Here is a 142668-nt window from a genome sequence, read left to right as displayed (position 1 = left end):
TTTGGAAATCCTGAGTAATGTGTATTCGTTTTTCCACTAAAAGGATATAATTCATAAATATTGAAAATGTGTCTAATCTAGTAGCTTGCTGAATGCGTGTACATGCACTGAATATGGCAATAATTCAACTGGGCATTTATATGCACAGCAATACCATGATTATAATAAAAACAAACAAACAAACAAAATGGATCAGTGAAGTAGAGTGGCGGCTACAATTATCGACACCTTAACGATCTTTTGGCCGTTGCAAAAGTAGAAGACTTTCAGTGCATAAATTGTGCATGAATAATTACTCAAACTTACACTGGAAAAAAAAAAGAGTTGATTCCCGATTACTTAGCGTATCAGATCACGTGACACCGTTCCACAAGTACTGACACCTTTGTCCACAGTTATCGACACCGTTCCACTTATCAACACCCAGATGATTATTTATTTTAAAAAATAATCAGTATGTGGTATTAAGTTAACAAAACATAGTTTTTATTTAAAATTTGTTTTACATAGACTTATATTTCGTACCAAATATATTTTATATAAATATGTGGATGTCGGTGCTTACGCAAATGAGGAAGTAATTCTAATGTTTGTAAACAAATGAACTGATAATGTTTAACCTGTCAGAAAATCTTTTTGTTCCACTTTCTACCCACTTTCTTAGTATTTTTGTAAATCACATTTTATTCATCATTCATCATTGTTTGTATTAATTTCTAGTTTTGTAGTTTACCAATAAATGGCAACAGGCAATTGACATTATAACTGCATGAAACTCCAGGTCAAAGGTCACGTGTCATTCCTCGAACCAAAATATAAAATGTCTACTGATATTGTAATATGTGGTAGATATTTACAACAAACTGAAAAAAAATCTGAATGGAATAGAAAAATCTGAATATTTCAAGCATGTAATTTTCATATGCTAGGAATTTAATTCTCGTCTAATTCTATTTATTGCAATCAGATTCCAAATACTCTATAAACATTCCATTCTGTTATGAATCAGAAAATAATTACTATAAATCACAGCACTTTTAATTATTTTTTAAAGTACTTCATCTACTTCAACAATGTTACACAAAGATCGATCCATAACAGTTGTAAATGTCACTTAATTCCACAGGGTGTCGATAATGGTAGACACCGGTGAAAGTGATCATTATCGACACATCACGTGACTTCTCAAACATGCGTTTAGATACAAAATGGTGACTGTCAAATGAAAGAGTAAGAAATAAAGTAGGTTTAGACAGGATATCGTGAAATATCTGTGAATTTGATAAGTAAAAACATGTCCATGATCTTTCCACCATGCTTACCTGCTATGATAACATCCAGGATTTCCTCAACTTGCTGATCGTGCTGAAAAAAATTCCATCTCAGGTAACGAGCATGTCATCAGACGACAAGATCAAAGGGTGAGGCGGGTCTTCTGGTTGATTAATTAACCAATAATAACCGTTGTAACTGAAACTCACCTTTGTAAAATTGTTTTTTATTGGTAAATCTGAAGAGGTGTTGATAATTATGGACTGTTTATAATTGTAGCCATAATAATAACACAAAAAAGTTGGGATAGGAAAAACAAAAGACTGGGAAAGTTGTGTAATGTTTAAAAAATAATAACAATAATTACAAAAACTAATAAGGTTAATTGGCAACAGGTCAGTAACATGATTGGGTATAAAAAGAGAATCCCAGAGAGGCTGAGTCTCTCAGAAGTAAAGATGGGGAGGGGTTCACCGCTCTGTGGAAGACTGTGTAGGGAAATAGTGCAACAATTTAAGAATAACTTTCCTCAAAGTTAAACTGCAAAGAATTTGGGAACACGTCCTCTACGGGACATAATATCATTAAAAGATTCAGAGAACCTGAAGAAATCTTTGTCCACAAGGGACGCACGTCGTATGGTCAAAGCCATCAAAAATCAGGCCAATGCATTACCATATTCTTTTAAGTATGGGGTTATATTTTGCTGTAAATGAATGAAAGTTGATTGGAATAAATCATGGGGTAAACTGGGCAACAAAGTACTGTAAACTACAATGAATTTAAAACAGTATGCAGCAGTAACACCTGACACACTCCCTCTTTAATTTTATTTTCTGTTTTTCAGCTGCATCTGTTACCACAAATGTTCTTTGTATCTGTGGTTAACTGATAAGTTGGTAAAGGAAGTATCTTTGATCCAAACCATTTAACTTCATATGTACTGTTTGAAGGTTTTTGTACAGCCTCTCACTGACTTTGTATTACTGTGCTGCTCCTACTCTCAGTGCGCAGTGATAGAGTGCAGAATCTGAGATCTGTAGATCTTTAATAGTAAGTTCAGTCGAGTCTGAGGATGTTTCTGAATTCAATCGTGAGCCAGAAGGGTTATAGTCAACAGAACTGTCTGACTTAGCGCCTTTATACAGTAAAAACTGTGGTGCGCTGTTAGGATATTGTTTGTACCAGTAAAGTAGAATGTAATCACTGCTTGACTGATATGAGCATTTCAGAGTAACAGTGTCTGTTTCTTTCCCCACAATGTTGGTCTCTTTGTCCATCGGCCCAATGTTATCTGCAAAACTGCCTGTTTGCAAAGAAGAATATAAAGAAATAGATGTGTGAAATATTTCTGTCAACAAAATACTGACTTACAAAATTAAGAAATTAATAGATTCATACACACACGAGTATTAGTTAATACAATTAATGAACTGATGAAGGTTAATTACCTGTTGCTACAGTGAGAATCAGTGGGATGTATCTCACTGTGTACAGTAAGTTGTATAGCTGAGCCATTTCTGAACACAGCTCTGTGAGGATTCTGTATAATAGTGCTGTATGTGCTGAAGCTGAGGTTGAAACAAGGTTTACACATGAGGGAACATGTGTCTCTAGAAGGCCACACCCAGGAAGTGCAGCTGTTGTAGCAGAACGTTACACAGATCATCACTTCACAGCATCAGTGACAGTGAACTGAGTCACCAGTGCAACACAGAACAAGTCCTGCTGCTGATCAACCCAAAGCATTTTTTAATAGCAATTGTAGTTCATGATGATTTTACCTATGAAATTGATGGATGATCATGATTTGACTCTTAAACAGCGTGATTTAAACAACAAAAAAAAGCACACATCCAGAACTGAATATCTCCGCCTCCATACATCCCTTTATCTTTACTAAGTGCACAGTGGATCTGGAACCTTTTCCTGAACACACTGAGCGAGTCGCAGGAATTATCTTCATTTTATTTCAGTTTTTGGAGCTTCACAAAAGAAGACTTTTTTGTCACAACTTGAGGCACAAGCACCTCTGCCAGTTTCTCTGAAATTAATTTTTCTGAACAGGACTTAAACAAGGTGTGGAAAAAGGTTTACACACAGTGGGTTAGTAAAATATATATATTTTTTAAACAAGACAAAATATCCTTGGCAGTTCATCAGTAGATATCGCCAATGTGGAATAAACACTGATAAACAAGATTTTAGCAGATAATTATTGCACAACAATCCTAAAAAACCCTAATGATACCCTGAATATGCTGCTGGTGTGAAATTATTTTTCTTGTACATTGCACGTACATCAAGTTAATTATTAAATAAATATATGCAAAACATTCTGACTATATTTCAATGTGTTATGGAATTATGTATGGATATTGTAATGTCACATTGATATCACCACATTTTAATCAAATTTAACTCCATGAGCCAAGTGATTATCTCATTTAGTGTCAAATTTCTGCACCTGTAACATTGTGTGTGTGTTTATATATGGGAGGCCATTGCCAACTTGGCTTTGTGAATAACAGTTGAAATAATCATGACTCCGTGAATCCACTCTGAAGCTCCACTTCTCTGACCAGCAGGTCTAGTTTTGCCTGTTTAAGGCCCATCCGCTCCTGATGGCGCCACTCATACAGGCCTCGGAGTAACTGGAGCCGCTTCTTCTCAATGCTGATCAGCTCCCGGGTGCACTGACGCTCTCGGCCAGCTGTAATCTGGCTGCCTGCAATCTGGGAAGTGGCACTGCGGTCTGGGGAAGTGATGGGATCGATACTGTACCTCCTTCATATGCCAAACACCACTCAGCTGCATGCCAGTGTATAAGGGACATTAAGCTCTTGATTGGGTAACAATGAAATGAGCAGGCAAAGGAAAAACATTTTACTGAACTACAACCCTGATTCCAAAAAAGTTGGGACAAAGTACAAATTGTAAATAAAACCAATGCAATAATTTACAAATCTCAAAAACTGATATTGTATTCACAATAGAACATAGACAACATATCAAATGTCGAAAGTGAGACATTTTGAAATTTCATGCCAAATATTCGCTCATTTGAAATTTCATGACAGCAACACATCTCAAAAAAGTTGGGACAGGGGCAATAAGAGGCTGGAAAAGTTAAAGGTACAAAAAAGGAACAGCTGGAGGACCAAATTGCAACTCATTAGGTCAATTGGCAATAGGTCATTAACATGACTGGGTATAAAAAGAGCATCTTGGAGTGGCAGTGGCTCTCAGAAGTAAAGATGGGAAGAGGATCACCAATCCCCCTAATTCTGCGCCGACAAATACTGGAGCAATATCAGAAAGGAGTTCGACAGTGCAAAATTGCAAAGAGTTTGAACATATCATCATCTACAGTGCATAATATCATCAAAAGATTCAGAGAATCTGGAAGAATCTCTGTGCGTAAGGGTCAAGGCCAGAAAACCATACTGGGTGCCCGTGATCTTCGGGCCCTTAGACGGCACTGCATCACATACAGGCATGCTTCTGTATTGGAAATCACAAAATGGGCTCAGGAATATTTCCAGAGAACATTATCTGTGAACACAATTCACCGTGCCATCCGCTGTTGCCAGCTAAAACTCTATAGTTCAGAGAAGAAGCCATATCTAAACATGATCCAGAAGCGCAGACGTCTTCTCTGGACCAAGGGTCATTTAAAATGGACTGTAGCAAAGTGGAAAACTGTTCTGTGGTCAGACGAATCAAAATTTGAAGTTCTTTATGGAAATCAGGGACGCTGTGTCATTTGGACTAAAGAGGAGAAGGACGACCCAAGTTGTTATCAGTGCTCAGTTCAGAAGCCTGCATCTCTGATGGTATGGGGTTGCATTAGTGTGTGTGGCATGGGCAGCTTACACATCTGGAAAGACACCATCAATGCTGAAAGGTATATCCAGGTTCTAGAGCAACATATGCTCCCATCCAGATGACGTCTCTTTCAGAGAAGACCTTGCATTTTCCAACATGACAATGCCAAACCACATACTGCATCAATTACAGCATCATGGCTGCGTAGAAGAAGGGTCCGGGTACTGAACTGGCCAGCCTGCAGTCCAGATCTTTCACCCATAGAAAACATTTGGCGCATCATAAAACGGAAGATATGAAGAAAAAGACCTAAGACAGTTGAGCAGCTAGAATCCTATATTAGACAAGAATGGGTTAACATTCCTATCCCTAAACTTGAGCAACTTGTCTCCTCAGTCCCCAGACGTTTACAGACTGTTGTAAAGAGAAAAGGGGATGTCTCACAGTGGTAAACATGGCCTTGTCCCAACTTTTTTGAGATGTGTTGTTGTCATGAAATTTAAAATGACCTAATTTTTCTCTTTAAATGATACATTTTCTCAGTTTAAACATTTGATATGTCATGTATGTTCTATTCTGAATAAAATATGGAATTTTGAAACTTCCACATCATTGCATTCCATTTTTATTTACAATTTGTACTTTCATCTCATCTCATTATCTCTAGCCACTTTACCCTTCTACAGGGTCGCAGGCAAGCTGGAGCCTATCCCAGCTGACTACAAGCGAAAGGTGGGGTACACCCTGGACAAATCGCCAGGTCATCACAGGGCTGACACATAGACACAGACAGCCATTCACACTCACATTCACACCTACGGTCAATTTAGAGTCACCAGTTAACCTAACCTGCATGTCTTCGGACTGTGGGGGAAACCGGAGCACCCGGAGCAAACCCATGCGGACACGGGGAGAACATGCAAACTCCGCACAGAAAGGCCCTCGCCAGCCACGGGGCTCGAACCCGGACCTTCTTGCTGTGAGGCGACAGTGCTAACCACCGTGCCACCCCCAATTTGTACTTTGTCCCAACTTTTTTGGAATCGGGGTTGTATTTAACTTATTGGTTCATAATTTTGTGTGAACATTTGCTCATTTAAAGGTCCCATGGCATGAAATTTTCACTTTCTCTGGTTTTTAACGTTAAAATGAGTTCCTCTGACCTTCTTAAGTCACCCCAGTGGCTAGAAATTTCATAATGTGTAAACCAAACTATGCCCAACATTTGAGAATGGCACGTCAAAACGGCGCATTGATAAGCTCTTCCCTTTACTACGTCAGCAAGGGAGATGATCCCCACGCCCCCCCTCTGGATTCCCACCCACTGTATGGATTGCCCCGCCCAGTTGTAGTGAGGAGACCATAGAGGACACAACAACATGGCATCACCTAAGTGAGCGAAACATGGAAATTGCGCTGTACATGGATGTGACAACACAGAAAAGAGTCTGTTTTTACTGCCGATGGGAGAGCCCCTGAAGACGCAGTGTCTTAATTTTATTTACTTCAATAATACGCCGTCGAGTCTACCTAAGACGGTGTATGTTTGTCGGAAGCATTTTCCTGAGGAATGTTTCCACAACTTGGGACAGTACAGGGCAGGTTTTGCACATCAACTGTCACTGAAGCCTGGGTCCGTACCAAGCATCCCTGCTGTATCAGCAACAAACACCGAACAAGTAAGTGTATAACTGGTCGTTTTGCCGTGTTTTAAAATCGGTGCGTTAGCCTAGCAATGGCTACATTAGCTGTGCAGCTAACTGCTTCCTGCAGTTAGCCAGGTAATCTGCGCTACAAAACTAAAGAGCATGCAGCATGCTCTGTTAAACTGAGTTTAGTCTGGAAATTGACTGTAACTTATGAGCTTATGTTTGACTATTGCTCCGCAATGCATGTCTTCTGTTGGATAAGCGATATGTTGCCGTAGTTGCTGCTTCTATCCTCTTTGGTTATGGAGTGCGTGTTCAAGCCTAGGGTATTATACATTCGTAAACTACCACTCCGAACACTCTCACTCTCTGTTCTCTGTGTCACGTTGAGTTTACGAAAGGAGTCCGAGGGAGAACGGGGTTTTGTCTTAGCAGCGTGGCTACAGGTGCTGATAGCAGCGAGTATGTGTGTGCGCAACTTGGTCAAGCCCCTGCCCCTCCCCCCATGGCCCGCCCCCACCCTCTACCCTTCCCCGCCTCCTGCTTCTCATTAGCAAAATGACGCACTGGGAAAAGCGCTGAAATGGGGCTTTCTCCCAGGAGGCTATATTTACGTGCCGAGGGTTCATTTCAAGAAAGGCTGCGGATATAACATCTGGAAGCCTCCACAAGCCCGTTTAAAGCATCAACAAACCACCATGCCATGGGACCTTTAATAAAAAAAAAAACACGCTTGGAATAAAAAAAACAAGTTATTGTCCAAAATGTAAAAAAGTTTCAATGATTCATTCCCACATTAAATATGTAATGCTTAATGACAACACAATATATTAACATATTTTGACACTTTATATTTCATTGGTTTTTGATTAAAAACAAATACCATGTGACCTCATCGACTGGATTTAGCAACTACTATAATGCCTTTAGCAACTACAGTACAAATACCTTTAGCAGTTACTAATGCTTATTGCGAGGATGCGCATTGCAAAGTCACTCTGAGCAAAGTTGCACTTAAGATTCCTTCTTACGAGTGAGTTCAGGAAAACCACGTACAGAGACAATGTTCGTTGCTTAAGAACATCTTTAAATTTGCTCTTGAACTCTAAAGTGCAACGTTATGAGGAAACCCACCCCAGATGACTAGATAAGTCTATGTTATTGTTTTTAGCAACATAATTGTCATTTTTGTTCTCTTGTACCATAGCCACAAAGTGCACAGAATTAACAAATTAATGGATAATTAACATCCAAACATGAACAGGAAAGGAGAATCTTTACCAGTTTCTTCTCTCAGTTAGTGTTGCTGTTGCTCTGCCCCTCCTCTCTCTCTCTCAGCTCTCTTTTTCTTACATTCACCAACAAAAAAGAATGAAGACATTTCTGCAGAATCTGCAGCCCAACAAATGCTTGCTGATGCAAATATGTTGCCAGTAAAGCTGAGTGCTCGCTCAAAAAAGACTGAACCATCCCTAATCACAGAATTATTATTTAAATTAAATAAATGAAACAATGGCCTTACTTATACTTCATTGAATAGCATATAGTCAAATCTGATTAAAAAACAAAAGAAAGCAAATGCCACAGTTTTCTTCTTCATCCATTTTATCTGCTGTATTTACATGATTGTATGAGAAAGTCTCGATGGAGTGTTTTGAAAAGGCCTTTGCCTGAGCTTGATTTGCAGTAAAATCATACGTACAGGGACATGCCCTGCGAATTACATACATTTAAAGCAAAACATTCCTGCCAGGTTTTTAGTTTTGGCTCGATTAATTTCTTTCAGTATTTTATTCATATGAAATAAGGAAGGTTTATTTCTTCAGGATGGAAACTTGGCTGAGTAATCTTCATAAATAAAGCTTTATTTAAATAGTTTGGCAACGTAATCTGACTTACTTTGTGTGTATACAACATATACAACAACAAAAATGAGTACACACAGCTACCAACAACATGCAGGTAACATCGCATGACCACATGATTAATGGTTTCTGTATTCACATGATTCTAATAACTATAAACACTTCCATGACTTTTTATATATACACATACATGAATTCCTTCACCATAATAAGTGCTTTATTCTGATCAGGGTCACAGTGGATCTGGAGCCAGTTATGGGAACACTGGGTGAGAGTCAGGCATATACCAAATACCTACATCATACAATAGTTTCAGGAAGAAAAAGGAAAGGATTGTAAGATAACACTATTCTTTCTTCCACCAGAAATGTGGTTTGAATACATTTTATTTAAATTCAATTTTGTGGTTTTTGTTGGGAATTCAGAAAAAAAATTTCAGAAGCCAGCTTCACTGAAATACATTTCTCCATGCTCTCTCTCATCTACACCTGCTTGAACTCAAAACTCCACTTCCCAGAATTCACAGCAGCTTTCAAATATGGCCACAACAGACTCCAACACCCACCCTGCACATCACTGCTCACAGTCTCCTGAGTGCTCATCATTTGCACTTGTTCACAATCACCACAGCTCACTGTTTATGGACTTCAGCTCTCACAGTTCACTGTGAAGTGTATGCTCAGTCCTTTGTGTCTGATTTTAAGCCTTTTGTTATTGTTCTGCTGATTCTGGTTTGGACTTTGTTTGGACTTTGCCTTTTGACATTGCCTCTGATGTTCTGTTTGTGCCTCGCTTGACCTTTGCCTGTTTTTTGATACTGTCTTTTGCATCATGATTTGGATCTGATTAACAGTGTGCTCTTTATAAACACTATTCTGCTTTTACATCTGTCTGTTGCACATCAATCTCAATCTCTCTCTCTCTCTCTCTCTCTCTCTCTCTCTCTCGCTAATTTCACTGTTATACTGGAAAAAGGCATTCGACATTTTCATAGAAGAGAAAAATAAACAAGTTTTAGCTTATTTTACTTCCTTGATCTATGATATTCCAGCATGCTTAAACAAGCTTTCATTATTGTGCTACAAACTCAATAGTTGTTTAACAGGAAATGTGATGGTCTTTTTTTACCAAATCTCTTCTAGTAAATAACTGAAAAAAAACTTCAATATTATAATATCCCATTGGTAAGAATGATGTTTAGGTCTAATTTAGAAATAAACTTCAGCAGATTAATACACAAATGATGGTTTATCTACAAAAGCAAACTGACATCATAGACTGAGGGTTGAGCCTGCAGAGGTAAACATGTAAAGAGCTCCATCTTGTGAGAAAAGCACGGCTCTGCTCCAGTCATGTGTAGTGCTTTTTGTACAGTGTAGTTGGGTTTCCTGTCACTGTGGGCCCCAGAGCACAGTAGTACAGTGCAGAGTCTGTCACTGCAGCAGAGGAGATGAGCAGATCCACTTTCTTACTTGTTTTATCAAGTTTAATGGACACTCGTGGTTGAGCGTTTGTGACATGTCCACTGCTTTCAACAATCAACAGCAGAAACTCTGGTCTTGATCCAGGTTTTTGTTGGTACCAGTGGAGACTGTAAGCTGATCCAGTATATGTGCAGGACAGTGTGATGTTGCTGCCTTCAGTTCCAGATATAGTGGTTTGTTCTGGTTTAATGCTGTTGTCAGCAGCTTCTGCTATAAATACATAAACATAATATCATGACCATTTATTATTAATAAACTGTGATTAAAAACATTGTTCTTTTTGTTTGTTAAATACTTAAACATTTCATGTATAATGTATCTGACTTACCAATGTCAGCATGAGTGAGGAAAAGCAAGAAGAAGAGTAACATTGTTGTTATGAGTGTTTAGTTCAGAACTCTAGTTTTAGAAATAAATGCCAGTGTTATGTATTTGAGATTGTCTCTGATGGCGCCACATGTAGCTCCACCCAGTCATATTTATTCATATTCACCACGACTCTGCTTAAACTTATAAGACACAAGCCTTTATTTGCATGTCTGTGACTTTAATAAATTCCAACTTTGTGTTGCTATAAACTACAGCACGAATATTACAACTTTGAAAAATCCCCAACTTTGCCATGAGACATATTCTATAATCAGATACAAATTGACTGTGGAACGGGCTGTGGGATTGGTTCTGGACTGACAGCCTTTAGGAGGTGCTCTAGAACATTAACCTCAGATGGACTAGCCCCCTCCCCCCAAAAAAATTATGGGGGTTCTCTTTCTCTAGGGACTCATAAATGAACCAGAGCATGACTGGAAAATCATGTGAGCTCCGAAGGCATGGGTACTGTAATCGCATTAGGTGTGCTTGTCCAGTCAGCCAGGAAATCATGCATGTTACCCAGACAGGTTCTGGAGGCTTGGGTTCTTCAAGGTGTGCATAATAGGTGCCACACTGTATGCTGAAGCCACATGGGTGATACTCTCCATCGTAGGGTGTTGAGTGTATAAGGGTGTTTTCTGGTACACTGCCAGAAAAATGGGCGGCACGGTGGTGTAGTGGTTAGCGCTGTCGCCTCACAGCAAGAAGGTCCTGGGTTCGAGCCCCGGGGCCGGCGAGGGCCTTTCTGTGTGGAGTTTGCATGTTCTCCCCGTGTCCGCGTGGGTTTCCTCCGGGTGCTCCGGTTTCCCCCACAGTCCAAAGACATGCAGGTTAGGTTAACTGGTGACTCTAAATTGACCGTAGGTGTGAGTGTGAATGGTTGTCTGTGTCTATGTGTCAGCCCTGTGATGACCTGGCGACTTGTCCAGGGTGTACCCCGCCTTTCGCCCGTAGTCAGCTGGGATAGGCTCCAGCTTGCCTGCGACCCTGTAGAAGGATAAAGCGGCTAGAGATAATGAGATGAGATGAGACTGCCAGAAAAATGAGGCTAGAGGCTGAGATACAAAATTCTAGAAGTGTTGTGGCACGGTGTACTGGAACCCTTCTGCTGCAGCCACTATTTGACGAAGTATTCTGTCAGGGAGCGGTGGGAGACGGATGCAAGTGCAGAAGTATTTATTAAAAACACTGTGTCAATCAGGTAAACACACAGACAAACAATCCAAAGCGACAGGCAATCTCAAGAACGGGAAACAAGCAAAAGGTTGGGTGAGGTATGAACAGACTATCACAGGCAAAGAGAACAACGAAAACTAGGAACAGGCACAGCAATCAGAAAACCAGGAAATCTAGCACAGGGAAATAAGGCTTGGTGATGCGCACTGAGTGTGAGAGTCTGCTTGGTGTGCGTGCAGGCCGGAGTGCATCCCAGAGTCCTTCTGGTGCACCAAAGTGCGCAGGACGGACAGTGATGTATTACTTAAAGACCAAAAGAGGCATGAACTGACAAATGAGACAAAAATATTATACTTGGTCATTTATTTATTGAGGAAAATGATCCAATATTACATATCTGTGAGTGGCAAAAGTATCTGAACCTTTGCTTTCAGTATCTGGTGTGACCCCCTTGTGTAGCAATAACTGCAACTAAATGTTTGCGGTAACTGTTGATCAGTCCTGCACACCAGCTTGGAGGAATTTTAGCCCATTCCTCCATACAGAACAGCTTCAACTCTGGGATGTTGGTGGGTTTCCTCACATGAACTGCTCGCTTCAGGTCCTTCCACAACATTTTAATTGGCTTAAGGTCAGGACTTTGACTTGGCCATTCCAAAACATTAACTTTATTTTTCTTTAGCCATTCTTTGGTAGAACGACTTGTGTGCTTAGGGTCATTGTCTTGCTGCATGAGCCACCTTCTCTTGAGATTCAGTTCATGGACAGATGTCCTGACATTTTCCTTTAGAATCCTCTGGTATGATTCAGAATTCATTGTTCCATCAATTATGGCAAGCCGTCCTGGCCCAGATGCAGCAAAACAGGCCCAAACCATGATACTACCACCACCATGTTTCACAGATGGGATAGGGTTCTTATGCTGGAATGCAGTGTTTTCCTTTCTCCAAACATAACACTTCTCATTTAAACCAAAAATTTTCTATTTTGGTCTCATCCGTCCACAAAACATTTTTCCAATAGCCTTCTGGCTTGTCCACATGATCTTTTGCAAACTGCAGACGAGCAGCAATGTTCTTTTTTGAGAGCAGTGGCTTTTTCCTTGCAACCCTGCCATGCACACCATTGTTGTTCAGTGTTCTCCTGATGGTGGACTCATGAACATTTGTGAGAGAGGCCTTCAGTTGCTTAGAAGTTACTCCGGGGTCCTTTGTGACCTCGCTGACTATTACACGTCTTGCTCTTGGAGTGATCTTTGTTGGTCAACCACTCCTGGGGAGGGTAACAATGGTCTTGAATTTCCTCCATTTGTACACAATCTGTCTGACTGTGGATTGGTGGAATCCAGACTCTTTAGAGATGGTTTTGTAACCTTTTCCAGCCTGATGAGCATCAACAATGCTTTTTCTGAGGTCCTTAGAAATCTTCTTTGCTCATGTCATGATACACTTCCACAAACATGTGTTGTGAAGATCAGACTTTGATAGATCCCTGTTCTTTAAATAAAGCAGGGCACCCACTCACACCTGATTGTCATCCCATTGATTGAAAACACCTGACTCTAATTTCACCTTCAAATTAACTGCTAATCCTAGAGGTTCACATACTTTTCCCAATCAGAGATATGTAATATTAGATCATTTTCCTCAATAAATAAATGACCGAGTATAATATTTTTGTCTCATTTGTTTAACTGGGTTTTCTTTATCTACTTTTCGGACTTGTGTGAAAATCTGATGATGTTTTAGGTCATATGTACACAGAAATATAGGAAATTCTAAAGGATTCTCAAACTTTCAAGCACCACTGTAGTCTAGCAAGGTTACAGTCCACAGAATGAGGCAGTCATGGCAGCACTACTTGTACCGGGGATATATGAAAAGTTACCTCCCTGCATTCAGTCTCATAGAAATACATCAGCTGTTCACTATTCCCTCGCTGTTTATCAGTGACATCAGTATTATCTTTCCCCCTCCACTTTTTTGTTTGAGAAATGGAATTTTTTTTTCATATAAATTTTTAATGAAATGATCTCCAGTCAGGGGCAGCTTCAAGTCTTACTCGCTACGTGGAGCTTCTGTGTCTTGAGCCCAAATTATATCAGAGCATTGCTGGAAACAATTGGGGGGATTTTTCTGATTGGTTAAAATATTTGCAATGGCGGCCTCCATGAAATCGTCCATTCTGCATAGAAACCGACTTTTGGAGATGGATATCTTATTTGTGTGAGCTCCTTATTTTCAATTATTCACATGAATCGTTAGTTGATATCATAATCTATCTTCATAACTGTATTTTAAAAATGGATTTTCTTTTCTTTTAAGATTTCATCACCTAAAACAAGTGTCCAGTGGAAAGCAGAAAATCAGTAAATATGTATGAATTTGGAAACATAAAGCCAAAAATTCTGCATTTGGATGTTACAATAAAATTGTTTACTTACATGGTTACAGTTAAATTGTTCAGTTAAGACACTCAATAGAGAGGCCTCTGCAGTACAGTTTGTTAGAAAATAATTTCTTTGTTTAACGAAGAAAACATAATAGGCAGTCACAGCTTCTATTTTTTTTTCATTTTGATTATAAACTGTAACATAAATCCTCTGTAATATCCTTCTACATATGGAAATGTACTGAACATGTAAAATTTCATGCATGCAGGTTATCTGGAACCTGAGACTTTTTTGGTTCTGGGGGAAAAAAAATAGATTTTTTGTTTGGGGGAAAAACAGATTTTAATGGAAACAGTTTTAGAAATACAAATGTGGTTTAACATGTTTCCACTCTAGTTAATTTCTAAGGAAACTCACATGTACACTCACTGGCCACTTTATTAGGAACAACCATACACCTACGGTAGTGTTTTATGCAGTTATCTAATCAGCCAATCACTTGACAGCAGCACAATGCATAAAATCATGCAGATACAAATCAAGAGCTTCAGTTAATGTTCACGTCAAACATCAGAATGGGGAAAATTGTGATCTCTGTGACTTTCACTGTGGCATGGGTGTTGGTGCCAGATGGACTGGTTTGAATATTTCAAAAACTGCTGATCTCCTGGGGGTTTCACACACAACAGAAATTACAGAAATTACAGAGATCTAGAGATTACACAGAAAGGTACAAAAAAAAAAACAGTGAGTGAGCGACAGTTCTGTGGGTGGAAACACCTTGTTGATAAGAGAGGTCAGAGGAAAATGGCCAGATTGGTTCAAGCTGCCAGGAAGGATATAGAAACTCATAGCAACTCTTTACAATTGTGGTGAGCAGAAAAGCATCTCAGCATGCAACAGCAGAAGACCACATTTGGTTCCACTCCTGCAGCCAAGGTTTTTGTACAGTGCAGTTGGATTTCCTGTCACTGTGGGCGCCAAAGCACAGTAGTATAGTGCAGAGTCTGATACAGCAGCAGAGGAGATGAGCAGATGCACTTTTTTATTCTTTTCATCAACTTCAGCAGAGAGACGTGGTGGGATTGAGTCACTTTTATATCCACTTTGTGATATATAAAGAAGGAAGTCAGGTTTAGATTTTGCATATTGTCTGTACCAGTGCAGGTCGGGTGATGTACTCCTTGATTCATAGCTGCAGGACAGAGTAAGATCACTGCCTTCATCTATAACTGTATGAGTGAAAAGTGGCTTTATTGACTCTGCCATGGAGTCACCTGTCATAGAGAAGAGAACATAATGTTTTTATCATTTCCACCATCAAGCCAGAACGACATAAGTCAGACCCACATTCTGATTTTTCTTCCCACCACACAGACGAATAAATCACTAATTCAACACTGAATATTTCTGCAATAACAAAAGGTCAAAGTTAACTCACCGAGTGAAAGCCACAGACACATGAATATAACAGTGAACATGATGAATGGTCTCAGCTGAGTGAAAGTATTCTTTCTGTACTATGATATGTTCACATCATAAAGGTTCATGAAGCTCCAGCCCACAGCACCACATGACAGCGTCACCATTGTTACTGACAGATTGTTGATTCTTACTGAAGCATCCTGGCTTTACATTCAGCCTCACATGGGGAACCTGTCTTCAACTCCGACTGTCAGCAGAATTCATGGAATTAAGAAAAATCAATCATTCTATTCTGTAAAAATATAATCTAATCAATACATTATTAAATGTTAAATTTCCTGTAATATTTGTTTTTATAAGTGGTTTTGTTGCATTTGGGGTTTTGGCCTGATCAGAATTTGCTGTGAATAAACACAAATCATGATAAATAATTTACAATAACAAGTTATTATTACTATGATTATAATATAGTTGACTTATTGACTTTGTAATCACAAAGCCTGTTATTTCACTGAGGTGAGGAACAAACCAGCTGCTGCTCTTGGTACCAGCAAGCCATAAGAGGTGTGATGCATTTTGTGTGTGAAGTTTGCTGGATCGAGTGAAGGTTGCAGAGAGAGAGAAACTGGGTGTTTAATTTCCTTTGTGCTTCTTATTTCCTCCCTGTAGCCTCATCTGCTCCCTGGCCTACCTGTCCTCTTTTTCTTATTGATTATTTTTTATTCATTTGCCTCGTATGATTTTAATATCATTATTCTGCTTAATAAACATGAAAATAAAAAAAACATACCTCATGGTTGCTATTTGTCATTTAAACACTCAACTGTGTAAGCAAAATAAACTATTTACATTATCCAATCACAAACACCTCCATTCCAAGTGAACCTGTCCAGAGCCCATTTTATTCACTGCAGCTGTAATGAGCTTGTCCATGCTCCAGAAAAATATATTACAGGTCACACATTATTAAGAAATTGTATTTATAACCTGACTGCAATTTCAATTTTCTTCATTAACGCAGAGAAACAAGTCATTTTGTTGATTATGAGTTGACAGTTACACTATTCAGTTTGACTTGAATAATCAGATTTGTTGAAGCTCCAAAGATTGGAACACAACTGGAATAAGATCTCACATCTGTACAATACCCCCCCCCCCATGCATTATATATAAAAGTACTATGTATGTCTGATAGAAGAGAGTCTGTGTTATTGTGAAAACTAGGATTCATAATCAAAGAAGTTGAAATCTCTCAGGGATGTGAGCAGGTTCCTAGTACTTTGTCCCACAATAAGATAACTGACGATGCCATCTTGTGGAGAATGGTGAAAGCCTTCAACACACCAAGTTGTCTTTTTTTTTTTTTTTGCTTGTTTTATTTTCTTTAAATGAACTGTGTCCCAGTTTACCCTGAAAAAAAAGTGTTGCTGGGAAAAATAATTCTTTTTTTTTTAATTCCAAAATCATTATAGCAAGTTGTAATTTGCAAAACATAACTTTATGCAACCCCCTCCTAGAACTGCCACCTTATTGTGGTGGAGGGGTTTGTGTGCTTGAATGATCCTAGGAGCTATGTTGTTGGGGGCATTATGCCCCTGGTAGGGTTTCCCAAGGCAGACAGGTCCTAGGTGACAGGCCAGACCAAGAGCAGTTCACCAAAAACCCCCTATGGAGAAAAAATCCAGGACCGTGACGTCGCCCGGTAGGACGCAGCCGGGGCCCCACCCTGGAGCCAGGCCCGGGGTTGGGGCTCGTATGCGAGCGCTTGGTGGCCGGGCCTTTGCCCATGGGGCCCGGCCGGGCTCAGCCCGAAGAGCTGACGTGGGCCCGACCTCCTGTGGGTTCACCACCCACAGAGGTAGCAGTAGGGGTTTGGTGCAATGTGGATTGGGTGGCAGTCGAAGGCAGGGGCCTCGACGACCTGATCCCCGGACACAGCGGCTGGCTGTTGGGACATGGAATGTCACTTCGCTGGGGGGGAAGGAGCCTGAGCTTGTGCGGGAGGTTGAGAGGTACTGGCTAGAGATAGTCGGGCTCACCTCCACGCATAGCTTGGGCTCTGGAACCCAGCTCCTCGAGAGGGGCTGGACTTTCCACTTCTCTGGAGTCACCCGTGGTGAGCGGCGGCGGGCTGGTGTGGGCTTGCTTATAGCTCCCCAGCTCAGCCGCCATGTGTTGGAGTTTACCCCAGTGAACGAGAGGGTCGCCTCTCTGCGCCTTCGGATTGGGGAGAGGGCTCTTGCTGTTGTTTGTGCCTACGGGCCAAATAGCAGTATAGAGTATCCGGCCTTCTTGGAGTCCCTGGGAGAGGTACTGAGGGGTGCTCAGACTGGGGACTCCATTGTGCTACTGGGGGACTTCAATGCTCACGTGGGCGACGACAGTGACACCTGGAGGGGCGTGGTTGGGAGGAACGGCCTCCCCAATCTGAACCCGAGTGGTGTTTTGTTATTGGACTTCTGTGCTAGTCACGGTTTGTCCATAACGAACACCATGTTCGAGCATAGGGGTGTCCATAAGTGCACGTGGCACCAGGACACCTTAGGTCGGAGGTCGATGATCGACTTTGTAGTCGTTTCATCTGATCTCCGGCCCTATGTTTTGGACACTCGGGTGAAGAGAGGGGCTGAGCTGTCAACTGATCACCACCTGGTGGTGAGTTGGATCCGCTGGCGGAGGAGGAAGCTGGACAGACCTGGCAGGCCCAAACGTATGGTGAGGGTCTGCTGGGAACGTCTGGCCGAGCACTCTGTTGGGGAGGTCTTTAACTCCCACCTCCGGGAGAGCTTTTCCCAGCTTCCGAGGGAGGCGGGGGACATTGAGTCTGAGTGGACCATGTTCTCTACCTCCATTGTGGACGCAGCTGTTCGGAGCTGTGGCCGCAAGGTCTCCGGTGCCTGTCGTGGCGGCAATCCCCGAACCCGGTGGTGGACACCGGAAGTAAGGGATGCCGTCAAGCTGAAGAAGGAGTCCTATCAGGCCATGTTGACCTCCGGGACTCCTGAGGCAGCCGACGGGTATCGGCAGGCCAGGCGTGCTGCAGCTCGGGCAGTTGCGGAGGCAAAAACTCGGAACTGGGAGGAGTTCGGGGAGGCCATGGAGAAGGACTATCGGTCGGCCTCGAAGAAATTCTGGCAAACCGTCCGGCGCCTCAGGAGGGGGAAGCAGTACTCTGCCAACACTGTTTACAGTGCGGGTGGGGAGCTGTTGACCTCGACTGGGGACATTGTCGGGCGGTGGAAGGAATACTTTGAGGATCTCCTCAATCCCACCATCATGTCTTCCACTGAGGAGACTGAGGCTGATGACTCAGAGGTGGACTCGTCCATTACCCAAGCTGAAGTCACTGAGGTGGTTTGCAAGCTCCTCGGTGGTAAGGCACCGGGGGTGGATGAGATCCGCCCTGAGTATCTCAAGTCTCTGGATGTTGTGGGGCTGTCTTGGTTGACACGCCTCTGCAGCATCGCGTGGCGGTCGGGGACAGTGCCTCTGGAGTGGCAGACTGGGGTGGTGGTCCCTCTTTTTAAGAAAGGGGACCGGAGAGTGTGCTCCAATTATAGGGGAATCACACTTCTCAGCCTCCCAGGGAAAGTTTACTCCAGGGTACTGGAGAGGAGAATTCGACCGATAGTCGAACCTCAGATCCAGGAGGAACAATGCGGTTTTCGTCCTGGTCGCGGAACACTGGACCAGCTCTATACCCTTCATAGGGTGCTCGAGGGTTCATGGGAGTTTGCCCAACCAGTCCACATGTGCTTTGTGGATCTGGAGAAGGCATTCGACCGTGTCCCCCGTGGTATTCTGTGGGGGGTGCTTCGGGAGTATGGGGTTCGGGGCTCTTTGCTAAGGGCTGTCCGGTCCCTGTACGAACGGAGCAGGAGTCTGGTTCGCATTGCCGGCAGTAAGTCAGACCTGTTCCCAGTGCATGTTGGACTCCGGCAGGGCTGCCCTTTGTCACCGGTTCTGTTCATAATTTTTATGGACAGAATTTCTAGGCGCAGCCAGGGGCCGGAAGGAATCCTGTTTGGGAACCACAGGATTTCATCTCTGCTTTTTGCGGATGATGTTGTCCTGTTGGCTTCTTCAAACCAGGACCTTCAGCATGCACTGGGGCAGTTTGCAGTCGAGTGTGAAGCGGCTGGGATGAGAATCAGCACCTCCAAGTCCGAGGCCATGGTTCTCGACCGGAAAAGGGTGGCTTGCCCTCTCCAGGTTGGTGGAGAAGTCCTGCCTCAAGTGGAGGAGTTTAAGTATCTCGGGATTTTGTTCACGAGTGAGGGAAGGATGGAGCGTGAGATCGACAGGCGGATCGGTGCAGCCTCCGCAGTGATGCGGTCGCTTTACCGGTCCGTCGTGGTGAAGAAGGAGCTGAGCCAAAAGGCGAAGCTCTCAATTTACCGGTCGATCTACGTTCCGACTCTCACCTATGGTCATGAGCTTTGGGTAATGACAGAAAGAACAAGATCGCGGATACAAGCGGCTGAAATGAGTTTCCTTCGCAGGGTGGCTGGGCGCTCCCTTAGAGATAGGTGAGAAGCACAGTCACTCGGGAGGAGCTCGGAGTAGAGCCGCTACTCCTCCACATCGAGAGGAACCAGCTGAGGTGGCTCGGGCATCTTTTTCGGATGCCTCCTGGACGCCTCCCTGGGGAGGTGTTCCAGGCATGTCCCCCCGGGAGGAGGCCCCGGGGAAGACCCAGGACACGCTGGAGGGACTATGTCTCTCGGCTGGCCTGGGAACGCCTCAGTGTTCTTCCCGAGGAGCTGGCCGAGGTGTCTGGGGAAAGGGAAGTTTGGGCTTCCATGCTTAGACTGCTGCCTCCGCGACCCGGTCCCGGATAAGCGGAAGAAGACGAGACGAGACGAGAAACTTTATGCAACTCCTGAACATGTACAGATCCTTTGCTAAATCACTCAAGTTAAGAATTGGTCTCAACCACACACTCTGTGGACTTTCTGTAAAGCTTTCTACCTAATGTAACAGTACGCTCTACCTAATGTTCAGTGAGCTAATGTTCAGTACCTAATGTTCAGTGAGCTCTGCTCGTAAGGGGCAAGGCCAAAAACCAACACTGAACATCTGTGACCTTCAATCCCTCAGGTCAGGGGCGTATCAAGCTTTCCAAAAGTGGGGGTGTTCTGGAATGGGGAAGCCATATCATTAGAAATCGGTTTATGGCTATATACACGCCTGGTGTGTACACTGTGATGTACTGTCAATGACCGATATGGAACTTTTTCATACCCGTGGTCCATGGATGCAAATGAAAGGGAGGACAGCAGAAAGCCTATAAATCCAGTTGACTCCAGTCAAGTTCTGCATTTCATGCAGAGATCTATCATGTTGGGTTTTGGTGTTGTTACTGCCAGGGCTATGTAATTATTCAGTAAGTGAAGGCAAAAAGTATTGAGTGATAATTCTAGGTAACAGGATAGTGTTCTATAACAGAGATGTCAGTATTGCTGCCTACACTGGTATACACTGATATAAACAAAACCAAAAACTTCACATAGCCCAATAAGTCATACACAGTGTATAGATCATACACCATCATGCATAACAGTTTGGACTGGGATCGCTTTGTGTGAGCAGGAGGCATGGCTAATCAGTTCATGTTGGAGAAGCGCAGCATCCTGGAAGGACCTCTTTAGTATAGCATTCAAATAAGACGGGGCAGTTCCTGCTTTTAATGTCTTTAATTATTCAAACTCGTGTACAAAACTTGTTTGCATCATGCATTACATCAGGTTTAATGCATAAAATTTGAAAATGATGCAATAGACTACACATACAACAAACACTTAATGGCCAAATAACATTACTGTACAACAATTATTGAACATTCATTCGATTTGAAATGCCTTTAAATCTCAATTGAAAAACTCTTCTAAAAAGTGATAAACAGTAATAATGCATGAAAAGTAGACTTGGTACAAACACACACACTCGTAATAAAAAACTTGCCTCAACTGACTTTACAACTAGTAACTACTACTATTTAACATCACTGTCAACAAATCCCGACAACCTTACTTTACCCTGACACACTATTTGTGTTTGAAACAACCAAATGTGTTTTTTCTTTGCTCCTTATAAGAAACAAATTGTTGAGCAATCATTTGTCTGTCCAACAGGTCAAGGTTGTTCTTCTGAACATGACACACAGCTACACTATTAAGACGTGTTTGTGTCATGCTACTTCGCAGCCATGTTTTCAGCCTTCTTAGAACAGATCATTCATACATTACTCACTTTTTAATATTATACAGACATTTAAGTGCACATGTCAAGCAAACCTATCCAAGTTGCTTTGGATAAAAGTGTCTGCTGCTACTAAGTATCATGTAATGGAACTTAACATTTTTGGATGACATAATCAAGAGCAGTAATATAATCAATGTAGGTTCATATAATCAATCAAGGTTTTGGAGGTTGTTGATATAGACATGCATCATTAAAATGGTGTACCCCTACTTCAAAACCAAAAAGTTAGCCACTCCTGTGAGATTGAGGAGGACTCAATATGGTTCTACAAAATAGCTTAATTATCCCCAACATGATCACACAAAAGCCTAAAAACATGTTCTACTTCTCCATGTACTCAGGGACCTTGTGGCGCAACGGTAGCGCGTCTGACTCCAGATCAGAAGGCTGCGTGTTCAAATCACATCGAGGTCAAGCTTATTTGGACCTTCTGGCAAGATGGCGTGCTGAGTAGTCACGCATTTGGTATGCTCTGCAAGCCTAGTCCCAAATTGCAACAAAATTAAAACATTCTCCCAACGTTTACCTCTTTTTTAGTCAGCCGAAGCCAGAAAAATGATGTTCGAGGAAGTTAAAGCCTCGGGAAGTGAAATAAAGTTGACGCTGGAAATAGGGGCCAAGGTGAGCCTAGCATCGGCTAATGAAGCTAACGTTAACGTTCGCCAAGAAGAAACAGAGGATATGGAGGCAACTTGCTCTGTGGTAAGAAGAAGACAACACAGCCCTCCATCCAATGTCACTGTCTCTGCTAAGAAACAGAAGGGAATGCCGAAACTACAGCCGGAATTCGTGTCTAATGTGGACGTCCTAGCTGCTATGCAGAACTTAACGGCATTAGTAGAGGACTTTGGTGCACAGCTAAAACAGAACAACATCATGATAGCTAACGTCGCAAAGGCAGCGGAGTTTAACACTGCGAACATCAAAGAGGGACAAGAAAAGACTAAAGTGCTTGAAAATGCGGTGCGGGAGCTTCAGAAGGAGAATTTGGAGCTGAAAGAAAAAACTGAGGAATTGGAGCGATATCAAAGAAGATGGAACCTCCGTCTAAATGGGCTCCCCGAAACTGAGGGCGAGAATGCCCGACAGGAGGTAGCAGAGCTAATAACAAGGATGATACCAGAATGGTCACACAAAATGGACATAATTCTGGACACTGTTCACAGACTGAGGAAACCGAAACCAGGAAAGACTCGTCAGATCATCTTACAATTCACCTCAAGAACCCACCGCGATGCACTTTGGAAACAAGCGAAGGACGACAGGGTGTGCGCCGAGAGGAAGGTACGCTTCAAAGAGGACCTCACCACAGCGGAACGAGATGCTCGCAACGCGCTCTGGCCAAAGATTGAAAGAGCGAGACAGCAGGGAATGAAGGCATTCTTCAGAGGACCCTTCGGATTCATCAACGGACAACGCATTCAGGAATAGGAAAGGTGATCGGGTATACCAGCTGACTATGATAAAATGTAAAGGGAGGAAAATGTTTATTAGGGGCGTTGCTGAAGTTAAAAACTTACCGTTACTTTTGATGGCAGGTGCTTGATTTAAAGCCACTAGAGTAGCCTGTTTGGCTCTTTTCTTTTTTTTTTGTCCATCGTTCTTTTATTTATGTCGTTGTTTACCACAGAAGTTTCAGTTACATCTCTAAATGTAAGGGGTCTTAAAGACAACACGGAAAGGAAAGCTTTGTTTTTGTTTTGCAAAGGGCAGAAAAATACTTTCACGTTTATGCAGGAGACACATTCTATGAGGGAGGATGAAACGTTTTGGACACAACAATGGGGAGAAAAGATTTTTTTCAGTCATGGCACAGAACAGTCAGGAGGAGTGGCCATTTTGCTAAATAACTGTTCTGGGAAACACTTGTATGTGAAGGCAGATGAACATGGACATTGGTTGATTGCAGTGATGGACTTAGTAAGTAAGTAAGTAAGTAAGCTTAATTTGTATCGCACATTTAAACACAGCATGCACTGACCAAAGTGCTGTACAGAGTCAGTATTAAAAGACAAATGATCAAAAAGAAAAATAAAAAGAAATAAATAAAATAAGGGGCGGCACAGTGGTGTAGTGGTTAGCGCTGTCGCCTCACAGCGAGAAGGTCCTGGGTTCGAGCCCCGGGGCCGGCGAGGGCCTTTCTGTGCGGAGTTTGCATGTTCTGTCCGTGTGGGTTTCCTCCGGGTGCTCCGGTTTCCCCCACAGTCCAAAGACATGCAGGTTAGGTTAACTGGTGACTGTAAATTGACTGTAGGTGTGAGTGTGAATGGTTGTCTGTGTCTATGTGTCAGCCCTGTGATGACCTGGCGACTTGTCCAGGGTGTACCCCGCCTTTCGCCCGTAGTCAGCTGGGATAGGCTCCAGCTTGCCTGCGACCCTGTAGAAGGATAAAGCGGCTAGAGGTGATGTGATAAATAAAATAAAACTATAATGATAATAACAATAAGCTGATGGTTAGGGAAAGGCCAAGGAATAGAGATGGGTTTTTAGCCTAGATTTAAAGGCAGAGATGGAGGGAGCAGATCTAATGTCCGGTGGGAGCTGATTCCAGAGACGTGGAGCAGCAACAGAAAAAGCTCTGTCACTTCTCTGCTTCAGCCGCGAGCAAGGTACATGAAGAAGCCCTGTGTTAGAGGATCTTAGAGACCTTTGGACTGAGTGGGGCTGTAAAAGGTCATTGATGTAGGCTGGGGCCAGCCCACTGAGTGCTTTAAAAACAAATAATAAGACTTTAAATTGTATTCTGAAAAAGACTGGGAGCCAGTGCAAGGACGCCAGAATGGGAGTGATGTACTCACGTCTCCTGGTGCCAGTTAACAGACGTGCAGCTGCATTTTGGACCAGCTGTAAACGTCTAAGTGAGGTTTGAGGGAGGCCAAGATAAAGGGAATTGCAGTAATCCAGTCGTGATGTGATAAAAGCATGGATGACTATTTCAAGATCGTTATGAGATAGGAAGGATTTGAGGCGGGAAATCACTCTGAGTTGGTAAAAACTATTTTTGAGTCACTTAATAGGAGGGGATCTTAATTATGGTAAATGATGAATGGTTGGATAGGTCTCCCCCAAGAGGCCATACTTATTCACCGAATAAGACATTTCAAGAATTCTGCCATTCAAATGCGCTACAAGACGCCTGGAGGCACTACAATGGTAACAAAGTACAATTTTCTTGGTTTCAACCAAATGGGAGTCATCTGTCTAGGTTGGATTACTGGTTGCTATCAGACCCTCTTTTAGGACTGGTGTCTGATGTAAGAATGTCAGCAGCTCCGTTAACAGATCATTCAGTTATCTCTCTAGTACTAAAACCCCCGAACCACAATTTCATTCTAAGGGTTATTGGAAATTCAACTCAGAGTTACTTTCACATGATTGTTACTGTACGGGTGTCAAGCAACTTATAAAAGAGGTTATGGATATGGAGGATTTTTCCTCATACATACTGAAATGGGAATTCTGTAAGTATAAAATAAGACAATATTCAATCGCTTACAGTAAAAATCTTAAAAAGTCTCAAAGACAAGAGGAACTGCAGCTCATTAAGGAGCTGAATGCCACATGCAACAAGCCCACACTTACAGATAATGACAAACAAACTCTATTGACTCTGCAGACAAAGTTGGATGATACTGTATGTATGCAAGAAAAGCCAAGGGTGCTTGTGTTAGATTTCGGACTAGGTGGATAGAAGAGGGGGAAAAAAACTCAGCATATTTTTGTCGCCTTGAAAAAACCAGACAGCAAAGGGATGAAATACGATCTTTACTGATTGATAATAACCTATGCAAGGATCAAAGGGTTATTTCTAAAGAGATTCTAACCTTCTATTGAGGTATTTCACCTGACGTCACAGGGTCACGTGACGCCCCGGTGTCCACCATTTTGGACGGCAAGCTAGCTAATGTCAACAACATCGTAGCTGGTATGTTACTGTAGCAATATTTACGTTCAGTCATTTGGATGACTGTTAAAACCTTTCAGTCTCAAGTTATTCCTTTACTGGATTTACTAGTTTACTGAGCTAGTGTGCGATGGCTCCCGGCTTGGCCGGCGAGCGCGCTATGGCTCCCGGCTTGGCCGGCGAGCGCGTGATGGCTCCCGGCTTGGCCGGCGAGTGCGCGATGGCTCCCAGCTTGGCCGAGCGCGCTAGCTCAGTAAACTAGTAAATCCAGTAAAGGAAAAACTTGAGACTGAAAGGTTTTAACAGTCATCCAAATGACTGAACGTAAATATTGCTACAGTAACATACCAGCTACGATGTTGTTGACATTAGCTAGTGCTAACAGCTAGTTGCTAATACACTGCTACAACTACACCGACCCTAATAATACAGTTCTTAGTCATTGCCTGGTAACAGCAAATTTATAACGGGCCATGTCTCAACAGACTAAGAAGTTATTTCAATGACATTTAATAACATTTTGTTTATCCTGAGGACCGAAAGTAAATGAAAATGTGAACAAACCTTAGCTGTAATCAGATGGCGACCACCGGCTCCAGGGACGACCCACTGATGTAGGCATGTTACCCAGCCTGACACAAAATATTTGTAGGCATCCAAACTTGTATACGCTTTCAGATCAATACCTGTGTATGGCGATGGGTTTTTAATGACATAGGTATACAGATCATGTGGGCCGAAGTCAGGTAAAGACGAGGGCTTCGTGTACTTCCATACGTCAGTGAACAATCCTGGTGGAAGCAGGTAAACGTCGTTCTCTAAGCCTGCTAACCTCAATTTTTGCAAATACCTCTCCCTCTGCTCGCCCTGTAAATGCCCTACATCACTGGATAGTGAAGGTGTTTTCTGCATCTCGCTCCTTTTTCTTTTATGTTTTTCGTTTGTCGCCTTCCTCGCATTCAAACTGATTCGAGCCGTGCCGTCCAAAATGGCAGCATCACATGACTTGGTCACGTGAGTGAAATACCTCAATAGCCAACTGTATACTTCCAAGTTCTCAGAGAACGAGACACTCACTTTCTTTGAAGGTATTAAACACCACATTCCACAAATTACAGAAGTATTCAGGGACACTTGTGATGGAGAGTTACAGCTTCAAGAAATGGATGCAGTTATCAGTAAAATTAAAATTAACAAATCCCCGGGGGTTGATGGCTTAACTGCCAATTTCTACAAACATTTTTGGCCAGACGTGCACCATTTTCTTTTCCATACATTCCTTGAAATATTAAACAGCCACACACTTTCCCCATCCATGAAACAAGGTATTATAATACTAATTCCCAAACCAGGGAAAAATTCACTGGTTTTAGATAATAGAAGACCTATTACACTTCTCACAACAGACTACAAGATTTTAACTTATGTTTTTGCAAACTGTCTTAAAACAGGTATTGAACAATGTGTTAGTGAGTCTCAGTCAGGCTTTATGAAGAATAGATCTATTCATAATAACATCAGGTTAATTCTGGACATTATAGATTACAGTGATATGATAGAAAATGAAGGTTTTATACTGTTTATAGATTTTTTCAAAGGATTTGATACTTTAGAACATAACTTCCTCTTTCAGTCTCTTGAATACTTTGGTTTTGGGAATGGATTCTGTAATTTTGTCAAGACATGTTACAAGGACATAAATAGTGTGGTTGCTCTACCCAGCGGAACAACCACACGTTTTCCAATTCAAGTAGGGGTAAGACAAGGCTGTCCTATTAGCCCATACCTATTTATCTTGGCAGTAGAAATGTTGGCTATTCATATTAAAAATTACACAGAACTAACAGCACTCTGTGTGCTTGATACAGATATAGTCATAAGTCAATTAGCGGATGACACAACAATTTTTCTGAAGGATAAACATCAAATCCCAGTGGCGATTAAAGGGATTGAAATGTTCTCCAAAGCCTCAGGTTTATGCCTTAATATCACCAAATGTGAGCTCATGCCTATCAAACAATGTGAAGAGTTGGTCATTAATAGTATACCAGTTAAAAGGGAAATAAAATACTTGACAAACAGAGAAGAATCAAGCTTAATATAACAGACACCATTCAGAAAGGGAAAACAAGGCTGGATATATGGCAGCAAAGAGACTTGTCTGTTTTTGGCAGGGTGTACCTAACAAAAATGGAATTTTTATCTAGGTGCATCTATCCTTCACACTCCTTAGCCATCCCAAAAGATGAAATTAAAGCTGTTAATCAAGCTAATTTCAGCTTTATATGGAGGAATAAAACTCACTATTTACAGAAAGCATACATTGTCAAGGACTTTAAAGAGGGGGGGTTAAAAGTTATTGACTTTAACTGTTTAAATGGCATGATTAAACTTAACTGGATTAAGGAGTACTTGAAGAAGAGTGAAGCCTTTTGGTACTGTATACCCAGACTGATCTTTAGTAGAGTTGGTGGCTTGCCTTATCTCCTGTCATGTGACTTTGCATTTCAAAATTACCAATCAAATTGTCAGACTTTCACCAGCAAGTTCTAATGTACTGGAAACTTATCTACAAGCACAATTTCACACCCCATTCTTCCCCTATTTGGAACAATAGATATGTTACATTGAGTCGTAAATCCTTGTATATAAAAGAATGGAAAGAGAAGAATATTTGTTCCATATTGGATATTTTGGATGATGAAGGGAGCATTTTTTCTTATAATACATTTTGTGTTAAGTATGGTTTCACCCCCCCCAAACGACAATTTCATTAAAGCTATCCCTGAAGGTTTGATTAAAACTATCCAAAACTATTTGAAATATGACAGTTTACAACCCAAGTTGCCTGATTTAATTGTGAAAGGTGTGCATCTACTAGATATTAAAAGTACAAACAAGTTTATAAGAGAATGCTTACGAGAAGAGTTTCACCCGGTGAGACCAATAAGAAATACAACTTCTTTTACTGAAAGCCAGTTAGTCTCACTCAGAACTAAATATTTGAAGTTCCCAATTCCACCAAAAGCAAAAGAGGTGCATTTTAAAACCATTAATAACATATATCCATCAAAAGAATTGCTACACCACAGATTTAATATTGATTTAGAGCTATGTGTGTTCTGTAAGAAAGAAATAGATGCAACTGTACACATTTTCAGTGATTGTTTGGGAACACAAAGTTTTTGGGTTGCTGTGAAGAACTGGTTGGCAATATCTGGACCTAGACTTACAGCTGAAGAAATTCTTTTTGGCACCACAAGGGGAAACTCAGAAGAGAATTACATGGTGAATGTTGTTATAATTTTAGGTAAATTCTTTATTCATAAAACCAGATATCTAAAAATGTTCCCTCACTTTATAGTATTTAAAACAGAATTTAATACATACTGGAATTCACTTACTAAAATGACAAGTAAGAAAGCAATTGTCCTTAAAAATATTATCTGCAATTTTATCTAACAGCCCTTGTACATGTAGAAATGAAATTACTGTCCTATTTTTATTGTCTGTGGTAGTTGTGTTAGTACAAAGAGACTTGGCTATGTAGATGGCAGTGGTTTTTTTTTCTTTCTTTGTTATTTTCTTTCTCTCTTTCTTTCTTTGTTTTGTGTTTGTCTTGTTTGTTTTATGTTTTTTGACTACATGTGAGATGTAATGTTAAGTTCTTTAAAATACTCTTATATGAGCATGTAACATGTACTGGGTTATAATCTTAAGTGTACACATGCTTTGTATTGAGATTGAATTTCAATTAAAAAAAAAACTTCTCCACGTACTCGATTGGAATACTAAATACTGGCCTATAGTGGTGACACAAACAAGACAGTTTTGGTGACTGAGCGAGTCCGCCAAGTTCGGGTGAGAAAAACTGTTTTGAGTCCGTTGCGTGGCTGTTTTTTGTCTAACGTTATGGCAATAGTTTACTTCCTTGTTACACATTTTATAGTAGCTGTATAATTTTCATAATGATGTCATTTTAATCTGACAAAAGTGCGGGGGATGAAATTGTGTTTCAACAAAAGTGGGGGGGATGAAACGTACGCATCCCCCGCGGGTGATACGCCCCTGATCACACGTGTTCAGCTGAGGCTTGTGCACTGAAACTCCTCCATATTCCTTGAATAAGTTAATGATATAATGCAATGTAGAGGGTGAAATATCCAAATCCCTTCCTTTATTTCTTTGAGGAACATTTGTTTTTCAACATTTCAATAATTTTCTCACGCATTTGTTGACAAACTGGAAATCCTCGGCCCATCTTTGCTCCTCAAAGACTAGGCCTTTCCTGGATATCGATTTTGTACCAAATCATGAATACAATCACCCAGGGGCGCAGATAGGATTTTTGAACTGGGGGGGACTGAGCTGTCAGCAAATGATTCAATTTTGTGTATATATGTCTGTGTGTATATATATATATATATATATATATATATATATATATATATATATATATATATATATATATATATATATACACACACTACCATTCAAAAGTTTGGGGTCACTTTGAAATGTCCTTATTTTTGAAAGAAAAGCACTGTTCTTTTCAATGAAGATCACTTTAAACTAATCAGAAATACACTCTATACATTGCTAATGTGGTAAATGACTATTCTAGCTGCAAATATCTGGTTTTTGGTGCAATATCTCCATAGGTGTATAGAGGCCCATTTCCAGCAACTCTCACTCCAGTGTTCTAATGGTACAATGTGTTTGCTCATTGCCTCAGAAGGCTAATGGATGATTAGAAAACCCTTGTACAATCATGTTAGCACAGCTGAAAACAGTTGAGCTCTTTAGAGAAGCTATAAAACTGACCTTCCTTTGAGCAGATTGAGTTTCTGGAGCATCACATTTGTGGGGTCGATTAAATGCTCAAAATGGCCAGAAAAATGTCTTGACTATATTTTCTATTCATTTTACAACTTATGGTGGTAAATAAAAGTGTGACTTTTCATGGAAAACACAAAATTGTCTGGGTGATCCCAAACTTTTGAACGGTAGTGTGTATACCGGTACATGTTATTTCACCTCCCTCACTGCCATCACCAGGAACTACCTGCAGGCCAGGGCAATGATAACATTTTAACATAGCCTATGGAAATCCAAAGTTTACACATTATCATCACGCACAGAAATTGCAAAACTAGTTTTAAAACCGCTAAATTCCAACTGTTAAACATAGCGAGAGTCTGGGCTACGTGTGTGTGTGTAAAGTGTAAACCAGTGCATCCTGACTTTCTAACTATGCCTGTGTGTTGCGTGAGCGGCAGTCAGTCAACAACTCTTCACAAAGTTTCCTTAAAACGTAAAACGTTTGCCGGAAAGTCCGTGTTTTCTGCAAACTTGTAAAAGTGTGGTGAGTCAGGGTAGCCGAGCGGTCTAAAGCGCTGTGTTCAAGTTGCAGTCTCCTCTGGAGGCGTGGGTTCGAATCCCACTTCTGACATTTGCTGCAGCGGGTTGTTGATGGGCCTCGTGGCCCATGCGTGGCGTGAAAATGGAGGCTTTGGCTGGTGTGCCTTTGCAAAAGAAAAAAAAGTTGCTCAAAGCAATTTTTTGTCGCACTTGAATTTCGGCGCCTCCAGTAGTCATGGCCGAGTGGTGAAGGCGACGGACTTGAAATCCGTTGGGGTTTCCCCGCGCAGGTTCGAATCCTGCTGGCTACGTGCGGTGTGAAATTTGGGGCCTGTAGAGTGTTGCCCGGCTGGCGGCGGACGGGTTTTGCCAGGGCCCCTGTGCTCTCAGCCTGAAACGGGGCGGCGGTCTTCCTTTGATCAGTGAATATAGGCATTTGAGCAGTGACCCCAGTGCGTGGCCGGCTCAAGACCTGGGCATGGTCAACGATGCGTCTCGCTTTGGTGTCTGGGCGAGCGGACTAGGAGCAGCGTCCGGCTAGCGGTGTCCAGTGAAGAAGCGTTCTTCTATCTTGATCCTGAGGTCTGTTGAGTCCTGCTTACTAATGTTCGGGATGGTGTACTGATAGCACGCTGAAATCCAGTTTTGCATCTTAAGGTACTGAAACGGATGCCTTGAGGTTTCCCTACGCGATATAGCATGCTTACGAGTAAGTCTGAGATTCCGTTTGCCGTACAATGGGTGAAAACTGGTCATTGCAGTCCATTCAGGGGTTTCATTTTACAACCCTGCCTTTGTTTAGCAGCGCTGCCCACAGACGGTTGTACGTCCAGTGAATCAACGAGGCTAGGCCGTAGACTCGTTCACGTCCAACCTGAGGATTTTGCCTCCCTGAAGCGTATGCGTTTTGAAACGAAGTGCACCAAAGCGTCTCCTGATAATTCATCCACGCTGTCCCGAGGCCCCGTGTGCAGTCGTGGCCACCTGCTTAAAGCGATGTCCTCGACGTCCGCTCGACGTCTCCCACGCTGCTTTGAGTGTGCTGCCGACGCCATCTGAAATCGGGTTTGTTGAAAGGCAGCCGGAGCCTTGTTCTGTGGCGGCTTTTACCCGAGCTTGTCTGGCAAAAGACGGAGCGGGTCCAAGTCCAGGAATCTGCCCGAAACGGAAAGGGCTCCTCTCCCGGACAGGTCGAGTCAAAGCACGGCCGTAAAACGTTTGCCGGAAAGTCCGTGTTTTCTGCAAACTTGTAAAAGCACTGCCCAGAGTATTGCAATAGTGAGCCAAGCGCATGGCCCACGCGTGAGAGCAGCATGAGACCTCAGCATGTTCCACGCCGGATTCGCGCTCGGCGATTGGTTTCAAATGATTATAATTTCATTTTCAGTCAGACTTCAGTTGAGCATTTTAGACGGATTTATTTTTGAAGATGTAATTTTCACATTTTCATAACAGGCTTATTAAATATACAGCAACAATGTTCCAACAAATATTTTAATGAGTCTGAGTTTTGACTTTGACAGAATTACTCATCCCATCCCCTCATTATCTCTAGCTGCTTTATCCTTCTACAGGGTCGCCGGCAAGCTGGAGCCTATCCCAGCTGACTACGGGCGAAAGGCGGGGTACACCCTGGACAAGTCGCCAGGTCATCACAGGGCTGACACATAGACATAGACAACCATTCACACTCACACCTACGGTCAATTTAGAGTCACCAGTTAACCTAACCTGCATGTCTTTGGACTGTGGGGGAAACCGGAGCACCCGGAGGAAACCCACGCGGACACGGGGAGAACATGCAAACTTCACACAGAAGGGCCCTCGCCGGCCCCGGGGCTCGAACCCAGGACCTTCTTGCTGTGAGGCGACAGCGCTATCCACTACACCACCGTGCCGCCCCACAGAATTACTCGCTCTGTCAAAGTCCAAAGAGCATTGCATCATATAAAATAAATAAACACACACATAAATGTGGGTGAGGTGGCCGAGAGGTTAAGGCGATGGACTGCTAATCTATTGTGCTCTGCATGCGTGGGTTCGAGTCCCACCCTCATCGCATGTCTGTTCTTTTGGTTAGCACGGTCGCCTCACAGCAAGAAGGTTCCGGGTTGAACCCAGCTGCCGGCGAGGGCCTTTCTGTGTGGAGTTTTCATGTTCTGTCTGTGTGGGTTTCCTCCGGGTGCTCCGGTTTCCCCCACAATCCAAAGACATGCAGTTGGGTTGACGTGGGGCGGCCTTGGGCTGAGGTGCCCTTGAGCAAGGTGCTGCTCACTGGGTGTGTGCGCATGTGTTCACTGCTTCAGATGGGTTAAATGCAGAGGACTAATTTCACTGTGCTTGAAGTGTGCATATGACAAATAAAGGTTTAAAAATAAATATTAACATAGAGTATATAAAATGCAATTTTAACAAACAAAGGTTTAGGAAAAATGTAAACACCTGTAACTTAATTCATGACACCTTTTCTCGTTATCTGTGCAAAGATCTGTACTATTAATTCAGATTTATTCCCTTTGCAGACTTTTTAATTCAAATCAATGTCTTGAAGTGTCAGATAGAAACACATCCTGGCTGATCGCTTCATCAGGGGGAAATGGGGGAACTGTAGCCTGGGCCCGCCCATCCTAAGCATGACGCAACACGAGGGCCTGTTCCGAGCTTAGTCTGGCCAGGCAGGCTATCTACAGCATTTCCAAGCTCCCAAAAAATCGGGAACCAATCAACTTTGAGCATCTCCAACGGCCCTGGGTAGAGGCGTGTTCAAGGCAGTGACGTAGTAGAACTGCGACCGGAAGCCATAGATTGTTTGCAGAATCTATGCTGGAAGCGCTTCATTCACATCACGAACATGGAGCAGCGGCAAGCCTTTAACACAGCGGTAGATGCTGTATTGAAAGCATTCAACGGGAAGTTCTCATTGAAAACGGAGCAAAGAGCAGCCCTGGAGGTATTTATTGAAAGGAAGGACGTTTTTGCCTTGCTCCCGACCGGCTTCGGTAAGAGTTTAATCGACCAGTTAGCCCTGTCGCGTCGCATACGTCAGAGGAAAGAGTGATGTGATTGGTTTAAGCTTCGTCACAGCCTTTTCTGGCTTCGATCAGTAGCAAACTGAGGCATTTCAGGGAGGCGGGTCAACCACGGGCTCTGGGAAATGGTTTGGCTTAATAGCTTGGCCAGACCAAATGCTCGGAGAGCTTTGAAGTCGCGTTAGCCAGGCTAGGGGAACTGTCCTTAGACTGCTCACACACACAAAATACATTATGATTTAATGCTGTGACAAAACACAGACAGACAATAATCAGCAATTATTGGTCGGTAGTGATGGCCGTCTGAAGCCGAGGCTCCGAAGCGCGTGTCGAGTATAAGGGGGTGTGGCAGATGAAGCCCCGCCTCGAGGCATGGATCGTTCAGAAGAAAACCACGTGAGGGAACCACGTGAGGCTGGGGAGGGAATTTCGAAGAAAAGGAATCACCTCAATCCAAACACAGTGAAAAAAAATCTGTTCCTCAACAATAATCAATAAAGGTTCCCCTAAAAGTTACTCTGTGCACTGCACGGCTGCAGTAGCACTCACAGTCCCATCACACAAGCACTGGACACAAAGCTTACTCCGTTTATGTACACCTTTTTATTGTGCAGACAAAATTATACTGATCATTAATCCATAGAAAGACACAAAGTGTGTGTGTGTGTAAGAGAGAGACAGAGGGTCAACATCAAATAACATATGGGCAAATAAGTAAAACAAACAAGCAAATAAAATCTGATGACATAAGTTATTTTAAAATGGAACATTGTGCAAATTACTGTACATGCAAAGAATAATGTAAAGTGGCAGAACATTGACGTGAGGTAGAAATTAAACATGCTGTACATTTCTCTTAGCAGTAGGTCGCAAGTGAAGTCTGCTGAATGAGAGTCTGAGTAATGAACTTTTTAGTGAATCACAACCGAGGCCTTGTTTATCATGGGTCATGTGGTTTTCTGCTCAACGATACAAAGCCTCAAAGCGGGGCTTCATCTGCCCCCTTATTCTTGATATGCGCTTCGAAGTCTCATTTGGCCATCACGATCTTTAAACAGTGATATCAATGAAAACTATGGTCAGGCAAGGCAAGACTAAAATGGCCATTATGAGTCTTGAAAGTATTTGTGTGTGTGTGTGTGTTTTGAATATATTATGAAGCCATTGACAACAATAACAAAAATCTACGAAATCATTGTACTTAGCAACCAAAAAGTGTGATCCTGAGTGTGAACATAGATCTGGAGCAGGAGACAGAGCCAAGACACCTCATCTCATTATTTCTAGCCGCTTTATCCTGTTCTACAGGGTCGCAGGCAAGCTGGAGCCTATCCCAGCTGACTACGGGCGAAAGACGGGGTACACCCTGGACAAGTCGCCAGGTTATCACAGGGCTGACACATAGACACAGACAACCATTCACACTCACACCTACGGTCAATTTAGAGTTATCAGTTAACCTAACCTGCATGTCGTTGGACTGTGGGGGAAACCGGAGCACCTGGAGGAAACCCATGCGGACACAGGGAGAACATGCAAACTCCGCACAGAAAGGCCCTTGCCAGCTACGGGGCTCAAACACAGACCTTCTTGCTGTGAGGCGACAGCGTTAACCACTACACCACCGTGCCGCCCCAAGCCAAGACACACTGAATATAGATTTTATTGACTGATCTAACGCCCAATTTATTTATTTTAACTCATTATATCATTGATATTATATCATCTGGAATTATGTAACTTTGACAAGTGATCAGCCTTCAGTATAACATAACTGTGTGAAAGTTTTTGTACAGTGCAGTTGGATTTCCTGTCACTGTGGGCTGCAGAGCGGCGGCACGGTGGTGTAGTGTACATCGCCTCACAGCAAGAAGGTCCTGGGTTCGAACCCCGGGTCCGGCGAGGGCCTTTCTGTGTGGAGTTTGCATGTTCTCCCCGTGTCTGGGTGCTCCGGTTTCCCCCACAGTCCAAAGACATGCAGGTTAGGTTAACTGGTGGCTCTAAATTGACCGTAGGTGTGAATGTGAGTGTGAATGGTTGTCTGTGTCTATGTGTCAGCCCTGTGATGACCTGGCGACTTGTCCAGGGTGTACCCCGCCTTTCGCCCGTAGTCAGCTGGGATAGGCTCCAGCTTGCCTGCGACCCTGTAGAAGGATAAAGCGGCTAGAGAGATGTGATGTGGGCTGCAGAGCACAGTAGTATAGTGCAGAGTCTGATACAGCAGCAGAGGAGATGAGCAGATCCACTTGGTTATTCTTTTCATCAACTTCAGCAGAGAGACGTGGTGGGATTGAGTCACTTTTATATCCACTTTGTGATATATAAAGAAGGAAGTCAGGTTTAGATTTTGGATATTGTCTGTACCAGTGCAGGTAGTTTCCTTTACCACTTGCTTCGTAGTTGCAGGACAGAGTAACATCACTGTCTTCATCTATAATTGTATGAGTAAAAAGTGGCTTGATTGAAGCTGCCATGGAGTCACCTGTCATAAAGAAGAGAACATGCACATACATTCTGATTTTTCTTCCCACCACACAGATGAATAAATCACTAATTCAATGCTTAATATTTCTGCAATAACGAAAAGTCAAAGTTAACTCACCGAGTGAAAGCCACAGACACATGAATATAACAGTGAACATGATGAATGGTCTCAGCTGAGTGAAAGTATTCTTTCTGTACTATGACATATTCACATCATAAAGGTTCATGAAACTCCAGCCCACAGCACCACATGACAGTGTCACCATTGTTACTGACAGATTGTTGATTCTTACTGAAGCTCTTACTGGCTTTACATTCAGCCTCACATGGGGAACCTGTTGTAGGTATCATGCCGCCATCTTGTGTCAGAACTACAATTCCCAGGCAACTTCCGCGTGACCTACATCACGCGTGGGTGGGATCATCTACGTCAGTCCGCCATGCGCGCATAAGTCCAAGCGGAAGCTCCACCATTTTGTCTCTCGCGTCCGGTTTCCGAGGAGTCTGGACGCATAAAGAAATGCTCTCAAACCCGAACACTTCTTTCTTGCAAGATTCACCATCCAGCGCGTTCTGTGCCTAACCACTGGCCAAGGTAAAAGTCCAGAATAGCGCGATCTTTAAACTCAACCTGAGTTACAACCGGTTTATGCGTATTAGAAGTGACGTCACGACTGCAGCCCAGGCAGTTAAAAGTTATGAAGCGATTGAATCCTTTTTAACTCACAAGCGCTGTGCATCTTATTCTGATCAGAGACTTTTCCTCACGAACGCTGAAGTTCGGACCAAGAGTCCTCTGCTTTCCACGGGAACCACCCAAGTGCTCTGCCGGACCCAAGAAGACTCTGCACTTTCTACACGGGCGGCTCACGTGCTTCATGAACAGCGAAGCTCTGCAACGGTGAATAGTTCTTCATATCTTGCTAAAGGCAGGATTAAGTAAGATTTTGGCATTTGGGCATAATTAAGATAGTCTTAGGAATTTGCTTTTATTTGAAATAGTGTGAATTTAAACCCAGGTTGATCTGTTACACTGTTAAACACGCAGCGTGTTGATTTATTTTGGTTCTATGTTCTCTCAATTGTTTGATAGGCTGTGCATGCTCCTTCTCTCTCTCTTATTCTGACTAACACTAATTTCCTTATCATACATTTTGACCTTATCAAGGTTTCAGTGAGTTTGGTAATGTTATGTGTGGAATCTTTTTGTTACTGAGAAAACACGTGCTCAACAGGCCTGACCAGGCCTGATACACTTTAGATAGCTTCCCTTTGTCTTTAGCTACCTCGTGCTCAGTAGGCCTCACCAGGCCTAACAAACACACTTTAGCTAGGCCATAGGGCCTTTCACAAATACACTAGCAACACAAGGCTAATCTAGGCCTCCACCATGTGTAGTTAGCTACACAAGGCTAAACACATGGTCAAGTCCTTCACACACACACAAGCACACGTTAGCAACAGAGCTAATCCTTTGTTCTATTTAGATAACATTCCTTTGTTTTAGCTAGCAACAAGCTAGGCCATACACACACACACACACACACACACACACACACACACACACCTCACTACTTGTATATATTGATTTATTATTTTTATCTTTGTATAATAAATTCATTTATTAAACAAACTGTGTTTATTTGTGTGAACAATATCTGAAGTCCCCAATCTCTCAAAGAATTCAAAAAGGTGCATATAAGTTATGTAATATGGTAAGTGATCATAATAATTTGGAAATATACCATAATTTAGCTGTTTGGTAATTTATTATTAAGCACCAGGATTAATGGTATGATTCACTAAATGATTCACTAAATTATTCATTGAACGATTCACTATATGATTCACTAAATGATTCATTGAACAATTCACTATATGATTCACTAAATGATTCATTGAACGATTCACTGAATGATTCACTTCAAATGAGACTGATTCTATGGTATGATTCAATTCAAAGGAGTCAAAGTAAACGATTCAATGGGATTGATTCATTTTAATTATTAACCTTCAAATTTAATGAGACTGATTTAATGAGATTGATCACTTAATTTCAATAATTAACTGATTGCACCCACACTGTCTTCAACTCCGACTGTCAGCAGAATTCATATAATTATGAAAACTCAATCATTCTGGTCTGTAAAAATATATCGTAATTGAATAAATAAATCATTAAATTTTTAAATTTCATGTTGCATTTGTTTTAAAAGTGGTTTTGCTGCATTAGGGACTTTAGCCTTATCAGAAATTGCTGTGAATAAGTCATGATAAATAATTTAGTATAAAAGCTATTATTACTAGTAATAATGAAGCCTGAGGTGAGGAACAAACCAGCTGCTGCTCTTGGTAATATTATGAAAGATGCCACCAAGCCATTAGCTTATAATCAAAGGCTTGAATTTAGCTTTTCCCTGCTATTAAAAAACACAACCTAGTTACTGTTATTACATTACTGCACCGACGGTTAATGGAAAAATAGTGAATTAAAGATTATTAAACTCACCTGGCACTGATGCTGCATGAAAAACTCACGAGTCTCTCGACAATCCGGTTTTCCAGTTGCACTCAGTACAGACAGTGTTGTATTGCTCCGCTTATTTTAACAGGCCATTGTTAGGGAAATAGTCTTCTTCCGCCGGTGGAAGAAGTCCCTTCTTGTTTACTGCAAAATGTGTATATTTTGGATAGAATTCAAAATATGACTTATCTGCAATGTATTCCCATTCTTCAATGTTGCCTTAAAGACACTGCAAACAGTTGTTTTTTTCTGTAGCTCCCATCCCCCATTCCCGCCTTATTTTTCCTCTCCTTTTTTCCAACTGATGACTTACAAACCCAAGTTCAATCAGATCTGACAAATTCCCAAATAGTCAACAAAATGAATAAGTTTTAATTTCCCGCCTTTTTTCCTCTCCTTTTTTTCAACTGATGACATACAAACCCAAGTTCAATCAACACATACAAATCTGCAAAATTCTCAAATAGTCAACACAATGGATAGCAATAAGTTTTACTTTCTAAAACTCATAAAGTTGAGTTCAAAATCCAAAAATTATCAGGGCTCTTTGTGTTAAAGAGAGGTAGTAAGTGGACATAACTAAATGAGGCTGCAATTTTTTACAGTGTACGGTTATTCCGCAGTGCCAAATACATTACTGTTTCTGAAATGTGATCAGGAAATTTTACTGGATCACAGCAGATATATACTGGGGCATGTAACCCAGTAAAATGGGTCTGGCAACGCCGATGGACAACTCATAAATTCAAGCAACAGGTTAAATGCAAGCTTGACCCTTCCTGTGCGGTGAGCTCTTTGGGATGGTGCTTCTGACTTTTGTTTCCAGATTGTAGGAACTGCTCCGCGTACCAGACATCAATCAAATCCTTCTATGTGAATCTGCCTCACAAATTTATCTTTTGCAAAATGTATGGAGCAGACACCAAACTGTCCAGTCAGCTTGAAGTTACCTCTCTTTGTTGGTACAAATCAAACCCATTCATTCTGCAAGTGTCCTTCTGATTTTGGGCTACAATGGATCAAAGTTCTGCTTTTTTTCATCAGCTACACTTGAACGACACACCTTTTAAGTGTGTCACAGTTGAGTGTGTCACAGGGCCAAAACCCAGGATTGAACCAGGGACCTTTAGATCTTCAGTCTAACGCTCTCCCTACTGAGCTATTTCAGCAAGATCATGCCACCATCTGAGCCAATATAAACATGAGTAGTTGCTAAATCCAATCGGTAAGGTCACATGGTGTTCCTTTTGAACCAAAATCTAATGAAATATAAAGTGTTTAAAATAATAGATAGTATCATCTGGAAGCATGACATATGTAATGTGGTAATTAATTAATGAAACTCTTTTATGTTGTTGGCAATTTTATTCCAAGCATGTTTTTAATTAAATGAACAAATGTTCATATGAAAGAATGAGCAAATAATAAGCTAAATAATGAGGTAAATGTGTTCTCTGTGCTCGCTCATTTCACTGTTACCCCCCAATCATGCAGTCTTGATTATTTCAACTGTTATCCACAGTGTCAAGTGGATAACGATCTCCCTTATAAGTGCACACATGCACACACAGAGAGAGAGAGAGAGGTTTTGATCTGTGTGTAGTGTATAAAATAGATTGTGAAATAAAAAACTGAATAAAGAATAGGGAGATTTTGATTATATAATCAAAATCTTTGTCTCTCTCTCTCTCTCACACACACACACACACACACACGTTTGATGTGCAGGAGAGATGGCATGAGGTCATTGCAGTGCAGTTCGAGCACAAAGCTGCACACTGGTGTTGGCTCTACTCTCCCGTTTGCTGCCCTGTGTTTGGTCTGTCTGGGGTCCTGGGGGCGGTGATGTGACCCATCGGTGGTTGCTGTGTCTGTATCGGGCCCCTGCCTGCTTCGCCGGTGGCTGGTGGGATGGTGGGGTTTTTGCACTATCTTTTACTGTTCTTTTGTATTGTGATCATTGTGTAGGTGTTGTGTAGGTTTTGTCATTGATCTTTTCTTTCTATTGTCCCTGTTGTTCTAATTTTTGTATCCCCTTGTTTCTTATGCGGTCTGTCATTCCTGTGGGAATTTTTTTTTTAAACTTTTTTGTATGTCACATAGTTCTGTGTGTGTTCCATATGTTTTTTTTTTTAAGTTTTGGTGTCTCCAGTATTGTTCTGCGGTGTAGAAAATGGTAATAGAAAAAAATGATAGAAATCACTGATACTGTATAAATCACATAATGATTTAATTTGCACTTTTGAAAATCTACCTATTCATTTGGTTCATTGCACATCTTGTGTTCATTGTTTGTGCACTGTTGTCTTTGTTTTGTTTTGTTGTACTGTATAGCTTTTGTGTTGGTATAAAAAAACAGATTGTGTAAAAAAAAACTGAAAAAAGGATATAAACCCCAAATATCCAAACTCACTTTTAACAGAAGTCATCAAGGAATCACTGAACATTTTTGTGAAACAGTATTTTTCATTGAAAAACTGTCATTAAACATAAGAAGTACATTAAAAGGATGACTTAAAATCCAACAATCAAGACAATGATGGAATCAGTTTTCATGCTCTCATTATGTTAAAGAAGAGTATTGCTTATGGATCCTCTCAGAAATGAAAGTTCGTATGAACAGAACTGGTAACTGGTGCCAATGTTCGGCTGTTACCAATGTTGCTGAAAGATTTTCTCTCATTGTTTAGTCTTTGTTTGCAGAAATATTTTTACAAGCCTTGAGACATATTGAAGCATTTAAGAATAATTCACAAATAAACAGTTTATTATAAAAAGAGGAAACACTGAAAGTAGATTGCACACAAGCATGACAATTTTCTCATTTTTAAGTAAATATATAAAAGGTATAAGATTATGTGTAATAGTTGTACTGTGTATCCAGCAGGCTAATATATATCAGAAATTCTCAATATTGACTTCATTTCACTAAAACACACCTCACTGTGTAAAATCACTGTGGATTACAAAAAGCTAACACACAAAAATTATTGTAAAATTCAGACTCTGCAGGATCTTGACTTTAGAAAGTGGGATGTATATGAACTTATTGAAAACTTGTTTAGTGCTTTTAGCAAGGATATAGCAACTCACAGCAACTCTTTACAACCATGGTGAGCAGAAAAGGAGCTCAGCAATCAACAGCAGAAGACCACACTGGGTTCCACTCCTGCAGCCAAGAGCAGGAATCTTCAAATCAAGAACAAGTTCCGATTACACTGGCAGGTGAGTGTATATTTTTATTGACCTCTCAAACCATCCATTTATTTATTTTTAACTGATTATATCATTGATATTATATCATCTGGAATTGTGTAACCTTAGCAGTTGATCAGCCTTCAGAATAATATAACTGTGTGAAAGTTTTTGTACAGTGCAGTTGGATTTCCTGTCACTGTGGGCTGCAGAGCACAGTAGTATAGTGCAGAGTCTGATACAGCAGCAGAGGAGATGAGCAGATCCACTTTTTTATTCTTTTCATCAACTTCAGCGGAGAGATGTGGTGGGATTGAGTCACTTTTATGTCCACTTTGGGATATAAAAAGAAGGAACTCCAGTTTAGATTTTGTCTGTACCAGTGCAGGTAGTTTCCTGTATCACTTGATTTGTAGCTGCAGGACAGAATAACATCACTGCCTTCATCTATAACTGTATGTGTGAAAAGTGGCTTTATTGAAGCTGCCATGGAGTCACCTGTCATGGAGAAGAGAACATGCACATTCTCATTTTTCTTCCCACCACACAGAAGAATAAATCACTAATTCAACACTTAATATTTCTGCAGTGACAAAAAAAAGTCAAAGTTAACTCACCGAGTGAAAGCCACAGACACATGAATATAACAGTGAACATGATGAATGGTCTCAGCTGAGTGAAAGTATTCTTTCTGTACTATGATATGTTCACATCATAAAGGTTCATGAAGCTCCAGCCCACAGCACCACATGACAGTGTCACCATTGTTACTGACAGATTGTTGATTCTTACTGAAGCATCCTGGCTTTACATTCAACCTCACATGGGGAACCTGTCTTCAACTCCAACTGTCAGCAGAATTCATATAATTATGAAAAATCAGTTTTTCTAATCTGCAAAAATATAATCTAATCAATACATTATAAAATGTTTAAATTCCCTGTTATATTTGTTTTATAAGTGGTTTTGCTGCATTAGGAGATTTAGCCTGATTTGAAATTGCTGTAAATAAGTATAAATCATGACAAATAATTTAGTATGACAAGTTATTATTATTATTATTATGTGATTGATCTATTGACTTTGTAATAATGAAGCCTGTTATTTCATTGAGGTGAAACAATAAACCAGCTGCTGCTCTTTGTAATATTATGAAAGATGCCACCAAGCCATTAGGCCTTAAGAGGTGTGATGCATTTTGTGTGTGAAGTTTGCTGGATCGAGTGAAGGTTGCACAGAGAGAGAGAAAGAAACTGGGTGTTTTATTTATTTGTGTTTCTTATTTCCTCCTTCAATCCTCATTGGGGCCTTTGACAGACCTGAAGGGAGAAAGATTCCGTCTCAGGTTCTGATCTAAAAATATTGGGACCTGAGAGAAGTGGTGCTTGTGAGTTCTTGCTGCTGAGGAAGGAGAAGTTTCTTCAAAACATGTTACACTTAAGTCTCTATCATCGAGCCTTTGACACCAACAAAAATACTTCAATTAAAGCTCTAAAGGATTCTTATAATGCTGTAAATATTTGTAAGTTCCTGGTTACATAGCACTAGGAAACTCGGGACAAGAACTCCATGAGATGTACATGGAAAAAGCATGAGGTTGAGAAAATTACAAGTTAAAAAAGAAAAGAAGACAGAGTCATCTATATCCCTCACCCTATATACCAACTATATACCAAGTTTCAAGATATTATTTGTCACATTTTTCAAATTCTGCTGCAGGAAACCAACCCTACCTCTTTATACTGACCTCAGCAGCCCATGGCATAAGCTCACCAGACCTTTGGTCCAGGTGAGCTAAAAATTAAAATTTCTCACATTTCTTAGTATCAAAAGGCACATATACATTACTTAATCAACACATAAAGAAAAGAAAGCACAACTTTATTCATCACACACTTGTGAAATTTCCTCTCTGCATTTAACCCACACACGCATACCTAGAGCAGTGGGCAGCCATGCTAACAGTGCCCGGGGAGCAGTTGGGAGTTAGGTGCCTCGCTCAAGGCCATCCCATATTAACCCTTTGGTGACTGCCCCAAAATCGCCTGTTTTCAACTACATTAGATAAAAACATCATAACTCACCATTGACTTATCCAAATCATATAAGTAACCCATCATTTTAAAGCTAAATGATTGAACATAATCAAGTTATTCTCAAAGGTGTAATATTATTCAAGTAATATGGAGGAATGATTTTCAAGGGGTCAGTCACCAAAGGGTTAACCTAATCGCATGTCTTTGAACTGTGGGGGAAACCAGAGCACCCAGACACAGGGAGAGCATGCAAACTCCATACAGAAAGGCCCCCTCTGGCAGCAAACCTAGAACCTTCTTGCTGTGAGGCAACCATGCTAACCATTTACACCACCATGCCACCCAAAATTATACCTACTCAGTTAGCTTTTTTTTTTCTTGCCATGACCCGGATTTGAACCGGGGTTGCTGCGGCCACAATGCAGAGTACTAACCACTATACGATCATGGCAAACTACTCAGAGATAGGTACATGCCAACTTTCAAGACCATACCACTCATAGTTTTCATGTTCTGCTCTGGAACCAAAACCTCAGACTTAGTCTGAAATTGTTTCCATGGAAACATGAAAAATTTAAATTTCTCAAATTTCTTTGTATGAAAAGGCACATCTCTATCACCTTGTTAATATGTATACCAAGTTTCAAATCTGTATCATGAATAGTTTTGGATATATGCTCCAGAAACAAACATTGCTCTTAGAAACTAAGTCAAAATCTATTTTTTATGTAAAAATTTGAAAAATACTTGAGAAAGTAGCCAGAATGTACAGTCCATTGACACACTGCATTATTTAAAATGTGTGTCCTTTTTTTGTGAGGCAAATAGTAATTATGATTATAAAATACATTCATTGAAAGATGTGTAAAGTACTTTTATATAACAATAAATTGCTTAACAATTGTTGTAATATTAATTATAATTGTTAATTAATACTTAATTAACAATTATAATTATTATTACAACAATTGCTAAGCAATTTATTGTTATATAAAAGTACTTTACACATCTTTCAATGAATTTATTTTATAATCATGATTTATTTCTTTAATATACATGTATTTATCAAAAGTGAGGTGATGTTGGGTGCGGGAGGTTTTTGCATGACCCAATAAAAATAACTTCAAAAAAGTAATATATGAGTAAAAGTTCACCAAATGCAACATCAGGAAAGTAGAAATTTTGCAAACACTTTCACAGTCATAACCCCAGTGCAGGGGCTTCAAGGTTCTGCTGTGGCCCCAAGCTTCAGCAGCTGTGAAAGAGTTAAGGCTCCATAGCTCAGTGGTGAGAGCACTGATCTAGTAAACCAGGGGTTGTGAGTTCAATTCTCACTGGGGCCTGCAAGGAATGCTTTGAAGGTGGAAGGATTATCTAGGTAAAAGAGGGGATATTGTGAACACTGACACCAGAAAGTGCTGCTCATGATTTCCCATCACCTGAAGACTGCTTTCTGCTGGTCAGAAGGGCCTCATGTAGACAGTTTGAAGATCAGTGAGACTGCTGAGGATCTGAAGTTGTCTTTGGTGTGTAATTTCTGCAAAGCACTTTGCCCTCAAGTCTCCATCAATGCCCATTGTCAGGTGGTATTTGGCTACTTTGCAAAATTTACCAAGTCTTGTTTTTGGTAATAATATACAAGTTCAGATATGAATTCATAAATCTGGGCTTGTTGTAATATTTGTAGGCTGCTGTTTCATAGTTAATTATGCAGGGGAATTTTGCGCATAAAAAGAGCCCTGAAACCACATATAGGAAATTGGTATAAAAGTATTACATCATTAATATGCAATTATTGTATCCATAATAGGTGTTATTTGTGGCACACAACCTTTTTACTCAAGTCAAAAGCAGGGTTCATACATTAGATACCCATTTAACCCTAAAAGGACCTAAACTACTGAGTGGGATCAGTTGGAACCTCAGAGGTGGTGTGCTGCTCAGTCAATTCAACTGACATAACTTTCTGCTTTTCGGAGTTTGTTACTCTATAGATTCTTTATCTAAATGTATGTTTGTTTCAAGATTGATGAAAAAAGTGTTTAACAAGGTGACTGATTTTCTGTTGGGGTCCCATAACTGTGAGATTTGTTGCAAAAATATTTCAGCAAGTTAGTCGCTTCTTTGTGTGTCTATCTTTGCCTATCTGTACATTTGCATGCTTGTCTCAGATGTCTGCCATAATTAAGAATATAACACTTTCTTACAAATTGTAGATAACTAGTGAACCTGTTAGTTATAGAGGTACTGAAATGTCTGATGTCTGATGCTTATCTGTCCATGCACTCTCCATACAGAACAACAGACAGTCCAGCAGATACAGAGGAAACTGACATTGTCTAGTTGTGAAAGTGACATTGTTTACTTTTGAAAATAGTCCAGTGGCTGTTCTGGTCATAATATGTGTTACCAATAACTGCTTTTATCTCAGTGTTTTGTGTTTGAATCCTTAGGCAAAGTGTTACTTCTTGATGTAGTTTGGACATTAAAAAAAATAAAAAATAAAATAAAAACAGGGAGCAGCTTAGTAATAAATGTCTCACAGAAATTTCTAAAATGAGAGATTGTGAGCTGAGTTCTGGAATGTACACTGTAAAAAAAAATCCGTTGTTTTTACCGAAAAATACTGGCAGCTGTGGTTGCCAGAATAATCCTGTTAAAAATACAGTGAAATGTAAACAACATTACAGAATAACTTGCACATTTCATTGGGATTCCATGTACAATTAATGATAACTAAATGTAAATTTTACAGGTATTCAATGTACAATAATCAATACATAACTGTTAATTTTACGGATATTCATTGTACAATAAACAATGATTGTATTAACATTTCACCGGGATTCAGTGTATGATGGTTACAAGCAATGATCTACTAGACAGATATTTTATTTGATTTAGAGTTTTACGAAATGTGCCGGAGAGCCTCTACTGACATTTTTTTTATTTTTTTAACAGGGCAATGATGTAATTTTAACTATCACATTCTGTTTTAGTATTACAGTTTGTCTGTGTTTAAACTACAACAATTTGTAAATTCTACAAAAAAATATGATCAATTCAACATATTCTTACTGTTAAATTAACAGTGCTATTTGGTTAGGAGTTTTACAGTATATTGATGTAAATTACACACTGCTTCATTGTTTTTGTATTTACAGCTTTTTTATGTCATGATTTTACATAAATTCACTGTTAATTCTACGGACATTTTTTACAGTGTAGATAAGCTATAAATATTCTCAAGTTCTGTAGCAATAGTGTAAAATATTTCTGGCTTTTTTAAGTTCTCTATGTACTTAAATGTCTCATTTTAAACTTAACTTGATAATATCATGTAAATATATGATTTCTATTCATATAAAGTTAGTAAATGGGTAATTTAAAAAAAATACAGATGTTATAATGGACTTAAGTGATACGGATATATGGTTGGGGTTTTTTTTTACGTTTTTACATGCGATATTTAGCGTTTCCTTTTTTTGGTGAAAATGGTGATTGCTGACATTACAACAAGTAAAAATAATTTGTTTGGGATGTAAATAAAGGGTTAATACTGAGAAACCAGACTTGGCAAATTTTGCAAAGTAGGTTACATATGCTCCCTGACTATAAAGTTTCTTCAAAACATGTTGCACTCAAGTATCTATCAGTGAGCCTTTGACATCTCATCTCATTATCTGTAGCCGCTTTATCCTTCTACAGGGTCGCAGGCAAGCTGGAGCCTATCCCAGCTGACTACGGGCGAAAGGCGGGGTACACCCTGGACAAGTCGCCAGGTCATCACAGGGCTGACACATAGACAACCATGCACACTCACACCTATGGTCACCAGTTAACCTAACCTGCATGTCTTTGGACTGTGGGGGAAACCGGAGCACCCGGAGGAAACCCACATGGACAACATGCAAACTCCGCACAGAAAGGCCCTCGCCGGCCCACGGGGCTAGAACCTGGACCTTCTTATTGTGAGGCGACAGCATTAACCACTACACCACCATGCCGCCCCTAGCCTTTGACATCTTAAACAAAAGACTTCAATTAAAACTCTAAAGGATTCTTATCATGCTGCAAATATTTGTAAGTTCCTGGTTACACAGTTCCAACTTTTAGCTCTAGGAAACTCAGGACAAGAACTCCATGAGATGTACACGGAAAAAGCATGAGGTTAAGAAAATTACAAGTTAAAAACGACAAGAAGACAGTCATCTATATCCCCCACCCTATATGCCAACTATATACCAAGTTTCAAGATATTATTTGTCACATTTTTCAAGTTCTGCTGCAGGAAACCAACCCTACCTCTTTACACTGACCTCAGCAGCCCATGGCATAAACCCACCGGAGCTTTGGTCCAGGTGAGCTAAAAATTTTAATTTCTCACATTTCTTAGAATCAAACGGCACGAATACATTATCTTGTTAACATACATTCCAAGTTTCAAATCTGTATCATGAATAGTTTGGGATTTATGCTCCGGAAATGAACATTGTTCTTAGGAACTAATTGAAAATCAATTTTTTATGTAAAAATTTGAAAATTAATTTTTTCCAAAAATCCAAAATAGCAAAACGCAGCAGTTCACAAGTTGCTTGATACTTATACAAATTTTCATGAAAATATCTTCAGTAGTTTTAAAGATATGGCCTGGAAATGAAAACATGACCAGATGAAACCCGTTTCTATATCCCCCACCAAACTTCGTTTGGGCGGAGGATTAAAAAAAAGAACCAAAAATACTGTGGATGGTAAAAGAGAGCAAAAGGACTTGCTTGAGGATTCTTGAAGACGTTTCACCTCTCATCCGAAAGGCTTCTAAGACAGAAGAAGTATTCAGATGAGAGGTGAAACATCTTCAAGAATCATCAAGCAAGTCCAGTTGCTCTCTTTTACCACCCATAGTTTACTATGACCTGGATGACTGAGAATCTTCACAGACATGCAACCAAAAATACTGTTTGGATTTTTTTTTGGTTGGAGTTCTCATCACCTGAAAACCATTGGCTGCTGCTGAGGATGACCCCACATGAAGAGCTTGAAGATCAGGAGGTCACTCATGGTGCTTATGGTTCGTCTCTTGAGGGCTTGGCCTGTCCAGTGTTTTTGTTAGCTCAGATGAGAAAGTAGCCAGAATGTACAGTCCACAGCCCATTCTACGATTGGCCCACCACATAATTTAAAATGTGTGTCTTTTTTTGTGAGGCAAATAGTAAACAGAAGCTAACTGCAGCTAAGAACTAAAGTTGTGAGTGACGTGACGCCAATTTCTGTGGGCTGTTTTGAGGATCGGTGCAGGGGCTTCAAGATTCTGCTGTGGCCCCAAGCTTCAGCAGCTGTGAACGAATTAAGGCTCCATAGCTCAGTGGTGAGAGCACTGGTCTTGTAAACCAGGGGTTGTGAGTTCAATTCTCACTGGGGCCTGTAAGGGATACTTCTAAGGTAAAAAGATGATCCAGACAAAAGAGGGGATATTGAGAACACTGACACCAGAAAGTGCTCCTCATGATTTCTCACCACCTGAAGACCACTTTCTGCTGGTGAGAATGGCCCCATATGGACAGTCTAAAGATCAGTGAGATTACTCTGAATGAGATTGAGGACCTGAGGGTGTCCTTGGTGTGCAATTTCTGCAAAATACTTTGCACTCAAGTCACCATCAACGCACAGATGATAACGTCAACAAAAAAAGACTTCAAATTAAGACTAATATATAGATTGAGGCACTGCCTAAAAGTGGAGCTCCCATCTGGTTTGTAGAAGTTTCTTATATCATAGCCTGCCTCTTTTGTTTTATTTCTTTACCGTTATAGTTACTATACTGTTTCCTTATGTTGCACAAAACGTCAGGCGACAACAGTGACAAGTTACTCACTACTATACTGTCCCGACTACTACTCTACTTCACTAGTTGTTGGGTTTCCTGTGGTGGCAGGCATGCACACACAGGACCGAAACCATCAGAAAACAACTCGATGGGTTTCTTTATGTCTCCACACTCTATGCCTATGGGGCTCTGCTCACATGGGCCGAAGGAGCTCCACTAATATGAAGATTTAAATTTTAATTACAGATTGGAGTGTGGTTCAGTTAAAGGTTAAACTGATTTCCGTGGTGAGTAAATACCGATAGAGCTAGTGTTGGTGTGGGGATGTTCTAAAGCAGCCTGCAAAGCATGTCATTTAGAATGACGAATCCACACGACTTGCTGCTCTCTAACAGTTCCAATACAGCCAGTCAGCCGTCTGTCACAGAACACGACACATCTGGAGTTTGTCATTTTCATCTTTGGCACTGTGTCCATCTTAGAAACTCACTGCGCTCGTGAGATAATCTGCTCTCTGACGTCATTTCTGTGGATTGAGCGGGACAGAAACCACCCCTCCCCCACCCAGGTTTTTCCTCTGCTCTACACCAAAATCATAGGTGACATGCTTTCTTATTTTGAATGCAGAATGGCAAATTTCACCGAAAAGTAAGCAAAATATATAAAGTTTTCAAGGTCTTTGGTTGAAATGTTTCCCCTCATGGGCCAAGTTGCAACAGGAGCCAAACCGTGCAGGCGATATTAAAGCTAAGCTAACAGAGCATGCGCAGTGCGCAGGCAGCCTTTTGCCACCACTTTACCATCAGCTGACCTGTTGCTAGTGTATTGCTGTTTTCTTTCTTTGTCCATACTGTTTGAATTGATCAGTATAACTGGTTTCATAAGCCATGCTCAGCATTAAATCACTGTTTGCCATCACTTCATTCTCATGCATTTAACTGTGCTATGGGGAGAGCGGGGAAAGGCCGAGCAGCATTTTTTGGATACCAAATGTTTGTCATCAGGGTTGCCACCCATCCCATAAAATACAGAATCGTCCTTTATTTGGCAATTAAATCTTGTGTCCCGTATTGAACCGATACGAGACGCGATTTGTTCCATATTTTCATAAATGTCCAATACACATGTCTGTCTCACACATATCAAAACTAAATCTAACAATAATGAACAAAATAAAACAGGAAATACTCCGTTGCGGGATCTACCCAGGACACAAACCCCTCCACTCTGCGTAAACGCTTACAAAAATACAGACGTGAGTGGGAAGAGGCACATCCTTGGCTGGACAGCGTGAGTGGAGACGACTACACAGCAAACTGTAAAGTCTGTCGGCGAGTGTTTTCAGTGGCAGACGGTGGGCTGTCTGACATTAGACAGCATTCGTCGGGAGAGCAACACTGCAGATATGTAAGAACACAGAAGACACAAGCGTCAGTGTCACAGTTCTTTATACCCCAATCATCTCCTGAGAGTGATACGGTATGGGACATTATGTTATGATTGTCGTTTGTTTGATTGATTGTTTGTTTGAATTAATGATCATTCATCCGTCCGAATGGATGTGTTAAAAAGGATGACAGAGTTGATCCACAAATCAAGCTCTCACTAAATCTCAGCACCTCACTCACTCACACACAGGACCCCTGTCTTCCACACTCACCCCGCCCCCTCGCTTTCTCATCCAACCACGTACTTGCCCGTACTATACACATTCACTGACAATCAGAAAACACACAACATTATTATTATTATTATTATTATTATTATTATTATCATCACACAGCATTCACAGTATAATAGTAACAAATAAATAAATAAATAAATACATTTCCTCGATTAAAAATTTTATTTTATTAGTGTGGTTTACTTTAACTGTTTGGATGACATGACTTCATTTCAAGTCATAAGACAGACAGCAGACAAATACCGTTCAATTTAATCTGTTGACTGTTTAACCTCCTAGGGCTTAGCGGTCACATGCGTGGACAGCACTTTTTAGAAATTTGGAACAAGAATCCACATATGTGGACATACTTTTTCTCTAAAAGTACATCTTATCAAAAGATGATGCTTAGTTTTTATTCTAATCAGGTTCGAATAAGCCCAAATAGCAAAGAGAAATAAAAAATACATGTAAAAAACAGCTTGGGCCTTAGGAGGTTAAATCTGGTCTACTCCACAGACAAGAGAAACACAACAGTTCCTGATGAACTCAGGACTGTTGAGGGAAGGAGTAATGTTTTGCACTTTCTTGTTTTCTGCATTCTTGAATAAGCAGATATACGTTTGTTGTGTTTTTGTTGTTTTTTGTTCTCTTTTTTCCTCTCTAAGGAAAAATGTCCCCAAGGTTCACAAAGAGAGTCCCTACACCAAGAACAGTTATGCACTTACATTTACAGTGATATTAAGTTCTCAATATCTCATCTCATTATCTCTAGCCGCTTTATCCTGTTCTACAGGGTCGCAGGCAAGCTGGAGCCTATCCCAGCTGACTACAGACGAAAGGCGGGGTACACCCTGGACAAGTCGCCAGGTCATCACAGGGCTGACACATAGACACAGACAACCATTCACACTCACACCTACAGTACGGTTAATTTAGAGTCACCAGTTAACCTAACCTGCATGTCTTTGGACTGTGGGGGAAACCGGAGCACCCGGAGGAAACCCACACGGACACGGGGAGAACATGCAAACTCCGCACAGAAAGGCCCTCGCCGGCCACGGGGCTCGAACCCGGACCTTCTTGCTGTGAGGCGACAGCGCTAACCACTACACCACCGTGCCGCCCAGTTCTCAATATATTTAGATTATATTTTAAAAGTTCATTGTTGCCTACTTGTACATTATACATTTTTACAGCATTGGCAATAAAGCATTTCAAGCCTTAAGTATGAGTAATTGCTTCTTGATCACCCCTTTACTAAAAACACCTACAAAATAAAACATACCACTGCTGCGGGCACCCCACCCCATGGGAGTCGTGCCCGTGGTGGTCATGGCCCCAAGGAACCGTGGTGGGCGTCCCTTATTTTCATTTCTGAATGGTGGCAACCCTATTTGTCATGTCTCGTTCAAAATGCTCATTGTCATTTACATCTCTCATCTGTGTTCACTTTATCTAATATCAAGAAATGCAAATGTACACACTGGCTGTGAAAAACACTCATTTATTGGGTAAAACTTTGTGATGACATTTCCATATTCACTTTACTCACTGGCAATCAAACTCTGGCACTTCCGGGTTTAGGTGGGGAAACTGAGGGACTGTACCACTTGGGTCAGATAGAGGGGTTTCGTGGGTTGAACCATTTTGACAGGGTTGCAAGTGGATTCTGGGCAACTTGTCAGATCCTGAAGAATTTCGCAGTGATTTCAAAATCAGCATCACTATTTAGAATTAAATTCCTACAACTCATCATTTATATTAATTCATTTTTTACCCGTTTTCTTCCTCTTTCTGCTTGTGGCTTTTCTTGTGAAAGATTTCTTCGCCTTTCTCTCGCTCTTTCACTGCTTCTTTCCTTTTCTTCCTCTGGCAAAACTCCCTTTGACTTCATCTTTCTCTCCTTGGTTCACTTGCTTTGACATCTTTTTAAAGTTTGTATTAAAGTGTGTAAAGTGATGATTATTGTGTTGCGCTGTTTGAGTTGCTCTCAGTGGAAAAACCCAATAAACACGAAATTATCTGCAGACAAAAATAAGTGACGTAGGTGTGCTCGCGCTTCTAGTTCCGGCCAAAATCAAACAGCCAATCAGAATCTCGAGGGGCGGGGACGGACACAGCTGGGATCCCTGTGTGTCTTCAGGATGGAGCTCCGCGATGAATAAACTTATCAATAAATAATTGTTCTTTTTGTTTGTTTTAAAGGTGTCATTCCATGACAAACTGTTTAATACTTGCTCTTTTTGAAATACCATAGGTCACTCTGAGTTGCATATGCATGCTGCACGTGAAAATGTTCTTCTACCCCCATTCCCTGGATTAGCCTATGAAAGAAAATAGATGGAAAAACGAGCGAATCAGAAAAAGCCCTACAAACTTACGTCACTTCAAAAATTAGTAGTCATGGCCTTGCCCATAACCCACTGGAGGGAGCGTCAGAAGACGCAGAAGACGGCAGGACAGAGCTCAGGTTGATAAACCGTTTTATTGTCACACTTTTTAGTCTAACTTGGTTTGAAAACACAGACAGCCACACACACAACCGGCGTCTGGTTCGGGGGAAGCTCCTCTGCTCTCTGCTTTCCCTCTTTAAGTAGGGCGCGGTCACTGGGAAGACACACACAAACACAGGATAATTGACGTCAGGTGTAGTGATTCTGCCACTTACCTTCCCTGACTCTGCCCTCCTGTCACAGACCAGCGCTTGACCACGCCCCCGCTGCCACAATGAGTAAGAGCTGAAATCCTGTCGTTCTCTCCCCACCCATTCCTCCACCAAACTAGAACAGCCTGAAACAGGAGCACCACAGCATTTTTTTTTGCCAAAACTGGCTCACAGGGGATTCATTCATACTAGAGACCACCGCATAATTAATGAAAAAAATGATGCAATGACACCTTTAAAACATAAAATTTCACGTTTTATATATATATATATATATATATATAGAGAGAGAGAGAGAGAGGGAGGGGCACGGTGGTGTAGTGGTTAGCGCTGTTGCCTCACAGCAAGAAGGTCCGGGTTCGAGCCCTGTGGCCGGCGAGGGCCTTTCTGTGGGGAGTTTGCATGTTCTCTCCGTGTCCGCGTGGGTTTCCTCCGGGTGCTCCGGTTTCCCCCACAGTCCAAAGACATGCAGGTTAGGTTAACTGGTGACGCTAAATTGACCGTAGGTGTGAATGGTTGTCTGTGTCTATGTGTCAGCCCTGTGATGACCTGGCGACTTGTCCAGGGTGTACCCCGCCTTTCGCCCGTAGTCAGCTGGGATAGGCTCCAGCTTGCCTGCGACCCTGTAGAACAGGATAAAGCAGCTAGAGATAATGAGATGATATATATATATATATATATATATATATATATTTATGGCTTACCAGTTTCAGCAATGGTGAATAAAAGCATGAAGAGGAGTAACATCGTTATCCTGAGTGTTTAGTTCAGACCTCTAGCTTTAGAAATAAATGTCATTGTTGTGTATTTGAGATTGTCTCTGCTGTCTCCAGATGTAACTCCACCCTCTCATATACAGTGTCCTCCACAATTATAGGCACCCCTTGTAAAGATTAGTGAAAAGGGTGAGAAAAAATTCCACCATTTGGTGAAGTAACTTCATCTCACACTGAAGTAAATGCGAAAAATCAAACCTTTAATTGAAATAAATTCATTCAGAGAAAATCAAATCCCTCATCAAGAAATAATTATTTTCAAGAAAAACACATTTATCACTATTACCTGCCATAATTCCATAATTCCTAATGTGGTTTTCCTGAACAACGTCATAGCCAAAGTAGTAATTTAGTTCGCTCTTAACTGAGGATGGACCTGGATCACTCTTTCACAACAAAGAGTGTCTCCTCACAGCCAAATAGACAGAATGCGCATGGGACTCTCACAATCAATAGGGGAAACTGGTGTTGAATCTGCTGCCAGTCTTCAACTAGTTTTCTTGTACACTGCAAGTACATTGAGTTAATTATGGAATAAATATACAGAAAACATCTCATCTCATTATCTGTAGCCGCTTTATCCTGTTCTACAGGGTTGCAGGCAAGCTGGAGCCTACGTAGCCAGCTGACTACAGGCAAAAGGCGGGGTACACCCTGGACAAGTCGCCAGGTCATCGCAGGGCTGACACAAAGACACAGACAACCATTCACACCTGCGGTCAATTTAGAGTCACCAGTTAACCTAACCTGCATGTCTTTGGACTGTGGGGGAAACCAGAGCACCCGGAGAACATGCAAAATCCGCACAGAAAGGCCCTCGCCGGCCACAGAGCTCGAACCTGGACCTTCTTGCTGTGAGGCAACAGCGCTAACCACTACACCACCGTGCCGCTCTTACAGAAAACATTACGAATATATTTCAATATGTTACGGAATTATAACATCTCATTGATATTGTCACACTTTAATCACATTTAACTCAATTCGGCAAGCAATTATCTAATTTGGCATTGTGGGTAACAGTTCAAATAATCATGACTGCATTCCAGTGAATCCTGCAACTCAGTCACAGAAACACATCTCATCTCATTATCTCTAGTCACTTTATCCTGTTCTACAGGGTCGCAGGCAAGCTTGAGTCTATCCCAGCTGACTATGGGCGAAAGGCAGGATACACTCTGGATAACTCACCAGGTCATCACAGGGCTGACACATAGACACAGACAACCATTCACACTGAATTTAGAGTCACGAGTTAACCTAACCTGCATGTCTTTGTGGGAAACCAGAGCACCCACAGGAAACCCACACAGACAACATGCAAACTCCACAAAGAAAGGCCCTTGCCAGCCACGGGGCTCAAACCCAGATCTTCTTGCTGTGAGGCAACAGCACTAACCTCTACACTACCGTGCTACCCTAGAGAAATACATGAAATGCAAAAATAAGACTTCATCTCAATCCACTGGAACTCTACATTGATGAAGCCATCCAAGACAGGTACAGGCTACCCAGAGCTGAAATCCTATCGTTGCACTGCAAAATATGATATCTTAGCCAGTGAAAATATATTGAAAATAGTTGAAACAATCTAGCATTTCCTATTCGAAGAATACAAGACACCAATTCTGAGATTATTAAACCTAGTTCTAGATTGCAATCAACTTATTCTAAGATGTCTTTCCATTTCATTTCATTATCTCTAGCCGCTTTATCCTGTTCTACAGGGTCGCAGGCAAGCTGGAGCCTATCCCAGCTGACTATGGGTGAGAGGCGGGGTATCAAGTAAAAATATCCGTCCATGCAGCAAGATAATTTCATTAGCATTAAGTAATTTTCTTCTCAAATTCAGTTTTCAACTTTTTGCAGTCTGGAAGCTCTCATAGGCGGAGAGTTGTAATGAGCTCCTTGTCATAACTTTTCCCTCAGGCCAGCAGTCCAGCTTCTGACAGCTCTGCCACTGGGAGATTCCTGCAGATGATTGGGGAGGGCTATGGCCTCAGTGTGGCTGCTGTGTCTAAGGCTGTGCATTCAGTCACAGCAGCACTCCTGCACCATTGCCACACTTTGATCCAGTTTCTATGGATGCAGGAGGAGATCCAGGAAACCAAACAGGCCTTCCATCAGCTTCCAGACCCAGGATTTCCTCAGGTCATAGGAACCATAGATGGCACCTTGATCCCCATCCAGCTGCCATCCTATGATCACCCTGTCTTTTTGTGCAGGAAAGGGTATATACTACCCTGAATGTGCAGGTTGTGTATGATGCCCCTGGTGTGATCACTGATGTCGTTGCCAAATGCCCTAGCAGCACATACAATTTATTCATATGGACAAACTCCTCTCTCTGCACCTTGGCCAACAATGGGGAATTTGGAGGTGAATGATTACTTGGTGACAGTTTTTACTCCCCTTTTGTTCCTTCCTGCTCACCCCTTTTAGCAACCCACAAAATGAACTAGAGGAGAGATACAACACCACTCATGCTGAGGCCCGGAATGTGCTGAAGCAGACCATCGAGATGTGGAAAATGCGCTTCCGCTGCATCCACACTGGCACGGATTTAAGGGGGGGCACACTAAAAAATAGTTTTAGTAATGCAGATACCAAGATATGCCTGCCATTTTTTACTTATTAATAAGGTTTTAAAAAAATTAACAAAATCAATCATTATGTGGGATTGAGCTGAAGAGTTAATGGTATAAATTTATCTTTAATAGTCGGTCCTAGCTTAGGTTTTTTCATGATACGATTGGAGTGAAAAATGAGCTGGGTGAGTCCTGTTGGAGTTTAACAGGGCACAGGACCTTTGTGCATTGACATAATAACTGTGTGGGAAATAAGGTTGGACCGGCGGATATTGACTAGTAATTTTCGCATTTGTCCGTCTGTAATTCAAAAGCACCAAACCGGATAGCCCATGAAAAATTGTAAATACGTATATGGGTCTAATCTACTTCTAATTTTCTTCCAAATGTTACACTGGAGCCCTGTGATGACCTGGCGACTTGTCCAGGGTGTACCCCGCCTTTCGCCCGTAGTCAGCTGGGATAGGCTCCAGCTTGCCTGCGACCCTGTAGAAGGATAAAGCGGCTAGAGATAATGAGATGAGATGAGATGTTACACTGGGTGAATAATTACATTGTAATATGACCTGTGATTGGCCAATCGCAGAAGTTCTCGATGAATGACAAGTCACATCTCATCAGTGAGTAGTAGTGCATTCTGTCATGACATCATGTGATGCTGTTATCAGCTGGGTAGGTATGCCACTAACATTCAAAGAAAATAGAATACTACAGGTTTTGGACCCTGACAAAGTGGTTTTTTTCCATCGTATTTTAACCCTCTGGGGTCGAGAGCTTCTCTGGCGAAGCCCATCAGGTTTAGAATGAGTAGGTCATGTATTTAGATAAATATATTTGCGAGTTTTTATCATGCAAGCATGATAACCATATTGACAGAAACTTTACACTTTCCTATGTGCCCATTGCCAAATAATATTATAGTTCTCATCTCATTATCTCTAGCCGCTTTATCCTGTTCTACAGGTCGCAGGCAAGCTGGATCCTATCCCAGCTGACTACAGGCAAAAGGTGGGGTACACCCTGGACAAGTTGCCAGGTCATCACAGGGCTGACACATAGGCCGAATCCCATTTCACCCCTTGGACCAACCCCTTGGCCCTTCCCCTCCATTTTGCGCATTCATGTGAAGGGGTAGGGGTATCCCAATCCCAGTTAACGCGGAGGGGTAGGGGAAGGGGTAGGGCTTCTGTACCCCTCCAAACAGAGATTTTCCTGGAGCAGACTCCGAACGAAGGGGTTTGAGTGATTTCCCACAATGCCATGCGGATTTCAGCGAGATTTCATGCGGATTTCAGAAAGATGGCGGTTCCCGCGGCGAAAGATTGTCATAAATGTATTTTCTCCATTATTTACGTGTTTTAAGTTGTTATCCAGAGGAAACACGCCGCTTGATTCGCTTTCGAGCTGAGAATGAGCAGCGATTTCTGAAATCCAAGCTGCTGCTAAAAAGCTTTGGGAGTGAGTATTGTTTTCGGTTGCTTTACTGCGTACGTTTTGTTCTGTTATTCTCGCTTTTATTGTTTACATGAGTGTTCTGACACCTCATTCTGTCGGATGTGGTGCACGAAGCGCCAAAGATATCCCATTCAGTGGTGTTAGTTAACAAATCACACCCTGCCAGCAGAGATTTCTGCCTCTGGCTCTGACTGTAGCGGCTGGTCGCAGCCAATGACGCGTCGCGTTTTCCTAACGTAAACGCTGACGGAGGTACGCGATGACGTATGCGATCGTTGAAGGGCTATCCCAATACGTAAGGGTTGAATTTCAAGCCCTATCCCTTGTAGCTCAGTTTCAAGGGGAAGGGCCAAGGGGAAGGCGGAGGGGAAGGCGGAGGGGAAGGGGTAGAAATTAGAATTGGGATTGGGCCATAGACAACCATTCACACCTACGGTCAATTTAGAGTCACCAGTTAACCTAACCTGCATGTCTTTGGAGGAAACCCACGCAGACATGGGGAGAACATGCAAACTCCACACAGAAAGGCCCTCGCCAGCCACGGGGCTCGAACCCAGACCTTCTTGCTGTGAGGCAACAGCGCTAACCACTACACCACCATATCTCATCTTATTATCTCTAACCACTTTATCCTGTTCTACAGGGTCGCAGGCAAGCTGGAGCCTATCCCAGCTGACTACGGGTGAAAGGCGGGGTACACCCTGGACAAGTCGCCAGGTCATCACAGGGCTGACACATAGACACAGACAACCATTCACACTCACATTCACACCTACGGTCAATTTAGAGTCACCAGTTAACCTAACCTGCATGTCTTTGGACTGTGGGGGAAACCGGAGCACCTGGAGGAAACCCACGCGGACAACATGCAAACTCCACACAGAAAGGCCCTTGTTGGCTAGGGGGCTCGAACTCAGCCCTAACCACTACACCACCATGCCACCCCTCATCCATAATAATTTTTCATTTTCCTGTCTGAACAATTCAGAATACTAACTCGACAGAATAAACTATGTTTTCTTTTTCATAGTGTAAAAGGTTACTGTTACTTTTTATTTTCACTCACTTACCCATTTTATTTGAACACAGTTTAGCATGCATAAATGAGTGAAATATTCCAGTAGTTCGTCATGTAATGCAATTGCAGATTTTTTTTTTTTAAATAAGACCAGGAGTACGAGCAATAACATAAACATGAGCATACAGTGAAACAAAACACATCACAAGATAAACACGACAGACGCTTAATAATACCAACAAAACCTGCAACTTTACTAACGTGACTAATGTGTGAAACAAGGGGCCCCATTTTCAGCACTGACGTGACATGGTTGGTCTAATAAATAAACACAATCTTATTCAACAACAACAAAAATAAAGTGTCCACAAACAATGGATATATTTGTTGGTCCATTTTGGGTATTGGGGATAAATTAAGAAGTATTTAAAGAAATAACAAGAAAGGTGATTTTACATTTTTATAAAGATTATTTAAGCACAATCAGCACAGAAAGTCAAATATACTCTACATCAAAGACTGGAAATTGAAACATGGAAATTTATTTGAACTAACTAGCTAAATAGCGCCCCCTCCTGACAAAAAAAGAAAAACAATTCACTTTTCTCTTATGAAGGGGTTTTTGTACAGTGTAGCTGGGTTTCCTGTTACTGTGGGCTCCATGGCGCAGTAGTACAGTGAGGAGTCTGATACTGAAGCAGAGGAGAGCTCCAAAACTACTTTCCTTTCAGTTTTATAAAGTTTGATGGATAGTCCTGGATGAGGATTAGGAACAACCTCTGTAGATTCTTGAATCATCAGAAGAAACTCTGGTCCTGACTGAGGTTTTTGTCGATACCAGTGGAGGAACATAGCTGATTCATCATATGTGCAGCTCAGTGTGGTTTTGCTGCCTTCAGTTGAAGTTATGATTGTTTTGTCTGGTTTCATGCGTTCATCAACAGCCTCTGCTGAAAACACATTGTAATATACTTTAATAACCACTCAATAGTACTAATTTAAGAACAGTAAAATGGTACATATTTGTATATTGTATGTCATGTTTAATATAGACTTATTGATATTAATTACAGCTGTGGTAACAGCTGGATAAATAATGGTTTTCCTGAGTGTCAGTTTGGATCTCTCTTGTATAAATGGCAGATTTGTCTCTGTGTCTGTATCGTTACCTCCTACATCTACATTCAACATTTCAAATAAACCTTTTGTTATGCAAATAAAATTACCTAAAATAATACTAAATGACTTACCAACATTGATAACAACCATGAAAACAGAGAGGAAGAGTAACATGGTTGTTCTGAGTGTGTCTCTTGCAGTCGATATGAATGGGAGTGTTGTCTCTGTGAAACTGTGTAAACTGTATCTTACACATCTTGCTCCACCCACTGAGGATTAGATGGAGTCTTACAGATTGTGTTATCAGTCCCTTAACTAACAATATTGTAAACTCAAACCTCATTTTATCTGATATTGCTTATGTGGTGCAACAAATCCATTAAAGAAAGTAATTAATTAAAATCCTGATAATGTAGTTAATGATGCTTTGTGTTGTTAATTGTGTTTATGTTGACTTTGCTGAATTTGATAATATTACACTGTTCGTTAATATAAGGTTTTCTGAGCACATCCCTTAATTTATTCATTTGTCTTCAGTAAGTGCTTTATCCTGGTCTGACTGCTGTGGATCTGGAGCCTAACACTACGTGTGAGGAATTCACCCAGGAAAGGACACCACTCTGGTGTGTGTGACACCACTTTGTATGTGACACCACTTTGGCCTCTGATCAGGGCTGTCTCCCTGCTTGTATTGCTTGACCTTAGTGCAGCCTTTGGCACCACTGATCATACCATTCTCCTTGATAGACGAGAACATGTTATTTCAAGGGAACAGCCCTCTCCTGGCTCAGGTCTTATTAAACTGATCGTTATTAGTTTGTTGATGTAAATGGTGATTTTTCTATGCACACTAAGATAAATTTTGGTGTTCCACAAGGTTCTGTCTGAGGCCCACTGCTTTTTTCTTTGTTATGCTGATGACACAAAGTTGTATGTTTCTGCAAATCCAGATGAGAGACACCAGTTTAATAAAATTGAGGAATGTGTGAAGGAAATTAGATACTGGATGCTTATTACCTTCCTTCTCCTTAAGAAACCAAGCCTTTATTTGTCACACATACACTCAAGGACAGACTTAAGCACACAGTGAAATTTAACCCATCTGATGCAGTTAACACACACAAGTGAGCACACACACAGAGCAGTGGGCAGCCATGCTACAGCACCCAAGGAGCAGTTGGGCATTAGGTGTTTTGCTTAACTGCACTTCAGCCAAACCTCATGGCCACCCCATGTTAACCGAAAGACTGCATGTCTTTGAACTGTGGGGGACACTGGAGCACCTGGAGGAAACCCATGCAAACACAGGGAGAATATGCAGACTCCACATAGAAAGGCCCTCGTCAGCTGCTGGGCTCAAACCCAGAACCTTCTTACTATGAGGGGACAGTGCTAACCACTACACCGCCCTGAACTCTGACAAGACAGATGTACTTGTACTAGGACCACATGCAGCTAGAAGTTATTTTGCCTGCCCTAACTTTTTCCCTATTTTCTGGTTTTCTCCAGAAACAACAACATAGGTGTAGAACTGGGTATGGACGGCATGGGCGTGTCCCTACCAATATTTCTGACTGAAGATAAAGTGAGGCCATAGTTCTGGAATCTCGCTCAAGGGCATTTCAGCCCAACACCACCCCATGTTAACCTATAAGTACTTTGAACTGTGGGGTTAACCAGAGCTGACACAGGGAGAACATGCAAACTCCACACAGAAAGGCCCTCACCAGCCGATGGGCTCAAACCCGGAACCTTCTTGCAGTGCGAACCACTACATCCCCCTGCTGCAAAAGTTAATAAGTTTTTAAAGCTTCCCCATCAGGGAATCGAAACCCGGTCTTCCACATGACAGGCGGAGATACTGTCCACTATACTAACGAGGATGACATCATGAGTTTTGTTAGGTTTTATTATTATGTAGGTTTATATAAGTATTATTCTTGACCAAGAAGGCAGCAATTTATATTTGTGACAAAATTAAGGATTAATTTCTGTTCAGTTAAAATGACCTTATGTCTCGGCTGGACATTGTTTGGGAACATTTTGTTTATTTTGATATGAAATGTGTATTTTTGATCAGAGATGTGTCTGAACGGCGCCAAGGTCTGCAATGATGCCACACACACCCACAGCTGCATATCCAACGTGTATTTGGGATTAAAGTTAAATTTAAAGCCATGATTCATGTTAGTTTTATAGTTTATAGTTTTGTATTAGCCTTATTGCTGCACAAAGTGTTAAGACTGTATATGGGAGAGCTTTTTAAGATCCTTTATTATTTTGGACTATTGCATATACTATGGCAGTGATTTAGATTTAATTGTTAGATCTAAGATGCATTCAATGATTTAAGTTAGTTTTATAGTTTTAAGTTAGTTTTATAATTACAGAATATAATTTAGGATTGTTAAGACTTTATGATTCTAATGTTAAGACTTTATGAGTTTAATCCTGAATCCTGTTTGACCTTCCTGATGTAGCACTTCTTTGTTTATGTTTCGTATGACTGTCTTTGTTTAGGTTTGTTCTTATTTTTTGTTTACTTTCTTATAACATATCTTTGTTGAAAAATTCCATCACCATCTTAAGTACATATTGCCCTATGTTATATCTGACCTGAAGGGGTGCATATAAGCAATGACCTTTAAAATCTGTTGGTACCTTGCTATCATGTCATATCATCAGAAATATGTCATTATGTTATGATTTACACACACACACACACACACACATACATCTGAACATTCCATCAGAACAGTGATGTAATTAAGATGTGACACACACACATACACACACACACACACACATAGACACAGATATCACAATGATGTCACTCACTCACACCCCCCCATAGACACACACATACACACATTCATGCACACATACACATAGATATCAAACAGTGATGTCATTTACACACAGATAACACTCGTATATAATAACCCTCTGTATTCTTGTCCAATTGGGGGGAACTTGTGAATAAAGATGTGAACTACATGGGGTTCCTGTCTTTCTTTGCGACTAACCCCCCCAGAGCTCTGGGTGGCACGAGGGCGGGGGTCCCGAGAAGTAAGTTGACCATTTCCGACTGGGTGAACCCTAAGAATTTGGTGTCAGAAGTGGGATACTTCCAATCAGGTAAGGGGTCTCTTTTAATTGATTAGTTGGGGGGGGACTTCTGCCTGGTTGGTAGTATCAGAAAAAAACCCAGTTGTTTATTATTTTGGTTATGTTATTGGTAATCCTCGTGTGTAGGCACGGGATGTTTTTATTTTGTTGAACCTCGTAGACTTTTGTTTACAGGATGTTTTTTGGTGAACCTCGTGGAAGAGCCACGGGAAGATTGGTTAAACCTCGTGTAAAAGCACGGGAAGGTGCTTGAAAGTTTGTGAACCCTTTAGAATTTTCTGAATTTCTGCATAAATATGACCTAAAACATCATCAGATTTTCACACAACTTCTAAAAGTAGATAAAGAGAACCCAGTTAAACAAATGAGACAAAAATATTATACTTGGTCATTTATTTATTGAGGAAAATGATCCAATATTACATATCTGTGAGTGGCAAAAGTATGTGAACCTCTAGAATTAGCAGTTAATTTGAAGGTGAAATTAGAGTCAGGTGTTTTCAATCAATGGGATGACAATCAGGTGTGAGTGGGCCCCCTGTTTTATTTAAAGAACAGGGGTCTATCAAAGTCTGATCTTCACAACACATGTTTGTGGAAGTGTATCATGGCAAGAACAAAGGAGATTTCTGAGGACCTCAGAAAAAGCGTTGTTGATGCTCATCAGGCTGGAAAAGGTTACAAAACCATCTCTAAAGAGTTTGGACTCCACCAATCCACAGTCAGACAGATTGTGTACAAATGGAGGAAATTCAAGACTATTGTTACCCTCCCCAGGAGTGGTCGACCAACAAAGATCACTCCAAGAGCAAGGTGTGTAATAGTCGGCGCGGTCACAAAGGATCCCAGGGTAACTTCTAAGCAACTAAAGGCCTCTCTCACATTGGCTAATGTTAATGTTCATGAGTCCACTATCAGGAGAACACTGAACAACAATGGTGTGCATGGCAGGGTTGCAAGGAGAAAGCTACTGCTCTCCAAAAAGAACATTGCTGCTTGTCTGCATTTTGCTAAAGATCACGTGGACAAGCCAGAAGGCTATTGGAAAAATGTTTTGTGGATGGATGAGACCAAAATAGAACTTTTTGGTTTAAATGAGAAGTGTTATGTTTGGAGAAAGGAAAACACTGCATTCCAGCATAAGAACCTTATCTCATCTGTGAAACATGGTGGTGGTAGTGTCATGGTTTGGGCCTGTTTTGCTGCATCTGGGCCAGGACGGCTTGCCATTATTGATGGAACAATGAATTCTGAATTATACCAGCGAGTTCTAAAGGAAAATGTCAGGACATCTGTCCATGAACTGAATATCAAGAGAAGGTGGGTCATGCAGCAAGACAACGACCCTAAGCACACAAATTGTTCTACCAAAGAATGGTTAAAGAAGAATAAAGTTAATGTTTTGGAATGGCCAAGTCAAAGTCCTGACCTTAATCCAGGGGTGCCCAACCTTTTTTGACCCGAGGTCTACTTTTCAGTAGCCAACCCCTCCGGGGTCTACCAGTCCAATACCAACATTTCAAACCACAAACATCGTCGCCAGCCTGCAGTAACTTCACAACAACACAATACTACTTTGTTTACCACTTTACTTTATGTCCACATAAGCATAAAGTAGGCTACAAGTTGACAGACTTATAAGTAGGCCTACATCAGTAAAACATAAGTACAACAGATTTGGACAAACACTGCCATGCAATCATAATAAGAACAGTCCATCACAAGTTGCAGGTGGCAGAACAGGCCAGAAATTGAAAAGTCCATTACAAGTTGCAGAACAGTCCATTACGTTGCAGAACAATACTATTGGCATAATTCCACAGACAGCAGACAATCCTCCAAATGAGCCGCTTCCTATAACAACAGACACACACAGACCACATTACACGTTGCAGAATAATACTGTTGGCATAATTCACAGACAGCAGACAACAATCCTCCAAAAAATGAGCCGCTTCTTATAATAACAGACAGACAGACAGACAGACAGACACACAGCCATAACTGCCTACCTGTGGGCTGGGTGAGACGATGCGCTGGGCAGAGCGGAGGCAGCTAGTGGGACACCTGGCACTGGGAGGAGGAGGCGAGCTTTTCGTAGGCAGGAGTGTAGGTACTGATTGCAAGGCGTAGGCAGGCTACAAGGTGGTCGTCAGTCATTGTTGATCGGTACTTGGAGTTTATAATTTTCATGTGCGAGAACGCACACTCGCACAAATAAGTGGAACCAAAAAGAGCTGTCAGGTTTAAAGCACATCTTCGGAGATTGGGGTATTTCTCATCCAACAGCAGCTCCCAGAACGCTGTGTGCTTTCCAGGCGGGGCCGATGTTGATTTGGCTTTCATGACAATGTCATTTTGCAATTTTAGAATCTCGTTTTCAATCGCATCGCGTTCCAAATCGAACAGTGATTTGACTTTGTCAGCAATGTCACCAACAGCAACATTTGCACCAAACGGATTACACATGTAGGTTGCTACAGGTTCGAGGGTCGCAAAGTCAGTAAAACGCCGCTCAAATTCTGACGAGACGTTCTGAACATGCTCCATATAGCGGTCAATATCAAGTTGCATCAGCCTTTTACCTTGACTTTGTAGTTCAGCATGCATATTTGGAAAGTTTGTGTGCAGGTCGCGCTGCTGCAGCCGCCGTGACATGAGCTGTAGCTTGCTTTTAAAAGTGTTCACAGAACTCATCATCTGGACTACGTCTTTATCTTTACCCTGCAGGTCTACATTCAACAAATTGAGTTCGTGGGTGAGGTCGGTGAAGAAAGATAAATCTAAAAGCCACTGGTGGTCATTTAGCTTGTCATGATAATCTGCATGTTTAGACAGCTTCAAGAATTCCTTGATTTCTGGCAGCAGCTCTGTGAATCTGGCTAAAAACTTCCCTCTGCTTAACCACCTGACGTCTGTATGAAGCAGCAGCTCGGTGTGCTCAGCGTCGCTTTCCTCCAGATGTGCACGGAAAAGCCTTCTCTGAAGACTCCTGGCGCGCACTGAACACACAATCTTCATGCAGATATCCATCACGTCTTTCATTTGAACGATCTTCCCGCTTAGTGCTTGCTGGTGGATAATACAGTGATAATTCAGAATGTCTGGAAAAGACTCACTTTGCTTGCACAGTGCTATAAATCCATTTGTGCGGCCTATCATAGCAGGGGCACCGTCAGTGGTTATAGAAATCAGTTTAAAGAGCGGCAGTTTTGTCTCGCGGGCGAATGTCATGAAGGCATTGAAAATATCCTCGCCTCTCGTTTGTCCTTTTAGTGGCAACATGGTCAGTAGCTCTTCCCTGGCGCTCATGTCTTCGAAAACCATTCTGATGAAAACACATAACTGAGCCACATCCACCATATCAGTTGACTCATCAAACTGCAGAGAGAAGCATTCACATGCATCGATGTCCTTTCTTAGCTGCTCCTCCACGTCCACAGCCATTACCTCACATCGCTTTGTAGTGGTATTGCGGGACATTTGTACATCTTTAATCGCCTTCATGATCTCCGTTTTATTTTTAAAGCCGTCAAATAGGCTATCCGCGGCCTCCAGAAAGCCTTCCTTCCACGCCTCGCCGTCTTTGAATGGCTTCTTGTGTTTAGCAAGGATGTGACTAGCCCGATATGAAGCAATTGTTGCGGCCTTCGACTGTTCATTAGGTCTGGTGAATTGTGCCTGCTGCTCAGACAGGCGTGCTTTCAGTTCCTTGAGTCTTGCGGCACGTAAAGGGGTTTTTGCGGGGTATTCCTTCTCGTACTTCCCGGCGTGCATCGTCTTGTAATGACGCTCAACATTCGCTTTTTTTTGCCAATCCCACCTTTGCATTGCAGATCAGACAAATGGGCACTTTATTAAAATAAACAAAAAAATAATCTTCCTCCCATTCAGAGTGAAAATGATAGGTCTTGGGACGTTTCGGTTTGCTCGGGCCCTCCGCCATGTTAACCCGTTGCTGTTGCTAGGCCACTGCCGGGGTCAGCTGTCAATTTCCCATAACGCACGTGTCACTGGTAGACTACACATGCGCACACGCACACACATACAGCCAGCCGGTGCGGTTGCGAAAATTGCTTTTTTTCCCGTTTTCCCCCCTTTTTTTCTTTTCCCCCCCAAACCTCCCGCGGACGACTTGTGATCAGGCCGCGGGCGACCGGTCGACCGCGGGCTACTGGTTGGGCACCACTGCCTTAATCCAATTGAAATGTTATGGAAGGACCTGAAGTGAGCAGTTCATGTGAGGAAACCCACCAACATCCCAGAGTTGAAGCTGTTCTGTACATACGAATGGGCTCAAATTCCTCCAAGCCGGTGTGCAGGACTGATCAACAGTTACCGGAAACGTTTAGTTGCAGTTATTGCTGCACATGGGGGTCACACCAGATATTGAAAGCAAAGGTTCACATACTTTTGCCACTCACAGATATGTAATGTTGGATCATTTTCCTCAATAAATAAATGACCAAGTATAATATTTTTGTCTCATTTGTTTAACTGGGTTCTCTTTATCTACTTTTAGGACTTGTGTGGAAATCTGATGACGTTTTAGGTTATATTTATGCAGAAATATAGAAAATTCTAAAGGGTTCACAAACTTTCAAGCACCACTGTAGATAAGGCATTACTGGATATGCACAAAATAATGAAACAACAAATCAGTACTCTGGACATGAACAGTCAGAACTGTGTTCCTGGTGTGCATAAATGTCAAACCTTTGGTCAATCAAACCTGTATAACCAACTTCCAAAATCCTTATTTCCCTTCAGGGGCGTGTTTAGCCTATTTTTGGGGGTGCGCAAGCACCCCCAAAAACGAGCTTAGCACCCCCTAGCTCAGCACCCTCAAAAACACTGCTTTTGGACGTAATTTTCAGAAATAAGTGCCCTTGCGCACTGCGCAATGAATGTGTGCGCGGGCATGTGTGTGTTCTTGAATTCACCTATTACGTGATAGTTCTGTGAGCAGTAAAATACCTCTCCTCCTTGCGTCCCCTCTGATTGGGTTGCCTGTCCGCGCGAGTGCTTGCTACGACATGGTGTTTTTTTAACTGGATTCCACGCCGATGAGGAACTCGAAGTAGCACCTGAGTATTACTGGCATAGCGAGATGTGAAGGTACGGAAATGACTATCAAAAGAACACTACCAAAATGTAACAAATATAACAAAAAATATAAACTAATGTAAACTAATGTAAAATCATAATAATACACACCATTATTACACAATAACACATTAATTAACAATTACCACTGTTCAAAATGAATAGCTCCAACATTCCAAATGCAGTAGTAGGTCTTGTTTAGTTAAAAATATAACGTAACTATTTGTGTCAGTGGTTGTAAATGTGTAGATATCATAGTTTATTGGGTCAGCTTCTGTTAAAACATTGCATAAGTCTAGTCTTGTCTAGTCTAGTCTTCTTGTCTAGTTAAGTCTAGTCTAAATGTGGAATAAACGTGGAAACACTGTCGTTCAAGCCAGGTGCCTCTGTCAGCTCTGGGGGCTAAGCACCCCCAAAGATCAAATGCTAGAATCGCCCCTGTTTCCCTTATAAAATCCTTATAAGATGCAAATTAAAATAATTTACCTAAAATTTGAATGATAATTAACAATGATATATCCCGGTTACTTTTTATTCAATATTAATAACAATAAACTTTAAGAATGAATACAAGGCTTCAATGTTTGACAAAAAAAAAAAAAAACAAAGTGTAAATGTGCTCTTTTATCATCGTGGGAATTTATTATAGCTCTAAATAAATAGTGAAGGTTTTTTTTGTTAAAAAGAATCCGTATAACTTTATTTGTACGCCCGTATACTATGTTTATTGAATCAAATCCGTATAAAATCCGGACATTCTGTATATTCATTATGATCTCAACGAAAGCTTCACTGAATCGATTCTTTAGAACAAACTCGCATGCGTATGAATCAATTTACTTGATTCTTGACTCAGAAACTCCGGAAACCTTATTTGTATTCCTGCTTTTAAATTGTAAACAATAATCACACTTTCATGCTGCATGAAATTAAAGGATGAACTTTCCTCAAACCATTACGTGTGCATGAACTCAAACAAATGCAGTCCATGCGTCTGTATCGATTCGCTCGATCGAGTCATTTTTATGTTTCGTCCCGAAAAAGATCCGAATCGTTTGTGAATCTCATCACTGTTACGGGAGGAGAGAAGAGATCCTCTTCCCTCAACAGAGAAAATTTGCTTCTTAATCAATTAGTTTCAGCGTTTGGTGAGTAGATCATCTGTATTTTATATTCATTGTGTGTCGATAGTCCGAAACTTGTAACTGGAAATTCACGAGTGGTCCGCGAGCAGTCTACAAGACTATTAATGTGTTTTAATAATTAATAGTGCATCGATTAATGCAGTTTCATGTCTAGATCTTATAAATGATGAATACGAAGTAGTTAAAACTAAGACAGAAGTATGTGACGGCAAAATTGTGATGATTATGTGTGAATAACATTAGAACTCCAGTTCCCATAATGCTTGTGAGCTAGGCATGCGCACTAGATGGGAGAGAACAGATATGGAAAAGGTGTAATAAAAGGCATCAAATATATTTACCCTACTTGTGAATGGAAATGCCGAAAAGTTTAATGTTTAACCTAATGTTTAATGTTGATCTAAAACATTTTAAAACTGATCGTGTAGTGGTATTTTTATTAATCATATGTAATTCTAACCTTTAAATATCCTATATACTCCTGTTTCTAACGCGTTTTAGCGAAATGTGGACTTGTCTTGTCTGGGAAACATGCAGTTCGATCAACAGCGAGCTAACCTGCTCTTTACTTCATTTTTGACATTTTTTGAATAATTGTCGTCGTATTATAAATATAATATTTTGAATAATTGTTCCGTAGCAATATGCTCTGTCTCTTTTCTCAGTCAACATTGAGATGAGACTCCCAGACTGTTACAGAGCTATAATATAAACAACCAACCCATGCAAGAACAGCAGACAAGGACACACAGAAATCTGCAATGGGCAGAGAAAATCATTATTTTTGGCACTTTCTCACACCCGCGTGGGTTTCCTCCGGGTGCTCCGGTTTCCCCCACAGTCCAAAGACATGCAGGTTAGGTTAACTGGTGACTCTAAATTGACCGTAGGTGTGAATGTGAGTGTGAATGGTTGTCTGTGTCTATGTGTCAGCCCTGTGATGACCTGGCGACTTGTCCAGGGTGTACCCCGCCTTTCGCCCGTAGTCAGCTGGGATAGGCTCCAGCTTGCCTGCGACCCTGTAGAACAGGGGTTCTCAACCTTTTGCAACCTGGGCCCCACCAAAGCTGGTTCATTGCAGTTGGGGGCCCCTCTTCTCGCCCCGCCCCCATCCCCCCCCCCAAACACACTCACCCGCAGTGACACCACCCGACCTACAGCACCTTATATCGACCGATAGATAGATAGATAGATAGATAGATAGATAGATAGATAGATAGATAGATAGATAGCCCTGGGCTAGATTATTATTATTATTATTATTATTATTAGTAGTAGTAGTAGTAGTAGTAGCAGCAGTAGTAGCATTATCCATTCCATAGAAATACATAGGCCTATTATCATTATTAGGCTATTGTTATAATTGGCAGTAGCACCACATTTCTAATCTGCTTTCGGGCATTATTATAATTATAATTATTATTATTATTATTATGGCCTATTATCATTACTAAGCTGTTGGCAGTAGTACAAGACTTATGTTCTTTCAGGCATTATTATTATTATTAGGCCTATTATTATTATTATTATTATTATTGCTGTTGTTGGTTGTTGATATTATTATTATTATTATGCTATTATTATTAATAGGCATCATCATCATCATCATTATTATTATTATTATTATTATTATTAGTGTTTTTATTAGGTATTTTATTAGGCTTATCATTATCTGGCTATTGATATCATTGGGAATTGGGACCAGGCGTGAATTTAGGTTTTACTTTTTACTGTGCCTTTGTGATCTGCATTTGCGTTAATGCGAGACCTGAGCCTGCTTTGCCTTACAAAGATCCTCGATTCTTGGCGAAATGTTTGACAAGCACAGTCTCAAGTCATCCTCAATTTGCGCATGATTGCGATATTTCGTTTTGAGCGCAGTCATTTTTGAAAATCCTGCCTCACACAAGTAGGTCGATGCGAATGGGATGAGCAGTTTCAAGGCTACGTCACACAGTTGCGGGTACTCCTGCATCAATGCTGCCCAGAATGTCGAAAGAGGGCATGAGGTGAAGACTGCCTTAAGTCTACTGTCACTCTTCAGCTCAATAAGCTGTTCCTGCATGTCAACTGGAAGTTCGTCAGCAGTACACACAAATGGATCTCGAACCCACGCAAAAGAGCGATAATCCTCTGTGAAGTATGCCGCAAACTGTTTTCTCATTACCGACAGGTGCTCTGACGCTGCTTGAAAGACAGATGAGAAATCGTGGGAAGTGCCTGCATTACTGATAAAGTCTGCAAGGCTTGGGAACATATCACAGTTCCCCCGACTGATGCGGCCACACACACAAGATTTTATGATAGATTTTATAATAGTATTGATTTGTATGTAATAGTCCAATGTCCTGCATTTTGACATGGGTAAATGTGTTGCATCTGCTTAGCTACTATAGCCTGTTAGCCCCAGATTTTTTTTTCCCTCCATACATGAAGCCTACTCGCGACCCCCCTGGAGTACCTCCGCGCCCCACCAGGGGGGCGCGCCCCCCCCGGTTGAGAACCACTGCTGTAGAAGGATAAAGCGGCTAGAGATGATGAGATGAGACTTTCTCACACAATAAGAAATTTAATAAGTAATCTCTTTATATCACTAGGTAAATTCCATATACATAAAGTCAAAATGTCCAAGATAACCGATTCTCATTCCCATTATTTTTAATTGAATTAAAAATGTATTTTGAGTCTTTGTCACATATTGAATCCAACAAAGAGTGCTTATCAGCTATTCAATTTTATTCAAATTACATTCAGTGAAATTGTTTGTCATTTCAATTTGCTCTGTTTTATATTTCTTTCTTTAAACTTATTGCTCCTTATGAGGCTAAGCTTAAACATGTTCCTTCTAATTTCGAACTATTGATATGAAATGTTCTGATTAACTGTTTGCTGAGTTTTAAACCTACATACTTTTGCCTTTAAAAACCACAGATGATATGGAATGGATAGGCCTTTAATGTATTTAGTTAGCCATAATTTTTTTCAGCAAGAAACAGAGTTAACAAACGTTTACTTGAAGAATGTTGAGAAAAAAAAGGAGAAAAAAATTTTCCTTCCAGTGGTGTTTATAAATCGGAGACTTGGGTTTATCTTTATTTAACCATTAAGAAAAAAAAACGTCATAAATTATCATGATTATGATACATTGGCTTGTATAAGTATTCATTGTCCTTGAACCTTTCTGCATTTTGTTGCACTGCAACCTGGAACTTAAATTGACATGAAACTAAACAAAATATGATTCAATATTCATGTGCATCCTGTTTATGTTAAGCAGTACCTCTCTCTCTGGATCGATGTCATCCTACAGTCTCTTCTCGAGCAAGGCGTGGTGAGATCGTGCACCAGCTCGCACAATACACCTGTCAATCCAGTACCTAAACCCGATGGTACCTGGCGTTTTACACAAGATTTACGTAAGATTAATGAATTGATTGTTTCTTCTGTAATGTCACAGGTTCCTGCTCATCATTGCTGTTTTTCCATTAATGATCTCTGTTCTGCCTTTTTTCACGCACATGAGGAGATAGTGTTTGGACTCAAGGTTTCATTGACTCTCCTGCTCTTTTTTTCAGCTGTAATTCAAATTCATAACGCACTCTGTGACCTCTCCCTCCCTCAGGACTCTGTGGTCTGTGTGTTCTGGTATCTGCTGAGTCACCAGAATTCTGCCAAGACACTGACACTTGCACCTGCTCCAACATCTGGCGCACAAGGGCTTTAAGGTTTCCAGGACCAATGGACACTTAAGTATTTGAACTTTTGAAGTTTGAACTTTCTCAAGGCTGTCATTCTAGACACAAAACGCCCTGCAACTAAACATGCACTGATGTCTTTTCTGGGTCAGAAAATGGATCCCTGACTGCTCTTTATATGACAAGCTTCTCCGTTCTGCAATCTCTCATCACGATCCACTGCAACATCCTTTGACCTGGACTGACACTATGGTGGTTGCTTATCACTCCCTCAAAAGCACCCTTTGTTCCGCCCCTGGATTTATCTGATCACTTCAAGCCCTTCCACCTCTATGCCTGTGAACACCAAGGCACAGCTGTTGGCCGGGAGCATGAAGGGGGAAGATGCATCATTGTGCGTTTTTATCCAAAACATTAGACATTGTTGCTCAAGGCTTACCTGCGTGTCTGGGAGCTGTCTCCGCATGTGCTTTGATGGTTTTAGATGCAGAAAAATTGGTCTTGTCTCACCCACTGATCTTGCACTCGTCACATCAAGTTAAACAGGTGTTGCAAAATTTACAGACCCATTAAATTAATTTATCAGTAATTTAATTGATAATTAAATTAACATATGACTGTTTATTCTCTGTTCTACTAACAATCTCGAAATTCGTGTCACATCCCCTTTTGATAATGTAGGTCACGCTCTCGCACGCTTCCTTAATTCTCAGGATGATACTTGGGATGACATTGATATTGTCTGTCTAAAAATCGTACATACTACTAGTATCAGGTCTGATCTCTCCTCCAGCCCTCTAGGGATGGGGGAAGTACTCTTTGTTGATGGTTCTTGTTCTAAACCCTCAAACGGTGTATAATATTTATAATTTATAATATTTATCATACCTCTGTGGTTACTCTGTGTGTTCACTGCCTGATATTCTGCATGAGGCATACGCTCTTCCTTTCTCATTTGATTTTTGTCATCTTGATTGTGGACAAATTCTCTAAATGGGTAGAAGTTTTTTCCTGTTCTCGAGAGAACACGAAGGTAGTTACTCATACTCTGGCAAAAGCAATAGTACCTAGTTATAATAATAATACTAATACATTTTATTTATAAGTGCCTTTCAAGGTACCTAAGGACACTTGACGGTAAAAAAGAAAAACAAACAATAAAATCAGAACAATAAAATAACAACAGTAAAATAATAAGAAATCAATAATAATAATTATTGTTATAGTTATGGGGTTCCAGACTCCATAGACTCAGACAAAGGTACCCCTTTCACCTCAAAAGTCACACAAAACCTTTGTAAGTATCTCTAAACTAAACTGGTGTTTTCACATTCCTCAATCCTCTGGTATCGTAGAACGTACTAATCGAACATTGAAAGACAAATTAATTAAGGCCATGCAGGACACAGGTTTGGCTCTGTAATCCATAATTCATTCTGGCTGAAATTTGTGTGACACCAAGAAATTATTTTTGGAAGACCTTTCCCTCTCCCCTGGAAGAAGGGAACTCCGGCTCCGGGTACCTCTGATGTGAAAATGCATATGGATGAGTATTCTGCAGCCCTTATAGATAAGTTGTATAAAATTTGTACCAAGGTCAATAGTACAATATTATCTCCACCACACACCCCTTTCACGTGGGAGACAAGTGCTGGTGTGACTTTTTAAAGTAACGATTTGGACAATTGGGAAAACCTAGATATGGTGGGCCTGCAGACATAGTCGCCATTACTTTTCTGTTTTAACTGATCTTTTTCCATAGTGGATCCATGCCACGCGATTGAAGAAGGCTCCATAACAAAGTTGTGTTACAATGACAAGTTTGCTACTAACGTTTTCTCTGTGTCCCTTTCCAGTCTCTGTTCTCTCTCTCTGTCTCTCTATTTCTGAGCTCTACACAGATTTGACGTGATCTGTGTGCAGCCCTGGCCGACTGAGAATCCTCGGGTTGCTGCCTGCGGGACGTTGTGAACAAAGAGGGGAAGAGATCTTGCGCTCCGTTTGGAACCAGTCATCCTCACTACAACCATGACAGTCCTCATCACGGGTTTCGTGACTGCTTCATTGTTGCTCGGGGCAGGGCTACCCGCCCGAGCCTTTGTGACTGCTTCATCTTTGCTCGGGGCAGGGTTACCCGCCCGAGCCTTCTGGACCACTTCATTGCTTGGAGCAGGGTTACCCGCTCGAGCTGGACAACATCTTCTGGCAATTCGCTAACTGGACTGCACAAGCGCACACCACACGAATGTGGTATGTCTTTCATCTGATGCCGTTTTCTACTATTATTACACATCTCTATGCTCTGAAACTCTGTATTCTTACAGGACTCTGTTCTCACTATAGGTCAATATGCCTTCTAATTTCACTTTCCCTCACTGTTTTAGAACAAATTACTCTGAAGGAAGTAGCGTGTATTTGGGACGAATTAAGAGGTTTTGAGTTTCTCTAAGCTCTGGTGAGGTGGGACGAGGGCTGATCGGGCATGCCCGCCCTCTGAGCACCAATATACGTCAAGAAGGGCAAAGATTAACTCAAGATTAATTCTCGATGTAATCACATATATGATCGTGAGGTGATAATGATCATATATGATCCTAGGATTTGATAATAGTGATACTATTATCAAAGGGGGGGATTGTTAGGTTTTATTATTATGTAGGTTTATATGTAGGTTTATATAAGTATTATTCTTGACCAAGAAGGCAGCAATTTATATTTGTGACAAAATTAAGGATTAATTTCTGTTCAGTGAAAATGACCTTATGTCTTGGCTGGACATTGTTTGGGAACATTTTGTTTATTTTGATATGAAATGTGTATTATTGATCAGAGAACGGCGCCAAGGTCTGCAGTGATGTCAGACACACCCGCAGCTGCATAGCGCAACGTGTATTTGGGATTAAAGTTAAATTTAAAGCCATGATTCATGTTAGTTTTATAGTTTTGTATTAGCCTTATTGCTGCACAAAGTGTTAAGACTTTATATGGGAGAGCTTTTTAAGATCCTTTATTATTTTGGTCTTTTGCATATACTATGGCAGTGATTTAGACTTAATTGTTAGATCTAAGATGCATTCAATGATTTAAGTTAGTTTTATAGTTTTAAGTTAGTTTTATAATTACAGAATATAATTTAGGATTGTTAAAGACATATTCTTATTTGTTATTTTGCTTATGATTGTCTTACTACATACTGATGAAATCAAGATGTAATTTGCTGACTTAGCACACGTTCATGTGTTAAGAAATTATAATTTTAATATTTTAGCTTTTCATCCTTTAGCTTTTAGATCCTTTAAACTATTTAACTTGGCATTAACTTCTGATGCATTTGACCTTCGTAGACTAGACATATTCTTATTTTTTGTTTACTTTCTTATAACATATGTGTTTAAAAATTCCATCACCATCTTAAGTACATATTGCCCTATGTTATATCTGACCTAAAGGGGTGTACGTAAGCAATGACCTTTAAAATCTGTCTGTATCTTGGTATCATGTCATATCATCAGAAATATGTCATTGTGTTATGATTTACACACACACTGATGGAGATTATTTGACCTGCCCCAAGATCAAGCTGCTCACTTGCACGCAAGTCAAACACACACACATACATCTGAACATTCCATCAGAACAGTGATGTAATTAAAATGTGACCTGCTCACACACACATAAACACAGATATCAAAATGATGTCACTCACTCACACCCCCCCCATAGACGCACACATACACACATTCATGCACACACGCACATAGATATCATTGATGTCATTTACACACAGATAACACTCACATATAATAACCCTCTGTATTCTTCTCCAATGGGGGGAACTTGCGAATAAACTACATTGGGGTTCCTGTCTTTCTTGGCGACTAACCCCCCCAGAGCTCTGGGTGGCATGAGGGCGGGGGTCCCGAGAAGTAAGTTGACCGTTTCCGACTGGGTGAAGCCCAACAGATACTGAGGTCAGTGGGCAATTCAAGAAATAAAGCCAAGCAAACTGAAAGGAATCTGTGATAGCTCACCTTCGGAGCTCATCAGAGGAGCATATCAGCAGAAAAGCAGTGTGCAGTTAGTTGATTTGGTCATTGTTGCAAACAGTGCCAAGGTTGTGGGTTTAATCCAAACAGTGGCTGTTTTCACAGATGTGCTGCTTTGAATGTGGCGAAAGAAATTTGATCTTGACTTGGCTGAAAGTGCAGATGATTTGGCTGGTTTGCAAGATGACAAGAATGTTTTTCTCTGTAAAATGCAAGTTAGCTGGCGGCTTTGGAGAATGTGGGCATACATCCCACTACCTCTTACATGCTAAGCAAGCGCTCTACCACTTGAACTAATTCCCCTGCTGTGTTTGAGCGTTTGACCAACTAACTACCGCAAGCTCCCCAAACTGCCCTTCCTGGCCTGCTCGTTGCTCTCTGGAACCATGCCTGAGTTTCCGTTGGTTGGTTGGTTGTTTATTTTCAAGTGAGCGACTGCCCAGAAGCAGACTTTTGTTCTGGGGGAGTGTATTCTGAGTCCCATTTGCATGAATACCAGGTGGTAAGCTTCACGGGTTTTCCCCCTAACACAACCCAATCTCCTCACATGGAGTCCCTGGCATGCTTCTCACACTTTTGGGGCATGCCTCAGGAAGCATTTGTTGCTTCATTGTTCAATGAGAGCAGTTGGCTGGAAGGTGGTGAAAAGTGCCTTTTCACGACAGCAGCTTGCTTTTCACCAGCAGCTTTAAGAATACAAGCAGGTAAGCATCATATTTTCAGTTGGTAAAAGCTGTCTCAGCTGACTTTGCACTCGAGCGAGAATTAGAATTTCATAGTGGATGGTGGGACTATGACAAGCCTGTTGAAAAATGTGAGTTGGAGATTCTGAGGTCAGTGGGCAATTCAAGAAATAAAGCCAAGCAAACTGAAAGGAATCTGTGATAGCTCACCTTCGGAGCTCATCAGAGGAGCATATCAGCAGAAAAGCAGTGCGCAGTTAGTTGATTTGGTCATTGTTGCAAACAGTGCCAAGGTTGTGGGTTTAATCCAAATAGTGGCTGTTTTCACAAATGTGCTGCTTTGAATGTGGCGAAAGAAATTTGATCTTGACTTGGCTGAAAGTGCAGATGATTTGGCTGGTTTGCAAGATGACAAGAATGTTTTTCTCTGTAAAATGCAAGTTAACTGGCGGCTTTGGAGAATGTGGGCATCGATCCCACTACCTCTTACATGCAAAGCAAGCGCTCTACCACTTGAGCTAATTCCCCTGCTGTGTTTGAGCGTTTGACCAACTAACTACCGCAAGCTCCCCAAACTGCCCTTCCTGGCCTGCTCGTTGCTCTCTGGAACCATGCCTGAGTTTCCATTGGTTGTTTATTTTCAAGTGAGCGACTGCCCAGAAGCAGACTTTTGTTCTGGGGGAGTGTATTCTGACTCCCATTTGCATGAATACCAGGTGGTAAGCTTCACGGGTTTTGCCCCTAAAACAACCCAATCTCCTCACATGGAGTCCCTGGCATGCTTCTCACACTTTTGGGGCATGCCTCAGGAAGCATTTGTTGCTTCATTGTTCAATGAGAGCAGTTGGCTGGAAGGTGGTGAAAAGTGCCTTTTCACGACAGCAGCTTGCTTTTCACCAGCAGCTTTAAGAATACAAGCAGGTAAGCATCATATTTTCAGTTTGTAAAAGCTGTCTCAGCTGACTTTGCACTCGAGCGAGAGTTAGAATTTCATAGTGGATGGTGGGAGTATGACAAGCCTGTTGAAAAATGTGAGTTGGAGATTCTGAGGTCAGTGGGCAATTCAAGAAATAAAGCCAAGCAAACTGAAAGGAATCTGTGATAGCTCACCTTCGGAGCTCATCAGAGGAGCATATCAGCAGAAAAGCAGTGCGCAGTTAGTTGATTTGGTCATTGTTGCAAACAGTGCCAAGGTTGTGGGTTTAATCCAAATAGTGGCTGTTTTCACAAATGTGCTGCTTTGAATGTGGCGAAAGAAATTTGATCTTGACTTGGCTGAAAGTGCAGATGATTTGGCTGGTTTGCAAGATGACAAGAATGTTTTTCTCTGTAAAATGCAAGTTAACTGGCGGCTTTGGAGAATGTGGGCATCGATCCCACTACCTCTTACATGCAAAGCAAGCGCTCTACCACTTGAGCTAATTCCCCTGCTGTGTTTGAGCGTTTGACCAACTAACTACCGCAAGCTCCCCAAACTGCCCTTCCTGGCCTGCTCGTTGCTCTCTGGAACCATGCCTGAGTTTCCATTGGTTGTTTATTTTCAAGTGAGCGACTGCCCAGAAGCAGACTTTTGTTCTGGGGGAGTGTATTCTGACTCCCATTTGCATGAATACCAGGTGGTAAGCTTCACGGGTTTTGCCCCTAAAACAACCCAATCTCCTCACATGGAGTCCCTGGCATGCTTCTCACACTTTTGGGGCATGCCTCAGGAAGCATTTGTTGCTTCATTGTTCAATGAGAGCAGTTGGCTGGAAGGTGGTGAAAAGTGCCTTTTCACGACAGCAGCTTGCTTTTCACCAGCAGCTTTAAGAATACAAGCAGGTAAGCATCATATTTTCAGTTTGTAAAAGCTGTCTCAGCTGACTTTGCACTCGAGCGAGAGTTAGAATTTCATAGTGGATGGTGGGAGTATGACAAGCCTGTTGAAAAATGTGAGTTGGAGATTCTGAGGTCAGTGGGCAATTCAAGAAATAAAGCCAAGCAAACTGAAAGGAATCTGTGATAGCTCACCTTCGGAGCTCATCAGAGGAGCATATCAGCAGAAAAGCAGTGCGCAGTTAGTTGATTTGGTCATTGTTGCAAACAGTGCCAAGGTTGTGGGTTTAATCCAAATAGTGGCTGTTTTCACAGATGTGCTGCTTTGAATGTGGCGAAAGAAATTTGATCTTGACTTGGCTGAAAGTGCAGATGATTTGGCTTTTTTGCAAGATGACAAGAATGTTTTTCTCTGTAAAATGCAAGTAAGCTGGCAGCTTTGGCGAATGTGGGCATCGATCCCACTACCTCTTACATGCAAAGCAAGCACTCTACCACTTGAGCTAATTCCCCTGCTGTGTTTGAGCGTTTGACCAACTAACTACCGCAAGCTCCCCAAACTGCCCTTCCTGGCCTGCTCGTTGCTCTCTGGAACCATGCCTGAGTTTCCATTGGTTGTTTATTTTCAAGTGAGCGACTGCCCAGAAGCAGACTTTTGTTCTGGGGGAGTGTATTCTGACTCCCATTTGCATGAATACCAGGTGGTAAGCTTCACGGGTTTTGCCCCTAAAACAACCCAATCTCCTCACATGGAGTCCCTGGCATGCTTCTCACACTTTTGGGGCATGCCTCAGGAAGCATTTGTTGCTTCATTGTTCAATGAGAGCAGTTGGCTGGAAGGTGGTGAAAAGTGCCTTTTCACGACAGCAGCTTGCTTTTCACCAGCAGCTTTAAGAATACAAGCAGGTAAGCATCATATTTTCAGTTTGTAAAAGCTGTCTCAGCTGACTTTGCACTCGAGCGAGAGTTAGAATTTCATAGTGGATGGTGGGACTATGACAAGCCTGTTGAAAAATGTGAGTTGGAGATTCTGAGGTCAGTGGGCAATTCAAGAAATAAAGCCAAGCAAACTGAAAGGAATCTGTGATAGCTCACCTTCGGAGCTCATCAGAGGAGCATATCAGCAGAAAAGCAGTGCGCAGTTAGTTGATTTGGTCATTGTTGCAAACAGTGCCAAGGTTGTGGGTTTAATCCAAATAGTGGCTGTTTTCACAGATGTGCTGCTTTGAATGTGGCGAAAGAAATTTGATCTTGACTTGGCTGAAAGTGCAGATGATTTGGCTGGTTTGCAAGATGACAAGAATGTTTTTCTCTGTAAAATGCAAGTTAGCTGGCGGCTTTGGGGAATGTGGGCATACATCCCATTACCTCTTACATGCTAAGCAAGCGCTCTACCACTTGAGCTAATTCCCCTGCTGTGTTTGAGCGTTTGACCAACTAACTACCGCAAGCTCCCCAAACTGCCCTTCCTGGCCTGCTCGTTGCTCTCTGGAACCATGCCTGAGTTTCCGTTGGTTGGTTGGTTGTTTATTTTCAAGTGAGCGACTGCCCAGAAGCAGACTTTTGTTCTGGGGGAGTGTATTCTGAGTCCCATTTGCATGAATACCAGGTGGTAAGCTTCACGGGTTTTCCCCCTAACACAACCCAATCTCCTCACATGGAGTCCCTGGCATGCTTCTCACACTTTTGGGGCATGCCTCAGGAAGCATTTGTTGCTTCATTGTTCAATGAGAGCAGTTGGCTGGAAGGTGGTGAAAAGTGCCTTTTCACGACAGCAGCTTGCTTTTCACCAGCAGCTTTAAGAATACAAGCAGGTAAGCATCATATTTTCAGTTGGTAAAAGCTGTCTCAGCTGACTTTGCACTCGAGCGAGAATTAGAATTTCATAGTGGATGGTGGGACTATGACAAGCCTGTTGAAAAATGTGAGTTGGAGATTCTGAGGTCAGTGGGCAATTCAAGAAATAAAGCCAAGCAAACTGAAAGGAATCTGTGATAGCTCACCTTCGGAGCTCATCAGAGGAGTATATCAGCAGAAAAGCAGTGCGCAGTTAGTTGATTTGGTCATTGTTGCAAACAGTGCCAAGGTTGTGGGTTTAATCCAAATAGTGGCTGTTTTCACAAATGTGCTGCTTTGAATGTGGCGAAAGAAATTTGATCTTGACTTGGCTGAAAGTGCAGATGATTTGGCTGGTTTGCAAGATGACAAGAATGTTTTTCTCTGTAAAATGCAAGTTAACTGGCGGCTTTGGAGAATGTGGGCATCGATCCCACTACCTCTTACATGCAAAGCAAGCGCTCTACCACTTGAGCTAATTCCCCTGCTGTGTTTGAGCGTTTGACCAACTAACTACCGCAAGCTCCCCAAACTGCCCTTCCTGGCCTGCTCGTTGCTCTCTGGAACCATGCCTGAGTTTCCATTGGTTGTTTATTTTCAAGTGAGCGACTGCCCAGAAGCAGACTTTTGTTCTGGGGGAGTGTATTCTGAGTCCCATTTGCATGAATACCAGGTGGTAAGCTTCACGGGTTTTCCCCCTAACACAACCCAATCTCCTCACATGGAGTCCCTGGCATGCTTCTCACACTTTTGGGGCATGCCTCAGGAAGCATTTGTTGCTTCATTGTTCAATGAGAGCAGTTGGCTGGAAGGTGGTGAAAAGTGCCTTTTCACGACAGCAGCTTGCTTTTCACCAGCAGCTTTAAGAATACAAGCAGGTAAGCATCATATTTTCAGTTGGTAAAAGCTGTCTCAGCTGACTTTGCACTCGAGCGAGAATTAGAATTTCATAGTGGATGGTGGGACTATGACAAGCCTGTTGAAAAATGTGAGTTGGAGATTCTGAGGTCAGTGGGCAATTCAAGAAATAAAGCCAAGCAAACTGAAAGGAATCTGTGATAGCTCACCTTCGGAGCTCATCAGAGGAGTATATCAGCAGAAAAGCAGTGCGCAGTTAGTTGATTTGGTCATTGTTGCAAACAGTGCCAAGGTTGTGGGTTTAATCCAAATAGTGGCTGTTTTCACAAATGTGCTGCTTTGAATGTGGCGAAAGAAATTTGATCTTGACTTGGCTGAAAGTGCAGATGATTTGGCTGGTTTGCAAGATGACAAGAATGTTTTTCTCTGTAAAATGCAAGTTAACTGGCGGCTTTGGAGAATGTGGGCATCGATCCCACTACCTCTTACATGCAAAGCAAGCGCTCTACCACTTGAGCTAATTCCCCTGCTGTGTTTGAGCGTTTGACCAACTAACTACCGCAAGCTCCCCAAACTGCCCTTCCTGGCCTGCTCGTTGCTCTCTGGAACCATGCCTGAGTTTCCATTGGTTGTTTATTTTCAAGTGAGCGACTGCCCAGAAGCAGACTTTTGTTCTGGGGGAGTGTATTCTGAGTCCCATTTGCATGAATACCAGGTGGTAAGCTTCACGGGTTTTCCCCCTAACACAACCCAATCTCCTCACATGGAGTCCCTGGCATGCTTCTCACACTTTTGGGGCATGCCTCAGGAAGCATTTGTTGCTTCATTGTTCAATGAGAGCAGTTGGCTGGAAGGTGGTGAAAAGTGCCTTTTCACGACAGCAGCTTGCTTTTCACCAGCAGCTTTAAGAATACAAGCAGGTAAGCATCATATTTTCAGTTTGTAAAAGCTGTCTCAGCTGACTTTGCACTCGAGCGAGAGTTAGAATTTCATAGTGGATGGTGGGAGTATGACAAGCCTGTTGAAAAATGTGAGTTGGAGATTCTGAGGTCAGTGGGCAATTCAAGAAATAAAGCCAAGCAAACTGAAAGGAATCTGTGATAGCTCACCTTCGGAGCTCATCAGAGGAGCATATCAGCAGAAAAGCAGTGCGCAGTTAGTTGATTTGGTCATTGTTGCAAACAGTGCCAAGGTTGTGGGTTTAATCCAAATAGTGGCTATTTTCACAGATGTGCTGCTTTGAATGTGGCGAAAGAAATTTGATCTTGACTTGGCTGAAAGTGCAGATGATTTGGCTGGTTTGCAAGATGACAAGAATGTTTTTCTCTGTAAAATGCAAGCAAGCTGGCGGCTTTGGAGAACGTGGGCATTGATCCCACTACCTCTTACATGCAAAGCAAGCGCTCTACCACTTGAGCTAATTCCCCTGCCACATTTGAGAGTTTGACCAACTAACTACCGCAAGCTCCCCAAACTGCCCTTCCTGGCCTGCTCGTTGCTCTCTGGAACCATGCCTGAGTTTCCATTGGTTGGTTGGTTGTTTATTTTCAAGTGAGCGACTGCCCAGAAGCAGACTTTTGTTCTGGGGGAGTGTATTCTGAGTCCCATTTGCATGAATACCAGGTGGTAAGCTTCACGGGTTTTGCCCCTAAAACAACCCAATCTCCTCACATGGAGTCCCTGGCATGCTTCTCACACTTTTGGGGCATGCCTCAGGAAGCATTTGTTGCTTCATTGTTCAATGAGAGCAGTTGGCTGGAAGGTGGTGAAAAGTGCCTTTTCACGACAGCAGCTTGCTTTTCACCACCAGCTTTAAGAATACAAGGAGGTAAGCATCATATTTTCAGTTTGTAAAAGCTGTTTCAGCTGACTTTGCACTCGAGCGAGAGTTAGAATTTCATAGTGGATGGTGGGAGTATGACAAGCCTGTTGAAAAATGTGAGTTGGAGATTCTGAGGTCAGTGGGCAATTCAAGAAATAAAGCCAAGCAAACTGAAAGGATTCTGTGATAGCTCACCTTCGGAGCTCATCAGAAGAGCATATCAGCAGAAAAGCAGTGTGCAGTTAGTTGATTTGGTCATTGTTGCAAACAGTGCCAAGGTTGTGGGTTTAATCCAAATAGTGGCTATTTTCACAGATGTGCTGCTTTGAATGTGGCGAAAGAAATTTGATCTTGACTTGGCTGAAAGTGCAGATGATTTGGCTGGTTTGCAAGATGACAATAATGTTTTTCTCTGTAAAATGCAAGTTAGCTGGCGGCTTTGGAGAATGTGGGCATCGATCCCACTACCTCTTACATACGAAGCAAGCGCTCTACCACTTGAGCTAATTCCCCTGCTGTGTTTGAGCGTTTGACCAACTAACTACCGCAAGCTCCCCAAACTGCCCTTCCTGGCCTGCTCGTTGCTCTCTGGAACCATGCCTGAGTTTCCATTGGTTGGTTGGTTGTTTATTTTCAAGTGAGCGACTGCCCAGAAGCAGACTTTTGTTCTGGGGGAGTGTATTCTGAGTCCCATTTGCATGAATACCAGGTGGTAAGCTTCACGGGTTTTGCCCCTAAAACAACCCAATCTCCTCACATGGAGTCCCTGGCATGCTTCTCACACTTTTGGGGCATGCCTCAGGAAGCATTTGTTGCTTCATTGTTCAATGAGAGCAGTTGGCTGGAAGGTGGTGAAAAGTGCCTTTTCACGACAGCAGCTTGCTTTTCACCACCAGCTTTAAGAATACAAGGAGGTAAGCATCATATTTTCAGTTTGTAAAAGCTGTCTCAGCTGACTTTGCACTCGAGCAAGAGTTAGAATTTCATAGTGGATGGTGGGACTATGACAAGCCTGTTGAAAAATGTGAGTTGCAGATTCTGAGGTCAGTGGGCAATTCAAGAAATAAAGCCAAGCAAACTGAAAGGAATCTGTGATAGCTCACCTTCGGAGCTCATCAGAGGAGCATATCAGCAGAAAAGCAGTGCGCAGTTAGTTGATTTGGTCATTGTTGCAAACAGTGCCAAGGTTGTGGGTTTAATCCAAATAGTGGCTGTTTTCACAGATGTGCTGCTTTGAATGTGGCGAAAGAAATTTGATCTTGACTTGGCTGAAAGTGCAGATGATTTGGCTGGTTTGCAAGATGACAAAAATGTTTTTCTCTGTAAAATGCAAGTTAGCTGGCGGCTTTGGAGAATGTGGGCATACATCCCATTACCTCTTACATGCTAAGCAAGCGCTCTACCACTTGAGCTAATTCCCCTGCTGTGTTTGAGCGTTTGACCAACTAACTACCGCAAGCTCGCCAAACTGCCCTTCCTGGCCTGCTCGTTGCTCTCTGGAACCATGCCTGAGTTTCCGTTGGTTGGTTGGTTGTTTATTTTCAAGTGAGCGACTGCCCAGAAGCAGACTTTTGTTCTGGGGGAGTGTATTCTGAGTCCCATTTGCATGAATACCAGGTGGTAAGCTTCACGGGTTTTCCCCCTAACACAACCCAATCTCCTCACATGGAGTCCCTGGCATGCTTCTCACACTTTTGGGGCATGCCTCAGGAAGCATTTGTTGCTTCATTGTTCAATGAGAGCAGTTGGCTGGAAGGTGGTGAAAAGTGCCTTTTCACGACAGCAGCTTGCTTTTCACCAGCAGCTTTAAGAATACAAGCAGGTAAGCATCATATTTTCAGTTGGTAAAAGCTGTCTCAGCTGACTTTGCACTCGAGCGAGAATTAGAATTTCATAGTGGATGGTGGGACTATGACAAGCCTGTTGAAAAATGTGAGTTGGAGATTCTGAGGTCAGTGGGCAATTCAAGAAATAAAGCCAAGCAAACTGAAAGGAATCTGTGATAGCTCACCTTCGGAGCTCATCAGAGGAGCATATCAGCAGAAAAGCAGTGCGCAGTTAGTTGATTTGGTCATTGTTGCAAACAGTGCCAAGGTTGTGGGTTTAATCCAAATAGTGGCTGTTTTCACAAATGTGCTGCTTTGAATGTGGCGAAAGAAATTTGATCTTGACTTGGCTGAAAGTGCAGATGATTTGGCTGGTTTGCAAGATGACAAGAATGTTTTTCTCTGTAAAATGCAAGTTAGCTGGCGGCTTTGGAGAATGTGGGCATCGATCCCACTACCTCTTACATGCAAAGCAAGCGCTCTACCACTTGAGCTAATTCCCCTGCTGTGTTTGAGCGTTTGACCAACTAACTACCGCAAGCTCCCCAAACTGCCCTTCCTGGCCTGCTCGTTGCTCTCTGGAACCATGCCTGAGTTTCCATTGGTTGTTTATTTTCAAGTGAGCGACTGCCCAGAAGCAGACTTTTGTTCTGGGGGAGTGTATTCTGACTCCCATTTGCATGAATACCAGGTGGTAAGCTTCACGGGTTTTGCCCCTAAAACAACCCAATCTCCTCACATGGAGTCCCTGGCATGCTTCTCACACTTTTGGGGCATGCCTCAGGAAGCATTTGTTGCTTCATTGTTCAATGAGAGCAGTTGGCTGGAAGGTGGTGAAAAGTGCCTTTTCACGACAGCAGCTTGCTTTTCACCAGCAGCTTTAAGAATACAAGCAGGTAAGCATCATATTTTCAGTTTGTAAAAGCTGTCTCAGCTGACTTTGCACTCGAGCGAGAGTTAGAATTTCATAGTGGATGGTGGGACTATGACAAGCCTGTTGAAAAATGTGAGTTGGAGATTCTGAGGTCAGTGGGCAATTCAAGAAATAAAGCCAAGCAAACTGAAAGGAATCTGTGATAGCTCACCTTCGGAGCTCATCAGAGGAGCATATCAGCAGAAAAGCAGTGCGCAGTTAGTTGATTTGGTCATTGTTGCAAACAGTGCCAAGGTTGTGGGTTTAATCCAAATAGTGGCTATTTTCACAGATGTGCTGCTTTGAATGTGGCGAAAGAAATTTGATCTTGACTTGGCTGAAAGTGCAGATGATTTGGCTGGTTTGCAAGATGACAAGAATGTTTTTCTCTATAAAATGCAAGTAAGCTGGCGGCTTTGGAGAACGTGGGCATCGATCCCACTACCTCTTACATGCAAAGCAAGCGCTCTACCACTTGAGCTAATTCCCCTGCTGTGTTTGAGCGTTTGACCAACTAACTACCGCAAGCTCCCCAAACTGCCCTTCCTGGCCTGCTCGTTGCTCTCTGGAACCATGCCTGAGTTTCCATTGGTTGTTTATTTTCAAGTGAGCGACTGCCCAGAAGCAGACTTTTGTTCTGGGGGAGTGTATTCTGACTCCCATTTGCATGAATACCAGGTGGTAAGCTTCACGGGTTTTGCCCCTAAAACAACCCAATCTCCTCACATGGAGTCCCTGGCATGCTTCTCACACTTTTGGGGCATGCCTCAGGAAGCATTTGTTGCTTCATTGTTCAATGAGAGCAGTTGGCTGGAAGGTGGTGAAAAGTGCCTTTTCACGACAGCAGCTTGCTTTTCACCAGCAGCTTTAAGAATACAAGCAGGTAAGCATCATATTTTCAGTTTGTAAAAGCTGTCTCAGCTGACTTTGCACTCGAGCGAGAGTTAGAATTTCATAGTGGATGGTGGGACTATGACAAGCCTGTTGAAAAATGTGAGTTGGAGATTCTGAGGTCAGTGGGCAATTCAAGAAATAAAGCCAAGCAAACTGAAAGGAATCTGTGATAGCTCACCTTCGGAGCTCATCAGAGGAGCATATCAGCAGAAAAGCAGTGCGCAGTTAGTTGATTTGGTCATTGTTGCAAACAGTGCCAAGGTTGTGGGTTTAATCCAAATAGTGGCTGTTTTCACAGATGTGCTGCTTTGAATGTGGTGAAAGAAATTTGATCTTGACTTGGCTGAAAGTGCAGATGATTTGGCTGGTTTGCAAGATGACAAGAATGTTTTTCTCTGTAAAATGCAAGTTAGCTGGCGGCTTTGGGGAATGTGGGCATACATCCCATTACCTCTTACATGCTAAGCAAGCGCTCTACCACTTGAGCTAATTCCCCTGCTGTGTTTGAGCGTTTGACCAACTAACTACCGCAAGCTCCCCAAACTGCCCTTCCTGGCCTGCTCGTTGCTCTCTGGAACCATGCCTGAGTTTCCGTTGGTTGGTTGGTTGTTTATTTTCAAGTGAGCGACTGCCCAGAAGCAGACTTTTGTTCTGGGGGAGTGTATTCTGAGTCCCATTTGCATGAATACCAGGTGGTAAGCTTCACGGGTTTTCCCCCTAACACAACCCAATCTCCTCACATGGAGTCCCTGGCATGCTTCTCACACTTTTGGGGCATGCCTCAGGAAGCATTTGTTGCTTCATTGTTCAATGAGAGCAGTTGGCTGGAAGGTGGTGAAAAGTGCCTTTTCACGACAGCAGCTTGCTTTTCACCAGCAGCTTTAAGAATACAAGCAGGTAAGCATCATATTTTCAGTTGGTAAAAGCTGTCTCAGCTGACTTTGCACTCGAGCGAGAATTAGAATTTCATAGTGGATGGTGGGACTATGACAAGCCTGTTGAAAAATGTGAGTTGGAGATTCTGAGGTCAGTGGGCAATTCAAGAAATAAAGCCAAGCAAACTGAAAGGAATCTGTGATAGCTCACCTTCGGAGCTCATCAGAGGAGCATATCAGCAGAAAAGCAGTGCGCAGTTAGTTGATTTGGTCATTGTTGCAAACAGTGCCAAGGTTGTGGGTTTAATCCAAATAGTGGCTATTTTCACAGATGTGCTGCTTTGAATGTGGCGAAAGAAATTTGATCTTGACTTGGCTGAAAGTGCAGATGATTTGGCTGGTTTGCAAGATGACAAGAATGTTTTTCTCTGTAAAATGCAAGTAAGCTGGTGGCTTTGGAGAATGTGGGCATCGATCCCACTACCTCTTACATGCAAAGCAAGCGCTCTACCACTTGAGCTAATTCCCCTGCTGTGTTTGAGCGTTTGACCAACTAACTACCGCAAGCTCCCCAAACTGCCCTTCCTGGCCTGCTCGTTGCTCTCTGGAACCATGCCTGAGTTTCCATTGGTTGTTTATTTTCAAGTGAGCGACTGCCCAGAAGCAGACTTTTGTTCTGGGGGAGTGTATTCTGACTCCCATTTGCATGAATACCAGGTGGTAAGCTTCACGGGTTTTGCCCCTAAAACAACCCAATCTCCTCACATGGAGTCCCTGGCATGCTTCTCACACTTTTGGGGCATGCCTCAGGAAGCATTTGTTGCTTCATTGTTCAATGAGAGCAGTTGGCTGGAAGGTGGTGAAAAGTGCCTTTTCACGACAGCAGCTTGCTTTTCACCAGCAGCTTTAAGAATACAAGCAGGTAAGCATCATATTTTCAGTTTGTAAAAGCTGTCTCAGCTGACTTTGCACTCGAGCGAGAGTTAGAATTTCATAGTGGATGGTGGGACTATGACAAGCCTGTTGAAAAATGTGAGTTGGAGATTCTGAGGTCAGTGGGCAATTCAAGAAATAAAGCCAAGCAAACTGAAAGGAATCTGTGATAGCTCACCTTCGGAGCTCATCAGAGGAACATATCAGCAGAAAAGCAGTGCGCAGTTAGTTGATTTGGTCATTGTTGCAAACAGTGCCAAGGTTGTGGGTTTAATCCAAATAGTGGCTGTTTTCACAGATGTGCTGCTTTGAATGTGGCGAAAGAAATTTGATCTTGACTTGGCTGAAAGTGCAGATGATTTGGCTGGTTTGCAAGATGACAAGAATGTTTTTCTCTGTAAAATGCAAGTTAGCTGGCGGCTTTGGGGAATGTGGGCATACATCCCATTACCTCTTACATGCTAAGCAAGCGCTCTACCACTTGAGCTAATTCCCCTGCTGTGTTTGAGCGTTTGACCAACTAACTACCGCAAGCTCCCCAAACTGCCCTTCCTGGCCTGCTCGTTGCTCTCTGGAACCATGCCTGAGTTTCCGTTGGTTGGTTGGTTGTTTATTTTCAAGTGAGCGACTGCCCAGAAGCAGACTTTTGTTCTGGGGGAGTGTATTCTGAGTCCCATTTGCATGAATACCAGGTGGTAAGCTTCACGGGTTTTCCCCCTAACACAACCCAATCTCCTCACATGGAGTCCCTGGCATGCTTCTCACACTTTTGGGGCATGCCTCAGGAAGCATTTGTTGCTTCATTGTTCAATGAGAGCAGTTGGCTGGAAGGTGGTGAAAAGTGCCTTTTCACGACAGCAGCTTGCTTTTCACCAGCAGCTTTAAGAATACAAGCAGGTAAGCATCATATTTTCAGTTTGTAAAAGCTGTCTCAGCTGACTTTGCACTCGAGCGAGAGTTAGAATTTCATAGTGGATGGTGGGAGTATGACAAGCCTGTTGAAAAATGTGAGTTGGAGATTCTGAGGTCAGTGGGCAATTCAAGAAATAAAGCCAAGCAAACTGAAAGGAATCTGTGATAGCTCACCTTCGGAGCTCATCAGAGGAGCATATCAGCAGAAAAGCAGTGCGCAGTTAGTTGATTTGGTCATTGTTGCAAACAGTGCCAAGGTTGTGGGTTTAATCCAAATAGTGGCTATTTTCACAGATGTGCTGCTTTGAATGTGGCGAAAGAAATTTGATCTTGACTTGGCTGAAAGTGCAGATGATTTGGCTGGTTTGCAAGATGACAAGAATGTTTTTCTCTGTAAAATGCAAATAAGCTGGCGGCTTTGGAGAACGTGGGCATTGATCCCACTACCTCTTACATGCAAAGCAAGCGCTCTACCACTTGAGCTAATTCCCCTGCCACATTTGAGAGTTTGACCAACTAACTACCGCAAGCTCCCCAAACTGCCCTTCCTGGCCTGCTCGTTGCTCTCTGGAACCATGCCTGAGTTTCCATTGGTTGGTTGGTTGTTTATTTTCAAGTGAGCGACTGCCCAGAAGCAGACTTTTGTTCTGGGGGAGTGTATTCTGAGTCCCATTTGCATGAATACCAGGTGGTAAGCTTCACGGGTTTTCCCCCTAACACAACCCAATCTCCTCACATGGAGTCCCTGGCATGCTTCTCACACTTTTGGGGCATGCCTCAGGAAGCATTTGTTGCTTCATTGTTCAATGAGAGCAGTTGGCTGGAAGGTGGTGAAAAGTGCCTTTTCACGACAGCAGCTTGCTTTTCACCAGCAGCTTTAAGAATACAAGCAGGTAAGCATCATATTTTCAGTTTGTAAAAGCTGTCTCAGCTGACTTTGCACTCGAGCGAGAGTTAGAATTTCATAGTGGATGGTGGGAGTATGACAAGCCTGTTGAAAAATGTGAGTTGGAGATTCTGAGGTCAGTGGGCAATTCAAGAAATAAAGCCAAGCAAACTGAAAGGAATCTGTGATAGCTCACCTTCGGAGCTCATCAGAGGAGCATATCAGCAGAAAAGCAGTGCGCAGTTAGTTGATTTGGTCATTGTTGCAAACAGTGCCAAGGTTGTGGGTTTAATCCAAATAGTGGCTATTTTCACAGATGTGCTGCTTTGAATGTGGCGAAAGAAATTTGATCTTGACTTGGCTGAAAGTGCAGATGATTTGGCTGGTTTGCAAGATGACAAGAATGTTTTTCTCTGTAAAATGCAAGTAAGCTGGCGGCTTTGGAGAACGTGGGCATTGATCCCACTACCTCTTACATGCAAAGCAAGCGCTCTACCACTTGAGCTAATTCCCCTGCCCCAGTTGAGAGTTTGACCAACTAACTACCGCAAGCTCCCCAAACTGCCCTTCCTGGCCTGCTCGTTGCTCTCTGGAACCATGCCTGAGTTTCCATTGGTTGGTTGGTTGTTTATTTTCAAGTGAGCGACTGCCCAGAAGCAGACTTTTGTTCTGGGGGAGTGTATTCTGAGTCCCATTTGCATGAATACCAGGTGGTAAGCTTCACGGGTTTTGCCCCTAAAACAACCCAATCTCCTCACATGGAGTCCCTGGCATGCTTCTCACACTTTTGGGGCATGCCTCAGGAAGCATTTGTTGCTTCATTGTTCAATGAGAGCAGTTGGCTGGAAGGTGGTGAAAAGTGCCTTTTCACGACAGCAGCTTGCTTTTCACCACCAGCTTTAAGAATACAAGGAGGTAAGCATCATATTTTCAGTTGGTAAAAGCTGTCTCAGCTGACTTTGCACTCGAGCGAGAGTTAGAATTTCATAGTGGATGGTGGGACTATGACAAGCCTGTTGAAAAATGTGAGTTGGAGATTCTGAGGTCAGTGGGCAATTCAAGAAATAAAGCCAAGCAAACTGAAAGGAATCTGTGATAGCTCACCTTCGGAGCTCATCAGAAGAGCATATCAGCAGAAAAGCAGTGTGCAGTTAGTTGATTTGGTCATTGTTGCAAACAGTGCCAAGGTTGTGGGTTTAATCCAAATAGTGGCTATTTTCACAGATGTGCTGCTTTGAATGTGGCGAAAGAAATTTGATCTTGACTTGGCTGAAAGTGCAGATGATTTGGCTGGTTTGCAAGATGACAAGAATGTTTTTCTCTGTAAAATGCAAGTTAGCTGGCGGCTTTGGAGAATGTGGGCATCGATCCCACTACCTCTTACATGCGAAGCAAGCGCTCTACCACTTGAGCTAATTCCCCTGCTGTGTTTGAGCGTTTGACCAACTAACTACCGCAAGCTCCCCAAACTGCCCTTCCTGGCCTGCTCGTTGCTCTCTGGAACCATGCCTGAGTTTCCATTGGTTGGTTGGTTGTTTATTTTCAAGTGAGCGACTGCCCAGAAGCAGACTTTTGTTCTGGGGGAGTGTATTCTGAGTCCCATTTGCATGAATACCAGGTGGTAAGCTTCACGGGTTTTGCCCCTAAAACAACCCAATCTCCTCACATGGAGTCCCTGGCATGCTTCTCACACTTTTGGGGCATGCCTCAGGAAGCATTTGTTGCTTCATTGTTCAATGAGATCAGTTGGCTGGAAGGTGGTGAAAAGTGCCTTTTCACGACAGCAGCTTGCTTTTCACCACCAGCTTTAAGAATACAAGGAGGTAAGCATCATATTTTCAGTTTGTAAAAGCTGTCTCAGCTGACTTTGCACTCGAGCAAGAGTTAGAATTTCATAGTGGATGGTGGGACTATGACAAGCCTGTTGAAAAATGTGAGTTGCAGATTCTGAGGTCAGTGGGCAATTCAAGAAATAAAGCCAAGCAAACTGAAAGGAAACTGTGATAGCTCACCTTCGGAGCTCATCAGAGGAGCATATCAGCAGAAAAGCAGTGCGCAGTTAGTTGATTTGGTCATTGTTGCAAACAGTGCCAACGTTGTGGGTTTAATCCAAATAGTGGCTGTTTTCACAGATGTGCTGCTTTGAATGTGGCGAAAGAAATTTGATCTTGACTTGGCTGAAAGTGCAGATGATTTGGCTGGTTTGCAAGATGACAAAAATATTTTTCTCTGTAAAATGCAAGTTAGCTGGCGGCTTTGGAGAATGTGGGCATACATCCCATTACCTCTTACATGCTAAGCAAGCGCTCTACCACTTGAGCTAATTCCCCTGCTGTGTTTGAGCGTTTGACCAACTAACTACCGCAAGCTCCCCAAACTGCCCTTCCTGGCCTGCTCGTTGCTCTCTGGAACCATGCCTGAGTTTCCATTGGTTGTTTATTTTCAAGTGAGCGACTGCCCAGAAGCAGACTTTTGTTCTGGGGGAGTGTATTCTGACTCCCATTTGCATGAATACCAGGTGGTAAGCTTCACGGGTTTTGCCCCTAAAACAACCCAATCTCCTCACATGGAGTCCCTGGCATGCTTCTCACACTTTTGGGGCATGCCTCAGGAAGCATTTGTTGCTTCATTGTTCAATGAGAGCAGTTGGCTGGAAGGTGGTGAAAAGTGCCTTTTCACGACAGCAGCTTGCTTTTCACCAGCAGCTTTAAGAATACAAGCAGGTAAGCATCATATTTTCAGTTTGTAAAAGCTGTCTCAGCTGACTTTGCACTCGAGCGAGAGTTAGAATTTCATAGTGGATGGTGGGAGTATGACAAGCCTGTTGAAAAATGTGAGTTGGAGATTCTGAGGTCAGTGGGCAATTCAAGAAATAAAGCCAAGCAAACTGAAAGGAATCTGTGATAGCTCACCTTCAGAGCTCATCAGAGGAGCATATCAGCAGAAAAGCAGTGCGCAGTTAGTTGATTTGGTCATTGTTGCAAACAGTGCCAAGGTTGTGGGTTTAATCCAAATAGTGGCTGTTTTCACAGATGTGCTGCTTTGAATGTGGCGAAAGAAATTTGATCTTGACTTGGCTGAAAGTGCAGATGATTTGGCTGGTTTGCAAGATGACAAGAATGTTTTTCTCTGTAAAATGCAAGTTAGCTGGCGGCTTTGGGGAATGTGGGCATACATCCCATTACCTCTTACATGCTAAGCAAGCGCTCTACCACTTGAGCTAATTCCCCTGCTGTGTTTGAGCGTTTGACCAACTAACTACCGCAAGCTCCCCAAACTGCCCTTCCTGGCCTGCTCGTTGCTCTCTGGAACCATGCCTGAGTTTCCATTGGTTGGTTGATTGTTTATTTTCAAGTGAGCGACTGCCCAGAAGCAGACTTTTGTTCTGGGGGAGTGTATTCTGAGTCCCATTTGCATGAATACCAGGTGGTAAGCTTCACGGGTTTTGCCCCTAAAACAACCCAATCTCCTCACATGGAGTCCCTGGCATGCTTCTCACACTTTTGGGGCATGCCTCAGGAAGCATTTGTTGCTTCATTGTTCAATGAGAGCAGTTGGCTGGAAGGTGGTGAAAAGTGCCTTTTCACGACAGCAGCTTGCTTTTCACCAGCAGCTTTAAGAATACAAGCAGGTAAGCATCATATTTTCAGTTTGTAAAAGCTGTCTCAGCTGACTTTGCACTCGAGCGAGAGTTAGAATTTCATAGTGGATGGTGGGAGTATGACAAGCCTGTTGAAAAATGTGAGTTGGAGATTCTGAGGTCAGTGGGCAATTCAAGAAATAAAGCCAAGCAAACTGAAAGGAATCTGTGATAGCTCACCTTCGGAGCTCATCAGAGGAGCATATCAGCAGAAAAGCAGTGCGCAGTTAGTTGATTTGGTCATTGTTGCAAACAGTGCCAAGGTTGTGGGTTTAATCCAAATAGTGGCTATTTTCACAGATGTGCTGCTTTGAATGTGGCGAAAGAAATTTGATCTTGACTTGGCTGAAAGTGCAGATGATTTGGCTGGTTTGCAAGATGACAAGAATGTTTTTCTCTGTAAAATGCAAGTAAGCTGGCAGCTTTGGAGAACGTGGGCATTGATCCCACTACCTCTTACATGCAAAGCAAGCGCTCTACCACTTGAGCTAATTCCCCTGCCACATTTGAGAGTTTGACCAACTAACTACCGCAAGCTCCCCAAACTGCCCTTCCTGGCCTGCTCGTTGCTCTCTGGAACCATGCCTGAGTTTCCGTTGGCTGGTTGGTTGTTTATTTTCAAGTGAGCGACTGCCCAGAAGCAGACTTTTGTTCTGGGGGAGTGTATTCTGAGTCCCATTTGCATGAATACCAGGTGGTAAGCTTCACGGGTTTTCCCCCTAACACAACCCAATCTCCTCACATGGAGTCCCTGGCATGCTTCTCACACTTTTGGGGCATGCCTCAGGAAGCATTTGTTGCTTCATTGTTCAATGAGAGCAGTTGGCTGGAAGGTGGTGAAAAGTGCCTTTTCACGACAGCAGCTTGCTTTTCACCAGCAGCTTTAAGAATACAAGCAGGTAAGCATCATATTTTCAGTTGGTAAAAGCTGTCTCAGCTGACTTTGCACTCGAGCGAGAATTAGAATTTCATAGTGGATGGTGGGACTATGACAAGCCTGTTGAAAAATGTGAGTTGGAGATTCTGAGGTCAGTGGGCAATTCAAGAAATAAAGCCAAGCAAACTGAAAGGAATCTGTGATAGCTCACCTTCGGAGCTCATCAGAGGAGCATATCAGCAGAAAAGCAGTGCGCAGTTAGTTGATTTGGTCATTGTTGCAAACAGTGCCAAGGTTGTGGGTTTAATCCAAATAGTGGCTGTTTTCACAGATGTGCTGCTTTGAATGTGGCGAAAGAAATTTGATCTTGACTTGGCTGAAAGTGCAGATGATTTGGCTGGTTTGCAAGATGACAAGAATGTTTTTCTCTGTAAAATGCAAGTTAGCTGGCGGCTTTGGGGAATGTGGGCATACATCCCATTACCTCTTACATGCTAAGCAAGCGCTCTACCACTTGAGCTAATTCCCCTGCTGTGTTTGAGCGTTTGACCAACTAACTACCGCAAGCTCCCCAAACTGCCCTTCCTGGCCTGCTCGTTGCTCTCTGGAACCATGCCTGAGTTTCCGTTGGCTGGTTGGTTGTTTATTTTCAAGTGAGCGACTGCCCAGAAGCAGACTTTTGTTCTGGGGGAGTGTATTCTGAGTCCCATTTGCATGAATACCAGGTGGTAAGCTTCACGGGTTTTCCCCCTAACACAACCCAATCTCCTCACATGGAGTCCCTGGCATGCTTCTCACACTTTTGGGGCATGCCTCAGGAAGCATTTGTTGCTTCATTGTTCAATGAGAGCAGTTGGCTGGAAGGTGGTGAAAAGTGCCTTTTCACGACAGCAGCTTGCTTTTCACCAGCAGCTTTAAGAATACAAGCAGGTAAGCATCATATTTTCAGTTGGTAAAAGCTGTCTCAGCTGACTTTGCACTCGAGCGAGAATTAGAATTTCATAGTGGATGGTGGGACTATGACAAGCCTGTTGAAAAATGTGAGTTGGAGATTCTGAGGTCAGTGGGCAATTCAAGAAATAAAGCCAAGCAAACTGAAAGGAATCTGTGATAGCTCACCTTCGGAGCTCATCAGAGGAGCATATCAGCAGAAAAGCAGTGCGCAGTTAGTTGATTTGGTCATTGTTGCAAACAGTGCCAAGGTTGTGGGTTTAATCCAAATAGTGGCTGTTTTCACAGATGTGCTGCTTTGAATGTGGCGAAAGAAATTTGATCTTGACTTGGCTGAAAGTGCAGATGATTTGGCTGGTTTGCAAGATGACAAGAATGTTTTTCTCTGTAAAATGCAAGTTAGCTGGCGGCTTTGGGGAATGTGGGCATACATCCCATTACCTCTTACATGCTAAGCAAGCGCTCTACCACTTGAGCTAATTCCCCTGCTGTGTTTGAGCGTTTGACCAACTAACTACCGCAAGCTCCCCAAACTGCCCTTCCTGGCCTGCTCGTTGCTCTCTGGAACCATGCCTGAGTTTCCGTTGGTTGGTTGGTTGTTTATTTTCAAGTGAGCGACTGCCCAGAAGCAGACTTTTGTTCTGGGGGAGTGTATTCTGACTCCCATTTGCATGAATACCAGGTGGTAAGCTTCACGGGTTTTGCCCCTAAAACAACCCAATCTCCTCACATGGAGTCCCTGGCATGCTTCTCACACTTTTGGGGCATGCCTCAGGAAGCATTTGTTGCTTCATTGTTCAATGAGAGCAGTTGGCTGGAAGGTGGTGAAAAGTGCCTTTTCACGACAGCAGCTTGCTTTTCACCAGCAGCTTTAAGAATACAAGCAGGTAAGCATCATATTTTCAGTTTGTAAAAGCTGTCTCAGCTGACTTTGCACTCGAGCGAGAGTTAGAATTTCATAGTGGATGGTGGGAGTATGACAAGCCTGTTGAAAAATGTGAGTTGGAGATTCTGAGGTCAGTGGGCAATTCAAGAAATAAAGCCAAGCAAACTGAAAGGAATCTGTGATAGCTCACCTTCGGAGCTCATCAGAGGAGCATATCAGCAGAAAAGCAGTGCGCAGTTAGTTGATTTGGTCATTGTTGCAAACAGTGCCAAGGTTGTGGGTTTAATCCAAATAGTGGCTATTTTCACAGATGTGCTGCTTTGAATGTGGCGAAAGAAATTTGATCTTGACTTGGCTGAAAGTGCAGATGATTTGGCTGGTTTGCAAGATGACAAGAATGTTTTTCTCTGTAAAATGCAAGTAAGCTGGCGGCTTTGGAGAACGTGGGCATTGATCCCACTACCTCTTACATGCAAAGCAAGCGCTCTACCACTTGAGCTAATTCCCCTGCTGTGTTTGAGCGTTTGACCAACTAACTACCGCAAGCTCCCCAAACTGCCCTTCCTGGCCTGCTCGTTGCTCTCTGGAACCATGCCTGAGTTTCCGTTGGCTGGTTGGTTGTTTATTTTCAAGTGAGCGACTGCCCAGAAGCAGACTTTTGTTCTGGGGGAGTGTATTCTGAGTCCCATTTGCATGAATACCAGGTGGTAAGCTTCACGGGTTTTCCCCCTAACACAACCCAATCTCCTCACATGGAGTCCCTGGCATGCTTCTCACACTTTTGGGGCATGCCTCAGGAAGCATTTGTTGCTTCATTGTTCAATGAGAGCAGTTGGCTGGAAGGTGGTGAAAAGTGCCTTTTCACGACAGCAGCTTGCTTTTCACCAGCAGCTTTAAGAATACAAGCAGGTAAGCATCATATTTTCAGTTGGTAAAAGCTGTCTCAGCTGACTTTGCACTCGAGCGAGAATTAGAATTTCATAGTGGATGGTGGGACTATGACAAGCCTGTTGAAAAATGTGAGTTGGAGATTCTGAGGTCAGTGGGCAATTCAAGAAATAAAGCCAAGCAAACTGAAAGGAATCTGTGATAGCTCACCTTCGGAGCTCATCAGAGGAGCATATCAGCAGAAAAGCAGTGCGCAGTTAGTTGATTTGGTCATTGTTGCAAACAGTGCCAAGGTTGTGGGTTTAATCCAAATAGTGGCTGTTTTCACAGATGTGCTGCTTTGAATGTGGCGAAAGAAATTTGATCTTGACTTGGCTGAAAGTGCAGATGATTTGGCTGGTTTGCAAGATGACAAGAATGTTTTTCTCTGTAAAATGCAAGTTAGCTGGCGGCTTTGGGGAATGTGGGCATACATCCCATTACCTCTTACATGCTAAGCAAGCGCTCTACCACTTGAGCTAATTCCCCTGCTGTGTTTGAGCGTTTGACCAACTAACTACCGCAAGCTCCCCAAACTGCCCTTCCTGGCCTGCTCGTTGCTCTCTGGAACCATGCCTGAGTTTCCGTTGGCTGGTTGGTTGTTTATTTTCAAGTGAGCGACTGCCCAGAAGCAGACTTTTGTTCTGGGGGAGTGTATTCTGAGTCCCATTTGCATGAATACCAGGTGGTAAGCTTCACGGGTTTTCCCCCTAACACAACCCAATCTCCTCACATGGAGTCCCTGGCATGCTTCTCACACTTTTGGGGCATGCCTCAGGAAGCATTTGTTGCTTCATTGTTCAATGAGAGCAGTTGGCTGGAAGGTGGTGAAAAGTGCCTTTTCACGACAGCAGCTTGCTTTTCACCAGCAGCTTTAAGAATACAAGCAGGTAAGCATCATATTTTCAGTTTGTAAAAGCTGTCTCAGCTGACTTTGCACTCGAGCGAGAGTTAGAATTTCATAGTGGATGGTGGGAGTATGACAAGCCTGTTGAAAAATGTGAGTTGGAGATTCTGAGGTCAGTGGGCAATTCAAGAAATAAAGCCAAGCAAACTGAAAGGAATCTGTGATAGCTCACCTTCGGAGCTCATCAGAGGAGCATATCAGCAGAAAAGCAGTGCGCAGTTAGTTGATTTGGTCATTGTTGCAAACAGTGCCAAGGTTGTGGGTTTAATCCAAATAGTGGCTATTTTCACAGATGTGCTGCTTTGAATGTGGCGAAAGAAATTTGATCTTGACTTGGCTGAAAGTGCAGATGATTTGGCTGGTTTGCAAGATGACAAGAATGTTTTTCTCTGTAAAATGCAAGTAAGCTGGCGGCTTTGGAGAACGTGGGCATTGATCCCACTACCTCTTACATGCAAAGCAAGCGCTCTACCACTTGAGCTAATTCCCCTGCCACAGTTGAGAGTTTGACCAACTAACTACCGCAAGCTCCCCAAACTGCCCTTCCTGGCCTGCTCGTTGCTCTCTGGAACCATGCCTGAGTTTCCATTGGTTGGTTGGTTGTTTATTTTCAAGTGAGCGACTGCCCAGAAGCAGACTTTTGTTCTGGGGGAGTGTATTCTGAGTCCCATTTGCATGAATACCAGGTGGTAAGCTTCACGGGTTTTGCCCCTAAAACAACCCAATCTCCTCACATGGAGTCCCTGGCATGCTTCTCACACTTTTGGGGCATGCCTCAGGAAGCATTTGTTGCTTCATTGTTCAATGAGAGCAGTTGGCTGGAAGGTGGTGAAAAGTGCCTTTTCACGACAGCAGCTTGCTTTTCACCACCAGCTTTAAGAATACAAGGAGGTAAGCATCATATTTTCAGTTGGTAAAAGCTGTCTCAGCTGACTTTGCACTCGAGCGAGAGTTAGAATTTCATAGTGGATGGTGGGACTATGACAAGCCTGTTGAAAAATGTGAGTTGGAGATTCTGAGGTCAGTGGGCAATTCAAGAAATAAAGCCAAGCAAACTGAAAGGAATCTGTGATAGCTCACCTTCGGAGCTCATCAGAAGAGCATATCAGCAGAAAAGCAGTGTGCAGTTAGTTGATTTGGTCATTGTTGCAAACAGTGCCAAGGTTGTGGGTTTAATCCAAATAGTGGCTATTTTCACAGATGTGCTGCTTTGAATGTGGCGAAAGAAATTTGATCTTGACTTGGCTGAAAGTGCAGATGATTTGGCTGGTTTGCAAGATGACAAGAATGTTTTTCTCTGTAAAATGCAAGTTAGCTGGCGGCTTTGGAGAATGTGGGCATCGATCCCACTACCTCTTACATGCGAAGCAAGCGCTCTACCACTTGAGCTAATTCCCCTGCTGTGTTTGAGCGTTTGACCAACTAACTACCGCAAGCTCCCCAAACTGCCCTTCCTGGCCTGCTCGTTGCTCTCTGGAACCATGCCTGAGTTTCCATTGGTTGGTTGGTTGTTTATTTTCAAGTGAGCGACTGCCCAGAAGCAGACTTTTGTTCTGGGGGAGTGTATTCTGAGTCCCATTTGCATGAATACCAGGTGGTAAGCTTCACGGGTTTTGCCCCTAAAACAACCCAATCTCCTCACATGGAGTCCCTGGCATGCTTCTCACACTTTTGGGGCATGCCTCAGGAAGCATTTGTTGCTTCATTGTTCAATGAGATCAGTTGGCTGGAAGGTGGTGAAAAGTGCCTTTTCACGACAGCAGCTTGCTTTTCACCACCAGCTTTAAGAATACAAGGAGGTAAGCATCATATTTTCAGTTTGTAAAAGCTGTCTCAGCTGACTTTGCACTCGAGCAAGAGTTAGAATTTCATAGTGGATGGTGGGACTATGACAAGCCTGTTGAAAAATGTGAGTTGCAGATTCTGAGGTCAGTAGGCAATTCAAGAAATAAAGCCAAGCAAACTGAAAGGAATCTGTGATAGCTCACCTTCGGAGCTCATCAGAGGAGCATATCAGCAGAAAAGCAGTGCGCAGTTAGTTGATTTGGTCATTGTTGCAAACAGTGCCAAGGTTGTGGGTTTAATCCAAATAGTGGCTGTTTTCACAGATGTGCTGCTTTGAATGTGGCGAAAGAAATTTGATCTTGACTTGGCTGAAAGTGCAGATGATTTGGCTGGTTTGCAAGATGACAAAAATGTTTTTCTCTGTAAAATGCAAGTTAGCTGGCGGCTTTGGAGAATGTGGGCATACATCCCATTACCTCTTACATGCTAAGCAAGCGCTCTACCACTTGAGCTAATTCCCCTGCTGTGTTTGAGCGTTTGACCAACTAACTACCGCAAGCTCCCCAAACTGCCCTTCCTGGCCTGCTCGTTGCTCTCTGGAACCATGCCTGAGTTTCCGTTGGTTGGTTGGTTGTTTATTTTCAAGTGAGCGACTGCCCAGAAGCAGACTTTTGTTCTGGGGGAGTGTATTCTGAGTCCCATTTGCATGAATACCAGGTGGTAAGCTTCACGGGTTTTCCCCCTAACACAACCCAATCTCCTCACATGGAGTCCCTGGCATGCTTCTCACACTTTTGGGGCATGCCTCAGGAAGCATTTGTTGCTTCATTGTTCAATGAGAGCAGTTGGCTGGAAGGTGGTGAAAAGTGCCTTTTCACGACAGCAGCTTGCTTTTCACCAGCAGCTTTAAGAATACAAGCAGGTAAGCATCATATTTTCAGTTGGTAAAAGCTGTCTCAGCTGACTTTGCACTCGAGCGAGAATTAGAATTTCATAGTGGATGGTGGGACTATGACAAGCCTGTTGAAAAATGTGAGTTGGAGATTCTGAGGTCAGTGGGCAATTCAAGAAATAAAGCCAAGCAAACTGAAAGGAATCTGTGATAGCTCACCTTCGGAGCTCATCAGAGGAGCATATCAGCAGAAAAGCAGTGCGCAGTTAGTTGATTTGGTCATTGTTGCAAACAGTGCCAAGGTTGTGGGTTTAATCCAAATAGTGGCTGTTTTCACAGATGTGCTGCTTTGAATGTGGCGAAAGAAATTTGATCTTGACTTGGCTGAAAGTGCAGATGATTTGGCTGGTTTGCAAGATGACAAGAATGTTTTTCTCTGTAAAATGCAAGTTAGCTGGCGGCTTTGGGGAATGTGGGCATACATCCCATTACCTCTTACATGCTAAGCAAGCGCTCTACCACTTGAGCTAATTCCCCTGCTGTGTTTGAGCGTTTGACCAACTAACTACCGCAAGCTCCCCAAACTGCCCTTCCTGGCCTGCTCGTTGCTCTCTGGAACCATGCCTGAGTTTCCGTTGGTTGGTTGGTTGGTTGTTTATTTTCAAGTGAGCGACTGCCCAGAAGCAGACTTTTGTTCTGGGGGAGTGTATTCTGAGTCCCATTTGCATGAATACCAGGTGGTAAGCTTCACGGGTTTTCCCCCTAACACAACCCAATCTCCTCACATGGAGTCCCTGGCATGCTTCTCACACTTTTGGGGCATGCCTCAGGAAGCATTTGTTGCTTCATTGTTCAATGAGAGCAGTTGGCTGGAAGGTGGTGAAAAGTGCCTTTTCACGACAGCAGCTTGCTTTTCACCAGCAGCTTTAAGAATACAAGCAGGTAAGCATCATATTTTCAGTTGGTAAAAGCTGTCTCAGCTGACTTTGCACTCGAGCGAGAATTAGAATTTCATAGTGGATGGTGGGACTATGACAAGCCTGTTGAAAAATGTGAGTTGGAGATTCTGAGGTCAGTGGGCAATTCAAGAAATAAAGCCAAGCAAACTGAAAGGAATCTGTGATAGCTCACCTTCGGAGCTCATCAGAGGAGCATATCAGCAGAAAAGCAGTGCGCAGTTAGTTGATTTGGTCATTGTTGCAAACAGTGCCAAGGTTGTGGGTTTAATCCAAATAGTGGCTGTTTTCACAAATGTGCTGCTTTGAATGTGGCGAAAGAAATTTGATCTTGACTTGGCTGAAAGTGCAGATGATTTGGCTGGTTTGCAAGATGACAAGAATGTTTTTCTCTGTAAAATGCAAGTTAACTGGCGGCTTTGGAGAATGTGGGCATCGATCCCACTACCTCTTACATGCAAAGCAAGTGCTCTACCACTTGAGCTAATTCCCCTGCTGTGTTTGAGCGTTTGACCAACTAACTACCGCAAGCTCCCCAAACTGCCCTTCCTGGCCTGCTCGTTGCTCTCTGGAACCATGCCTGAGTTTCCATTGGTTGTTTATTTTCAAGTGAGCGACTGCCCAGAAGCAGACTTTTGTTCTGGGGGAGTGTATTCTGAGTCCCATTTGCATGAATACCAGGTGGTAAGCTTCACGGGTTTTGCCCCTAAAACAACCCAATCTCCTCACATGGAGTCCCTGGCATGCTTCTCACACTTTTGGGGCATGCCTCAGGAAGCATTTGTTGCTTCATTGTTCAATGAGAGCAGTTGGCTGGAAGGTGGTGAAAAGTGCCTTTTCACGACAGCAGCTTGCTTTTCACCAGCAGCTTTAAGAATACAAGCAGGTAAGCATCATATTTTCAGTTTGTAAAAGCTGTCTCAGCTGACTTTGCACTCGAGCGAGAGTTAGAATTTCATAGTGGATGGTGGGAGTATGACAAGCCTGTTGAAAAATGTGAGTTGGAGATTCTGAGGTCAGTGGGCAATTCAAGAAATAAAGCCAAGCAAACTGAAAGGAATCTGTGATAGCTCACCTTCGGAGCTCATCAGAGGAGCATATCAGCAGAAAAGCAGTGCGCAGTTAGTTGATTTGGTCATTGTTGCAAACAGTGCCAAGGTTGTGGGTTTAATCCAAATAGTGGCTATTTTCACAGATGTGCTGCTTTGAATGTGGCGAAAGAAATTTGATCTTGACTTGGCTGAAAGTGCAGATGATTTGGCTGGTTTGCAAGATGACAAGAATGTTTTTCTCTGTAAAATGCAAGTAAGCTGGCGGCTTTGGAGAACGTGGGCATTGATCCCACTACCTCTTACATGCAAAGCAAGCGCTCTACCACTTGAGCTAATTCCCCTGCCCCAGTTGAGAGTTTGACCAACTAACTACCGCAAGCTCCCCAAACTGCCCTTCCTGGCCTGCTCGTTGCTCTCTGGAACCATGCCTGAGTTTCCATTGGTTGGTTGGTTGTTTATTTTCAAGTGAGCGACTGCCCAGAAGCAGACTTTTGTTCTGGGGGAGTGTATTCTGAGTCCCATTTGCATGAATACCAGGTGGTAAGCTTCACGGGTTTTGCCCCTAAAACAACCCAATCTCCTCACATGGAGTCCCTGGCATGCTTCTCACACTTTTGGGGCATGCCTCAGGAAGCATTTGTTGCTTCATTGTTCAATGAGAGCAGTTGGCTGGAAGGTGGTGAAAAGTGCCTTTTCACGACAGCAGCTTGCTTTTCACCACCAGCTTTAAGAATACAAGGAGGTAAGCATCATATTTTCAGTTGGTAAAAGCTGTCTCAGCTGACTTTGCACTCGAGCGAGAGTTAGAATTTCATAGTGGATGGTGGGACTATGACAAGCCTGTTGAAAAATGTGAGTTGGAGATTCTGAGGTCAGTGGGCAATTCAAGAAATAAAGCCAAGCAAACTGAAAGGAATCTGTGATAGCTCACCTTCGGAGCTCATCAGAAGAGCATATCAGCAGAAAAGCAGTGTGCAGTTAGTTGATTTGGTCATTGTTGCAAACAGTGCCAAGGTTGTGGGTTTAATCCAAATAGTGGCTATTTTCACAGATGTGCTGCTTTGAATGTGGCGAAAGAAATTTGATCTTGACTTGGCTGAAAGTGCAGATGATTTGGCTGGTTTGCAAGATGACAAGAATGTTTTTCTCTGTAAAATGCAAGTTAGCTGGCGGCTTTGGAGAATGTGGGCATCGATCCCACTACCTCTTACATGCGAAGCAAGCGCTCTACCACTTGAGCTAATTCCCCTGCTGTGTTTGAGCGTTTGACCAACTAACTACCGCAAGCTCCCCAAACTGCCCTTCCTGGCCTGCTCGTTGCTCTCTGGAACCATGCCTGAGTTTCCATTGGTTGGTTGGTTGTTTATTTTCAAGTGAGCGACTGCCCAGAAGCAGACTTTTGTTCTGGGGGAGTGTATTCTGAGTCCCATTTGCATGAATACCAGGTGGTAAGCTTCACGGGTTTTGCCCCTAAAACAACCCAATCTCCTCACATGGAGTCCCTGGCATGCTTCTCACACTTTTGGGGCATGCCTCAGGAAGCATTTGTTGCTTCATTGTTCAATGAGATCAGTTGGCTGGAAGGTGGTGAAAAGTGCCTTTTCACGACAGCAGCTTGCTTTTCACCACCAGCTTTAAGAATACAAGGAGGTAAGCATCATATTTTCAGTTTGTAAAAGCTGTCTCAGCTGACTTTGCACTCGAGCAAGAGTTAGAATTTCATAGTGGATGGTGGGACTATGACAAGCCTGTTGAAAAATGTGAGTTGCAGATTCTGAGGTCAGTGGGCAATTCAAGAAATAAAGCCAAGCAAACTGAAAGGAATCTGTGATAGCTCACCTTCGGAGCTCATCAGAGGAGCATATCAGCAGAAAAGCAGTGCGCAGTTAGTTGATTTGGTCATTGTTGCAAACAGTGCCAAGGTTGTGGGTTTAATCCAAATAGTGGCTGTTTTCACAGATGTGCTGCTTTGAATGTGGCGAAAGAAATTTGATCTTGACTTGGCTGAAAGTGCAGATGATTTGGCTGGTTTGCAAGATGACAAAAATGTTTTTCTCTGTAAAATGCAAGTTAGCTGGCGGCTTTGGAGAATGTGGGCATACATCCCATTACCTCTTACATGCTAAGCAAGCGCTCTACCACTTGAGCTAATTCCCCTGCTGTGTTTGAGCGTTTGACCAACTAACTACCGCAAGCTCCCCAAACTGCCCTTCCTGGCCTGCTCGTTGCTCTCTGGAACCATGCCTGAGTTTCCGTTGGTTGGTTGGTTGTTTATTTTCAAGTGAGCGACTGCCCAGAAGCAGACTTTTGTTCTGGGGGAGTGTATTCTGAGTCCCATTTGCATGAATACCAGGTGGTAAGCTTCACGGGTTTTCCCCCTAACACAACCCAATCTCCTCACATGGAGTCCCTGGCATGCTTCTCACACTTTTGGGGCATGCCTCAGGAAGCATTTGTTGCTTCATTGTTCAATGAGAGCAGTTGGCTGGAAGGTGGTGAAAAGTGCCTTTTCACGACAGCAGCTTGCTTTTCACCAGCAGCTTTAAGAATACAAGCAGGTAAGCATCATATTTTCAGTTGGTAAAAGCTGTCTCAGCTGACTTTGCACTCGAGCGAGAATTAGAATTTCATAGTGGATGGTGGGACTATGACAAGCCTGTTGAAAAATGTGAGTTGGAGATTCTGAGGTCAGTGGGCAATTCAAGAAATAAAGCCAAGCAAACTGAAAGGAATCTGTGATAGCTCACCTTCGGAGCTCATCAGAGGAGCATATCAGCAGAAAAGCAGTGCGCAGTTAGTTGATTTGGTCATTGTTGCAAACAGTGCCAAGGTTGTGGGTTTAATCCAAATAGTGGCTGTTTTCACAGATGTGCTGCTTTGAATGTGGCGAAAGAAATTTGATCTTGACTTGGCTGAAAGTGCAGATGATTTGGCTGGTTTGCAAGATGACAAGAATGTTTTTCTCTGTAAAATGCAAGTTAGCTGGCGGCTTTGGGGAATGTGGGCATACATCCCATTACCTCTTACATGCTAAGCAAGCGCTCTACCACTTGAGCTAATTCCCCTGCTGTGTTTGAGCGTTTGACCAACTAACTACCGCAAGCTCCCCAAACTGCCCTTCCTGGCCTGCTCGTTGCTCTCTGGAACCATGCCTGAGTTTCCGTTGGTTGGTTGGTTGGTTGTTTATTTTCAAGTGAGCGACTGCCCAGAAGCAGACTTTTGTTCTGGGGGAGTGTATTCTGAGTCCCATTTGCATGAATACCAGGTGGTAAGCTTCACGGGTTTTCCCCCTAACACAACCCAATCTCCTCACATGGAGTCCCTGGCATGCTTCTCACACTTTTGGGGCATGCCTCAGGAAGCATTTGTTGCTTCATTGTTCAATGAGAGCAGTTGGCTGGAAGGTGGTGAAAAGTGCCTTTTCACGACAGCAGCTTGCTTTTCACCAGCAGCTTTAAGAATACAAGCAGGTAAGCATCATATTTTCAGTTGGTAAAAGCTGTCTCAGCTGACTTTGCACTCGAGCGAGAATTAGAATTTCATAGTGGATGGTGGGACTATGACAAGCCTGTTGAAAAATGTGAGTTGGAGATTCTGAGGTCAGTGGGCAATTCAAGAAATAAAGCCAAGCAAACTGAAAGGAATCTGTGATAGCTCACCTTCGGAGCTCATCAGAGGAGCATATCAGCAGAAAAGCAGTGCGCAGTTAGTTGATTTGGTCATTGTTGCAAACAGTGCCAAGGTTGTGGGTTTAATCCAAATAGTGGCTGTTTTCACAAATGTGCTGCTTTGAATGTGGCGAAAGAAATTTGATCTTGACTTGGCTGAAAGTGCAGATGATTTGGCTGGTTTGCAAGATGACAAGAATGTTTTTCTCTGTAAAATGCAAGTTAACTGGCGGCTTTGGAGAATGTGGGCATCGATCCCACTACCTCTTACATGCAAAGCAAGTGCTCTACCACTTGAGCTAATTCCCCTGCTGTGTTTGAGCGTTTGACCAACTAACTACCGCAAGCTCCCCAAACTGCCCTTCCTGGCCTGCTCGTTGCTCTCTGGAACCATGCCTGAGTTTCCATTGGTTGTTTATTTTCAAGTGAGCGACTGCCCAGAAGCAGACTTTTGTTCTGGGGGAGTGTATTCTGACTCCCATTTGCATGAATACCAGGTGGTAAGCTTCACGGGTTTTGCCCCTAAAACAACCCAATCTCCTCACATGGAGTCCCTGGCATGCTTCTCACACTTTTGGGGCATGCCTCAGGAAGCATTTGTTGCTTCATTGTTCAATGAGAGCAGTTGGCTGGAAGGTGGTGAAAAGTGCCTTTTCACGACAGCAGCTTGCTTTTCACCAGCAGCTTTAAGAATACAAGCAGGTAAGCATCATATTTTCAGTTTGTAAAAGCTGTCTCAGCTGACTTTGCACTCGAGCGAGAGTTAGAATTTCATAGTGGATGGTGGGAGTATGACAAGCCTGTTGAAAAATGTGAGTTGGAGATTCTGAGGTCAGTGGGCAATTCAAGAAATAAAGCCAAGCAAACTGAAAGGAATCTGTGATAGCTCACCTTCGGAGCTCATCAGAGGAGCATATCAGCAGAAAAGCAGTGCGCAGTTAGTTGATTTGGTCATTGTTGCAAACAGTGCCAAGGTTGTGGGTTTAATCCAAATAGTGGCTATTTTCACAGATGTGCTGCTTTGAATGTGGCGAAAGAAATTTGATCTTGACTTGGCTGAAAGTGCAGATGATTTGGCTGGTTTGCAAGATGACAAGAATGTTTTTCTCTGTAAAATGCAAGTAAGCTGGCGGCTTTGGAGAACGTGGGCATTGATCCCACTACCTCTTACATGCAAAGCAAGCTCTCTACCACTTGAGCTAATTCCCCTGCCACAGTTGAGAGTTTGACCAACTAACTACCGCAAGCTCCCCAAACTGCCCTTCCTGGCCTGCTCGTTGCTCTCTGGAACCATGCCTGAGTTTCCATTGGTTGGTTGGTTGTTTATTTTCAAGTGAGCGACTGCCCAGAAGCAGACTTTTGTTCTGGGGGAGTGTATTCTGAGTCCCATTTGCATGAATACCAGGTGGTAAGCTTCACGGGTTTTGCCCCTAAAACAACCCAATCTCCTCACATGGAGTCCCTGGCATGCTTCTCACACTTTTGGGGCATGCCTCAGGAAGCATTTGTTGCTTCATTGTTCAATGAGAGCAGTTGGCTGGAAGGTGGTGAAAAGTGCCTTTTCACGACAGCAGCTTGCTTTTCACCACCAGCTTTAAGAATACAAGGAGGTAAGCATCATATTTTCAGTTGGTAAAAGCTGTCTCAGCTGACTTTGCACTCGAGCGAGAGTTAGAATTTCATAGTGGATGGTGGGACTATGACAAGCCTGTTGAAAAATGTGAGTTGGAGATTCTGAGGTCAGTGGGCAATTCAAGAAATAAAGCCAAGCAAACTGAAAGGAATCTGTGATAGCTCACCTTCGGAGCTCATCAGAAGAGCATATCAGCAGAAAAGCAGTGTGCAGTTAGTTGATTTGGTCATTGTTGCAAACAGTGCCAAGGTTGTGGGTTTAATCCAAATAGTGGCTATTTTCACAGATGTGCTGCTTTGAATGTGGCGAAAGAAATTTGATCTTGACTTGGCTGAAAGTGCAGATGATTTGGCTGGTTTGCAAGATGACAAGAATGTTTTTCTCTGTAAAATGCAAGTTAGCTGGCGGCTTTGGAGAATGTGGGCATCGATCCCACTACCTCTTACATGCGAAGCAAGCGCTCTACCACTTGAGCTAATTCCCCTGCTGTGTTTGAGCGTTTGACCAACTAACTACCGCAAGCTCCCCAAACTGCCCTTCCTGGCCTGCTCGTTGCTCTCTGGAACCATGCCTGAGTTTCCATTGGTTGGTTGGTTGTTTATTTTCAAGTGAGCGACTGCCCAGAAGCAGACTTTTGTTCTGGGGGAGTGTATTCTGAGTCCCATTTGCATGAATACCAGGTGGTAAGCTTCACGGGTTTTGCCCCTAAAACAACCCAATCTCCTCACATGGAGTCCCTGGCATGCTTCTCACACTTTTGGGGCATGCCTCAGGAAGCATTTGTTGCTTCATTGTTCAATGAGATCAGTTGGCTGGAAGGTGGTGAAAAGTGCCTTTTCACGACAGCAGCTTGCTTTTCACCACCAGCTTTAAGAATACAAGGAGGTAAGCATCATATTTTCAGTTTGTAAAAGCTGTCTCAGCTGACTTTGCACTCGAGCAAGAGTTAGAATTTCATAGTGGATGGTGGGACTATGACAAGCCTGTTGAAAAATGTGAGTTGCAGATTCTGAGGTCAGTAGGCAATTCAAGAAATAAAGCCAAGCAAACTGAAAGGAATCTGTGATAGCTCACCTTCGGAGCTCATCAGAGGAGCATATCAGCAGAAAAGCAGTGCGCAGTTAGTTGATTTGGTCATTGTTGCAAACAGTGCCAAGGTTGTGGGTTTAATCCAAATAGTGGCTGTTTTCACAGATGTGCTGCTTTGAATGTGGCGAAAGAAATTTGATCTTGACTTGGCTGAAAGTGCAGATGATTCGGCTGGTTTGCAAGATGACAAAAATGTTTTTCTCTGTAAAATGCAAGTTAGCTGGCGGCTTTGGAGAATGTGGGCATACATCCCATTACCTCTTACCTGCGCCTACTGTGTCTCACTGTTACCGCTAAAGTAAGCCCACAGTGGCCAATCAGGTCCGACATGGGCTTACTTTTGACCAATGAGGTTGCCTCCCATGGGCTTACTTTGGGCCAGTGGGCTTACTTTTGACCAATGAGGTTGCCTCCCATGGGCTTACTTTAGGCCCTGCCCGCTCTTTCTCTTGTCATTCGTGATCGGAACATCACAGCGATTCAACGAGGTAAGTGGACTTGCATTTCTCCTAGGTAAATGTATATGTAACTTTGAGATTTTTGGTGGATGATACGGAGAAATGTAGTCGCTACTGATTCTTGATTTTACATAAAATGCTGAGTGTAAAATTCGTAAAGTTTCGTGATACACGGTGTTGTTCTTCTGCCTGTGGTAATTGACTACCATTAACGTAGGTGTAAAGGAAATCTTTTACTTATACGAAAAGATATTAAACCCAAACGGTTTAAAATGTGTTGTTGTGCTTCATTTCTGGTGAAAACGGGTTAAATGGTCAAACAAACAGCCTGCCCACCTGAAATCTGGCTTACTTGTATGAGGAAGGGGGAAATTGTCGCATTTGTTTAATCAGACTAAACCGATTAAATGTAAAAGGCAAACTGCGTACTGAAATGTATTTGTATGTACTCAAAACGGTTTATTTGTTTTAAAACCGACCATGGTTTAGCCGATTCAATGAGGAATGTGCAGATGTAAAGACTGTAAACAGTGCTACCGAATGTCGAGTAAACAGAAGAATATGTGACGTTGATGTATGCTCTAGTATATTCCGTCATATTAATGTCTCAAGCGGTTTGAATATCGAAAATAGCAGATTTTATTTTATTCGTGTTAAAAAAGAAACAGTCTTTACAGTCGCCTAATTACGAGATCTTGCGGTCATGAGGAGAAACTCATTGGTTAAATCATTACATGATTTACTACTACCCCATACAGGTCCAGCTATTTTAAGAGTAAGGGTAGACAAGTAATCAGTAGAAATTACATTAAATTAAATTACATGGCGTAATACATTTATTGTAGTATAGTATAGTTGTTTTGAAGATGACTACAGCTAACAGCCTATGTTCACTTTCTTTCAGAAAATGCATGCGTATCCAGTTTTCCGTCGGCAGTCAGCCACATCAGCCCGGCTCCTCATGGCACCCACAAGCGAGGCCAACCGCCTGGAAAACAAAGTGTCTGCAAGGGCCCAACCCAAAGAGGAGGTACTGAAGGAGGCATCCAACTTTGTCAGGAGCAATGGGGGAGATCCATCTGACCAGTTTTTGGTGTTGGCTCACTGTCTGCTACAGTTTGGTAAATACCAGGGTCAGAGATTCATTTGGCTTCTGGAGAACTCGCTTGGCTACGCATTAGCCTTGCTGCATAGCATTTCCAATGAAACAGCACTCCCAAACCCTCTGTCAGAAAATAAGCAACTGTTTCTTCAGTACACATCGCACATTAAAGAGTTGCCTGGAGAAGTGGGGAAATATGCCAAGAAGAAAGAGCTTCAGGCTCAAGTGCAGGCAACAGGAGACACGGGCTGTTTGTTGTTGGAGTTTGGAGACTTTGAGGGCCGCTCTCTGAAAGAGGTGTACGAGGACCAGAGCCACGGGGACCAGAAACTCGTCAGGTACGTGCTACAGTCAAATGCACGGCCCAACACCAACATGGCCCTTTTCAAGGCATATATTTTGAAAAGACGGTCAGCTGAGGGTACCAGTACCAGGGAGCATCAGCCATCTCCAGCCTCCAGTGCCAGCGCCTCTTCTTCTGCCCCGTCACCTACCACCATCCAAACGGGTCCACGGACGCCTGCCTCTGTAAAAGCTCTGCTGGCACGTGGCAAACACTTGCCTCCCTCACAGCTGGCCAAAAAACTTGTGTCACCTGTGAAACCCTGTAAGTGGTTTTCAGTATTCACCAACTGTTAATATGCATGCATGCAGTATGTTGCGTTAATCATTTTGCCTTATCTTTCCGGTCTTTTTTTTTCAGCTCCAGCACCGCAATTGTCTGGCTCCAGCACTGCACATCGGCGCCCAGAACCCATTCCCCAACAGTTGCGCTTCCTCTGTGGTAAGCAAGCACCATCTTCCATACATTCATGTCTGTGTGTTGTCTCTGTGTACATTTGTCTGTGTGTAACTGTAGGCCTACCTAACAATTTTACTATTTGTGCTCCAGGCCCTTCTGAGGCCGACGATGAGGAACTTGTGCGTGCCACACAAGAGTGTGAGACACAGCTGCAAACAGCAGCCACCATGCCTCCTCTAGCAGCCACCATGCCTCCTCCAACAGCCGTCATGCCTCCTCCAAGGGCACCCTGAAGAAAGGCGACGTGGTGCTCAACTGCTACAGGTGTGCCCGTGGCTCCACCTCCCTGGAGTCTTTCCATCTTCACCTGACTAGGTTTATCCCAGGTATTTACTTTCTCTTTTTTTTTGGGGGGGGGTACTTTATTAATAGTTTGATATGACTTCTTGTGGCGGCCCAAAGGGCGTGTCTTGGTTTTTCGGCCCTCCTGCTTTTTTTTGTGTCTTCTCAGGTGTGCAAGATGTAGCCGATTAGGCTGACGAGGGACGCGTGGGTCCACCTGATGCTCCTTCAAAATGACCTGGCTCTTTTTTCTATGTAGGAGAGAGCAGCGAGGGCAAGACGACGTCCTTCTCAGTGCCTCCCCTTCAATCTTGAGCGGCGTGCCTCTTTGAAGGACTTTAAAGTTCATATTCTGGCTTTTGTTTTGTTTCACTCTTTGGTTGAATTTGTAGCGCTGGCTTTGAAAAGTAAAATAAGTGAACTGGCTCCATGCCTCCTCTACATTATTTCTCACTTGTGATGTGAGCGTAACACTCCTTTTGTAATGTATGTCTGGTTGTAATGGAAATTGTGTTATAACAGGAGGAGCATGGCATATAATTCTGTGACCTGGGGTCCTGACTTTTTTGTGTTCATGTATTTATCCATCAGGAACCAGTGCCAGCGCCTCGCATTTCCAGGCGTATCTTCTGGAAGGACTGATGCGCTGGAACGAGGACAGAATGAAGGACTCTGTTCAAGCACCCACTTCCATGCGCACCTACGGCAGTGTTCTGCAGGAGGCCGTGGATCGGCTCAGCCAAGCCGTTCTGGGAAAACGTTGGGATGAGCAGTACCGCAGTCCTGGAGTCTACACAGGTTAGCACTGATCACTTATTCAAAAAGGACAAAATTACCTCAGGCAGTGTATCATATAGTTACATTTTAATGTATTACTTGAATATGAACAATTTTCTGTTTTTCTGTTTTACTTTTCATAGGTGAATTGTTGGCCATGGAGTACCTGTACAGCCAGACTGGCATATCACTTACTCCAACGCTCCACAACCAAGAGGAGGAGGACCAGCTGGTGGAGGACATTGATGACGAGGACATTGAGGACGAAGGCTTTGAGGAGGAGACAGAGGACATCACAGTTCCTGTGCTGACTGACGATGACCATGACATTGAAAGGAGGCCCTCAACCACAAGGCGTCGGGCACTTTCACCACCACCTCTACCAGAACTGCCGTCCACGTCCACGGGTGGAGGTCAGCGTCCAGTTGCTGCTGCCGCCGTTCCGTCCACGTCGGGTCAAGGACTGCACCCTGCTGCTACTGCTGCCCCCACCACTTCAGGGGCTCAGGTAAGACACTAACAGATATTTCAATTCCAAGTTAATGTTACTACATTTTACATTTACCACTACTAATGAATACTTTTTAATTTTTTTTTTATTTAGGGCGTCGTCGTTGGACCGGATGGCATTCCTGGGTGGGACAAAGTGCAAGAGCTGGCTGCTTACCTGGTGGACCTGCGAGATGCCGCCTACCTCACTGAGCCACAGGTGACCGAGGTCATCCAGCTGTGGGTGGCACTCCCAGACAGCGACAAGGAGAGGATCGACTACCAGCCACGTCACCAGGAGCGGCTGTCGTCTGGTCGATTCAAGGCACCGAAGCGGTCTGGAGTCACACCGGGTGTGGAGAGCGTCAAGCGCAGCTTGATAGGTCACCCTGGGGGGCCGGCTCAGTGGCCTGGTACCAGCCGCTTGGTAGACGCCATGTGCACACGCTTGTGCACTTTGCACAAGTGCACTACCAGGAAGGCCGGTGTTTCCACTCCCAGGTGGACCAGAATTCTGGATGATTACCACCACATCCGTGACTTGATCATCGCCAGCCCACGGTTGATGGCAGATACAACAATTCAGTTGTTTCAAATCAACCAGCGGACACTTATTCAGTGGTAGGTCTCCCCCTTTTTTATTGATTTCCCTCAAATTTACACAATAATGGTCTCATAATTGTCCCATTGGTACATTGGTACAGCTCCCAGCAATGACTGTTCCTGCACCACCTGTTCCCTTTCTCCAGCTCCCAGCCACGACTTTGGCTGCCTCAACACCTGGTGCAGCCCCATCTGTACCTGCGCCACCTCCGCCCGCTGGCCCGCCGCCTCCTCCCGCTGGCCCACCACCTCCTGTTTCACGGTACACAGAGAGGAACAGGCGTCGGCGAGCCGCTGAAGAGGCCAGTGGTAGTGCGGAGAAAAGAAAATATGTAAGGGGTGCGACATATAACATGTGTAGCCAATGTGGCAAACCCAAGACTAAAGAGTATGGGCATAGTCGCTTTGGGAGCGCGACTTTCTGTTCCCAGGCCTCAGGTGGCAAGTCTGTTGAAGAGTGGTTGGAAGAACAGAGAGCTCAAAAGTAGTTCTTCTCTTGTACAATATGTATATAGTGTGTGTATAAGTTCTGCTGCTATTGCTTGTATATAGTGTGTTTGTGTGTGTGTGTGTGTGTGTGTGTGTATATACCACATATATTATGTAGTTTTTACATGTACATAGTTTTCCTGACAACCTTCCCCCTTTACTCATGCACATTTCTCCCTGTAAATTGTACATTGGTTTGTGTGAGTGATTAAATACATGCTTGGTTTTTAAACTTGATGTTTCATCTCTTGTTTTTTACTGTCCAATTTCAGATACATTAAAAGTGATTGATTGCACTCAGATGTATTTGTCTCGGCCTGTGTATCATCATAAAAAAAAACCTTTATCATACAAAATACACCACATATTGTGTTACTGTCTTTGTGCACTTAACTTCACCATCAAACAACCTGAACATTAAATGGACTGACTATATGAAGATAATTATTATTGGCAAACTTTTAGTAGTAATTCTACTAATATAAGGAGAAACACCTCTCCCTATTAGGTCTACTATAAAGTTACTGTATCCTGTGTATCATCCTAAGTCAACAGTTGTAGCAGCTAAAAAAAAACAGCATATTGTGTCTGTGCCACTTTATTATTACCATCAAACAATTAACATGAACATGGGAAAGCATTACTATTAATATACACAGTTCTTGTCACTGCTAATATAAGGTAAAGACATTTTCTTTTATTACCACCATTTGTCATAGCATTGCATTGCCATAAGTTAGAGTACAGTTAGCCATAGATAAACATTTCAAATAAACAAATGAATGCATCGGTGGAGGAGGCATCGAAGAATCCCGCGCTGCTCTTTTTATGGTGGAGGCATCGATGAATGGCGCGCTGCGCGGTTTTCTTTTTTCTTTTTATTTTTTCCACGCTGAAAATTGAGACGGAGAAGATCGACAATCCCTCCCCATGCAGGAGTCTGTCGGGAGATGAGATGTGCTGCGCTGTTCTTCGTGGAGGAGGAGTCGACAAATGACGCGCTGCGCTGTTTTTTTTTTTTTTTTCAGAACGACAGAGAAGATCACCAGACCCCCATGTAGAAGTGTCGCGGTATCGAATCCCGTCCGGCGCGACAACCTGCAAACTTTCAATTCAAACACAACATTAATACACTTCCACACAAAAAGCCCACAGTAGAATTTCACCAAATCCCCTTCACTCCGTTGGCGTTTATTTTCGTGATGTTTCCTGCATGCGCCGAGAGCTCAAAGATTGGGCCCCTGCCTATGCTAAGCAAGCGCTCTACCACTTGAGCTAATTCCCCTGCTATGTTTGAGCGTTTGTCCAACTACTAACCAGAAGCTCCCCAACCTGCCCTTCCTGGCCTGCTCATTGCTCTCTGGAACCATGCCTGAGTTTCCATTGGTTGTTTATTTTCAAGTGAGCGACTGCCCAGGAGCAGACTTTTGTTCTGGGGGAGTGTATTCTGACTCCCATTTGCATGAATACCAGGTGGGAAGCTTCACGGGTTTTGCCCCTAAAACAACCCAATCTCCTCACATGGAGTCCCTGGCATGCTTCTCACCCTTTTGGGGCATGCCTCAGGAAGCATTTGTTGCTTCATTGTTCAATGAGAGCAGTTGGCTGGAAGGTGGTGAAAAGTGCCTTTTCACAACAGCAGCTTGCTTTTCACCAGCAGCTTTAAGAATACAAGCAGGTAAGCATCATATTTTCAGTTTGTAAAAGCTGTCTCAGCTGACTTTGCACTCGAGCGAGAGTTAGAATTTCATAGTGGATGGTGGGACTATGACAAGCCTGTTGAAAAATGTGAGTTGGAGATTCTGAGGTCAGTGGGCAATTCAAGAAATAAAGCCAAGCAAACTGAAAGGAATCTGTGATAGCTCACCTTCGGAGCTCATCAGAGGAGCATATCAGCAGAAAAGCAGTGTGCAGTTAGTTGATTTGGTCATTGTTGCAAACAGTGCCAAGGTTGTGGGTTTAATCCAAATAGTGGCTGTTTTCACAGATGTGCTGCTTTGAATGTGGCGAAAGAAATTTGATCTTGACTTGGCTGAAAGTGCAGATGATTCGGCTGGTTTCAGCCAAGTGACATCCCTGATACCCCAGTCCAGATCGACCATTTAAGGTAAAACCTGGGCTCGTCCAAGAGTTGAACCCGGGACCCCTCGCACCCTAAGCAAGAATCATACCCCTAGACCAACGAGCCAAACTTTAAAAAAAAATTAATTAGGAAAAAAAAATCCGTCCGCTTCTTTCTCCGTGGCAAAAGTTTCGATGACGTCCTCATACAAAAAGCCAATGATTGAGGATGAATTTGAAGAGCTTTCGTGTCTTTTTCAAAAGACTCGGTATCAAGAACGCACGCCACTGCAGAGAATAGGATAGAGTCCGTGTGGAAACAAAAGAACGGACTGGCGCAAATGTCACGCGTGCAGCGCCACTGACCTGTAAATCGCTGCGAACTAATAATGGCGGACGAGCTTTTAGTGATTTTTTGAACAGAATTCAGATGCAAAAAATCATTTTACAAACCAACTTTTTTATTTACCCAGCAACTTTACAGTGTATTTGAGCACATCACACACATTACATCTTCTGATGTAACTTTCATTAGATGAGCACTTGAAGAACAATTCAGCCAAGTGAAATCCCTGACTCCCCAGTCCAGATCAACCAGTTAAGGTAAAACCTGGGCTTGTTCAGGAGTTGAACCCAGGATCTTTCACACCCTAAGTAAGGATCACACCTCTAGGCCAACAAGCCAACCTACTCTTCAACAGCAAAACAAGCAAAAAAAAAAAAAAAAAACCCACCCCGTCTGCTTCTTTCTCAATGTGAGTTTCGAATGAAAGACTGGGGTCAATAATCACTCCGAGGTCTTTTACTGCTCCACATGAAGAAACAGAAAGGCCATCCAGAATTACTGTGGAATCAGAAAACTTGCTTCTAGCTGCATGTGGTACAAGTATTTCAGTTTTGTCAGAGTTAAGCAGATGGAAATTAATAAGCATCCAGTGTCTAATGCCCTTTACACATTCCTCAATTCAGGTGCAGAAAAAAATTTCCAAACCAATTTTTCATTTATTTGCCAACTTCACAGTGTATTTGAGCACATCACACACAGCAAGCCAAGGATTTTCTGATGTAACTTTCATTAGACTAGCACTTTAAGAATGATTCAGCCAAGTGAAATCCTTGATACCCCAGTCCAGATCGACCATTTAAGGTAAAACCTGGGCTCATCTGGGAGTTCAACCTGAGACTTCTCACACCCTAAGCAAGAATCATACCCCTAGACCAATGAGCCAACCTAATTTAAAAAAAAAATTAGGAAAAAAAAAATCCGTCCGCTTCTTTCTCCGTGGCAAAAGGTTCAATATCATCCTCAAACAAAAAGCCAACGATTGAGGACGAATTTGAAGAGCTTTCTTGTCTTTTTCAAAAGACTCGGTATCAAGAACACACGCCACTGCAGAGAATAGGATAGAGTCCGTGTGGAAACAAAAGAAAATTTTACAGGTACTCTGATGGCTGATTGTTGCTGTTAGAGATCCAACTGGTGGTTCAAGTCTGAGGCTACATCCACACGACAACGGCAACGAGATGTTATTTAAAAATATATCGCGTCCAAATGGGCAACGAGCAGTAAAATATCAGGTCCATATGGCAACGCAACGCTTGCTGAAAACGATGCAATACACATGCCATCGTTTGTAAGACGGTCCCTTCGGAGACACCAGAACAATAGAAGAAGTAAGGACGCATGCGCATAAACTATTATGCGCGAGACTTCATATTAGCCACAAAGTCAGGAAAATCTGTTCGTAAAATTACATTATAATGACCAAATACAATGAAAAGTATTTTTCCAGTCTCACCTGTGAAAGGTAATCCCATGTGATCTCGTTTGGACGGCAAACCTGTTGGTACAGTTAAACGCAACTAATCTTTATTCTCTGCTTTGACCTATCCAATATGGCGGAGAGGATGACGTATGATTCTATGCGGAAGGCGGCGTCTTTAATGGTCCGGAATAAATTGAATGCTACACGTTGATGGATTAATTTGTTGTTTCTCACCTGTGAAAGGTAATCCCATGTGATCTCATTTGGATGGTAAACCTGTTGGTACAGTTAAATGCAGCACATGAATCTTTATTCTCCGCTTTGACCTATCCAATATGGCGGCGAGGATGACGTATGATTCTACGCGGAAGGCGGCGTCCTTATTAATGGTCCGGAATAAATTGAATGCTACACGTTGATGGATTAATTTGCTCTTCTACGCCCTTTTTGAGGAATGTATTGTAGGACTTAAATCAACATCTGAAAAGGTGAGATCGCTCCTTTTTTTCCCTATTTTTGCTGGCGGGATTGACTCTGCCCTAAGGGCAGAGTCTCTCTCTCTCTCTCTCACTTTGCACCATTACACAATAAATATTCACAGTGAAAATATTTTGTAAGTGCGTTTCATGAACCAAGTTATAGGATTTGTTGACAACTCGCATCGAGTTCGTTACACTTCTACCCGGCGTGAAGCACTCACAGTCATGTGGTTGTGACGTCATCGTAAACAAATCCGTTCTACTCATCCAGACGACTTCACAACGGCAACGTTGCCAGATCTTTCCACTCTGGAACCCGTTCTCAAAAAGATTGCGTTTTGGGCACCCAAAACGCCGGTGCCGTGTGGACACCAGGCCTAAACGATAAGCAATTGTATCGGAGTCACCTGAATCCGTTGCCGTGTGGACAGGGCCTGAGAGCGACAGTTGTTTCACAGTTGATGTTGATAACCTTGTTGTTAGCTGGCACTGAATGTGTTGACTTGTAACTAATTTGTCTTTTTTAACCAAATACAGCATCACTGCTGCTTGAAAATTGCCCTAAATAATAAACCTGTGACCATTTTCTCAATTTTTCATTTGTTCTTCTGTTCTGCTACAAACCATTTATGTCGTTAACACAGTGGTGGTGGGCTGAAAGCTTTTCAAAGCACTTCAAAACTGTCAGGAGTGTTACAGTAAAATTACTTATTGCCCTACTGTGCATGCACTTTGCATTCTGGGGACTTGGCTATGCAGTTTACCTGAAGGACATGCAGTCTGTACCAGGATATGTTGTTGGATGCGCTTTTTCTCAGTACACAATGGAGAAGTGGCACGTGTCAAGAGTGTTACAATTCTGAAGTTCCTACATATTTTTAGCTTCACCCATCAAGGTCTATCCTCTTTTTGAAAGCTATTTGCCTGCTTCACAGCAAAACTAGGACTACATGAGTTAAATGGACATCCATTTCAGAAAATGTGGACTTTGTAGTACACAGCAAACACAAAATGTAATTTGAGTGTAGTTTAGATTTTTCACCCTTTTGTCACACTCAGTGAGCCATTTTTTTTTAAAATAGGCCATATCTACTATACCGTCGCAATGTACAGTGGTGCTTGAAAGTTTGTGAACCCTTTAGAATTTTCTATATTTCTGCATAAATATGACCTAAAACAACATCAGATTTTCACACAAGTCCTAAAAGTAGATAAAGAGAAGCCAGTTAAACAAAAGAGACAGAAATATTATACTTGGTCATTTATTTATTGAGGAAAATGATCCAATATTACATATCTGTGAGTGGTAAAAGTATGTGAACCTTTGCTTTCAGTATCTGGTGTGACCACCTTGTGCACCAACAACTGCAACTAAACGCTTCTGGTAACTGTTGATCAGTTCTGCACACTGGCTTGCAGGAATGTTAGCCCATTCCTCTGTACAGAACAGCTTCCACTCTGGGATGCTGGTGGGTTTCCTCACATGAACTGCTTGCTTCAGGTCCTTCCACAACATTTCGATTGGATTAAGGTCAGGAGTTTGACTTGGCCATTCCAAAACATTAACTTTATTCTTCTTTAACCATTCTTTGGTAGAACAACCTGTGTGCTTAGGTTTGTTGTCTTGCTGCATGACCTGCTGCTGATTCTCTTGAGATTCAGTTCATGGATAGATGTCCTGACATTTTTCTTTAGAATTTGCTGGTATAATTCAGAATTCATTGTTCCATCAATGATGGCAAGCCGTCCTGGCCCAGATGCAGCAAAACAGGCCCAAACCATGATACTACCACCACCATGTTTCACAGATGGGATAAGGCTCTTATGCTGGAATGCAGTGTTGTTCTTTCTCCAAACATAATGCTTCGCATTTAGACCAAAAAGTTTTATTTTGGTCTCATCCATCCACAAAACATTTTTCCAATAGCCTTTTGGCTTGTCCACGTGATCTTTAGCAAACTGCAGATGAGCAGCAATGTTCTTTTTGGAGAGCAGTGGCTTTCTCCTTGCAACCCTGCCATGCACACCATTGTTGTTCAGTGTTCTCCTGATGGTGGACTCATGAACATTAACATTAGCCAATGTGAGAGAGGCCTTCAGTTGCTTAGAAGTTACCCTGGGGTCCTTTGTGACCTCGCCGACTATTACACGCCTTGCTCTTGGAGTGATCTTTGTTGGCCGACCACTCCGGAGGAAGGTAACAATGGTTTTGAATTTCCTCCATTTGTACACAATCTGTCTGACTGTGGATTGGTGGAGTCCAAACTCTTTAGAGATGGTTTTGTAACCTTTTCCAGCCTGATGAGCATCAATAACACTTTTTCTGAGGTCCTCAGAAATCTCCTTTGTTCGTGCCATGATACACTTCCACAAACATGTGTTGTGAGGATCAGACATTGATAGATCCCTGTTCTTTAAATAAAACAGGGTGCCCACTCATGCCTGATTGTCATCCCATTGATTGAAAACACCTGACTCTAATTTCACCTTCAAATTAACTGCTAATCCTCGAGGTTCACATACTTTTGCCACTCACAGATATGTAATATCGGATCATTTTCCTCAATAAATAAATGACCAAGTATAATATTTTTGTCTCATTTGTTTAACTGGGTTCTCTTTATCTACTTTTAGGACTTGTGTGAAAATCTGATGATGTTTAAGGTCATATTTATGCAGAAATATAGAAAATTCTAAAGGGTTCACAAACTTTCAAGCACCACTGTATTTTCATATATCTGGAGTTTATACCAGCCAAATTTCAAGCGAATCCAATGAGTTTGAAAGAGTACATAAAAATTATTTTTTTAAAAATGCAAATCTTTCAAAATAGCTGACTTCCTGTTGAGTGGAGCAAATATAAGCCAGTGTGAAATATGTCTGTCATGGTGATGACAGTGTCCCCACCAAAAACCACGGAGATCGAACAAACTTTGTGACAACTACAGAAATAAACACATTCAAAAATCTAAACATTGCTTGCATTCGGGAAAGCTATGGAGCTCCTCAATCATGCCAAAACCCACAGACAGTGTATGTTTTTGATTTTTCACAAGTATGAGGCATAAGCCAAAGATGCATGTGCCACTGGAGGAACAGACCCTCAGGCCGTCAGCCTGCACCTCTGGTTCTCGGGCCCTAATAGTAGTCCTTACGGTTGCAATGTGAATTCTATCGGGTCCTTGCACCGCAACAATGAACTGCTATAATTCCTAAATGGTTAAAAGAATATGTTTGTTAAATGCCTTGAATTAAAGACAAACAAAACCCAAAAAGTAAACTCCTTTATACTGACAGATAATATCCATACAAGACATGTTTGAGTGTTCACTTGTTCATATTCGTACCTGTATACTGTGTACATATTTTATTTTAAAAGGAAAACAGTGTTCCTGTGCACCGCCATCTTCCTCTCTCCAAGGTTCAAATATCACATTCTGAGGACAAATCGTGACATCACCGACTACAAACCACTGAGCTCTCCGTAAAAATCTGGAGCATTCATAGCCTATTCCCTGCTGTTGAGACGAGTGAAGTCATCTGGCTGCCATCTTACCACTCACATCGAAAGTGTGTGATCATTTGGCTTCTGTGTTAAACTGTCATGTCCGATCAAATTTGCCCCAAGAAAAGTATCTCCTGACTTTTTTCCTTTCATTACCTCTTCTTATTTTCTCAACTTTACCCACATTCCTTACATATCTTTATAGCACTCCCCTTCACTGTGATTGTTCGTTTTTTTTTTCCTTTTCCAGTTCAGTCTCTGATCATTTTTTTTGAACGGCTCTTTTACTCCTATAATTATTTTTACAGAGATTATTTCAGTTTTTCTTTGTACAGGAAATCATATATTGGACGCCGTCCGGGAAATAAGCCATTGACCGGGAAATATGACCAACCCTGATTTAAGAGTACTTATCAATGTACTTGGACTCAATTTAAACTAAAATCATGTTAAAACAGACAATCATGCCCATTTTGTCAATTTGTGCAAGTAGGTGTGACGTGTGTAGATGATCGACATTGTCATTTGGGCTTCGCCTGAGATAAATGAAAATAACTACTGACCAAACTAGAAAAACAACATCTCTTTTTATTTGCATCCCTCACTGACATTTCTGCCTAAGGCTATGGTCCTTCTTTCATTTAGGCTGCTGAGGCTAATTTACTCAGTTCATTCTTCTTTTTGAGTTTGACCTGTTGAGCTTGAGCTCTCACATTCAGTATCAAACATGTCTAGACTTTGGCTTTGATCTAGTCTGGGACATTTCCATCAAAAATCTGACACAGTCACAGTGTTCATGTCAGATATCACTGTCAGATTTTCAATAAAAAGAGACAAAACGATGAGACAGATTTTCTGTTTTTTTTGCTCTTGCAAACCATCATAAAATGCTGTAGGTGGGTCCATGCAAATGGCACTGCACACACGTGTAAAAATGATCACACACTATCAATACTCAGAGGTGAAATGTCCGTCCACAACCTTTGACTTGACAGTTTGTACAGTTCACTGCTGCACATGCAGGCATTTTTCTTGTAATTTTTCTCACCAACTACATCAATAACTTGACCAGTTTTGTTTAGCTTCCAGTAGCCTAAATGACCATTCTCCTCAACGATGTGAGTGGTAAGATGGCGGTCAGATGGTTTCACTCTGAGCTTTCCAGATTTTTACGTAGAGATCAGTGCTCCAAACATGATTTACTGAGGCTAGTGGAGCTCTTGGACACATTGCTTCTAAATTGTTGTTAACAACCCTAAAGATGCCAAGTGTCAAGCATTTGGGTGTAAAATAAACCGGATCATTGATAATTTTATGTGACATGCTTTTGTTTTTATTCATGGGGAAAAGAGATCTTTTTAGACGGCAAGAATCACACTGCTATGGCAACAGGATTGTTTACTAGTATCTGTGTCAGTACTGAACATGCGTTATCTAGCCAAGTAGATTTAAGAAGAAGAAGAAGCCTTTATTTGTTTCACATACACTCAAGCACCGACTGAATCACACAGTGAAATTTCTCCTCTGCATTTAACCCATCTGAAGCAGTGAACACACACAAGTGAGCAATGAGCACACACACATACCCACAGCAGTGGCCAGCTATGCTACAGCGCCCAGGGGGTAAGGTGCCTTGCTGAGGGGCACCTCAGCCCAACCTCAGGCCATGGCTCCTATATACCTAACCACATCTTTGAACTGTGGGGGAAACTAGAGCACCTGGAGGAAACCCACACAGACACAGGGAGATCATGCAAACTCCACATAGAAAGGCCCCTGTCAGCCGCTGGGCTCTAACCCAGGACCTTCTTGCTGTGAGGAGACAGTGATAACCACTGTGCCACCCTAAACGTTGAAATGTCAAAAAATTAAAAAAATTTAAAAATAGGAACCCGTAACATCACCTTGTTAACATGCATACCAAGTTTCAAATCTGGATCATGAATAGTTTTGGATATATGGTCCGGAAACGAACATTGCTCTGATAAACTAAGTCAAAATATATTTTTTATGTAAAAATTTGAAAAATACTTTTTTCAAAAATCCAAAATAGCAAAAGGCACCAGTTCACATGTTGCTTGATATGTATATAAAGTTTCATGAAGATATCTTCAGTAGTTTTAAAGATATGGCCCAGAAACAAAAATGTGACCGGCCGGACAGAACCCATTTCTATATCCCCCGCCAAAATTCATTTGGGCAGGCGATCAAAAAAGAACCAAAAATACTGGTTGAATTTTTTGGTGGTTGCAGTTCTCATCACCTGAAAACCACTGGCTGCTGCTGAGGATGGCCCCACATGAAGAGCCTGGAGATCAGCGAGGTCACTCATGGTGCTTATGGTTTGTCTCTTGAGGTCTTGGCCTGTCCAGTGTTTTTGTTAACTCAGATGAGAAAGTAGCCAGAATGCACAGCCCACAGCCCACTCTACGACTGACACACTGCATTATTTAAAATGTGTGTCCATTTTTTGCGAGGCAAATAGTAAACAGAAGCTAACTGCAGCTAGGAACTAAAGTTGTGAGTGACTTTACAGCAGTTTCTGAGGGCTGTTTTGGGGATCAGCACAGGGTCTTCAAGGTTCTGCTGTTGCTCCAATCTTCAGTGAGTGTAAAAGCATTAAGGCTCCATAGCTCAGTGGTGAAAGCACTGGTTTAGTAAACCAGGGGTTGTGAGTTCAATTCTCACTGGAGCCTATAAAGAGTTAGTGAAACTGTCTCTGAGTCTTACTTCTGCTGGACGCTACCAGTTTTAGTATCGGGTGTAAACAAACCACAGCTAATGGATTCTCAATCCTCCCTGCCCTTCTCTTTCAGTAAACGATGTTTTTTTTTTTTAATTATTAAAACAGAGAAAATGCAGTGAGAAGGTACATTCCAACATCCATATAGGTAAACCTAGGCCAAAAATGGACATCATCACTCCAATAATTTCGAGCAATTTTGCACACATCATAAGCTAACTTCTGTCTGTATCTATCCTCTGCTTCTCTCTGACTTAGATTATCCAAGCAATCTGGTAGTAAAGCTTTTCTAGTGGTAGCTTTCTTCAAACTGCAGACATCTGACATCTTCAATATTGCTTGCCTTCAGTATGTAAACAAAGTTCGCTTGTCCCCCAGGATAATGGCAGTAACGGTTGCTAATATAAGTGTGAGATCAGTGCAAGGGGTCTGTTGCAAATTTTGACAATGTGGCACAAAGTTATGGAAGGGAACTTCTTTATAATCTCACTATCTGGTGTGACCCAGATGAGGATGGGTTCTCTTTTAAGTCTGCTTGCTCGGCTATCAGCTCCAAATCATCCTCAAACAAAAAAACAAAGATTGAGGATGAATTTGAAGAGCTTTCGTGTCTTTTTCAAAAGAATCGGTATCAAGAATTCACACCACTGAGGAGAATATTATAGAGTCCGTGTGGAAGCAAAAGAAGGTACTGGTGCAAATAACGTCAAGCGTGCAGCGCCGCCAAGCTGTAAATCGCTGCGATCTAATAATGGCAGGCAAGCGTTTAGTGATTTTTGGAACAGGATTCAGATGCAAAAAAGCCTTTTTCGAACCATTTTTTTATTTATTCGCCAACTTTACAGTGTAATTGAGCACAGCACACACAGAAAACTGGGGGTTTCTGACGTAACTTTCATTAGACTAGCACTTTAAGAACGATCCAGCCAAGTGAAATCCGCCTACCCGTCAGTCGCTGCGATCTAATAATGGCGGACAAGCTTTTAGTGATTTTTGGAACAGAATTCAGACGCAAAGAAGCATTTTTAATTTATTTGCCAACTTTACAGTGTATTTGAGCACATCACACACAGAAAACCAGGTATTTTCTGATGGACCTTTCATGAAACAAGCACTTTCAGAACAATGCAGCCAAGAGAAATCCATGTCGCCAGCAGTTCAGGTCGACCATTTAAGGCATCCATTAAATTAGCTAACTCAATTTTCTGATATTTACCTAAAAGCTAAAAACACAGAAAACAGCTACAACTTAGTAAATGAAGATAAAATATGACAGAACTACAGACAAAAAGATCGGAACTTCAGCAAATGGATGCGTGAATTTTTCGACGAGCATCCTGTCTGTCAGTGTTAGCTAACGCTACTTATGTCATCTGCTGCACTAGTATATTTTGCCTGAGAAAGTTTCTCAACTAAAGACAAAATAAACAAAAGAACCACGACTTACCTCTGTCTACTTTGCTAAGGCATCGTGTTTAGCAGATAGTTATAACTTCGCACGACACAAATCCTCATAAAATATAAAGTATGACGGACTGATAGAAAACAGTGTCGCCAGTTTCTCGAGCTGAAGTCCATTAACGTTAACATTAAACGTATGATGATGCTGTGTGATGTCACACATTCTCGCAGCGCATGCGCATTCAATGATAATTCCAATGAAAATGTTTTTTTTTTAAATTGATGGGTGTAATTCACTTTAGCTTATTTTTTGTTGTCTAAATCATTATTGATGAACTCTCATATTGATGGTGTTTTTAGAATAGATGAAACTGAATAAAAGTATTATATTATAATAAACACTGAAGCAGAGGGAGCTCAGCTCCTGCTGGCTGTACTGCCGAGGCGAGGAGGCGGAGCTGAGCTCCGGAGGGCTCCGGCCCAATTTAATCTCTGGGTTCGGAACCTGAAAAGTCGGTCCCCTTCCGGATAGCCGTTTTGTTTTTTGTTTTTTTCCTGGTGCGAACCGTGACGACATCAGAGGGCGTGTTTTTAGTTTAGGATAAGTTTCTACATCTTCTTATGATTACTAGTTGGTCTGTGGTTGTATTTTGGAAGAAAGCAAATATCTGCTATGTCTGCAAGTCTTATGAAGACAAGGAGGCTCAGGCACCAAAGCGCAGCGTGTGGAGAAAATGTAGCTGGCTCCGCATGTTGCTGGTGTTTTCGTTCTGCTCGCACGGCTTTCTGACCACCAGGGAAGAAATAACAGAACAAAGCTTGCGGGAAAGCAATGCGATCCACCATCTCCGGACTACTGTTTACTTCTGCTGTGCACTGTGCAATGCCTTTTGTCGATGACGCATTCTTGATAACAAATTTCTGTTGAAAACTCATGGAGACCAAGGGCATCACTAGCCCTTTTTTACTGGGGCACGTGCCCCAGTAAAAATCAGCTGTGCCCCAGTAAGAAAATGTTGAAAGATTTTTGTAACAAACTAGTTTCTTTGGCAGATCATTTATCTACTGTAAGTTGTAGGACAGAGTGTGTTTCAAACTTCTATCGCCTCTTCTTTCTAACTAATTTTCTGATTGGTCTGGGAGATTCTCACTGTAAACATAGCGTGCGTGCGGTGTGCCATGAGTCCATTTAGCCTACTGGAGAGATGAGTCTACTCTTTGGATGAGTCAGAGAACGGGCTCTGGATGAGTTAAGGTAGCGCGAAGTTTTTGCAACAAAACTAAGCAAACCATATTCTAACAAACCCATTAAACTACATCGAATTAAACGATATTAAATTACTTTTCCAGATGGATATCAGACAATTCTTCTCACGAAGCAGAGACAGGGGCAGGGAAATAGTGACAAATGAGGAGGAGGGTGAGAGAGGTAAGATTAAGGTTGTAGGCTATGTGCTAGTCAGTCATATCTAACCAGCTAAGTTCGTGAATCGTGAGAGTTGAGGTGACACATTTAGCATCAGCATGCATTAAAAGCCCAAATGCCAACAATAATTTTTTTGGGGACTGGGATGTGTTTTCCGTCTCGTTGACCTATTCCTCGCATAACTTCATCCACGAGTGTTAGGACTAGGACTGTTTTGGCCTCTAGAGGCCGCTGTTATTTCCTTTTCATGTCGTGTTTATTTTGGCCTCTAGAGGCCGCCACTGTTCCTGTGTTTTGTGTTTGTGTTAATTGCCTAATTATCTTCACCTGTGTCCTTAATTAGTTTGTCTATTTATACCCCTGAGTTCAGTCCTCTTGTCACGGAGTCTTTGTGCTGTTATGTTTATCTCCAGTTTCCTTTGTACTGTGTTTTTTGATCTTCTTAGCTTTTGAATTTTTGCACTTTGCTTTTCTTTTGGATTATACTCTTTGGTTTTTTTTTGTCTTTTGTTTTGCCCTGTATATAGTTTAAATAAACCTTTTGATTCTTTTTCTACTTCTGCCTCACGCCTCTGCATTTGAGTCATCCCCCTGGTGGCCTAGTGGGGGTTTGCTGGATTATCACACCAACGAACCAGGTTCGAATCCCAGCAAAACCCTAACAGAAAGACTCTGTCATGACCGACTCAGCAGAGGCTGCTTCAACTGTCTACCCGGCCAACCTTCAGGGAATTATGGCAGCTTTGACACGCTTCGGAGCGACGACGTACGCTCACCAGCCAACGTGAGGCCCTTGCTCGCCACGAGGAACTGCTTCAGCAAATTGGGAAAACCCTGGCACAGCTGACATCTCTGCCTGCATCTCCTGCTCCTGATCCAGTTCCCACTCCTGCTCCAGTGCCTCCTGCAATGCTGCCTTCTTCACCTCGCGAACCCAGCCTTCCTGCACCACAGAGGTATGACGGCAAGCACAGTGAGTGCCGAGAGTTCCTTACCCAGTGTCAACTCACCTTTGAGCTTCAGCCTACCACCTACACTACGGATCGCCGCAAGATTGCCTTTGTGATCACCTTATTAGCTGGTAAGGCGCGAGCCTGGGCTACTGCTATCTGGCAAAGACAGGGACCTGAGTGCTTTGATTTCCAGCTGTTTTCTGAAGAGATGCTTCGGGTCTTCGATCAGGCAGACATCAGTACCGACGCAGCCCGAAAGCTCATGTCCATCCGGCAAGGAGGAAGCGTCGCAGATTACGCCATCTCGTTCCGAACACTCGCAGCAGTAAGTGGATGGAACGAGACTGCTCTGGTGTCAGCCTTCCACCATGGTCTGTCTGACCCCATCAAGGACGGTCTGGCCTCTATTGGATGCCCAAGTGACCTCGAAACCCTCATCTCACATGCTATTCGTCTGGACAACAGGATGAGAGAACGTCACCAAGCCTTGAGCCCCCCCAGCCTCCCTACCTCTACCTGGAGACCGTCTACCTCCTTCAGTGACTGTCCAGAACCCATGCAAGTGGGTCGTACTCGCCTCTCCGCATCTGAGAGGGAGCGCAGAAGGAGGGACAAGTGCTGCATCTACTGTGGCAAGCCTGGTCACTTCCGAGCATCATGTCCCGAACTCTTGGGAAAAGGACCGCCCCGTCCAGCCGAGGGAGGGTTGTGACGGGGCCTACCCTCTCTCCCGGACTCCCTGGCCAAGGAATCTACATCCCGGTCTCCATCTCCTGGGGTGAGTCTGTCCACTCTTGTCAAGCTTTGATAGACTCAGGGGCGGCTGGGAACTTTATGGATATTCACTTCGCCCAAAGCATCAATATTCCGACTGCACCTCTTGAAGTCCCACTGTCTGTGTCTGCCCTCGATGGCCAAGCGTTAGGTGATGGAAGAGTCACCCAAGTTACTTCTCCAGTTTTCCTCCAGTCTCAAGGTCACAAGGAAGAAATATCCCTGCACCTGATTCCTTCACCTGAGTTCCCAGTTATTCTAGGCCTTCCTTGGCTTACTCGCCACAACCCTCGCATAGACTGGGTAACAAGCCAGGTTGTGGAATGGGGCCCTGCATGCCATGCCTCTTGTCTGCTCTCTAGCTCTCCTGTGTCTCCTGCCGAGCCCCCTGATCTCACCGAGTTATCTCAAGTTCCCACAGAGTACTGGGATCTCAAGGAGGTATTCAGCAAGAGCAGGGCCGCCGTTCTTCCTCCGCACCGGGCCTACGACTGTGCCATCGACTTGCTCCCTGGGACTACCCCTCCTCGTGGCAGACTGTTTTCACTCTCTCAGCCAGAACGCAAGGCCATGGAGGAATACCTCAAAGATGCCCTGGTCTCTGGGTTTATTCGACCCTCCACTTCACCTGCTGGAGCCGGCTTCTTCTTTGTCGGCAAGAAGGATGGGGGGCTCCGACCATGTATTGATTACAGGGGCCTGAATAAGATCACTGTGCGCAACCGATATCCCCTTCCGCTGATGTCCACAGCTTTCGACCTGCTCCAAGGCGCCACCGTCTTCACCAAGTTGGACCTACGGAACGCATACCACCTCATCCGTATCCGACAGGGAGACGAGTGGAAGACTGCCTTTAACACCCCGTCTGGGCACTACGAATACCAGGTGATGCCCTTCGGACTCACCAACGCACCAGCTGTTTTTCAGGCCCTAATCAATGACGTCTTAAGGGACATGATTAACCTATACGTTTTTGTCTACCTCGACGACATCCTTATCTTTTCCAAGACCGTGCAGGAGCACCGCCACCATGTCCGCCAGGTTCTCCAGAGGCTGCTACAGAACAATCTGTTCGCCAAGGCCCAGAAATGCGAATTTCATGTTCCCGAGGTCTCCTTTCTGGGATTTATTGTACGGACAGGCCAACTCCAAATGGACCCTGCCAAGACTCTGGCCGTCCGGGATTGGCCTACTCCCAAGTCCGTTAAGGAGGTTCAGCGGTTCTTAGGATTCGCTAACTTCTACCGCAAGTTCATCAGGAACTTCAGTTCTGTGGCAGCACCCATGTCAGACCTCACCAAAGGGACAGGTGGATCTTATGGCTGGTCTCCTCAGGCAGAAAAGGCGTTCAAAGACCTCAAGGACCGCTTCTGCACGGCACCCATTCTGGTTCTCCCGGACACCTCCCAACCATTCATCGTGGAGGTGGACGCCTCGGACAGTGGTGTCGGCGCGGTGCTCTCTCAACGTTCGGAAGGAAAGCTGCACCCCTGCGCTTACTTCTCCCACTGCCTGAGTCCTGCTGAGTCCCGGTACGATGTGGGGGATCGAGAACTGCTAGCGGTCAAACTGGCCCTTGAGGAGTGGAGGCACTGGCTGGAGGGAGCACAACATCCATTCCTGGTTTGGACTGACCACAAGAACCTGGAGTACCTCCAGCAAGCCAAGAGACTGAACCCTCGACAGGCTAGATGGGCCCTGTTTTTCAGTCGGTTTGACTTCACCCTCTCATACCGCCCCGGCTCCAAGAACACCAAACCTGACGCACTGTCCAGACTGTTCTCTGCCACTAACAGGGAGAATGAAGTCGGGCCTATTATCCCTGTGTCCCGGATTGTGGCCCCTGTCCGCTGGGGTATTGAGGAGGCTGTCCGACGAGCCCAACGCCAGGACCCCGGTCCTGGGACGGGGCCACCAGGCCTCTTGTACGTCCCACATCAAGCCCGGGCCAAGGTTCTCCAGTGGGGTCACTCTTCCCCTCTCACCGCCCACCCGGGAGCTCGGAGGACCCTGGACTTCCTGAAAAGACGCTTCTGGTGGCCTAACATGGAGAAGGAAGTAAGGTCATTTGTCCTGTCCTGTGAGGTTTGCACCAGAACCAAGAACCCACGACAGCGTCCCCAGGGTCTCCTGCATCCTCTGACCATTCCCCGGCGTCCCTGGTCCCACGTGGCAGTCGACTTTATCACGGGTCTCCCTGAGTCACAAGGTAACACGGTCATTTTGGTCTTAGTTGACAGATTCTCCAAGGCCTGCCGCTTCATACCACTGTGCAAACTCCCCTCTGCTCTTGAAACTGCGAAACTTTTGTTTAATCATGTCTTCCGAGTCTTTGGTCTTCCACAGGACATCGTCTCAGACCGAGGGCCCCAGTTCTCCTCCCGAGTGTGGCACGGGTTCTGCAAGGTCATCGGAGCCACTGCCAGCCTCTCCTCTGGGTTTCACCCACAGTCCAATGGTCAGACGGAGAGGCTCAACCAGGACCTGGAAACCACCCTGCGAGGCCTGGCTATGGATAACCCGACATCGTGGAGCACCTGGCTGCCATGGGCGGAGTACGCCCACAACACCCTGCAGTCATCGGCCACCAAGCTGTCACCATTCCAGTGCCAATTCGGGTTCCAGCCACCTCTGTTCCCGGACCAGGAGGAGGACGCGGGGGTGCCCTCGGTCAACCAATATGTGAGACGGTGTCGCAAGACCTGGAGCAAGGTCAGGAAGACCCTCATACAGACCTCCAGAACCAACCAGACTCAGGCCAACCGCCATAGAAGACCTGCACACGCTTTCCGCCCTGGGCAGCGTGTTTGGCTGTCCACTAAGGACCTTCCACTGCGGGTGGAGAACCGCAAGCTTGCTCCTCGCTACATTGGCCCCTTCAAGGTGGTGCGCAGGGTGAACCCTGTCTCCTACCGGCTCCAGTTGCCCCGGACTCTGAGGATCAACCCCACTTTCCATGTTTCCCTGTTACGGCCCGTACTGACGTCTACGTATGCCCCTGCCCCTAGGAACCCCCCACCCCCCCGCATCTTCCAGGGGCAGACTGTGTTCACTGTGAATCGCCTGCTTGACTCCCGCCGGGTCCGCGGCGGGTTGCAATATCTGGTGGACTGGGAGGGCTATGGTCCTGAGGAGCGCTGCTGGGTTCCTGCTCGGGATGTCCTTGATAAAGAACTATGTCGGGACTTCCATTCGGCCCATCCGGATCGCCCTGGGAACGTCAGGAGACGCTCCTAGAGGGGGGGGTCCTGTTAGGACTAGGACTGTTTTGGCCTCTAGAGGCCGCTGTTATTTCCTTTTCATGTCGTGTTTATTTTGGCCTCTAGAGGCCGCCACTGTTCCTGTGTTTTGTGTTTGTGTTAATTGCCTAATTATCTTCACCTGTGTCCTTAATTAGTTTGTCTCTTTATACCCCTGAGTTCAGTCCTCTTGTCACGGAGTCTTTGTGCTGTTATGTTTATCTCCAGATTCCTTTGTACTGTGTTTTTTGATCTTCTTAGCTTTTGAATTTTTGCACTTTGCTTTTCTTTTGGATTATACTCTTTGTTTTTTTTTTGTCTTTTGTTTTGCCCTGTATATAGTGTATATAGTTTAAATAAACCTTTTGATTCTTTTTCTACTTCCGCCTCACGCCTCTGCATTTGAGTCATCCCCCTGGTGGCCTAGTGGGGGTTTGCTGGATTATCACACCAACGAACCTGGTTCGAATCCCAGCAAAACCCTAACAATGAGAGCATGAGAATTATCCACTTTGCATAGATTGGGGACAGGAACGTTAAGGTGCATTGTGCGGGGGGGATTTTGTGTGTGTGTGTGTGTGTGTTGGAGGGGTGCAGTGCCCCAATAAAGCTTAATTCCTAGTGATGCCCCTGATCGAGACCCTTGCTCGTGCCAAGGTTCCCAGAAGCCTGACCTAAACCCATTCAAGAACACGTTCCCTGGTGGTTGGAAAGCTGTGCGAGCAGAGCAAAAATAACAGCAACATGCGGAGCCAGCTACATTTTCTCCACATGCTGCACTTTGGTGCCTGAGCCCACTTGTCTTCATAAGACTTCAAACACATCGTGCAACTTGCACTCCAGCACACAACATCAGGGGAGGGGAAAGAAGGAAGGAAGGAGATAGATAGATAGATAGAAAAGCCACCAGCTCTATTTTTGATTCTGTCAGGGTTATGGGAAAGAGGAGAGAGCAGGAACGCATTCCCCCACTTTCAGAAATTATGCAGTCGATATTCACGCATTTGAGGAATTCGCAAAGGTCTGCACAACCCCGGTGAAATTCTCTCCGTCCACGGTGCATCCTCAACAACCATTTTCTGCTCAAAACTCGTGGAAACCCTAGCTGGGTGCTAAGGATAAAAGAAGCCTGAATAAAACCTGTTTCCTAGTGCTCAGAAACACAGCAATACACAGAACCAGAGAGATTTTTTCCCACATGTTACCCTTAAGAGCATAACCCTTCTAGCTCCTCAAAGATTTAAAGCAGCTAGTAGCTCTTGATAAAAAACATCTGAACACAAAGAAAAGAAAAACTTCAGAAAGACAAACAGCTCTATCTTTGACTCCAACAGAATTAGGCAAAAGGGGAGAGCGCGAACGCAGTCCCCTACTATCAAAAATTATGCAGTTGAGATTCCTGCATTTGAGGAATTCACAAAGGTCAGCACAACCTGAGTGCAATGGCTGGGCCTCACTTTGGGCAAACCACCTTCTTGATCATGGTGTTGCCCCTGCCAGGTAAGTATGACCTTCTTTGCCTGGCTGAGATGTAACCCTGCAAGGGTGTAGGCCGCTCCGTGAGGGCAGGCAAAGCGTCCGAGCAGGGTTTTGCATAATTTTTGGCCCCTCCTCTTCCAAGTCAGCACAAGACACTGGTGGTGATTTCATGTGCGCTCCCTCTGCTGGTCAGACAAGATATGGACCCGACAAGACTTTGCACCGACCGACACGTAGCCCTTTTCCACCAACAGGGAACGGGTTCCCTTCTGGTTCGTGCACCAAAGTTTGATCCGTTCGGAGCATTTTGGTCAAAAATCCATTGGTTCAGACAGTGGTTAAATTGGCTTTTGTAAGGAGGGGGAGCCCTTCTTCACTCACAGTGGTCAATATCTCTCAAAATATTTTTATTTATTGCATCATTCATTTAATACATATTTTATCAACTTATGGCCTAGTTATTTATATCTCACATCAATGCACATATTGGTAACTTATTAAGCCTACGTTTCACCATCAACCTACACTGTAATTTATAAAACTTATTCACAATATACACCACCAATTCACATAGCAATAGTTATTTACATCTCATCAATCTACGTACACTATTATTTGCATTACTTGTTGACATCTCACACCATCAATTCACATATTAACAATAGTTCTTTACATCTCACACCATAAATGTACATCAATCAAATCAATTGTTTGCTAAACTTACTTACATGTCACAACATCAAACCACATATCAGCAATAGCCATTCATTACAATTTAATTCACAACTTTCCAAATAAGACTTAGATCAAGTTTCTCCTGCCTTTCCTGTCTCTGTCTACATGCTCCCGGGGAGACTCCCAGAGCGTCTGGGAGACTAGGGATGTCTGAATCATTTAATTTTGTTATTTAGTCTAGACTTAGTACCCCACAGCAGCCTCATAACTTTGGCTGACCAAAGCAACATTGGATTGGGGGTCGAGTGCGCGAGCCAATGGGAAAATCCAGGCTGCCAGTTCTCACTATCACGAGGGAGGTTTGCTAATGCTCCATGTGCAAAGATAGATTAGCGGGCATCCATTAAATTAGCTAACTCAATTTTCTGATATTTACCTAAAAGCTAAAAACACAGAAAACTTTTTTTTTTGTCTGACTTTTACTAGACTTAGAAATAGAATATTATTAGAAGAACATCATCAGAGGGTCTACCATTGGCAATTTATAATAGTTATAATTGACTTTAACATTGACTTTAGGCATATTAAAGTATGGTCTATAGTCACTGGATTTATCTAGATCTGTTACTATTAATAAGATTTAATTGACACAAAATGTGGTCATTCATATATATATATATATATATATATATATATATATATATATATACACACACACACACACTAAATATATATGCTCAAGGGCACTTCAGCCCGACACCACCCCATGTTAACCAAACTACATGTCTTTGAACTGTGGGGTTAACCAGAGCTGACACAGGGAGAACACGCAAACTCCACACAGCAGAGCAGGATTTTCCACTAGGAGACCAACTGGTCTGGGCAATACAATCACAGGCCCCAGAGTCCATGCGGCTGCACCGCTGCAGCATATTCTGTGATGCAAAGTGGTTCACCAATCACCATACAGACAAACACACTACAGTGACTACACAGCTATCAAGAGCAATTACCAAGCACAAATGTTATGTCAAAGACACTCAAAGTTACACAGTAATGACATTGGATTCTGACATCAGCCATCTCAGTAACCAAATTTTAGTTTTGTTTTTCTTAACCAACATGATCTTGTGTGTATAGCTTATAACATAGATCTTCGTTTTCCTTGTTAAATGTATACTTACATGGTACTTGGTTAATTAATTGCAACTGATTGAACCAAATGATAAGACATAACTTGGTTTAAAATTTGGCCTCCCAGTGAAGCTGGTTTGGCATTGACTAGGAGACCAAATCTGGCTATAACATAGTTACTATAACTAGTAACTATGTTAAAATTGCTCTGCCACACAGAAAGGCCCCCACCAGCCACTGGGCTCAAACCCAGAACCTTCTTGCTATGAGGTGACAGTGCAAACCACTCCATCCCCCTGGTGCACAAGTTAATACATTTTTAAAGTCTCCCCGTCAGGGAATCGAACCCCGGTCTTCCGCGTGACAGGCAGAGATACTGTCCACTATACTAACGAGGATGACACAACAGGCCTCATTTATCAATAAAAAATGTGGTATGGAAAGCACTTACTGCTGGGGTCAACAGTGTTCCTGTCAATAATCAAACTCCAGCTGATGTTTTCATATTTAATTTATAGGCCTACATCTGGGGCGGCAAGGTGGTGTAGTGGTTAGCGCTGTCGCCTCACAGCAAGAAGGTCCTGGGTTCGAGCCCCAGGGCCGGCGAGGGCCTTTCTGTGCGGAGTTTGCATGTTGTCTGCGTGGGTTTCCTCCGGGTGCTCCGGTTTCCCCCAAAGACATGCAGGTTAGGTTAACTGGTGACTCTAAATTGACCGTGAGTGTGAATGGTTGTCTGTGTCTATGTGTCAGCCCTGTGATGACCTGGTGACTTGTCCAGGGTGTACCCCGCCTTTCGCCCGTAGTCAGCTGGGATAGGCTCCAGCTTGCCTGTGACCCTGTAGAAGGATAAAGTGGCTAGAGATAATGAGATGAGGCCTACATCCGTGATATTGGACAGATCACACAGCACTCAACTGTTCCTTTTCAAAATTCAACACCCCCCACCCCGCTTGCTTATCTATCTATCTATCTATCTATCAAAAAAGCTCGCTGGTCAGACATTTCTCTGCCTGTGTGCAATGGTTAGTAAAGGTGTAAGAGATTGGCCCAGGCCACCAGACCCTATACCAGCTTTCTGCACCTCCAATACAGTGTCACTAACCTGATAAAGTGCAGCTCAGGTTTCTCTTCATTAACGCATAAATTTTTCTCCTTTTACTAAAGATTTCCGTGGACAGAAATGTTAATGAGTTCAGTATATTTTTGTAGGCTTTGCTCTGGCAGAACTGAACATTTTTAGTCAACAAATTTTAGAATTATTGCTCTTTTTGCATTAAAGCACCTCCCACACGCCTCACAAAGCGATGTCTCTATTTAAAAGGATCCAGCTGTTGGGGGCGGAGTCTAGCTGTGTTTACTTTTCTGGAGTTTAATATGTGGAAGTGGTGTATTTAAAGCCATTAGCTGCAGTAAGTTATCATTTCTCCGCGTTTTGACTAGGATTAAGGGTAGTATTTATTCTAATCAATTTAATATCTGATTTGTTCTTTAAACAAGAGCGTTATATCAAACAGGTTTTTTTTAGAACAGGGAGCTGGAATCGGAGTTTGCTCTTTCGGCTCCGTATACGAACCTGATGTTGCAGTACCTTTATCTTTGTTCTAGAAAAAGTTTTTTTTTTTCTTATTTGACGTACTCTTTAAATGAAGTTGATAAATGGGTTTTTTTAAGTAAAGAATAAAAATAGTAGTTTGGTCCTTTTATTCTATACTTTCATATGGTATTATAGTAGATTTAGGAATGGTTACCTTATTTTAAAAAAGAAAGAAAAAAAATCTTTATTTTGCCTGCCCTAACTTTTTCCCTATTTTCTGGTTTTCTCCATGCTCAACAACACAGGTGTAGAATTGGGTGTGGGCGGTATGGGCGTGTCCCTACCAATATTTCTGATTGAAGAGAAAAAATCCCGCCCCGTGCGCGGCACACAAAGGGTTACTGCAGGTTTCCACTGGGCGAAACACCACGCCCAATTCGCTCATGAATATTCACTCTGGAGGCGTGGTCTCGAAAACAGCCCGCACTTTTGGCTACCGTGTCAATTAGCAAGTGCGGTTGCAGTGATGATGATGATGATGATAGTTTATTTCAAACATGTAAACAAACAATGAATAAATAAGCAGATAACAAGAAAAACAAAACAGCATTTGCAACAAGAACATGTAAAAAGCCACTAAATTAGAAAATAAACCTTAAATAATATAGGTAATTATAATATATCAAAATCAAAACAAAAGAAAACAAGACAAAAATACAAACAAGGACGCACTAAGCAGTTTTGAGTTTACATGTCCGAAAAGGAGTGGGCTGAAGTAAAACTTATTTAATCCCACCCCTTTATTTTAGTCAATATAAATTGATTATCGAGCTTCCTTATATATATATATATATATATATATATATATATATACACACTGTATATTACTTATTACTTCAGCTTTTCAGATATCAATTCTCTATGACTATATCATATAATTAATTAATTATATGTGTACATACATATGTCTACACACAAGTTTACTACAAATACCACACTCACAATGGAGAACAAAATAAAAACAAAACAAATAAAGACTCAAAAAAGAAAAAAAAGAAAATTTACACAATAAACAGCCAGTTATGATTAATCCCCTTCATCCTTATACCTTGTGAAAATCAAATTTTTGTACATCTTTTTAAACCGCTTCATGTCTGGACATCCCTTGAGGTCCTCATTTAAACTGTTCCACCGCTTCACCCCACAAACAGAAATACAAAAACTTTTCTTGGTTGTGGCACCCTATAATTTTTAAATTTAAATAAACCCCTTAAATTATAACTCCCATCTCTTTCAGTGAACAGTTTTTGAATATTATGTGGTAGTTGATTATTGTTTGCTTTGAATAATATTTGTGCTGTTTGATAGTCCACCAGATCTGCAAATTTCAGTATTTCTGACTGTAAGAATAATGTATTTGTATGATCCCGATAACCAGCCTTGTGTATAATCCTTATTGCTCTTTTTTGGAGAATGAATAATGAATGCATTGTATTATTGTAATTATTGCCGCATTCCTCTGCACAGTAAATTAAATAAGGTGAAACCAGGGAACAGTAAAGAATCTGGAGTGAATTGTGATCTAGAAACTGTTTGACTTTGTTTAATATTGCAATACTTCTTGATACTTTGGATTGTATGTTTTTTATATGTGGTTTCCAGCTAAGTTTTTCATCAAAAGTTGTTCCAAGAAATTTGATATCCTTAACTCTGTCTATAATAACCTCATCTATTTGAATATTTATTTGTGTGTTTGTTTTGTTGTTACCAAATAATATTACTTTGGATTTGTTCAAGTTTAATGATAATTTGTTACTGTTGAACCATGTTATTAATTTACTTATTTATGTTGTGATCTCCTGCAATAGTTCCATTAAATTATCACCAGAAAAGAGGATATTTGTATCATCAGCAAACAAGACAAGCTTCATTACTTTAGATACACTACATATGTCATTGATATATAGTATAAAAAACTTTGGTCCTAACACTGACCCCTGGGGAACACCACAAGTTATGTCTAAACATGAGGAAGAGCAATCTCCCAGCTTCACAAACTGTCTCCTGTTACTTAAATAGCTTTTAACCCAGTTTAAAACTACACCCCTGATGCCATATTATTCCAGTTTTTTATTAATATGTCATGATTTATTGTATCAAATGCTTTCTTTAAATCAATGAATATTCCAACTGCATGTTTTTTCTGCTCTATGGAATTGGTGATTTCTTCAACTAGTTCTATTAAAGCCAGTGATGTTGATCTATGTGCTCTAAATCCATATTGACTGTCACTAAGTAGTTTATGTTTGTCAATAAATTTATCCAATCGGTTATTGAAAAGTTTTTCAAGAATTTTGGAGAATTGCGGAAGTAGTGAGACAGGTCTGTAGTTTGTGAAGTGGTGTTTGCTCCCAGTTTTGTACAGAGGAATGACTTTTGCTGTTTTCATTCTGTTTGGAAATGTACCAGTTAGAAATGACAAATTG

General features: G+C 42.8%; 3 protein-coding genes, 22 non-coding genes and 2 gene segments (V, D, J or C); 11 read left to right on the top strand and 16 right to left on the bottom strand.

Moving 5' to 3' along the window:
• Positions 1 to 2255: 2255 nt before the first annotated feature.
• LOC132884638 (immunoglobulin lambda variable 2-23-like) lies at positions 2256 to 2790 on the bottom strand. The segment is given in 2 exon segments: positions 2256 to 2578; positions 2724 to 2790. Coding segments are annotated over 2 exon segments (390 nt in total).
• Positions 2791 to 22069: 19279 nt separating this feature from the next.
• On the top strand, positions 22070 to 22141 carry trnaw-cca (transfer RNA tryptophan (anticodon CCA)). Its single transcript has one exon. It is a non-coding gene; the product is annotated as a tRNA-Trp (tRNA).
• An 8859-nt stretch (positions 22142 to 31000) lies between these two features.
• trnal-caa (transfer RNA leucine (anticodon CAA)) lies at positions 31001 to 31083 on the top strand. The gene has a single exon. It is a non-coding gene; the product is annotated as a tRNA-Leu (tRNA).
• Positions 31084 to 31221: 138 nt separating this feature from the next.
• On the top strand, positions 31222 to 31303 carry trnas-uga (transfer RNA serine (anticodon UGA)). The gene has a single exon. It is a non-coding gene; the product is annotated as a tRNA-Ser (tRNA).
• A 1666-nt stretch (positions 31304 to 32969) lies between these two features.
• On the top strand, positions 32970 to 33051 carry trnas-gcu (transfer RNA serine (anticodon GCU)). The gene has a single exon. It is a non-coding gene; the product is annotated as a tRNA-Ser (tRNA).
• Positions 33052 to 36198: 3147 nt separating this feature from the next.
• On the bottom strand, positions 36199 to 36663 carry LOC132887174 (T cell receptor alpha variable 12-3-like; the record flags this gene model as incomplete). The annotated part of the segment is given in 2 exon segments: positions 36199 to 36503; positions 36624 to 36663. Coding segments are annotated over 2 exon segments (345 nt in total), but the record flags the coding sequence as incomplete, so codon positions are not given.
• A 3462-nt stretch (positions 36664 to 40125) lies between these two features.
• On the bottom strand, positions 40126 to 40198 carry trnaf-gaa (transfer RNA phenylalanine (anticodon GAA)). Its single transcript has one exon. It is a non-coding gene; the product is annotated as a tRNA-Phe (tRNA).
• A 5332-nt stretch (positions 40199 to 45530) lies between these two features.
• trnat-agu (transfer RNA threonine (anticodon AGU)) lies at positions 45531 to 45603 on the top strand. Its single transcript has one exon. It is a non-coding gene; the product is annotated as a tRNA-Thr (tRNA).
• Positions 45604 to 49611: 4008 nt separating this feature from the next.
• trnat-ugu (transfer RNA threonine (anticodon UGU)) lies at positions 49612 to 49684 on the top strand. Its single transcript has one exon. It is a non-coding gene; the product is annotated as a tRNA-Thr (tRNA).
• A 16874-nt stretch (positions 49685 to 66558) lies between these two features.
• LOC132884631 (zinc finger BED domain-containing protein 5-like) lies at positions 66559 to 68280 on the bottom strand. The gene has a single exon (XM_060918472.1). The coding sequence runs from the start codon at positions 68278 to 68280 to the stop codon at positions 66559 to 66561; it is 1722 nt and encodes a 573-aa protein (XP_060774455.1).
• An 11353-nt stretch (positions 68281 to 79633) lies between these two features.
• Positions 79634 to 79706, bottom strand: trnaa-ugc (transfer RNA alanine (anticodon UGC)). The gene has a single exon. It is a non-coding gene; the product is annotated as a tRNA-Ala (tRNA).
• An 827-nt stretch (positions 79707 to 80533) lies between these two features.
• trnaa-ugc (transfer RNA alanine (anticodon UGC)) lies at positions 80534 to 80606 on the bottom strand. The gene has a single exon. It is a non-coding gene; the product is annotated as a tRNA-Ala (tRNA).
• A 2635-nt stretch (positions 80607 to 83241) lies between these two features.
• On the bottom strand, positions 83242 to 83314 carry trnaa-ugc (transfer RNA alanine (anticodon UGC)). Its single transcript has one exon. It is a non-coding gene; the product is annotated as a tRNA-Ala (tRNA).
• An 827-nt stretch (positions 83315 to 84141) lies between these two features.
• On the bottom strand, positions 84142 to 84214 carry trnaa-ugc (transfer RNA alanine (anticodon UGC)). The gene has a single exon. It is a non-coding gene; the product is annotated as a tRNA-Ala (tRNA).
• Positions 84215 to 85949: 1735 nt separating this feature from the next.
• Positions 85950 to 86022, bottom strand: trnat-cgu (transfer RNA threonine (anticodon CGU)). The gene has a single exon. It is a non-coding gene; the product is annotated as a tRNA-Thr (tRNA).
• Positions 86023 to 87765: 1743 nt separating this feature from the next.
• trnaa-ugc (transfer RNA alanine (anticodon UGC)) lies at positions 87766 to 87838 on the bottom strand. The gene has a single exon. It is a non-coding gene; the product is annotated as a tRNA-Ala (tRNA).
• Positions 87839 to 90473: 2635 nt separating this feature from the next.
• On the bottom strand, positions 90474 to 90546 carry trnaa-ugc (transfer RNA alanine (anticodon UGC)). Its single transcript has one exon. It is a non-coding gene; the product is annotated as a tRNA-Ala (tRNA).
• Positions 90547 to 94097: 3551 nt separating this feature from the next.
• trnaa-cgc (transfer RNA alanine (anticodon CGC)) lies at positions 94098 to 94170 on the bottom strand. Its single transcript has one exon. It is a non-coding gene; the product is annotated as a tRNA-Ala (tRNA).
• An 8091-nt stretch (positions 94171 to 102261) lies between these two features.
• Positions 102262 to 102334, bottom strand: trnaa-cgc (transfer RNA alanine (anticodon CGC)). The gene has a single exon. It is a non-coding gene; the product is annotated as a tRNA-Ala (tRNA).
• Positions 102335 to 106797: 4463 nt separating this feature from the next.
• Positions 106798 to 106870, bottom strand: trnaa-cgc (transfer RNA alanine (anticodon CGC)). The gene has a single exon. It is a non-coding gene; the product is annotated as a tRNA-Ala (tRNA).
• A 4463-nt stretch (positions 106871 to 111333) lies between these two features.
• Positions 111334 to 111406, bottom strand: trnaa-cgc (transfer RNA alanine (anticodon CGC)). The gene has a single exon. It is a non-coding gene; the product is annotated as a tRNA-Ala (tRNA).
• Positions 111407 to 113376: 1970 nt separating this feature from the next.
• On the top strand, positions 113377 to 115255 carry LOC132884627 (uncharacterized). Its single transcript, XM_060918469.1, has 4 exons — positions 113377 to 114178; positions 114275 to 114355; positions 114464 to 114699; positions 114825 to 115255. The coding sequence occupies exons 1-3, from the start codon at positions 113377 to 113379 to the stop codon at positions 114604 to 114606; spliced, it is 1026 nt and encodes a 341-aa protein (XP_060774452.1). The 3' UTR covers positions 114607 to 114699; positions 114825 to 115255.
• Positions 115256 to 115296: 41 nt separating this feature from the next.
• Positions 115297 to 116546, top strand: LOC132884621 (uncharacterized). Its single transcript, XM_060918463.1, has 3 exons — positions 115297 to 115453; positions 115576 to 115940; positions 116037 to 116546. Exons 1-3 carry the CDS (start codon positions 115297 to 115299, stop codon positions 116544 to 116546), a joined length of 1032 nt encoding a protein of 343 aa, XP_060774446.1.
• Positions 116547 to 127447: 10901 nt separating this feature from the next.
• Positions 127448 to 127520, top strand: trnat-agu (transfer RNA threonine (anticodon AGU)). Its single transcript has one exon. It is a non-coding gene; the product is annotated as a tRNA-Thr (tRNA).
• Positions 127521 to 136704: 9184 nt separating this feature from the next.
• LOC132898024 (U1 spliceosomal RNA) lies at positions 136705 to 136868 on the bottom strand. Its single transcript, XR_009656442.1, has one exon. It is a non-coding gene; the product is annotated as a U1 spliceosomal RNA (small nuclear RNA).
• Positions 136869 to 139761: 2893 nt separating this feature from the next.
• Positions 139762 to 139876, top strand: LOC132895815 (U5 spliceosomal RNA). The gene has a single exon (XR_009655852.1). It is a non-coding gene; the product is annotated as a U5 spliceosomal RNA (small nuclear RNA).
• Positions 139877 to 140064: 188 nt separating this feature from the next.
• LOC132897965 (U2 spliceosomal RNA) lies at positions 140065 to 140257 on the top strand. The gene has a single exon (XR_009656422.1). It is a non-coding gene; the product is annotated as a U2 spliceosomal RNA (small nuclear RNA).
• Positions 140258 to 142668: the final 2411 nt, after the last annotated feature.

Source organism: Neoarius graeffei, chromosome 1, assembly GCF_027579695.1.
Source record: "Neoarius graeffei isolate fNeoGra1 chromosome 1, fNeoGra1.pri, whole genome shotgun sequence".
In the NCBI taxonomy this organism is placed as follows: Eukaryota; Metazoa; Chordata; class Actinopteri; order Siluriformes; family Ariidae; genus Neoarius; species Neoarius graeffei.
The sequence above is the reverse complement of the archived record's forward strand: the minus strand, read 5'-3'. Positions and strand labels throughout refer to the sequence as shown.

Bases quoted from the DNA above. Each gene is read 5' to 3' on its own strand.
- LOC132884631 (XM_060918472.1), bottom strand. From the start codon at position 68,280: ATGCACGCCGGGAAGTACGAGAAGGAATACCCCGCAAAAACCCCTTTA.
- LOC132884627 (XM_060918469.1), top strand. From the start codon at position 113,377: ATGCATGCGTATCCAGTTTTCCGTCGGCAGTCAGCCACATCAGCCCGG. The intron at 114,179-114,274 runs GTAAGTGGTTTT...TTTTTTTTTCAG, and splicing joins TGTGTCACCTGTGAAACCCT to CTCCAGCACCGCAATTGTCT. The intron at 114,356-114,463 runs GTAAGCAAGCAC...TTTGTGCTCCAG, and splicing joins ACAGTTGCGCTTCCTCTGTG to GCCCTTCTGAGGCCGACGAT.
- LOC132884621 (XM_060918463.1), top strand. From the start codon at position 115,297: ATGCGCTGGAACGAGGACAGAATGAAGGACTCTGTTCAAGCACCCACT. The intron at 115,454-115,575 runs GTTAGCACTGAT...TACTTTTCATAG, and splicing joins CAGTCCTGGAGTCTACACAG to GTGAATTGTTGGCCATGGAG. The intron at 115,941-116,036 runs GTAAGACACTAA...TTTTTTATTTAG, and splicing joins CCACCACTTCAGGGGCTCAG to GGCGTCGTCGTTGGACCGGA.